At 48.2% G+C, this 121896-nt stretch overlaps 4 protein-coding genes and 1 pseudogene across 10 annotated transcripts; 3 read left to right on the top strand and 2 right to left on the bottom strand.

The window, feature by feature from the left end:
* Positions 1-598: 598 nt before the first annotated feature.
* Positions 599-17746, bottom strand: LOC118626425 (small vasohibin binding protein). Of its 3 annotated transcripts, none has more exons than XM_036256127.1 (3): positions 17644-17746; positions 6853-7006; positions 599-977 (listed from the first exon to the last, which is right to left on the bottom strand). In XM_036256127.1, the coding sequence occupies exons 2-3, from the start codon at positions 6964-6966 to the stop codon at positions 891-893; spliced, it is 201 nt and encodes a 66-aa protein (XP_036112020.1). In that variant the 5' UTR covers positions 6967-7006; positions 17644-17746; the 3' UTR covers positions 599-890. The 3 variants fall into 3 exon arrangements, with proteins under 3 accessions (XP_036112020.1, XP_036112018.1, XP_036112019.1); XM_036256125.1 differs by lacking the exon at positions 17644-17746 and adding an exon at positions 7730-7788; XM_036256126.1 differs by lacking the exon at positions 17644-17746 and adding an exon at positions 7648-7739.
* LOC118626424 (erythroblast membrane associated protein (Scianna blood group)) lies at positions 15384-31445 on the top strand. Of its 3 annotated transcripts, none has more exons than XM_036256123.1 (11): positions 15384-15600; positions 20469-20558; positions 20785-21123; positions 24102-24218; positions 24737-24769; positions 25790-25822; positions 27767-27787; positions 28680-28700; positions 28803-28829; positions 28915-28941; positions 30409-31445. In XM_036256123.1, the coding sequence occupies exons 1-11, from the start codon at positions 15513-15515 to the stop codon at positions 31104-31106; spliced, it is 1494 nt and encodes a 497-aa protein (XP_036112016.1). In that variant the 5' UTR covers positions 15384-15512; the 3' UTR covers positions 31107-31445. The 3 variants fall into 3 exon arrangements, with proteins under 3 accessions (XP_036112016.1, XP_036112017.1, XP_036112015.1); XM_036256124.1 differs by lacking the exons at positions 28680-28700; positions 30409-31445 and adding exons at positions 21366-21647; positions 29639-30391 and having other exon boundaries at positions 15393-15600; positions 24737-24765; XM_036256122.1 differs by lacking the exon at positions 15384-15600 and adding an exon at positions 21366-21647 and having other exon boundaries at positions 20457-20558; positions 30409-31439.
* A 3403-nt stretch (positions 31446-34848) lies between these two features.
* Positions 34849-41354, top strand: ZNF691 (zinc finger protein 691). Of its 2 annotated transcripts, XM_036256780.1 has the most exons (3): positions 34865-34886; positions 38179-38639; positions 39958-41354. In XM_036256780.1, the coding sequence occupies exon 3, from the start codon at positions 39967-39969 to the stop codon at positions 40816-40818; it is 852 nt and encodes a 283-aa protein (XP_036112673.1). In that variant the 5' UTR covers positions 34865-34886; positions 38179-38639; positions 39958-39966; the 3' UTR covers positions 40819-41354. The 2 variants fall into 2 exon arrangements, with proteins under 2 accessions (XP_036112672.1, XP_036112673.1); XM_036256779.1 differs by lacking the exon at positions 38179-38639 and having other exon boundaries at positions 34849-34886.
* Positions 41355-49903: 8549 nt separating this feature from the next.
* LOC118627163 lies at positions 49904-50427 on the top strand (annotated as a pseudogene).
* Positions 50428-60342: 9915 nt separating this feature from the next.
* SLC2A1 (solute carrier family 2 member 1) lies at positions 60343-89020 on the bottom strand. Of its 2 annotated transcripts, none has more exons than XM_036255266.1 (10): positions 88953-89020; positions 77635-77730; positions 65375-65535; positions 64977-65217; positions 64256-64418; positions 63983-64170; positions 63640-63744; positions 63119-63220; positions 61783-61986; positions 60343-61425 (listed from the first exon to the last, which is right to left on the bottom strand). In XM_036255266.1, exons 1-10 carry the CDS (start codon positions 88968-88970, stop codon positions 61225-61227), a joined length of 1479 nt encoding a protein of 492 aa, XP_036111159.1. In that variant the 5' UTR covers positions 88971-89020; the 3' UTR covers positions 60343-61224. The 2 variants fall into 2 exon arrangements, with proteins under 2 accessions (XP_036111159.1, XP_036111161.1); XM_036255268.1 differs by lacking the exon at positions 88953-89020 and adding an exon at positions 67296-67469.
* Between the last annotated feature and the right edge of the window lie 32876 nt (positions 89021-121896).

Here is a 121896-nt window from a genome sequence, read left to right as displayed (position 1 = left end):
CTTAACTTCCTTCAGTTTTTGCTTTTGGATTTCCGCTGCCTGCCAGTGCCTGGTACTCATCATCCTTTGGAGATGAACTGATTTGGTTGTGCATTCTAGTGAACTATACACAAAGTTACTATAATGAAGAATCCTACAAACACCCATGAGCTCAGACATTCCAATCTGAATGTCCCCATCATAAACCTGTTTCTAGGCCTGATCAAGTCACCTGCCCTCCCCTCCCCTGCCCGCTGGTGCAGGCCTGCTGCTAGCTGTCCACATTGACAGGGTGACAGGACCCTGGCTCCCAGCTCTGACCCCGAGGAGCAGCTCACCTGGGGGCAAAGAGGCGCTGATTTGGAAGGTGTGGTAAGAGGGAGGATCGGCCCCAGGAGGAGTGGGAACTGGAAGCCGTCATGTCCTTTCTCCCCTCTCCCTCCCACTCCCCTCCCGAAGGAGCAGGTTCCCTCTGCTCACCTCACCTTTTCTATAACATTCTTTTTGATCCACTTCTTACGACTAGGCACCCCCAAACTAAAGTATGAAAAATGAACATTTTGTTAGTATTTTATTTGTATTTTTGGATACAAACACTGATTTTTCTCAAACACTGATTTTTCTCAAACAATAAAAAAAGTTTTTGTTTTTTTTTAAAAAAAGAATATTGTCTTAGAAGAATAAAACAAGTCTCTTCAGCAAGCAGTGGACCCATTCAGATCGGAGGAACCAGTGAAGCAGAAGTTACATGTAGGAAGTTGAGATTCATCCAGTTTTAGGAATAACACAAATGCCTTCTTGTCTAGTTCCGTGAGGCTCCAAATGGCCACCTCAGCTTACAGCTGGTAACGAGCTGCTCAAAGCCTCCGGATCCCATCTCCTTAGAACGAGGGGCTCAGTCTCCGGTTGGTTCACTCTCCAGGAGGCTGCATCTGTTTACAGAACTCATCGAACTGCTGCTGCTCCAGTTCAGTCATGACTCTGTTGAGGGCATAGATCTAATGGAGGAAAGGATGTGTCAGCTACGGAGGCAGCTGCACAGTGTATCTTCAGACACAATGGGCAGTATCAATGGAAAGTGCCAGAACTGCACAAGGGAACAGGAGAAGCAGATATTAATTCCATTTGGGGAATCAGGAAAGAAGCAATGAAGCAGGTGACTTAATCTGGCCTTTAAACAGTCAGTAGAGTTCGAACAGGTAGAGACTGGGGAAGGGGCTTGATAGGTGATAGAGAAAGGAAGGGATATTATGATTAAATAATGAAAAAGTACAGGATTTGTTCTGAAAACTTCAAGTATGCTAATATGAAGGATATTAGAGAGGGGAGTTTGGAGAGCTGGAGAAAGCAAGAAGAGTATGTCAGGGACTTCAATGCCATGCCAAGGAATCTGGACTTTATCTGGCCGACTCTGGACAGCCACAAAAAATAGGTGTGCAGGGGAGCAACTTGATTATATCTGGGCTTTGGAAAGGTAACTGGAGACCATGTGAGGGATGGAGTGGGGTTGGGGAGAGGAGACTGTAGGCCACCTAGGAGGTGAGAACAGGACCCAGGGCAGGCAGTGGGGAAGAATGAAAACTGTAAGAGACAGCTAAGGTGAAAGGCAAGGCCCTACCTTATTCCTCACTTTTCTTTTCTTCTTTTTTTTTTTTAATCCTCACCCGAGAACATTTTTCCATTTTTTGTTCAGGTAGAGTGGGAGGAAGAGAGAGGAACAGAGAGAGAGAGAAACATCGATGTGAAAGGGACACATCGAGTGGCTGCCACCCGCACGACCGACCAGGGCCGGGGACAAACTGCAACCGAGGTACGCGCCCTTAGCGGGAACCGAACCCGGGTCTCTCAGGACCGCAGGCCGACGCTCTAACCGCTGAACCAAACCGGCCAGGGCTCCTCACTTTTCTTTATCCATGCAGTCTTAGTCTGTCCACTAAAGAACAGAAACATCATACAACTTCCCAATTTGTAGAAGGAAAAAAATGAAGGGGTATATTTGTGTATAGGGAAAATAATTTGATTAATTAAAAAGAAGACAAGAAAGGGGCAAAATAAGAAACTGAGAAGTGAGACACATAGAAAATACAAAATAAGAGCAGAATTGATGGAAAAACAGCCAAATGTACAATAGAGAGGATCACCAAAACTGCAAGATGGTTCTTTGAAAATGCTGAAGCAAACCTCCACTATGACTGATCAAGATAAAAAGGGAGGCCCTGGCTGGTTTGGCTCAGTGGTTAGAGCATCGGCCCACGGATCAAAGAGTCGTGGGTTCGATTCTGGTCAAGGGCGTGTACCTCGGTTGCAGTTCGTCTCGGACCCTGGTCGGGGTCATGTGGGAAGCAACCAGTCGATGTGTCTCTCTCACGTCGATGTTTTTCTCTCTCTCTCCCTCCCGCTCTATCTGAAGATAAATAGAAAAATATCCTCAAGTGAGGATTAAAAAAAGAGAAGGCACAAACAAATACTATTAGAATACAAAAACACATAATTACTGATGTAATAGAGATTACAGCAAAACATTATGAACTTTGAGTCAATGTTTGAAAAGGTAAATGAAATAAATTCCTAGAAAGTAAAATGATAAAAACTGATTAGAATAAATAGTAAGCTTGAATGATTCTATGATCTTTTTTTTCATAAAATTTTTCTTATTGTGGTAAGATCCTATAATCTTTAAGGACAACAAAATTCCACAGTGATGAAAATATTTACAAACAACAACACAATGATTCTAAAAAAATAATAATAATGATGGTTAAAATGGTTAAGTTTTATGTTATAAATGAAAACAAATAAATAAATTTGAGTGGTTTAAAAAAGATGGTGAAAGAAGAAAGTCAGACCATAGTAACAAAAGTCAAGTTCAGAAACATGCAAAACTAGATAATACATTCTTACACTACAACATGTTATTTAGGAGTACACAGAAATTATAAGTTGATACAGGATAGCAAGGGAGTGATTAGCATGAAATTAAGGAATGAGGGTACCACTAATGGGAAGGGTCAGGAACATGACCAGAGTGGGGCCCAAGGAGCTTCTAAGTGATTGGTCATGTTCTACTTCTGTAGTTGGGCGGTAGGTACAAAGGTGTTTGTTTCCCTCATCTTGATTAAGCTGCACACACGCATTATTTAAACCTCTGCTTCATTTCACTCACGCTTTAATGAGCATTTGTGATCTGAGCATTACTGTGCTAGGGACTGAGAAGGATATTAAATGGCTTCTTGGAGACCCAGATCAAGGAGACAGGCTGGTAGAAGAAGGGAAAATAAAATGAGCAGAGAAAGAAGAGACTCAAAATGGGTAAGGAGGTCTGAGCCAAGGAATGAAAGACTTTCAAGATGGAAAGTGTCACCAACGGTGTCAAATGCTGCTTCAGCTTCCAAGTGTGCCTTCTGTTCCCATTCACCCTCACATCTCTCATCCACATCCAACTTTCTGGAATGGGGCATCCCAGCAGAAGTGAATAGAAACTGTCTCTTCCTGCCCCCCCACCCCAAGGGGTCTTGTCCTATTTTAGATTATATTCCAGGCAACACAAATTAAGAAAACAGCAAGGCAAGCTATAGGGCAAAGCGCTCTTTGCAGAAGCCGAAGGTCAGAAGATCTGTTTAGATGGCTGACCTGCCCTCCAACCCTCATTAACTAAGGGTTCTGGTCACATCGCTTCACTTTAAAATAAGGAAAATGCCTTTCACCTCACAAAGTCATGCATTTGATATCTCCCTACCTTATTGCAGGAAGGACTTACCAAGGTTAAAATGGGGGTGACAATAAGACCTGTGTAACTAACAATAAGCCCTGGCGTGAGGACTACACATGGTCATGCATATGCAGGTTGGCCCCATGCCTGGCACATCTGAAGGGCTCAACAAGTGCCAGCTGCTGCTAGAGGGCAGCTCCAACATCATATTTCAGCAAGTCAACATAACCACGATCAGCTGTTTGACGCAGAGGCCGCACAGTAACAATGAGCCGACTGCTCGGAAGCACAATTCCTGGTAATAAGTGGGGCCACTCACTGGGTGCTTTCTCTGTGCCAGGCAGTGTGCTAAGTGCTTTCCATGTAACAGTTCTATAAGTCTTGTGAGGCAGACATTATCATCTTCATTTTACCAAGGAGGGCTGAGGAGCAGAGGTTCAAGGAGGACTACAAGTCCAAGGTCACATGGGAAGAACTGGGATTTATGTTTTTGTTTTTTTTTTGTGGTACGTGCCCCGAGCAGGAACCGAACCTGGGACTCTGGCCCACAGGCTGACGCTCAACTGCTGAGCCAAACTGGCCAGGGCAGAACTGGGATTTATGGAAGAGCTGGGATTTGAAGTCAGACAAATAACTCTAACCCATGCAACCTCACCAGAAGGGTGTCAATAAGGACATGAACAATGTCCTCAACAACATCTATCCCTACAGTATGCACAAAGGACAGTTTCTGAGGGCTGCTCCTTACTGCAGGCCTGAAACTGTTCACCAAAGTGCAATGCAGGAAAATTATGAGGGGGCCTGGATCCAGGCCAGGATGGGGAGGTGAAGGAAAGGGGGAACAGTCTGTGAGAGTCCAGGTCCACAGCTCTCACATGGTCTGCCTTGATTCAGAGGTAGATTTCAGTTGACAGATCAACTTCAAACACACATTAAATTTACTTCTCCTGCCCTGGCCAGTTTGGCTCAGCGGTTAGAGCATCGGCCTTCGGAACAGAGAGGCCCAGGTTCAGTTCCCGCTAAGAGCACGTACCTTGGTTGCAGTTTGTCCCCAGTTGGGGTCATGTGGGTGGCACGTACTTTGGTTGCAGTTTGTCCCCAGTTGGGGTCATGTGGGTGGCAACCACTTGATGTGTCTCTCTCATGTTGATGTTTCTCTTTCTCTCTCTTCCTCCCTTTCTCCCTCCCGCTCTATCGGAAGATAAATGCAAAAATTTCCTCGGGTGAGGATAAAAACAAAAAACATTTACTTCTCCTGTTCACTGTCAGCCTCCTGCACTGAATACAAACCCCACAGGTGGGGCCCCTCCCCTGCCTTGTCCCTATATGTATCTCAAGTTCCTACCACAGTGCCTGGCACATGGGAGCAGCTCAATATTTATTTAATGAATGGGTCAGATTAATAAACATTTAAAGTGTGTCCCTGTCAAATGTTGGGAAAGAAGTGAGCAGTGAGAACTCTTACACTGCTGATGCAGGTGCAAACTTGCACAATCTATTTGAAAGCATTTGGCAATGCACAGTAACACCGAAATGTACCCAGTAGTTCTATTTCTAGTTAAATACGCCCTACAGAAATTCTAGCACAGGTGCCAAAAGAGACATTTAAAAGTTTTTCACTACAGTAATGTTTGTAATAGTAAACACAAAACAAAAACAAAACAATAATTTAAATGTCCATCACTGTAGGAATGGGTAAATATACTAAAGTATGTTCATTAAGTAGACTACTATAAGCAGTGATGAGGAATTAACCAGATTCTTATATTAACATAAAATCGTTCTAAAAAACATAATGTAAGCAAAATGCAAAATTAAACATGGAATTTTATTAATGCAAATTTTAAACACCAAAGAACTATATATTGTTCAAGGATATCTATCAATACATTTTAAAGTAAAATATATTAAAAATAATAGTTGCTCAAGGGTAAGAAAAAAGACTATACGAAAAAAATGTACAAAGGGGCCCAGCCAGTATGGCTTAGTGGTTGAGCACCGACCCATGCACCAAGAGGTCGCCGGTTCAATTCCCGGTCAGGGCACATGCCCGGGTTGTGGGCCCAGTCCCCAGTTGGGGGGCATGCAGGAGGTGGCCAATTGATGTTCTCTCGCATTGATGTTTCTATCTCTCTCTCCCTCTCCCTTCCTCTTTCTCTCAAAATCAATAAGAAAAAAAAAAGAAATGGACAAAGGGGACTTTAATGTAGTTATTTATTTAATCCTCACCCGAGGATATTTTTCCATTAATTTTCAGATAGAGTGGGAGAAAGGGAGGGAAGGAGGGAGAGAGACAGAGAGAGAGAGAGAAACATTGATGTGAGAGAGACACATTGATTTGTTCCCTCCTGCAGGACCCCAAACAGGGCCAGGGATCAAACCAAAATCAAGTACGTTCCCTTGACTGGAATCAAACTCGCTACTCTTTGGTCCAAGGGCTGACACTCTAACTGCTGAGCCAAACTGGCCAGGACAAATTTATGTAGTTTTTATTTATCTTATTTAAAAGAGACAAAATGCTAACCACTCCCCATCTGGGGTACTGAGTACCCAGGTGTTTGTTATATTTTATTTTTCTGCATATTTAATTTCTCAAAAAAAAAAGAGGAATGATGAAACAAATAGAAAGAGGGAAGAGTGCAGCAAGCTTTTCCCTGCTTTTGAACACCAAAATAAAATATGCATGTTGGGATGTGGTTCGACCTAAGCAATGTAAATAGTTTAAGCCTTTTATTCACGAATTGATGTTCAAGTGTTGACTGAACAAAGGACACAATGGTGGGGATAGAGCTTGGGCCTCTCCTTCCTGGTTATGAGCTGCGACTCTCCCAGCCCAATACAGAACATCTGTGCTGGGGTGTCTGACACTTGCTCTCTCTCACTCTGACCCCTCCCTCACATGTCCCTTCTCTTTCTCCTTCTTCCTTCCCTTGGTCCCTACTACAAACACTCTGTGCCAGGAGTCATATGGAGGCCAGACACTAACTTGGCATGTGACTCTGGGCTGTCACCATTCTGTACCTTAACGATCATCTCGCTAAACCTGGGAGGACATCCGTTTTGCCTGGAGGCAGGTAGGGCTCCCCATCCCAGTTCTACTATTTCTCTATTCTAGCCTCATCTCCAGCAGACTACAGGTACACAGGCCCCCTCCTCAAACTCACCTCTGCTCTTTGTCTTTGCTTCAGCTCCTGCTGGGCTGATTTCTGCTTGGCCTTCTCAACTCTGCTGACAGGTTCTTTAACTTTGGACTTTTCTTTACGTGCAGGTGGATCCATGACTTGTCTTCTGAGTACTTACTTCTTAGTCAGCTCTCACCTGAATGGTGCAGAAAGAAGGAAAGGAAAGGGGAGAGGGAAGAAGGGAAAAGGAAAGAGACGGAAAGGAGGAAAAAAAAAAAAGAATTGCTAATCATTGGCCTGACTAATCCCTTAGCTCAGCCCTTTCCTTTGACAGGTGAGGCAGGGTGGCCGGATGGAAAGGGCGCTGCATTTAGAGGAGTAAGACCTGACTCCCACCGCCACGACCTCGCTTGGCGTCCCCAGGCACATCTCCCCATTCTAGCCTTAATTTTCTGTCTGCAAAATGGGACAACAGTCCATTCCCCGGCATCCTTCCAAGGCTGCTGCGTGAGGACCAGATGAGAAGACCCATGTGAAAGCATTTCATACACTGGTGCGTGCAGTACCCAACGTGGGGCTGTTTCAATGATCAGGACACCGAGGCCCAGAGGGACGAGCCAGGGCTTTCCCACCTCTGCCCTCATGGGCAGTACCGTCTCGGCCGGCCCGCAGAGGCCCCCGCCCCCGGGCCCGCCCCCCGCCCCCCGCCCCCCGCCGCCCCCCGCCGCCCGGCCCGCCCAGGGCCCAAGCCCGGCCCCAGGGGCCCCTCCCGTCCCACCGCTGCCCACACCGGGTGCAAAATGGCGGCGGGGGCGGGCGGCGCTCGGGGATCAGCACCTTCACTCCCCGGCCTCGGGACGTTGGGGCCCCGCTGCGTCGCGCACACCGGCCGACGAGGGGCGTCCTCGCCTTTCCCTACCTCCAGGCCGGGAGTCCCGATCGGAAGAGTCTCGGATTGGGCGGGGCCGGGGCGGGCCCGCGCGCCCCGAGGCTCCGCCCCCAGGCAGGCCGCGCGTGCGTACACAGCTCGTCTGTGCCACGCGCCGGCTCTAGAGCTGGGGCTGAGCGGTGTAACACAGGTTTTTCCCTGGAGTATTTTCTGGGACAGCTGCTAGACTTTGAGGGATGTGATCTGAAACCTGGGACTAGAACTGTACCTTTTTGAGCCTCAGTTTCTTCTTCTTTTTTTAAAAATAGTTTTTCTTTATTGATTTTAGAGAGAAAGAGAGAGAGAAAAACATCCATGAGAGAACATGGATTGGCTGCCCCCTGCATGCCCCCCACTGGGGATTTGGCCCACAACCTGGGCGTGTCCCCTGACCGGAAATCTAACCGGGGACCTCTTGGTACATGGGTGATGCTCAGCCAGTGAGCCACAAGGGCCAGGCGAGCCTCTGTTTCTTAATTGGAAAATCGGGGATGGTAATTGCTAGCAACTGAGATCCTGTTTACCACAGTAGTTTGAGAAAGAAAATCGTCCACAGTGCAAAAAACAAAAGCTGGTTGTCATTTTTCATTCATTAGATTAAACAAGCATTGAAGAAAGTGGTAGATAAATGCTTTGACAACAGAAATCTGTTCAGTCCAACAACAAAAACAATAATAACCACCTCTCTTCTGGGCTTTAATGTTCCATGCACTGTTCTTAGAACTTCACATTTCTTTCTTTTTTTTTTTTTATCCTCACGGGAGGACATTTTTCCATTTTTTGTTCAGATAGAGTGGGAGGGAGAGAGAGGAGGAGAGAGAGAGAGAGAAACATCGATGTGAAGGGGACACATCGAGTGGCTGCCACCCGCACGACCCCTACCGGGGCCGGGGACCAACCTCAACCAAGGTATGTGCCCTTAGTGGGAACTGAACCCGGGTCTCTCTGGTCCGCGGGCCTACGCTCTAACCACTGGGCCAAACCGGCCAGGGCAAGCTTCACATTTCTTTTTTTTTTTTTTTTTTTAATCCTCACCCGAGGACATTTTTCCATTTTTTGTACAGACAGAGTGGGAGGGAGAGAGAGGAAGAGAGAGAGAGAAACATCGATGCGAAAGGGACACATCGAGTGGCTGCCACCCGTACGACCAACCAGGGCCGGGGACAAACTGCAATCGAGGTACATGCCCTTAGCGGGAACCGAACCCGGGTCTCTCTGGACCGCAGGCTGACGCTCTAACCGCTGAGCCAAACCGGCCAGGGCGCTTCACATTTCTTAACTCGTTATTTCTCATAATAAGTATGTATAATAATGTACACATATAATAATATTCTATTTTTATTCCCATTTTGCAGATAGAGGAACAAAGGCACTGAAAAGTTATGTGAGCCCTGGACAGTTTTGCTCAGCAGTTAGAGCCCCCCATCCCCCCACCACCAGAGAGATCGGGGATTGGTTCCCACTAAGGGCACTACCTCGGTTGCAGTTTGTCCTTCGCCTGGTTGGGGTCCTATGGGTGGCAACCAGTCGATGTGTCTTTCTCACATAGGTGTTTCTCTCCCCACCCCCCTTCCTCCCTCTCTATCTGAAGATAAATGCAAAAATGTTCTTGGGTGAGGATGATAAAAAAGAAAGAAAAGTTAAGTGACTTGTCCAAGGTCACACACTAGTAAATGCCCCAGCAAGTATTTCAGCCAGGATTCTAGAGTATTTCAGCCAGGATTCTAGATAGGACAATGGCTATCCAAAGGAAAACATGTTTAGGCCCACTACTTTTTTCATTTTGAAACAAATAATGGATGCTAAGCAAACAGGGTGTAGCCCAGATGGACACACACATTTTCTTTTTTTTTTTTTTTATCCTTACCCGAGGATATTTTTCCATTTTTTTTTTTGTACAGATAGAGTGGGAGGGAGAGAGAGGAAGGGAGAGAGAGAGAGAAACATCGATGTGAAGGGACACATCGAGTGGCTGCCACCCGCACGACCAACCAGGGCCGGGGACAAACTGCAACCGAAGTACATGCCCTTAACGGGAACCGAACCCGGGTCTCTCCGGACCGCAGGCCGACGCTCTAACCGCTGAGCCAAACTGGCCAGGGCTGGACACACACACTTTCAAATTATAAATGTCACAACCTTTTGGAAATCAGTTTAGTACTACATATCAATAGCCTTAAAAATGAGCACAACCTCACAAAATGACAAATGCTGCATGATTCTATTTATATGAAATATCTAAAGTAGTCAAACTGTTAGATAATAGAATGGCAATTGCCAGGGACTGGGGAAGGGGGGGAAAGGGGAGTTGTTCAGTGGATAGAGTTTCAGTTTTGCAAGATGAAAAAGTCCTAGAGATCTGTTGCACAACAGTGTGACTATAAAAATGATTAAGATGGTAAATCTTAAGTGCCTTTTTTCTTTTACCAAATTAAAAAAAGAGTATAACCTTAAATAAAATAAAATTAAATAATCAGATAGCACTATTCCCAAGAGTAAACACTGGAAATCACCAAAATATTTATAATAGGGTTTGAGTAAATAAATGATTGAATAGCTATCATGGTATTCTATGCAGCCATTAAAATGACATAGAAAAATATTTATTGACATAATAAAATGTTTTTATTATACTAAATGAAAATGTTACAAAGAGGCATGTATAACATAATCGCAATATTTGTTTTATTGTTTTAAAAAAGATTATTATCTACACATTGAAAGGAGGCTGGATGACAACACAGAAAAATGTAAATCCAGATTATTTTAAGAGTAAAGGTTATTTTCATCTTCTTTGTGCTTTTCTCGGTTTTCCAAAATAAACATTTATACTTTAATGCTGATTGAATTATTATTGTTAATAAAAGTAACTAAGCCAGAGTCTGTTTCAGAAATCTTGGCACAGTAGTGGTATTTTACATTTGTGTCATGTTGTATAGTTTATAAAGTTCATATAAATTTTGGATTACATTGCAGCTAAAGACAGAGCAGGGATCTTTGGAAACCTTTAAAAAGCCAACCAAACAGGCTGGATATAGGGTATGTAGGAGTGGAAAAGCCAAACTGGAAGACTGGAAAAATAGTGGAGCCACTGATAAAAGTGAAGGTTGATGTGTTGGCTTGGGAAAGGATGAGGGAAAGGATAAATTAGAGGTGTGTGTGTGTGTGTGTGTGTGTGTGTGTGTGTGTGTGAAAGAGAGAGAGACTTTAGACTTATGTATGGCAATAGGCAGGAGTTGTCCAGTAGTACAGGCTTCAGAAAGGCAAAAGTATAGAGATATTAGTTTGGGATTCTTCAAAGGAAGGTGAAGGTTGGAACCAGGAGGGAGTGAAAGTCCCTTCCCTGTTTTTCCTCCATGAGTTTATGATCTCTCTCTCTCTTTCTCTTTTGTGACCATCAATATACCCTTGGCCAATCTGCAAAATTCCCTGGTAGGTTGAGTCAGAGTTTACATCAACATAAGTATAGAATATTTTTACAGTGGAGGCATATACCACACTAAGATTACATTTACTTTATTGAACAGTTCTCTCTCTCTCTCTCTCTCTCTCTCTCTCGGAGTCAAAAATTGCCTATTTTTAAAAATCTGCTGAATTATTTATGCATCTGTTGTTGATTCTTCCACAAATTCTCCATTAGGACTATAAACATCTCTTGATCTGGTCATATGAACCCAGTCATCTCTCCATGTCTTTTTTTCCCCTTGGGCACACCTTCCTTAGGCCCATCCTCCTCTCCCTTCAGACTGTATTCTTGGCCTCACTGTGCAGCTATTGTCCTAGGACTTCCCCTGACTACATCCTGGGGATTCCCATCTCTTATTTCATATGCCAAATCCCCTGTCTCCTGAATCTTCCGATTTGCGGTTTATTCTCTCACTTTGGAGAGAATAACTTCAGTAAGTTCCCCAGAAGGGGTTCATGAGAGGTAAAATTTTGAAACCTGGCTTGTCCAAAAATGGCTTTATTTACCTTCACACTTGATTGACAGTTTGGTGGGGTACAGATTTCTAGATTGGAAGCCATTTTCCCTCAGAATTTTAAAGGTCTTGGTCCATTGTTATGTAGCTTCTCATGTGGCTGGACTCTTTTGGAGAGAGAGGAAGAGAGAGAGAGAGAGAAACATCGCCGTGAAAGGGACACATTGAGTTGCTGCCACCCACACGACCAACCAGGGTCGGGGACAAACTGCAACCAAGGTACATGCCCTTAGCAGGAACCGAACCCGGGTCTCTCTGGACCGCAGGCCGATGCTCTAACCACTGAGAAAAACTGACCAGGGCGTGGCTGGACTCTTGAAAAGCTTAATTTATCCTGATTTCTGTTACTTCTTATGTGATTTTTGTCTGTTCATTTGTTTGTGGAAGCTTTTACAATATGTATTTTCCTTCATCCTTGGTGTTCTAAACCTTCATAATGATGTGTTCTGATACGTCTTTTTCATTCACTGTGTTAGGCACTCAGTGGTCTCTTTCAGTTAGGAAATGTGTGCTCTTCAACTTTGGGAAACTCTGTGATTGGTTCCCTTGGTTTTTGTTGTTTTTTAATCTCTCCTCTCTCATTTTCATCTCTTAGTTTTGCTTGTTCTACTTTACAAGAGATTTTCCGGAACTTTATTTTCTAGTTCTTCTATTGACTTTTTTCATTTCTTCCATAGAAATTCAATTTCCAAGAGTTTTTCCTGGTTCCCCGACTTTCCTTTTGGTAGCCTCTTGCATTTGTGTTGTGGATTCAGGGTCTTCTCTGATTTCATATTTCTGAAGACACCAATTTTAATTTTCTTCCAATTCCTATATTGTCATTGTTTATTTTGGTCTCTGAGTTCCGAGTGGGAGGCTTTCCTCAGGTAATGATAACAGCTACCATTTACTGGATGCCACGCACTGTTCTAAGTATTTTACATGTTTTAACTGATTTTATCCTTCACCAACCCAATGAGATAGCTACCATTCTTATCAATTTACCGGTAAGAAAAATGAGACACAGAAAGATCAAGGCTCTTGTCCAGGTCACACAGCTTAGAAGTGAACCTGAATGTAATTATGCCTTTACATTTCCAGTTTATAGGAGATGTGAGGCATAGAGAAAGAAATTAAATGATACCACAAGAAAGCAATCAGCCAAATCTGGAATGTGAAATATCACACATATTACCCAGTTTGTTTTTTTTTAAATCCTTACCGAGGACTTTTTTCCATTTATCTTCAGATAGAGTGGGAGGGGAAGAGAGAGAGAGAGAGAGAGAGAGAAACATCGAGGCGAGGGAGACACATCGATTGGTTGCCTCCCTCATAACCCCAGCCAGGGCCAGGAACTGAACTGAAATCAAGGTACATGCCCTTGACTGGAATCAAACCCGTGACTCTGGTCCATAGGCCGATGCTCTAACTGATGAGCTAACCCAGCCGGGGCAAAATTACTCAGTTTTACCAACAATCAAGAGTATAAAGAAAAATTTTAAAAGAAAGGCAGATGGATCAGTATGCAATAAAGACACTTAAAACATTTAACTGCAAAATGCAATGTGTGCACTTTGTTCGGGTACAGATTTAAACAAACCATATGTAAAAAGATATGTTTGACACCTTTGAAAACATGTGAACAGAGATTGGATACCAACTAATATAAAAAAATTCTTGTTAATTTTGACAGGTGCAGTCATGGCATGATGCGTGTATATGTGTGTGTGTGTACTTTAAAAATTTTTGCTTTTGCAGCATCATTGAAAATGTCACACAATGAAAAGGGCAAATAATGGCTTAGTGTTATTATGAATGAAATGATACTGGGGGACTCCCAAAGTTCATGGACCACACATTGAGAATTGCAGTCCTAGAAAAATTCTTGCACAGGTGAACCAGGAAATGTATATCAGGAATGGATGTATTAGCAGCACTGTTTGTAAAAGCAAAAGCCCAGAAACAACCCACATTTTATCGTCAAGGGAATGGACAATCTGTTGGTATATCCATGCAATGGTCTACCACACAGGGGTGAATGAATGTCCTGGAGCTCTGTGAAATAGTCTGAGAGAATTTCAGTGTCTTTATTCGTACTCCACCCAAAGCAGAGTGTGAGGCAAGTCTTTCCATATTTAGAAGGTGATCCCAGGAATCAGAAATGGTGAGTGAGAAAAGGAAGAGAAACCCTTAAAATGTGCTTTACTGAGAAACTGATGACTGTGGGCTACTGTGCTCATTCCCACTGAGAGCTCTGTGAGAATCGTGAAGAATACAGTTCAGAACCATCTCTCAGAAGGTGTGAGGCTGGAGTATTTTCCTACGGCTGTAGGTTGATCCCCTGAGGCATGAACTTTCCGGAGCTCCTGAGCTGCACACAGCTTTGTAGAGAGCCCGAGTCAGAGGAGCAAAGAGCTGCTGTGGCCTTTGGGGTGGCATGCTGGCAGCTTGTCTGCAAGTCTCAGCTACCCCGACATCGGGTGGGTTGAGGGAACATGGCTTGGGTCACCACAAGTGTCAGCTAGACTCAGAAACTAATGTTGAGTTAAAAAAGGAAATTACGGAGAACTATGTACAATGTGATCCATTTTTATAAGGTTCAAAAGTACATAAAAGTATATAATGCATTGGGTTTCCCCATGTATGTTTTATTATTTAAATATTATATAAGTAATATATGCCCCTTGTAAAAACTATGAAGAGTAAAAATGAGTTTCTCTCCTTCCCTCTTTCGCCTCCTATCAGTTTTATTGCTTTTTCCAGAAAGAGCTATTTTTTAAATTTTGTTTATTTTTATTTATTTTAGAGAGAGAGGAAGGGAGAGAGAGATAGAAACATTGATGTCAGAGAGAAACATGGATCGGCTTCCTCCTGCACACCTCCTACTGGGGATTGAGCCAGCAACCCAGGCACGTGCCCTGACTGGGAATTGAACTGGGACATCTCAGTCCATGGGACGACGCTCAATCCGCTGAGCCACACTGACTGGGCTAAATTTAATTTTTTAATTTAAGTATAGTTGCTATGTAATCTTATATTGGTTATACTGGTTTCAGGTGTACAATATAATGATTCGACATTTTTATACCTTACGATGTGGTCACCCCACTAATTCTAGTAATCATCTGTCACATGTGGGCTTATCACAATATTATTGACTATATTCCCCTTCTCCTCTTTCATCCATCCCTCCACCTCTTCTCCTCTGGTAACGTCCCCTTGGTCTCTGTTTCTCTGAGTCTGTTTTTGTTTTGTTTTTATAATGCATTGTTTAGGATCCCATTATGGATGTTATGAATATACAGCCTTGGATGCTATGAACGCAGTCAGGACAGGCAGGAAAGGTTTAGCACAGCTGGTAGACAGTGAGCAAACACAAGTCAGGGCAGCTGGAGATAAAGGTAGTGCGTTCCAGAAGGTGGTTCATTGGTAGATGTCTTTGAAACCAACCTTCAATTTTTCTCGGATTTGGAAAGTAAACGGGAGTCAGCTTTTCAGAAAGAATGCTTTAGGGCCAAACCCTATGAAAGGGAATCGCTATGCAGTTAGCCGGGGAGGGAAAGGGTGCCGAGGGCCAAGGTCCCTCTCAGCCGGCGGCACTCGGAGTTTCCCTCGTTTTTTAGGGAGGGTTCTCTTTGCCCTGTTCCTTTATCAGGGGCAGACAGGCAGGGCGTGGCTTGTTGGTGTATAGGGACCGCTGAAGGGAGTCTGTGGGACCGACAGAGGAAGCCCCTGGCTGAGTGCTATGCGCAGTAGGATGAAAGACGAACTTTTCCCAGGCCCGCCTCCAGAGCCCTTCCTGATCCCTCTGCCTGATGCCCGATCTCCCTGAACGGACCGAGCGAGGGTCCCACCTTGGAGGCTCCAGCTCTGACGGGCAGAGGGCGCCTGATTCCAAAGGTGGTGAGTACCCCCCTCCCCCCTTTCTTCGTTCTTTTGAGTCTTTTAACTTTCTCAGGATCCTTAGGTACGTTGGAGAAACTATCCCCTTCCTCCTCAATCACAAGAATATTTTATTTATTTATTCTTTCCTGCGTGGTTCATGAATCACTTAATAAAGCCAATTAGATCTTCAAATTTACTCAGTTGAATTTTGTTCTTTAACACTGGGAGGATAATCCTGTTTAATGTCTTTCTGGTGCTATTTCTTTCTTTCTTTCTTTTTTTTTAGCGTTTATTAATTTATTTTTGTTACAGATGTGTCTCCTTTATCACCCCTAGACACCCTCATCCCGCTCTCGCCCCACCCCACCCCCGCATTGTTGTCTATGTCCATTGGTTATGCATACGTGCATATAAGTTCTTTGGTTTATCTCATCCCTCCCCACCCCACGCCACCCTCCTCTGAGGCTGGTCAGTCTGAACCATATTCCTTTCTATGTCTCTGGGTCTATTTTGTTCATCAGCTTATTTTGTTCATTATATTCCATAAATAAATGAGATCATGTGGTATTTATCTTTCTCTGATTGACTTATTTTGCTTAGCATAATACTCTCCAGGTCCCTCCATGTCATCTCAAAGGATAAGAGATCTCTCTTTCTTACAGTTGCATAGTATTCCGTTGTGTGTATGTACCACAGCTTTTTTATTAACTCATCTACTGATGGACACTTGGGCCGTTTCCGGATCTTAGTTATTGTAAATAGCGCTGCTATGAACATGTGGGTACATATATTCTTCTTGATTGGTGTTTCAGGCTTCTTAGGATATATTCCTAGAAGTGGGATCACTGGGTCAAATGGAAGATCAATTTTTAATTTTTTGAGGAAACACCATAGTGTTTTCCATAGTGGCTGCACCAGTCTGCATTCCCACCAGCAGTGTACTAGAGTCCCCTTTTCTCCACACCCTCGCCAGCACTTGTTGTTTGATGATTTGTTGACGGCAGCCATTCTGACAGGTGTGAGGTGATACCTCATAGTTGTTTTAATTTGCATCTCTCTGATCATTAGTGACATTGAGCATTTTTTCATATGTCTTTTGGCCATTTGTATGTCCTTTTTGGAGAGGTAGCTATTTAGGTCCTCTGCCCATTTTTTAATTGGGTTCGTTGTCTTCTTTTTGTTGAGTTGTATGAGTACTCTATATATTTTGGAAATTAACCCCTTATCTGATATATCATTGGCAATGATGTTCTCCCATATAGTGAGTTCCTTTTTCATTTTGATGTTTGTTTCTTTTGTTGTGCAGAAGCTTTTTAGTTTGATGTAGTCCCATGTATTAAATTTTTCCTTTGTTTCTCTTGCCTTACAAGTTGTATCAGTAAAAATTCTATTGTGGGTGATGTCTGAAATTTTGTTGCCTACATTTTCTTCTAGGATTTTTATGGATTCACGAATCACATTTAAGTCTTTTATCCATTTTGAGTTTATTCTTGTGTATGGTGTAAGTTGGTGGTCTAGTTTCATATTTTTGCATGTAGCTGTCCAATTTTTCCAACACCATTTATTGAAGAGGCTGTGCATGTAGCTTGTCCAATTTTTCCAACACCATTTATTGAAGAGGCTGTCTTTACTCCACTGTATGCTCTTGCCACCTTTGTCAAATATTAATTGAGCATAATGTCTTGGGTAAATTTCCAGGTTCTCTGTTCTGTTCCATTGATCTATATGTCTGTTCTTGTGCCAGTACCAGGCTGTTTTGATTGCAATGGCTTTGTAGTATAACCTGATATCTGGTATTATGATCCCTCCTACATTGTTCTTTTTTCCCCCCAAGATTGCTGCGGCTATTCGGGGTCTTTTTTGGTTCCATATAAACTTTTGAAGTATTTTTTCTAGTTCTACCCACAAGAACATTTTAAAAGACAAAATGAGGTCACAGGAAATGAGGCACATGAAAGGGGACAAGTGACAAGGGGGCTGGGTGGGTTTTGTCTAAGGACTCATTTAAGTATTGTTGTCATCATTATTCATTATTATAGCTATCATTCATTTAGCCCTTACCTTAGCTGGGTCCTGTGCTGTGTGCTTTCAGACTGGTCATTTGTAGATTTGCAGGGTCTTCTTAAGTTGCTTGGAGTTACCAAGGGAACTTCTGTTGTAATGTTTTTCCCCCGCCCCTAGAAGTAACCACTGTTTACTATCTGCATTCTTGCCTTTTTTTATAAGTATCTTCTTCCTAAAGTGTATCATATTATCCATAGCTTTTTAAAGGTGAAAATTTCCCAGTGCTCTTAAATATTGTTGTTTCATGCACATGTGTATGAAGTGCATAGTGTTTTGTTGCAAGAATGTGCAACAATTAGTTAATCATTCCCATTTTAATGAACTTTTATGTTTTTGTTTTTGTTTTTTTCCTTTTCATAAATAGCTTTGTGATGAGCATCCTCACCATCAAATCCTTATGTACATCCTTATTTATTTCTGTAGGATTCTTTTCTGGAAGTAAAATTACTGGATTAAAACTTTTACATACTTGTAAATCACTTAATACTCATTGCTAAATTATCATTGTGAAAGTTGTTTAGTAATGGGCAAGAGGGCCAGTTTGCCTGCATGTGTAATACTTGGGTCTTATTTTTTCTAATATTTGATCATTTCAAGGAAGACAAAATCATATCTAACTGTGGTCTTAATTTGCATTTCTCTGATGACTAGAAAATAAAAGTCCTATTTCTGGTGTTACCCTCTCCTGGGTTGGCTTGCCCCTGTGGCTGCTTACCTTTAATCAGTAACTTGGTGATGTGCTTCAGGGAGACTCCCTGGCTAAAGCCACCTCAGATGCCCGTGTTACACAGAGTGACACTTTGATGAACTTCATTTGCCTTTTTAGTCTTAGAATGTGGCACAAATAATTTCACATGTGTTTTCTTTTTTTTTATTAATTTATTTTTGTTACAGATGTTTCTCCTTTTTTCCCCATTGACACCCTTCCCCCCATTCCCCCACCCCGTCCCCAGCTTTGTTTTCCATGTCCATCAGTTATGCGTACATGCAAATGAGTTCTGTGGTTTATCTCTTCCCTCCCCCCAACATGTGTTTTCTATGAATCCTTACTGTAGCCCTATCTGTGAAGTAGGTACTATTATTAACTTCATTTCATGTGTGAATGAGAGGAGACTTGAAAGAGTAAACTAGTCTAAGGTCACACCACTAGGTAATGGCCGAGCTAGGGCTTGGCCCCGGGCTGACTCTAGAGCCCATCCTCTTAATCACAATAAACAATCCGAATTTAGGAAGATGGGGCCTTGGTGGGGGGAGGGGCGATGCCTCTTGTTTGGTTTCAGACAGCCCTTGTTCAGTTTGGGGCTCTGTCACTCTGGGCATGTCTACTCAGGGTGTGTTTCAAAGGCACCTTCTAATTGAGGGTTTTGGAGATTGGCATAACTCCAGGGGATCCTGGGCCCTGCCTACTTTCATCTTCAATGATAATTGATAAGGTAGAGAGCTTTTCTCATCTACCTAACTTCTCCTGTTTAATTTCTGAGTAGCTGGCAGCCTGTAGGAAAATGGGTTAGATTGAAGCAAGAAAAGTATATCCTGACTGCAATCCTAACTTCACTGTGTCCTTGCATTCTGTTGCCATTTGCAATGCTGGGGGATTAAAGGAGTGTGCTATATACATCACGATTAAAAACAAAACAAGCCCGGCCAGTGTGGCTCAGTGGTTGAGCACTGACCCATGCACCAAGAAGTCACGGGTTTGATTCCCGGTCAGGGCACATGCCCAGGTTGTGGGCCCAGTCTCCAGTGAGGGGCATGCAGGAGGCAGCCAATTGATGTTCTCTCTCATCGATGTTTCTATCTCCCTCTTCCTCTCCATCCCTCTCTCTCTCTAAAAATCAATAAAGGAAAAACAAAAACAAAAACAAAACAACAACCCTAAACCAGTGTGGTGTTTGCCACAAGAAAAACAGCATGGGAAATGTGTTCACAGCTTTAGTCCATCTTCAATTTTCCAACCTCTCTTTGATAGCCCACCTCATCTGAGTCCCATCTTCACCCTATTCCAAGACCTTTGGGGACCTGACCTTTTACAAAGACCCTCCTCTTCAGAAAGGATTTGAAGTCTTGGAGACAACTTAACAGAGGATCTCTTTCTGGAGTGTTTTTACGTTTAAACTTCTTCCCCAGTGCTGGCGTGAAAGATGTGTTTCCTGCTATAGGAAGTTCAGGCAGTCAGGCAGGTGTAAAGAGTTTTGCAGTAAGGAATCCTTTGGGTCTCCCTGTAGTTAATGCATTCAGTGCCCCACACCTCTCAGCCATACAGCACATTTATTGAGCACTTGCTCTGCCAGGCATTTGTGGCAAGTGCCTTATATACCTTTGAGCCCTCGTAGTCCCTGTGAAGAAGGTTCCCCCTTTATAAATTAAGACCTGAAGGTCCACAGACATTATACAACTAAACACAAAAAGAGGCCACTACTCTGGTGTTTACCCAGTTAGTTCTGGGTGTAAGTTCTCAACCTTCCACACTTCTCCCTGTGCCTTCCAGGGCACACTCAGTGTCTACCCTCAGTCCTCACTCTTGGCATTTATAGACTTAACCATGATGCCAGCCTTCGTGCTGAGCCTTCCCTCATTCAGTGCTCACAGTAATCCTGCAAGGAGGCACATTTATACGCATTTAAAGATGGAAGAACAGAGTCTCAGGGAAGTTAAGTCACAATGTTACACGGAGGTAAGTAGCAGGGCCGGGATTTGAATTCTAATCTGTGTGATTCAGAGCAGCTGCTATGCAGCCTCCATCTCTGCCCCACCTCCTGGGTCGTACATTTTTCCACTTCAAGCTCACCAACCCTCTCTGGTGTCTCCCTGTGTCCTCCTAGTTCAGATGGAGACAGCAAGTTCCTCTGGCTCCTGGCTCTCCCGCTGCCTCATCGCACTGGTCTCCCTCCAGCTGCCCATACACGTGTCAGGTAGGAGTTCCTGAACCGCCTTCCCTGCCTGGGACATCTGACCAAGGAGTCCCAGGAATAAGAAGGCCAGGCGACAGGCCTTCTTTCTTCTGGGGTTCAGTTCTAACCCCAGTCCTTTCCAGTGCCCTTCCCAGGCTCTCTCCTTCCCCAAGATACATCCTTCTCCATCCTTCGCTCTCTCATCCCTCCCACATTGCATTGTCCTTTTTTTGTCGTCACTGCACAGGGGACTCCGGCAAGTTCCACCTGGCCCCGCTAGGGGGCACAGCCAAGCTGCTCTGCCCTCTCTCGCTCTGGTCGGTGCCGACGCTCACCGAGGTGCGGTGGCTGCGGTCCCCGCCCCGGGGGCTCTCCCAGGTTGTTCACGCGTTGCGGGATGGCCGAGTCCGCGAGGAAGATGTGGCACCGGAGTATAAGGGGAGGACGGCGCTGGAGAGAGACGAGCAAGAGGGAAATGTCACACTGGAGATCCGCAACGTCCGGCTGGAGGACCGAGGGCAGTACCGATGTCAGGTCCGGGTAGCAAACATGACTCGGGAGGGCACCGTGGTCCTGCAGGTTGCAGGTTAGTCATTTTTCAAAAGGGGGTGAATTATGGGATGCCGGTGGTGGTTGGGTGGGCTTGGAAAGGTGACAGGATGCAGCTAGGGACTGCCCCATCTTTCCGAGGACAGTGGGTGGGAGAGAGCCGGCGGTCGAGGCAATAACAGCCCCGCCCCCGCTCCCCCGGAGCGGCCGGCGAGCGAGATCGGGGCTCAGGCGGCACCGGCTCTTGCCTACGCCCTGCCAGGCCGCGTTCCTTTCCAGTTCTAGGCTCCGACCCCTACATCCACGTGAAGGGCTACGACGCTGGATGGATCCAGCTGGTGTGCAGGTCGGTAGGATGGTTCCCCATGCCTTGGGCCGAGTGGAGAGACCCTCAAGGCAGGGTGCTTCCATCCGAGCCCGAGGCCCCTTCCCTGGACAAAGCCGGGCTCTTCAAAGCAGCGGTGTCCAGCAAAGTCAGGGACAGCACCGTGGGCAGCGTGTCCTGCACCCTCCGCAACGTGGCCCTTGGTCAAGAGAAGACCACAGCCATGCTCATAGCAGGTAAAAGCTGGGACGGAAAACTCTCACCCCAGGGGAAACTTTATAAAGAATTTTTGAATTAAGTACGAAGAGTGCCACATGTTTATTGTAGAAAACTTAAAAAATGCAGAATATTTATTTATTTATTTTTATTTTTATTTTTTTTTATCCTCACCCGAGGACATTTTTCCACTCTGTATAGATAGAGCGGGAGGGAGAGAGAGGAAGAGAGAGAGAGGGAAACATCGATGCGAAAGGGACACATCGAGTGGCTGCCACCCGCACGACCAACCAGGGCCGGGGACAAACTGCAACCGAGGTACATGCCCTTAGCGGGAACCGAACCCGGGTCTCTCCGGACCGCAGGCGGACGCTCTAACCGCTGAGCCAAACCGGCCAGGGCAAAAATGCAGAATATTTAAAAGAAACAAATAATAAAAGACCTATGATCTCATAAATTGGAGAGAACCACTACTAGCAGTTTGGGACATTTCTTCCATGGGTGCATCTCTGAGTGCGAATTGAAATGTATGTGTATTCTTTTTTTTTTTTTTTTTAATCTGTGGGAAGTAATTTTATTTCTGTTACAGATGTTTCTCATTTTTTACCCCTTTGACACCCTGTATGTGTATTCTTGATTTTGTTTGTTTTTGTGAATCTTCACCTGAGGACACTTTTCCATTGATTTCCAGACGGGGGGGAGGGAGAGAGGGAGAGGGAGAGGGAGAGGGAGGGAGAGAGAGAGGGAGAGAGAGAGAGAGAGAGAGAGAGCGCACCATTGATTCCCACACACCCCCAGCTGGGGTCAGGGAGTGAACCTGCAACCCAGGTATGTGTCCTTAACTAGGAATCAAACCTGCAGGCCAATGCTCTAACCACTGAACCAAACTGGCCAGGGCCACAAAAGGTTATAAAGGGTGTATAGTGTTTCATTGTGTGGAAATAGCATAATACAATTAATCAAAGCCCTATTTCTTGCATCTGGATGGTTTCAGTTTTTCCTCTAACATTGCAGTGAACACCTTTGCACATAATTTGGGAAGTGATTCTGATTATTTTCTTAGAATGTGTTTCTAGAAGTAGAATTAATGGATCAAAGGGTTATGAACCTTTTTTTATTTATTTACATTTTTTTTTCTTTATTGATTTTAGAGAGAGAGGAAGGGAGAGAGAGAAACATCAATGAGAGAGAACATTGATTGGCTGCCTCCTGCATGCTCCCCACTGGGGAAATGGCCCACAACCTGGGCATGTGCCCTGACCAAACTGGTAACCTCTTGGTGCATGTATTGACACTCAACCACTGAACCACACCGGCCAGGCTGGTTATGAACCTATTAAAGACCCTTGAAACATGGAGCCATGGGGCAGAGAAGGGTGGTTTTATTTTTATTTGTTTTTAAAATATGTTTTCTTAATTGATTTTTTTAGAGAGAGAGAGAGAGCTAGAACATCGATGTGAGAGAGAAACATTGATCGGCTGCCTCCTGTACGCCCCCTACTGGGGATCAAGCCTGAAACCCTGGCATGTGCCCCAACTGGGAATGGAGCTAGGACTTCTCAGTCCATGGGACGACACTCAATCCACTGAGTCACATTGGCCAGGCGAGAAGGGTGGTTTTAGAGCCAAGAAAGATAGTGTAGCCTGGGGTCCCAGGTGAGGAGGGATCATAGACCTCTGCTAAGCCCTTCTGTTCTCTCTCAGTCCCCTCTCCTCTCTTTCTACTGTCACTGCCTCTCACTGGTGCTAAGTACTTTACATCCTCCTCTCTTTAAATCTGCCAACTACCCAGTGGAACTGGGATCATTATTATCCCCATTTTACAGATGACAGACCAGGCTTGAGAGGCTCAGCCTCCTGCCTAAGGTCTCGTGATGGATGAGTGAGGACCCACACCCAGCGTAGGCTCTTCACTCTTGTCACAGTGCCTCCTCTGCTCTTTTTTCTTCTCTATTTCTTCTCTCCTTTCTCCTGCCTAGGCTTTACGCCTGCTGCCACAGCCCCACAGAAATAGTTCTGGCCCTGCTCATGCGGCTCCTGGCAAAGGGGCCCTGATTGCTGTTCCACAGCACAGTGAGGATCTGAAGCAGGCGGCAGGTGGCGCTCAGAAGACTACAGGTGGTTATTGAGGAGGCACCTCCAGTTCTTCAAAGAACCTGGATAACTTTTCCATGGAATTGTAGGGCAGGATGAGGCTGTGATTGGGAAGCTGAGTTTAACCCATTGTGTTCAGGCAGGACCATCAAAACCATCCCTGAGAGATGAACATCTCACTTTAAACTCATCCCTGGTCACCCAGGGTTTGAGTTCCTGAGAGAAGCCAAGAGCCTCACCACTCTTGGCTTGAGGTCTCTCCCTAGAGGTGACAGAGACAGCTGGGATGTGCCCGAGCCATCTTCCATATGAGGTGGGGCCCTTGACCTGGAAGAAGCTGAGAAATCTCCTGAGGGTGGTCATTGGTGGTTCTGTGTCAGCCCCATCTCCAGGGAGGATCTCCCCCTCAGCAGTGGCTCTTGCTGTGATCCTGCCTGTCCTGGTGCTTCTCATCGTGGTGGGCATTTGCCTCATCTTGAGGGAAAGACGATCAAAAGGTAACTAAGTGGTAAGGGAACCCAGGTGGCAGGAATTTGAACTGCGGCTTCCCTAGGAAAAGGCTGGGAGGAAGGAGACATAGATGTGATAGTTACCCATAGGTTGGAGACCCTGCAAATGGGCTGGGAGAGAACTAGTAGAACAATGTTCTGGGGACTCATATTGCAGAGAAGGTCAAGGAAACTGCAGGAAGCTCCTGGGAAGAGTTGTGAATTCTCAGCTTTTGAGGAGTTAGAAGATCATGCCAGTCTTCTAATTAAAAAATCCAATTCTATCCATTGGATAAAACCCTCTTAAACATGATTGCATTTCACCAGATCTCAGAGTTGTATGGCACCTTGAAAAGTACATAATCCAACACTCCTTTCCCTATCTGATGGTCTGAAGACCCTCTAAGCCTTCCAGTGGTCACACACCCACAGTAGCAAGGAGCAAAGTTGTCCTTGGACAACTCTGCCTGTTAGAAAAAGCCCTTCCTTAAGCTAAATTGACGTCTCTCTCTCTCTCCTTCTTCCAGAGAAGCTTCTGTATGAACAGGTGACGGAGGTAGGTAAGTGTCCTGGGATGGGTGGGGATGTTTCTCTGTTTTACTCTTTTTTTTGTGACTCCAGTGCCCACTGATCTAAATTCTGTACCTGAACATCCCAACATCTCTGTCGTTGGTGGCAGCAGTGATGTGGAGTCTACACCTGTAATTTCCAGTCTTTGCTGATTCTGACTTGTAATAGTTCACCTTTCACTGTGTTTGATGGTTTTTGTCTGTGGACTCATTGCTTGATCGTATTCTGTGGGAGTTGTATAGGTCTAACATGGGGGATGCTTTTATTCACTCAACAAATAATTGATCATTGTCCGCTAAGTGCCTTGGACTATTCTAAATGCCAGGGATACAATGGTAAGTAGAAGCAGACAGTCTTTGCCCTCTGGGAGCTTTCAGTCCAGCCAAGGAGGTATACATGAATTAAATAGTCGCACAAATAACTGTAAAAGTACACCTGTACAAATTCCGCGAGTGCAGGTTCTGGGGGCTGTGGAGGTTATGACCAGGAGGAGCTTCAGGGACAGGAGAGGAGTCCTCAGGGGAAGTGATGCTTGATCTGGAGGATGGGCAGGTACAGAGGAAGAGGGAACAGAAAACTATGCAGCAGAAAGAACAGCTTGGGAAAGAAACACAGTGCAGAAGTGACAGGAAGGCGACAGAGGTCAAGGCTGCAGAGTTAGGCAGGGGCCAGGCTGCGTGAGGCCTTGTCGGTCATATGAAGGACTTCAGGCTTTCTCCTCAGGGCCGTGGTGAAGCAGTGGGTGGGACATCATCAGAACTGTGCTTCGAGAAGCTCCCTCAGGCTGCAGTGTTGAGAAGAGACCAGAAGGAACAAGACGGGGTTGGGGGCAGTGTGGGTCACTAGTTCTGTTATCCAGATGAGAGATGATGAGGGCCTGGATCAGGAAGGTGGTGGCAGCGACAGAGGTGGACAGGTTCAACGGCAGGTAAAATCAGTAGGAACCAAGGGCCTTCAAGGTAATGGTTCAGAATCTCATTTACTTGTTCTTTTTACTTTCCTCCCTCTAGAAAATCTTCTCTCAGACCATGCAAAAGAAAAAGGTAAGTATATGTATAGAGTAAGGGGTAGGGCCCGGCCAGTGTGGCTCAGTGGATTGAGGGGTTTGATTCCTAGTCAGTGCACGTGCCTGGGTTGTGGGCTCAATCCCCAGTAGGGGGCGTGCAGATGAGTGTGTTTCTCTCACATCAATATATCTCTCTCCTTCCTTCTCTCTCTAAAAAATCAATAAAAACATCTTTTAAAAAAGAATAAAGGGTAGGGAACAAATAACATATTATTTCTCCTTCTACACAAATGCTGACTGTCTATTATTATACACACATTACGCAGGAGGTACACACACACACATATCCTCCATTAATAGTATTGATGGCAGTGGGTGAGAGGATGCTCATGGTAAAAATTCAGAGGTCTAAAATATCATGAGCTCCCTTTACCAGCCTCTCCACCAATCATCTATAAAGAAGGTCTATATTCTATTTACAAATAGATGAATATGCTCATCTGGGATGTATGAGAATCTCAAGGATCCGTACAGCCTTTGCATTCAGCCAGGTGGTGTGACGCAGGGGGAGCCACCGGCTCCGGAGTCAGCCACACCTGGTTGGATCATGGGCCTGCCTTGGATATGTCCCTTCACTGCTGTGAGCTTTAGTTTCCTCATCTGTAAAATGGGGCTAATGATATCCCCTCACCCGATTGTTTTCAGGATTAAAGGAGACAACTTGAAAAAACTCTCCTATCACAGTGCCTGGAACTCCTTTCCCTTACTGCCCCTTCATCTTTATGAATCGAATGTTTGCTCTGGGCCACTGAGGGTACAGAAAACAGGCAGGGTCCCTGCTCCCTGAAAATCCAGCTGAGAAGTCAAGTCACTGGCTCAGAAATGGTTCCACATGCAGTGATTTGGGCATCTGCTCTCCTCTTCCCTTACATCTGCTCCCAGCGGGGGCAAGTGCGGGGTGCCCACTGCAGGGACACTGGCTGTTCTCTCCAAGAGCAGAAGGCACAGCCTGGCGCAGTGGCGAAGGCCTCCGACTAGGAGTCAGACGCCCTTGGGCTTGAATCCTCTCCTTGGCCACTTACTAACTGGATGACCTGCGCAAATGTCTGTGTCCTCTGAGCCTCAGACCACCACTCTGAAGAATGGGAATAATAATTATATGTACCTCATGTTGTGGAGAGCGCCCACCTTCTTATGAGACCAGGACACAATAAATGGAGGCTGTTAGTAGTGGAAATATAATATATCGATATTATATATAAATAAGATAATCACTATTATTATAATTAATCATTAATATAATTAACATTATATAATTGTAACATTGATTATACTAATACCATTAATATAGACACCAACCACAAGCTCCTTAGGGCCACATCATATTCCTTTGTTGCCCCAGTGCCTGATGCCTAACACACGCCCAGCCCTAGCACAGGGCTGGCAGTGTAGCTTCAGCTCTCTGGCAGGGCCAATGCTAGGGAAAGTGTGGACCAGATGGCCCCTCTGGAAAAGCCACAAGCTCTCCCCCAAAGCATGTGAAGTGTACACATATGTTCCCAAACCGTCTGGAATCTCCAAGTTTGTGAATCTCTCTGCCGAACCCCCGGGGAGTTGCTGTAGAGAATGATAAAGCATGTCCACAAGTCAGTGCTATGCCTTCACTGTAGATATTCTAAACACTAGGTTATAAAAGGGCAGCAAGGCATACACTAATGTACACACGGTTACAAATGGACACACTCATACAGACAGCAGGAATAAAACCAGACAGAAGGAAGGGAAGAGGGAGGAGGAACCACACACCTGGGCAGTCTGCCCTTTGGGAGATGTGACTGCACTAGCGGCCAATCAGAGCATCATTGTTCCATTGTCCCGCGGGGTGTGGGGGTGGGGAAGGGATAGAGTGATGAGCCTTCCTGGGCTCAGGGGTAAAGCAGAGCATCTGTTCACTCATGTCTTTTTCTGTTTTTTTTTTTAGGAAGACTCCATAAAACCCTCAGTAAGTTCTCCTCCTCATCCTCATCCCTGGCACAGACTTCCTTCTGCCGCTGTCTTTGCTTTAGGATGTGTGTCTTAGTTTCAATTCCCAGGGCAGAAGAGGGGCCAGGGTACTTCAAGCCATGGGGTTGGAGATGTCTTTGCTCTCAGCAGTGTCTTTTCTCAAAGATTCCTTGCCTCCCTTTCCTGCACAGCAGTTACCTAGTTTCTAAATGGGAAACGTTTAACCAAGAAGAGATGTAGCTCCCGTAGATGAAGCCATCCAGCAGACCCTTTATCCCCAGGCATGGCATCCCCTTAGGTGGGTCCCAGGTGGATGGATCCTCATGAAACCCAATGCATGGAGCAGCGTTTTTCCACCATCTCATATATGAGAACCCCTTTACTGCAAAAAAAAAAAGAATCTTCAGACACGACATGTCTATTTTACTTTACCTTGACTAAATATGCACAAGAAAATCTAATAGAAATTCAGTGATCATTTTAAATGAATTTATATTTTATTCTTCTCTCACAACATCTACATACATCATGTTGTTATCACCTAGATGCATGAGATGTGTATTCAGTGAGTCCCAGTCAGGTTTGGCTCACTTAGGAATTTGCTGATCCTCTGCAGTGTCTGGGGACACCTGGTGTGGGGCTGGAAGCCACTGCTGTGGCACTGTCAGGGTAGAGGTAGTGAGGACCTGACATGGGATGTGGTTGGGGTAGAGGTAGTGAGGATCTAACGTGGGATGTGGTTGGGGTAGAGGTAGTGAGGATCTAACGTGGGATGTGGTTGGGGTAGAGGTAGTGAGGATCTGACGTGGGATATGGTTGGGATGGGACCCCAGTATTATGGAAACGTGGAAGCCCTCGTTCTGATTGGTCAAACTGTTTTTATTCTTTAGAGAAACTCCGGAGTGAACTGAGTAAGTTTCCCATGTTCTTATAACTTCCATACCAACTTCTCTCCTGTTGATTCTATGTTTTCAGTGATAGTTCATCCTCTTGTTTCTTTTTTATTTTTATAGAGTTTAAAAGAGCTGCAGCCAACTCAGGTGAGATGTGCTGTCCCGTGCTGACTCCCTGGGGTTCTCCTTTTCTCCTTCGCTTTCACAGTCTCCAACCCCCTTTGTCTTTCAGGCTGGAGGAGGGCCCGGCTGCACTTCCGTAAGTCCCACCAGTCAAATCCACCCACGTTTCAGAGCCCAGTGCTCTGTGCCTTTGGAATGTAGATCGCTGTTTTCTTTTCTTAAATCAAACCTGTTTATCTGCTTATCAAATTTTTTAAAAATCTGATTTTTTTTTTTTCTGGAAGGGGGCTCCTAGACTTAGAAAATGTATTGGTTATTATTATATCTTCTTTCTATACAGTGTGGAAACTCGTCCTGTTTATCACTAATTATTTTCTGAGTTTTTCATTTTCATTTTAATTTTTTTTATATTATGTTTTTGATGCATGAGTGTCTTATTTTTATGTAGTCAAATTTTAAAATCTTTCCCCGGGGAGTTTCTCCTGTGCTTTCAGGATTGGGAAGTCCTTATGGCACAGCTGGGTCTATGCCAGCACTCCTGTCTGTCTGCACATCTGCCACGTTCTTCTTACCTGCAGATCGGTTTCCTTGGGGCTTGGTGGTTGAGATTCTCAGAGAAGGGAATGGGTTGGGCAGGTGCCACAGCAATGTAGACTATATAAGGTTTTGTAGTTTTATTCTAGAAGACTTGCACATCTCTTTAATTTATTCCTAAATATTTGCATTTTTTTTTTTGCTGCTATTTCAATGAGATCTGCTCATTTCCCTGTGTGGGTCCTTATCAATTTTCCAGGTTGTCCACCCCCCTTTTGATCACACTGTCTTCCTTCAAGGGCAGGTACAGTAGGACTGATGAGTTGGCCACTCGAGAGCATACCAGGTCACCTTGGTTGACATTCTGGGAACTCACAACCCTTCTCACACTCACAGTCTGGCTTACTCCCACCACTTCACCAGAGCACCCATTTCATGGATTTAACTCTCCAAGAAGACCTTCCACAATTTTAAGGAAGAATCCTTCTCTCTGTTAACATTTAAAAGTAATAATTACAAGCAATAATCTTAGCTAACAATATGAGCACCACGCACTTGTGTGTGAAGGGGGCACCACCACATGCATTAGCTCATCAAATGTGCACAATTGCTGTACAGCGTGCTGCCGTTTTCTCATTTCACAAACCTAGAAACTAAGGTTTGGAGATAAAGAACGTGCCCAAGGTCATACAACTAGCATATGGCAGAGCTGGGACTAAAACTTCCAGGGTTGCTTCTGGGTCCAACACCAGAGCCGATGTTTATTATCATACAACAGTTTCCTTGGGACCATTGAGGACAAAGGCAGTACTTCCTGAAGGATTCAGGCAGCTTCACAGGCAGAGGAAAAACTTTTCCTCCTTTACTGAATGCATAACCAGGCGATCTAGGAGACTGGGAGACACTTTTCTTTGGTTCCAGTACATATAGGGTAGAGGGAATCGTGAGCTAAAATGGGTCAAGGGCCCCGACAGGGGTCTCAGACCCAGAAATTACTTCCCCTCCAAGCCACCAAAGATCCCGTGAGACGTAACTTTCCCACACCTCACCTCTCTGTGCCTCTCTGCAGTGGCGGTGACCCTGGACCCCGACACTGCGCATCCCAAACTCATCCTGTCTGAGGACCGCAGAAGTGTGAAGCTGGGGGACAGAAGGCAGCCTGTGCTCGACAACCCCCAGAGATTTGACTTCGTCGTCAGCGTCCTGGGCTCCGAGTCCTTCATGGCTGGTTGTCACTACTGGGAGGTGTATGTGGGAGACAAGACCAAGTGGATCCTGGGGGTGTGCAGTGATACCGTGAGCAGAAAGGGGAAGGTCACCGCCTCTCCTGCCAATGGACACTGGCTTCTGCGACAGAGTCGTGGGACCGAGTATGAAGCTCTCACGTCCCCGCAGACCTCCTTCCGCCTGAAAGAGTCCCCGCGCTGCGTGGGCGTTTTCCTGGACTACGAAGCAGGAACCATCTCCTTCTACAATGTGACCAACAAATCCCACATCTTTACTTTCACCCACACGTTCTCTGGCCCCCTTCGACCTTTCTTTGAACCTTGCCTTCATGATGGAGGGAAAAACAAGGCACCGCTAATCATCTGCTCAGAACTCCAGAAATCAGAAGAATCGGTTGTCCCCAAGCCAAATGAAAAAGGCCATGCTAACGGAGATGTGGTCCGGAAGGTGGACTCTTCCCATCTCCGGAAGGTGGACTCTTCCCTCCTGCCCCCTGACCTTGGCCCGGCCCTCCGGGGGCTCAAGGTTCCTTCTTTTTAGGGAGGTATGTCATTAGCTGCTCCTCTGAACATCCAGCCCAGTGCTCTGGATTTCAGTCTCCTGGCCCAACACGATTCTGAAACAGCTCATCTCCTTTCCCCAAATCCAGAGCCTTTTGTGGTTCTGTTCATGCCACCTTGGTCCCAGTTCTAAACCCTGTCTCCTTCTGGGGACTTGAAGTTCCCATTGCCCTGGAAGAATTCTTGAAAACCAAATGAACAATCAGATTAGGTTTAGGTGGCAATGTTGAGTGTGTGTCACTGAGATCCAGGGGTTCTCCATTCAAGGGGCTATTTTTTTTTTTTTTTGTATCCTCAACCGAGGACATTTTTTTTCATTTTTTTTGTGCAGAAAGAGTGGGAGGGAGAGAGAGGAAGAGAGAGAGAGAGACACACACATCGACGTGAAAGGTACACATCAAGTGGCTGTTACCTGCACCAGGGCTGGGGACAAACCGCAACCGAGTGCCCTTAGCGGGAACCAAACCCGGGTCTCTCTGAACCACAGGCCGACACTCTAACCGCTGAGCCAACTGGCCAGGGCTCAAGGGGCTGTTTAGAAGGACTTCACCTTATCTCATCCTGCACTCGGACTTTTAGTCATGAAGTTACAGGGCCCAGTCCCTGACTTCTTACTTATTTTATCAAGAATTGCTTCTCTCTCTCTCTCTCATTCAGGCCTCTCACCCCCAAAGCCAGCTTTTTAAAAGTAAACATGTTTTGGGTGACACAGTCTTTCTTTATCCTTCTGAGATATGGGGTTGGGGATGCTGGGGGTAAAACACACCATCCTTTTCTATTTCCTCGATGCTGTTTACAACATAGTTTGGTGATGTCCAGAGCTAATGTACATGTTTTCAAAGTTAATTTACCTATTGGTGATAAGCAGGTACAGGGACTTTAAATGTGGTCGCTGTAATCCTGAAACGCCTCAGATGTGCGATCAGGAAGTTCATAAGCACAACCTCAAACACAGCGGGCCAGCTGTGTGAGGCCCCGGAAAGACAGCTATGGGTGAGTTCATCTGTTGCATTGGCCCTTCCGAATACCCTCCTGAGATTTAGAGAGGCCCAGCTAGAAAAAGTGGCCGTTTTAACCACCAAGGTAGACAGTTTTCCTCCAAAAGGTATTATACTGGAAAACTTCACTATTTGTGTAGCAGACTTCTAGGTCAGAGAGTACTGATTGCAGATAGAAGTTGGTAGACCAGGTGTGAGGATAAAATGAATCTGACTTTTTGGTGTGGATTGCAGAAAAAAGCCTAGCCACTTTCAGGTCATACCACGTATGTGATCTGGCCTCTTTTTGGAGATATTGGCTATCAGTTTGCAGTTGGATACTCGGTTCTACCCAACAAAAACTGGATCTTTCCATCAGAAGTTCTCTTTGTTGCTTTTTAGTGCCTGTATTGGTCAGGGTTCTTCATAGAAATAGAAAAAAAAATTATATATGTATATATATATCTATGGAGAGAGAGAGATTATAAGAAATTGGCTCATGTGTTTATGGAGGATGCCATATCCCAAGATCTGCAGGGTCAGCAGGTTGGAGAGATCCAGGGAGTCAATGATTTAGTTCCTATCTGAGTCTGGAGGCCTAAGACCCAGAAGAGCCTATGATATAATTCCAGTTTGAAGGCTGATAGGCTTGAGACCAAGGAAGAACTGATATTTCAGTTTGAATCTGAAGGTAGGGAAAAAGTGGATGTCCAGTCTGAAGGCTATCACATAAGAAGAATTTTACTAGGGGAGAGTCAGCCTTTTTGTTCTATTCTGGCCTTCAACTGATTGGATGAGGCCCACCCATGTTAGGGAGGGTAATCTGCTTTACTCAAGCTAATGATTTAAATGTTAATTTCACCAAAAATACCCTGACAGAAACATCCAGAATGTATTTGACCAAATATTGGGCACCTTGTGGTCCAGTCAAGTTGACACATGAAATTAACCACCACAGTGCTCAAGCAGAATTTTTCTTTTTTTTTAATCCTCATCCAAAGATATTTTTGCATTTATCTTCAGATAGAGGGGGAGGGAGAGAGGGAGGAAGAGAGAGAGAGAGAAACATCAATGTTAGAGAGAACCATGGGTCGGTTGCCTCCACTACGTGCCCTGACTGGGGATAGAACCCACAACCGGGGTGTGTGACCTGATGGAGAATTGAACCTGTCACCTTTTGGTGTACAAGACAATGCTCTAACTAACTGAGCCCCACTGGCCGGGGACCAAGTAGAATTTTTTGTACATTTGCTTTTGTATAGTTCTTAAATAAAAGTTTGGTATTCATTGTTATTTTCATTGTGAATGAGAAGTTGTAGGAAAAGGCTTTGGGCTAAGAGGAAAACACATTATGGGATTGGTTTCTAAACAGCCTTCAATCCACCCAAGCGTGCTTTAACATAGTTAAAAATAAAACTACAGTTTTATTTCTGAGTCTGCCTTCTCAGCATTTTATTTAAATCAATTTATAAACTAATAGTGTGTGTGTGTAGTTATTTATATTTCATTCATTCATATTCAGTTTCAAACCTATTTTCCTGACTATCCCAATCTTAAAACTAACATTGTAGGAGGAGGGTGATGGGGGTGGTGGTGGATGAGATAAATCAAAGAACTTAAATGCATGTATGCGTAACCTGTAACCTAGGGACATAGACAACAATGGGGGGGGGGTTGGGGCGGGGAGTGGGATGGGGAGGAGGGTGTCTAGAAGGGAAAAAGAAGAAACATCTGTAACAAAAATATATTAATAAATATTGTAAAAACAAACAAAAAAATTAACATTGTTCACACTGGATGCACCCAAGAAAATTTACCAGCAGGAAAGAGACCTGACATTTGTGGAGACAGAAGCTTGATATATCCTTACAACAATTCTGTCAGGGATTTTATAGTGGAGGAAAATGGTGCTCCAAATGGCTAGGTGCTAGAACTGGGATTATAAATCCGTTTTACTTCCCTCTGAAGACAATACTCTTTGCACTGAAATACCATGCAAATATGAGAAGCCTGTAGAATTTTAGCCTATCTATTCAATTAGGCTATTTTTTTTTTTTTAAAAAGTGAAACCTGAAACACAACAAAACAAAACAAAACAAAACACAACCCAAATCCTGGATATACATTAATGGTCTTGTTGTGGCAGGACTGATGAACAATAGCCAGGTTTAACTACATAGGACCAGGAAAAAGTCCGTGTTCAGGGTGTTAGGAGACCTGGAGGTGACTCCCAGGACAGAGAAGGTTTACCTTCTCTGACAAGTGGATTGGGTTACTTGATCTTTAAACTCCCAGTTCCAAAATCCTTTGACTTTAAATTACGAACCTCTATGAACCTCGATTGAGGCTCGGGACTCTAGGCTTCCTGCTGGGAAGAGGCACCAACTCACGGAGGGCATGTAGGTTGGCTCTACATAGTCTGCAGCTTCCCAGACCAGTGGCCCTGCACGCTGGGTTCTTCACGCTGAAGCGCAGAAGGAAACCTGACGACTTTAGGAGGAAAGCCTGTGTGCGCGGCTGGGTTCCAAACTTGGCACATTTCTTCCAGTCCGCGGTCTTTCCGAACAGGACTACAACTCCCAGCGTCCACCCCGAGTCCAAAGCTTATTGGCGGCCTCGCTCGGGTCTCTTGCCTGGTGGCAGCTAGTACAGCCAATGGGAAAAAAGGCCACTCTCAGGAACCAATGCTGGGAAGGCAGGGTGGATCTTTTTTGGGTTCCGGCTCCGGCCCCTCCCCCGACCCTCCAAGGCAGCGCTGTCCCTGACCGAGCGGCGGGAGCGAGGTGGGTTCGGGTTGGGCCCGAGGACACGGGGGGAGGCGGACATGTTTTCGTGGGGACCCTGAGCATGGCTCCTTCCATCTCTCCAGGGTCCGGAGGTGGTGGCTTTGCTCCCTGGCCCCAGTGGGGGCAAATGGGCCCCTGTGATCCCGACCCCTGTCCTCCTCTCCCGCCCCGCGCTGGCCTAACCCCTACTCTCCGGTCCTTCTCCTGTTGGCCTCTGAGTACTCCAGGCCCCCTGCCACTGACCATACGTTTGGGGTCAGCCCACCTCTCCCACCCCTCGGGCCCCAAGCCCGCCGGCAACTCCGAAGCAGCTCCTGTCCTCCAGAACGTACCCTCGGACTGCGCCACGGGCTTCTCCCCTACCCACCCACACAGCCCAGCCGCCGGGCCCGGGCCCCTGGCGCCTCTGGTCGCAGCGGTTGCGCCCTGTCTCCTGACCATCTTCTCGGACCCTCTGACTCCTCTGATCCTCCTCTATCCCTGACCCGTTATCCAGCCACCCTGAACAGTTCCCTCTTTTTATCTGCGCTTTCCAAGCTCCTTTATTCCCTTCCTCCCAGTTCTTGACCTGACCCTAAAGAACTTAAACTTTGGCCCTTCAGACCAACTTCCAGCTTGGACCCCTCTAGTCCAGGCCTTTGAACTTCAGCATCAGACCAGACCCATCTTCTTGGCTCTTACTGTTTCCGCCTGGCTCCTCCACTGCCAGAATCCCTTCCACTTTTGGTCCTCGAACCCCCCCCCCCCAAGACATGTGGGATGGGCCCTGGTCTCACCCAAATCTCTGAAATGTGTTAGGAAAGTGCCTCTGTACTTTGCCTGCAACTGTCTTTTCAGTAGAAGTAGACTCCATCTTGCTTACCTATCCTGCAAGCCCTAGTTGGAATACCACCTTTTCCATGAAACTGTTCATCCCTGATCTCTTCAGGGAGGTATGAAATCCCATGGCACTGTTTTTCCTTCTCTACTCCCTACCTCCCTTCCTTGCCTCCTTCCTTACCTCCTTCCTCCCTCCCCCTCTCCCTCCAACACTAGTGTGGTACCTAAAAGCACTGGCTTTGGAATGATGAACATAGGTACCAGTTTTGCCACTCACTTGCTATGTGCCCTTGGGCATCTTATCATTTCTCTGAGCCTCACTTTCCTCATCTCTAAAATAAGTTGTGAGAATGAAATGAGATGATTCCTATGTAGTGCTTAGGCCTGGGCCTACCACTTGGCATAAGCTTTAAAAAATGTTAACTGTGCCCTGGCCGGTTTGGCTCAGCAGGTAGAGTGTTGGCCTGTGGACAGAAGGGTTGCAGGTTTGATCCCTGGCCCCAGGCAGGGTTGTGCGGGAGACAACCAGTCGATGTGTCTCTCACATCTATGTTTCCCCCTCTTTCCCTCCCATTCTCCCTTCCACTCTGTCTAAAAGTCAGTGGAAAATATCCTTGGGTGAGGATTAACAACAACAAAAATGTTAACTGTCATTATTATTGGCTCCTGTATGATATGCCAGGTGCTGTGTGAGGCACTGAAGAGTGAGTACAAAGGTGACTAAGGCACAGCCCCGTCCCCCTGGAACTCAGCCTTTTACTGTACAAGAGTTTGGAGTTCATGGCCTGTTTCACTGCACTGTACCATAAACTGTTTGAGGGTAGTAACCACAATCCTAAATCCTTTTGCTCTTATTTTGACCCAGCATTCAGACCTGAGTAGAGCCAGAACTTGGTAAAGTACGGGTTCCCAGAGTAGCAGGATTGGATGTAAGTAGATGCTGTGTAGATAATATGTGTCACCACTGGGGTCTAGCCCTAAAGTAGTCAGTGCGTGGCGTGGAGCCTTGGTGGGGTGGGGAGTGAATTAAGATCACATTCACTCATACATTGAAAAACATTTGAGCACTGGGCTTTGTGCTGGGGAGAGATTACAGTACCAAAATGACCCAGTCCCTACCCTTAAGTTGCTTATAAATGACTAGTGGAAACAGACATGTAAATGGATCATTGCAAGTCACTGTAAAAGCAAGTACAAGATTCTGTGGGGGCATAAAGGAGGAAATGGGCAGGAATGAAGAGATTGCTGAGGAGCAGTGGGCGGGAATGGACACAAGCAGGACATGTGTTCTGGAGACAGGACTGGCCTTCATTTATTCAACTCACTCAACAGATATTTATTAAGGATCTACTCTATCTGACTGCCACTACTCCAGGAGTTGAGGTTACATTTGTGAATAAAACAAAGACCCTGGCCCTCATGGGACTTATGTTTTAGTAGGGGGAGACAGATAATAAATAAAAGACATATAAATAAATGCGATGTTAGGTGGTAAGGAGTGTTGTGGGGCAGAGGAACTGGGAGTGTGGGAGGGGGTTGTAATTTTGTTTTTCAATTTTTTTTTCTTTATTGATTTTAGATAGAAAGGGAGAGGGAGAGAGAGATAGAAACATTGATGAGAGAGAACATCTATTGGCTGCCTCCTGCATGCCCCCCACTGGGGATCGGGCCCACAACCTGGGCATGTGCCCTGACCGGGAATCACACCGGTGACCTCTAGGTGCGAGGGTTGACGCTCAGTCACTGAGCCACACCGGCTGGGTGGGGGTTGTAATTTTTAACAGGATGGTCAGGAAACAGTGAATAAGTATCAAGAAATAAACTGTTTCTGATGTTTAGTTGCATATTTGAACGCAGAGCAAGCCTATTTTTCATATTGCTTAACTAGATTCTTCAAGAAATTATATCTGAGATTGGTAAACTGTAGCTTGTCTCCTTTTGTTTTAAATAGTTTTATTGGGACATGGCCACATTTGTTTTTATATTGTCTATGGCTGCTTATTCAATACAATGGCAGAGTTCAGTAGTTACAACAGAGATCCTTTGGCCCCAAATATTTACTAAATATTTATTCTCTGGCCCTTTACAGGAAAAGTTTTTTGATCTACTACTTAAAGATTTGAGGATCTGTCCATATTTCACAATTTAGATTATATATGGTCTTGTACCATTTGTTTCCCCTCACTTGAGTATATGTTTTTGTTGATTTGAGAGAGAGAGAGAGAAACATTGATGTGACAGAGAAACATCAGTTGTTGCCTCCCGTACATGCCTCGACTGAGGATTGAATTCGCAACTGGGGTATGTACCCTGACTGGGAATTGAACCTGCAACCTTTTGGTGTACAGGACAACGCTCCAACCAACTGAGCCACACTGGCCAGGGCAGTCTTGTACCATTTTTCAATGAAAAAAAAAAAGTTTTTCCTAACAAGATAAGGGATCATGTATCATTCATGTATCCTCCACAGGTCTAGGAAATAGTGTCATCAACAATTGTAATAGTAGCTGTCGTGTGCTGAATGACTAGTATGTGCCACACACTACACTGAGCACATTACAGGTGTTTCTAATGCAAAGCCCTGCAGTGTAGGTTGTTATCACAGATTTAGCGACGTGGGAGTTGAGGCTCAGAGTGGTCGAATACTTTGTCGAGTTATAAAGATAATATCTGTCACCTCTGGGGTCCTTCCCTAATGTAGTCAGTGCCCCTTCCATTACTTTATGTTGCTGTTTTTGAAAGTATTTGCTGACTTGAAGGAAGTATCAGTCTTTCATTTTCTATCATCAGTGTCCTGTCATAGTCTGTGCTTCCCTCCCTCATCCCTTTGTTCATGTCACTCTGCACAGTGTCTTCAGCAGCCCTGTCTGCCTTTTGAAATGTTATTTCTTCAAGGCCCAGAGGAGACACCACACTCTCCTCTTATCACAGGTGCTTTTTTCTTCCCCTCATTCCCTGTCCTTGGCTGTAGGGCCTCAAAGGAGTGTGTGCAGCTTAGCAAAAGCATTTACTGGTGTTTGCGTGAGTAGGCCCTGTGGTAGCCACTGTGTGTGTGTGTGTGTGTGTGTAGCTGTGTGTGGGGAGTGTGGTTTGTGTGTTTGTGTCAGTGTGTCTGTGGCATGTGAGTGTGTGTATGAGATTGTGTGTGGTATGAGAGTATAGCTATTTGTGTGCCTGGTGTGTGATTGTGGAGCTGTGTATGGTGCATTTGATATGTATGTGTGAGGTTGTGTTGAGAGAGAATGTGGTGTGAGTGTGTGTATGTATGTGACTGAGTGTGGTAGGTATGTGTGGTGAAGAACATGGCTGTGTCTGGTATGTGAGTGTGGCTGCGCCTGTGGTGTGAGTGTGTGTGCATGTGGCTGCATGTGGTGTTTGAGAGTGGAAGTGTGTACTGACCAGTAGGGCATGGCCCAGGCCCCGCAGTAGGTCTTGGAAATCTCACATGTTAACTCTTACTATTATTATTATTATTATTATTATTTTAATCCTCACCCGAGGATATTTTCCCATTTATCTTCAGATAGAATGGGATGGAGAGAGAGAGAAACATCGATGTGAGAGAGACACATCGATTGGTTGCCTCCCGTGCGACCCCTGACCAGGGCTGGGGACTGAACCACAACGGATCGTGCTGTTGACCGGAATCGACGCCCTAACCCTTGGGCCAAACCAGCAAGTGCTCAGAGGTTAACTCTTTAGCTGCTGAATTATGGTGCGGTCCGAGGAAGGGAACGGAAGGGTGGGCCTTGTAGACAACTAGGAGAGCCTCAAGGATGAGAGGCTCTGCTACGCTCATTGGGAGAGCAGGCACATAGGGGGACACTTTCAAAGAAAGGATTTTCAAAACAAGATTTAAAAAGTTGCCGTTAACGCAGTTAGGCAGAAAAACTGAACTCATTCTAAAGTGGAAGTTCCTTTACTTGCACATAAATTACAGCCTGGACTGTTACCGTTCAGTGGTATTAAGAAAAACGATACTATTCAACTTGCACAAATATCTGTTGGTGGTGCACAAAGCGGTGCCTTCTTTTCGTTCTGGTTTGGTAGCTTTAAATATCTGGAGGTTTGTTTATTCATTTGAAAGTAAGTAAGTAAAGACATTCTATGCAAGCTATCCCCATTAATGAGGTTCCTTCTGATGGCTGGTTCCATGGGAAGGTGTATACCCCTTCAAACAGAACAAGACTCCCCGTGGCCTGGCCTGACCCAAGGAATAAAGGTGTTGGCCGTTTGTGTTCATTCTCAGGGTTCAGAGATGGGCAGTGAGAAGGAGCAGAATCCAGAACAGCACCTGCCTGAGGAAGGGGAGCGGGGTAAGCCTTGGAGAGTGGATGACTCAGAGGGTTTTCGGATCCTGTATGGGGAGAAAGAGCATGGGCAAGAGAGCCTGTTGGAGGGGTCGCAAGGGATCCATCCAAAAAAGCCATGGCAGAAAGTCACTGTCCGCACTGGAGAGCCAGGGCCCATTGCTCATCCAAGGCTTGAGGCCGATGAGAAGCCCTTTATATGTGCCCAGTGTGGCAAAACCTTCAATAATACCTCCAACCTGAGAACACACCAGCGGATCCACACTGGCGAGAAACCTTACAAATGTTCTGAATGTGGCAAGAGCTTCTCGAGAAGTTCCAACCGCATCCGGCACGAGCGGATCCACCTGGAAGAGAAGCACTACCAATGTCCCAAGTGTCAGGAGAGCTTTCGGCGGCGCTCGGATCTCACCACACACCAGCAAGATCACCTAGGCAAGCGGCCATACCGCTGTGACATCTGTGGCAAGAGCTTCAGCCAGAGCGCCGCGCTGGCCGTGCATCACCGGACCCACCTCGAGCCGGCGCCCTACATCTGCTGTGAGTGCGGGAAGAGCTTCAGCAACAGCTCCAGCTTTGGGGTGCACCACCGCACCCACACAGGAGAGAGGCCTTACGAGTGCACCGAATGCGGGCGGACCTTCAGCGATATCTCCAACTTTGGAGCACACCAGAGGACCCACAGAGGGGAGAAGCCCTACCGGTGCACTCTGTGTGGGAAACACTTCTCCCGGAGCTCAAATCTCATCCGCCACCAGAAAACACACATGGGAGAGCAGGCTGGGAAGGATTCCAGCTGAAGGAGAGTGAGGGAGAGAGCGAGAGACCCCAGCCTAGTGTAGGAAGATCTTTAGGATCTGCGGCTTCCCCTTTGACCTCGAGCCCTACACCCCACTTTGAAGAACGGTTTCCTGTTGCTGCTGAAGCCAGGATCTCCAGGAAATCCAATTTTTTGCTTTGGAAAGTCAGAGGATCTGGTTCTTGGCTTCATCTCCTTGGGGTGAAAGAGAAATAGGGTAGGTTTAGAACATGCTCGTTTTATTAGGGCAGCCGCCCCTGGCCTTTAAGGAAGCACCTGTGAGATGGGCATCACTGTCTGAAGACCCTCCAAATTGCGTATGGACTGCTTAGGGCCCACTGCAGTGGCCTGCCAGCTCCCCTGCTGGGAGGAACGTCCTCCCAATGGAGGGGCCTCCTGGCCTGGAGAAGAGTTCTGAGGTCCCGCCTTAGAAATGAAAGGGAAGCCCTCAGGGAGCCATGATCCAGGGACCTTCACACTCCCCCATGCGTGTGACTTGTTATCCCTACCCCAACCTGCATCTGTTCCCTGAGTGATTAGCAGTAAAACCCTTCAATGAAAAGGACCTGTGTACTTATTTGGGGGCATCAAAGAAGTGGGGAGCTGGGGAGATGGTCTCTCTGCAGCCACTCTGGAGGAGAGTTGATTCAAGAAAGACAGGATGGGTGCTTGCTCGGAAAAGCAAGGAAAGCAGGCTGAGTCTCTGGGCCATTGAGGAGGAGGGACAAAGGAAAGGATGAAACATTAATTGAGCATCCACTGTATGCCATAGGTTCCACCAGTCACTTTTACAGCCTTTATTCATTTAGTTGTCACAGCAACCCTCAAGGGAGTAAGATGAGGAAACAGGTGAGGAAGGGCGAAGTCACTTGCTGTGAAGTCACACAGCAGGTATGTAGTAGAACCAGAGTTCACGCTTGGGCCTCCCTAGAATCTGAGATGATACTCTTCACTGCATTTACCTTGCTGGCTCTGAAGGAGCCACTTAGGGGGCTGGCCTGGGACCAAGTGATTGCCTGGAGGTGGGGGCTAGTGTGGCCTCTTGATGGGGCTCTGGACTAGTTGTTCTGTAGGAAGTTAGTGCCAGCCTTTTTAATTTTAGAGTATTGATTGATCACTTATTCTGTGTTCAGGAAAAATGACAGTGGTAGGGAGTAGGGGGTAAGGGGTGGGACAAGATGAACCCATAGTGAGAGTCTTTGCCCTTAGTAGCAATAATTTAGTGCCCAAGGCTGGGACAACTTAGGGGTCATCCTGGCTTCCTGCCCTGGTTCAGGCCTGGTTCCACAGTGCAGATTTCAGTGTTTTCTACATAGAAGTTTAGTGTTCACCCAGATTTCCTCCAGTAAATACAAAAGTCCCCTCCCTACTTCCTGCCAGTCTGGGATCCTGCTCCTCTGGACTGAAGGGCCCTCTTTACTTGTAGCCAGTTGACAGAATATGGCTGTGGCACCAGGCTTGGAACTGACATCACCTATAGCCTGACCTGTCACATGGGGCCCTGCCCCACCCCCCGCCCCTGAAGCGATGTGCCCAGTTGTTGTTTTTTTTATCCTCACCCGAGAACATTTTTGCATTTATCTTCAGATAGAGCGGGAGGGAGAGAGGAAGGAAGAGAGAGAGAGAGAAACATCAATGTGAGAGAGACACATCGACTGGTTGCCACCCACATGACCCCAACTGGGGCCGGGGACAAACTGCAACCGAGGTACGTGCCCTCAGAGGGAACCGAACCCAGGACTCTGGTTCGTGGTCCGACGCTCTAACCGCTGAGCCAAACCGCCCAGGGCGTGCCCAGTTGTTTTACACTCTTCATCCCACTGAATTCTCACAATCCTGTGAAGTTAGACTTATGCAGAAACAGGCTGACAGAAAATGACTTACCCAAGATTATGAGGCAAGGAACTGAACCTACTTCTGCCCAAATCCAAAACCTGTATTTTTTCCAACTATAAAAGAAGACTTCTCAAATGATTCCCTGGCATTTGTATGACACTTTACAGTTCACAAAGCACTTATTTCACACACATTTCCCTGCTTCTTGAAAATCCCCATACAAGTCACCCAAACTTGTGCGTATGAATTATCACATGCCCTAATAATAAAAGTCGCCATCTATCAAACATCTGCTGAGCACCAGTTATTGAACACCTATTACCTTTGATCTCCATAACGATCCTGCAAGGTAGCAGTGTCCACATTTTCAAGATAAGAAAATTCCAAGAGGTGAAATGACCAACGTAATGACTGAGCTGGGATTCAAATCAGGTATGTCTGATTCCAAGGCCACGCTCTTCGTTATACCCATGACCACGCTAGGTCTGCTCGTCTCCTCCCAGTCTGCGGAGGTTGGTGTCATTATCATTCCAACCTAGAATCTTAGTGACCTAGAGTCTTAATGACAACTACTGTGACTTCGGGGAGCCTTTGCTGCAGTAAGACCCAGGACAAAGCTTTACAAGGCACTTGCTTTGATCATGGGACATAACTTGCTGACCAATCTCATTTGCCCTCTTTTTTGATTTTTATCCTCACCAGAGGACATTTTTTCATCAGATAGAGTGGGAGGGGGAGAGAAAGAGAGAAACATTGACGTGAAAGGGACACATCTAGTGGCTGCCTCCCACACCACCCCAACCGGGGTCGGGGACAAACTGCAACCAAGGTACGTGCCCTTAGTGGGAACTGAACCCCAGTCTCTCTGGACCATTGGCCGATGCTCTAACTGCTAAGCCAAACTGGTCAGGGCTCATTTGCCCTCTTCTGACCAAGTTCATGGGCAGGGGTTTCTGTTGTCCAGACTTTTGAGTCTTGACTCGATAAGTTTTTCACTCTCTGACTTCCTTTTTTGTTAACTTCCTTTATTTTCTCCTCTCCTCCCTTTTCCCTCCTTTCCCCCCCTCCTGCCTCCCCCTTGTCCTAGTTACTGGGAATACGGACAATGAAGAAGACATGACCCCTGTATTCTCTGAGTCCAGGAGGTTGGCACACAAACCCAGAGTTCCCATGCAGGATGACAGCTGTCCTTACAGTTGTTCCCAGGGTTCTGTAGGAGCCCAGGGGAGGGCCTGAAATTGACCTATATTGGACAGTGGGGCCCAGAAATTAACAATACGTAGTCCTTCCTTCACGGGACCCAGAGGAAGAAAACCTTCCCTCTGAACGAGGTGTTGGAGAACGCAGGTGGGAATGGCTCTCTGGAGGGGAGGAGGAGGCCGAGACGATGACTGCGTTTGGTCTGGAAGAATGAATAGGTGTTTACCAGGTAAAGAGGAGGAAGAGAAGGCTTAGTGTTTTAGGTAACGGTGGAATGTTTGATATGGTTGAGTGTCCTGTGAGGAGCAGATGGAGCTTATAAAGCAAATGGAGGCCAGACCATGAAGGATACAGAATTTGGACTGTGGACAATAGTGTAAAGCAGGGGAATGTTGTGATCACATTACCCTCTAGGAAGAGCGCTGATGTTAGTGTGGAGGGTAAATTAAAGGGGGCCAAGTTAGTAGGTGCCAGTGGGCGCTCTCCTGGCCCACAGAGCTCTGTATGATGACTCAGGGCCTTGCCAGGTCCATGGATGGAAAGTTCAAACCCTCCACACAATTTCTGCAGATTCCTAGGATTGATGCTTTTATGGTCTCCTCTCGCCAAAGGTTCCTGTGGTCTATACAAGCCTTCTCTGTTTTGTCTCCATTAGCACTATCCCAGAACTAAGCACCTTCATCGACTTTCCTAAGAGATTCTGTTATAACAGGCATGTAGAATCCCTTTGAGAAGTTGGGAATCTTGGGGAGGGGTTTACATCATGGCATGTCACTAGCTTTGTCTCCTCTTTCCTCCCATTGCTGCCCTTACCCCCATTCTCCCAGATAGCTCTCAAAATTCCAGGTTGTTTTACTCTATTATAAAAAACTGTTTGGGCCCTGGCCGGTTTGGCTCAGCGGTTAGAGCGTCGGCCTGCGGTCCAGAGAGACCCGGGTTCGGTTCCCACTAAGGGCATGTACCTCGGTTGCAGTTTGTCCCCGGCCCTGGTTGGTCGTGTGGGTGGCAGCCACTCGATGTGTCCCTTCACATCGATGTTTCTCTCTCTCTTCCTCTTTCTCCCTCCCGCTCTATCTGAACAAAAAATGGAAAAATGTCCTCGGGTGAGGATAAAAAAAAACAAAAAAAAACTGTTTGGTCTTCCTTAGCCCTTGATGCCAATTTGCATACACAAACATATCAAGGATCAGCAGAACAGAGGCCTCACTATTTAACAGCATGCCCAACCCATAAAACATTTACAAAAATAAACAAATGTCCTTGGAGATTTGCAAAGCATGTAAAGAATAAATGTTTAAGACAGTAGTCTGAGCACAAGTGATTGTCTCTTCTCCTTCTGACACCCCCTTAAAACGACAGAAAAGGATATAAACACATAACAGCAAAGAGAATGGCAGGGAAGAAGAGAGGCAGGTGCAAAGATATCAACAGATTCCTAGGAATAGATGACATACAAGGATGGCTTCACAGAGTGAAGGAAGCCATAGCCCAGACGTAGGCAATGGAAGTGAGAGCCAGTCTTCCTGGCAAAATTCTAGAGCGGCTCTGAGTTCATAATTAGCAAGTACTGAGGACATATAAAATGTGGACCTAAAAACTAGAGTTTGTACGTCTGTCTATGCAGAAGCTTGCACCAGTCACCCCCCTCTTATCTCCAGAATGGAGGGTGACTGGCACTTACCTCCAAACACACATACATGTGCATGTGTGCACATGTAGCAAGAACCCAGAGAGGTTCGTTCTATAGAAATCCAATAAATCTCTAAGAGAAATCTAGTGTGTTTAGTGGGGTGTTGTGTACCAGAATAAAGCTTTTGTTATTCTGACATTTACAAACCCTCCCCCATCTCCCCAACAATCACCCACCCACTGACCCTATAGTCAAGTATGCCAGAAAATCATACTCATTTTTCCTATTCAAGCCGGTGACTGTATCAGGGAAATAGTTACAGCAACAGAGAAAAACAATTCAATTACTGAAATTAATCAACTTGGTCTGTTATTTCATAAACAGGCCTCCAGGAGCACCAGAGTTATGAAGACAGCTAGAAGAGAGAGAGAGAGAGAGAGAGAGAGAGAGAGAGAGAGAGAGAGGAAACAGAATAAGCGATTCTAGAAAACAAAGTTGTAATGGCACAGAAGAATTTTTTAAAATTCTAATTATAACCAGGCCAGTGTGACTCAGTGGACTGCGTCTCTTGGACTGAGAGGTCCTGGCTTGACTCCTGGTCAGGGCACATGCCCAGGTTGCAGGCTCAATCCCCAGTAGGGGGTGTGCAGGAGGCGGCTGATAGATGTTTCACATTGATGTTTCTATTTCTCCCTTCTTCTCTCTCTAAAAAACTCAATAAAAACATATTAAAAAATAAAAATGAAAATTCTAATTATATCCTCAGAAAGATCTAAGAGGATACTACTTCCATAAAACAAAAAAGGTTGCTAGAGGAAAGAAACAATTGGAAAATAAGAAATAGCTTTTGGGGATTAAACATAATGATAGCTAAAATAAGCTATTCAAAAGATACTTGGAAGATAAGATCAGGAAGAGCCCCTAAAATGTAGAGCAAAATCACAAATACATGAAAAGAAGACAGAAGATCAATCCAGGGGATTCTTATGGTGAAGGCTGTTGGTTGTCCTCTAAAGCATGTTCACCCATGTTTTTGTGTGTGTGTGTGTGTGTGTGTGTGTGGTTGAAACACTTAACTAACCAACATTTCCCAGTCTCCTTTGCAGTTAGGTATAATCATATGATTTACGTTCTTGCCAATGGAAAATGAGCAGAAATGCCATGTGACATTTCTGGACCTAGACCTCAGGGAAGCAGATATGCCTTCACTTCATTTTCTTTTCCCCTTTCACCAGCTGTAACCTGCAGGAAGCCAGCTTTGATGGTTGCAGACTATACAATGTCCTACTGTAGACTTGCCAGATACAACACAGGAGACCAGTGAAATGTGAACTTCAGATAAACAATGAATCATTTTTAGCGTATATCACAGATATCGCACCCTAGTAGATGGCAGAGCAACAGGATAAAAGCACCAGGTTCTTGAATTTAGCATGTAGCCACACTACCTTCCTCACCTGGACGCTTACCTCACAACTGTCAGTGAGAGTGAAATACACTTCTTTCGGTACTCCAAGCCATTGCTTTTTTGGGTCTCTCTCTTTTTTTTTATATCACCCTAACCTTTCACCCTAATACTTAGAGGTGAGTTTCTGTCATAATAAGACTGTGGTACATCTTACTGTATATGGTGTCTTACTATTGCCATTGGTCATTTTTCCCCATTTTTAAATACCCCAAATTGGGATGTGTTCAATAGTTGATGTTGTTTTAGATAAAATGAAACATCACATTACGAGAAAGAAATGAGGCAGTGACCTCAACAGATGGTAAAACAGGAAGTCCCAGCCTTCACTCTCCAACTTAACAACTTAACAACACCGACTTAACAATATACTGGCCAAAAAAATGCATTTATGAGAACTCCACAAATCCATAAGCCAGCACAGCTCAGCTCAGGTTGTTCTTGTGTTGGTGGCAGGGGTTGGGAGATTGGGAAGAAGAGTGGATGGAACATGTGTCTAATGTTGTGACTTTTCAGAAGGCTGCTTGAGAGATTGGTTTCTGTCTCACCTGATTTGGGATACAGACGTGGAACCAAAATACTCTGGATGCCACTGAGCACTACATACTTTTGGATGCTGCTGAGGGGGATTGCTTGGGATTATACCAGAAAATCTGCAGTATCACAAATAGACACTAGAGGGAGCCAGAGATATGAAAAAGAGAGTGGCAACCTCTCTGGGAAAATAGCTTCACAAGCTGGGAGAGGTCACATTTACCAAAAAATGTTACAAGTTCCCCAGAATCTCCAGCCAGGCTGATTATTAAATATCTTTCCTTCCCTCAAGCCAGTGTATTTTTAAAAATCAGGAAAATGATGCATGAACAAAATGAGAATGTCAACAAAGAGATAGATGCTATAGAAAACCCAACAGAAATCCTGGAGCAGAAGAATACAATAACTGAAATGAAAAAATCATTAGAGGGTTCAACAGCACATTTGATCAAACAGAAGAAGAATCAGTGAACTTGAAGACAGATTATTTGATCTTACTGATTCAGGGGAACAAAAACAAAAAAAGAATGAAGAGAAATAAAGAAAGCATAAGGGACTTTTTTTTTTTTTTTTATCCTCACCCGAGGACATTTTTCCATTTTTTGTTCAGGTAGAGTGGGAGGGAGAGAGAGGAACAGAGAGAGAGAGAGAGATGTGAAAGGAACACATCGAGTGGCTGCCACCCGCACAACCGACCAGGGCCGGGGACAAACTGCAACCGAGGTACATGCCCTTAGCGGGAACCGAACCCGGGTCTCTCAGGACCGCAGGCCGACGCTCTAACCGCTGAGCCAAACCGGCCAGGGCTTTTTTTTTTTTTTCCGCAGAGTTTATTGTGTTTAAATTGTTGCTTAAATGTTACTTAAAAGTTTTTTTTTTTTTTTTTTTTTTTTATCCTCACCTGAGGATATTTTCCATTTTTTTGTACAGATAGAGTGGGAGGGAGAGAGAGAGGAAGGGAGAGAGAGAGAAACATCGACGTGAAGGGACACATCGAGTGGCTGCCACCCGCACAACCAACCAGGGCCGGGGACAAACTGCAACCGAGGTACGTGCCCTTAGCGGGAACCGAACCCGGGTCTCTCCGGACCGCAGGCCGACGCTCTAACCGCTGAGCCAAACCGGCCAGGGCGAGAAAGCATAAGGGACTTTGGACACCACAAAACAGACCAGTACAGGCATACCTCAGAGGTGTGGGTTCATTTCCAGACCATGGCAATAAAGTGAGTATTGCAATAAAGCGAGTCATAATTGTTTCTAATGAAGGAGTGTCTTGCCTTCAGTTTGTTAAAAAAAAAAAAACAACATCTATGAAGTGCAATAAAGCACAGTAAAACAAAATATGCCTGTATGTGCATTATCAGAGTTCCAGGAAAAAAACAAAAAAACAAAAACAAAAACAAAACAAAAGAAAGGGAAAGAGAGCTTATTTGCAGAAATAATGACCAAAACATTACCAAAACTACATGTGAATCTAAAGTTATTTCAAAATAAAAAATTAAAAAGAACATGTCATAGACTTTCTAAAATAAATGATGTTTGGAAAATTGATTATCTCTTAGGGAGAAAATAAATTTGGATTTCTATCTTAAAATCTATTCTTAGGTTGTAATAGAAAGTTGGTTCCTAGAGTATTAAAGACCTTAATATGAATAGAACATGATTAGAAAAGACAACATGGAAGATTATCTTTGTGACTGTAAGATAGGAAAATATTTCTTAATGTGGTCAAAAAAGAACAAGCCAAAGGCATAAAATTAATATGTCTTTAGAGCTAGAGAAGAAGGTCTAATAGTGGTTCTCAACCTTGGCTGCATATTAGAATCACTTGAGGGGCTTTAAAATCCTGATGCCCAGGCTGTACCCGCACCAATTACATCAGAATCTCAGAAAAAGGCCTCAGTAGTTATAAAGATTTTTAAAATTTATTGATTTTAGAGAGAGGGGAAGGGAGAGGGAGAGAGAGAGAGAAACATCGATAAGAGAGAACATCGATTGGCTGCCTCCTGCATCCCCCATTCCCCCCCGGGATCATGCCCACAACCTGAACATGTGCCCTGGCCGGGAATCGAACTGGTGACCTCTTGGTGCATGGGTCGCTGCTCAACCACTGAGCCACACCAGCCGGGCAATGCCTCAGTAGTTTTAAAATACCTTAAAAGAGCTTAAGGATCCACTCGAATTGTGTTATAGAAGTTGCCTTTCTTGCATACTGGGTGGGGTTGCAAACATTGATCAGATGAATTGCAGAAGGGTGGGATTTGAACCCAGAAGAAGGATGTGGACTAGAATTCCCTTGTTGTTATGGTGACCACAACAAGGGCTCATTGTATCCACATGTGGCTCAGGTAGAATCATCCTGGAAGGAGTGGGGGTTAAAGTGGTTCTTGAGAGGAACGTCTCTAGAGGTCCGAAGAGAAAATGAATTTAGCTCTGAGAAATGAACTTGTGGTAGACAAACAAAGAGGAAAAAAAGAAGAGAACTCTTGAAGAACAGAAACAAGAAACTAAAGATGCTTTTGAACTATTTGACACAAAGATGAAGCAATAGATTATCATGAATTAAAGGTGGCAATGAGAGCCTTGGGGTTTGATGTAAAAAAAAAAACTGATGTACTGAAGATTCTTAAAGATCATGACAGAGAAGCCACAGGGAAAATCACCTTTGAAGATTTTAATGAAGTTGTGACAGACTGGATGTTGGAAAGAGATCCACATGAAGAAATATTGCAGGCATTTAAACTATTTGATGATGATGATTCAGGTAAAATAAGCTTGAGGGATTTGCGACATGTTGCCAGAGAATTGGGTGAAAACATGAGTGATGAAGGACTTCGGGCTGTGATAGAAGAATTTGATAAAGATGGTGATGGAGAAATAAATCAAGAGGAGTTCATTGCTATTATGACTGGTGACGTTTAAAGAATTACAAGGAAAAACACTAAGAATGTTGCAGTTATCATCTTATATTTTTGTGCTCAGAGGCATGTTAAAAAACACCCTTAGTTTTCTTTTCCAAAATGGACCAAAAATAAGCATTTTATGTATTCATATTTTACTACTGTTAAGTTTCTTTGTATGAAAAGTATTGTTAACACTCTAATAGTTCATAGCTTTGTAATTATAATATAGCTTTTTATATAAAGTTTAAAAGATTGAATCATGTGGTACACAGTATTTGAAGGTTTTTGATTCAGCATTAGTCACTTTTGGTGCACATGTTTTTCAGACTCTCATTAATAAAATGTTTATTTTAATAATAATAATGACAAAAAGAATCATCCTGGAAGTCTGCAAAGTTCAGGTGCTGCTTTCCAGTGTCAAATCTCTGACTGATAATGAACTTATTGGTTAATAAATGTCAACCCAATAGCCTCAACTTTTTAAAAATGTCAACAGCTTTCCTGTGCAGGTAACTATATATCACAGCCATGAATTGTTGAGCCAGGCACCTCAACATGACTGCCCTAGGCAGTAACTCTATCATGGCTGTGAATTGTTGACCCAGTAATCTGAACTCCCTGGAGATGCTAGAACATCTTTCTCAGTGAGTAAGTGGGTTTGCAAACCTAAAAAGGCTAAGAATGAAATATAGAGATGATAAAGAAACCAAACCTATCATATTAATACTTTTGGGTTTAAAATAAGTGTATGTGTGGTACTTACAGTGTAATTTTGAAATAACATGATGTATTGAAGAATTTGGTGGATTAGTCTAATTTGATAGGTTAGACTGATGAGGTATAAGAAAATTTAAGAAAGTTTGTAAATATTTTTGGCATATTTGAAAAGTAGATCAGCTAGATATATTATATATTTGATATATATATATATATATATATATATATATATATATATAACAAATTTTGTTACATATCTGGAAAAGATTTACTCATTAGGGATGAGAGTTGATAGGTCAGGCATATGAAGGATGTAAAAATAAAAAGAATATATGAAATTTACAAATTCAGTTTAAAATGCTTAATACAATTACATTTTATAAGTTTTAAAATTGGATCAATTGTTTAACACAGTTTAGAATTGTTTAACAGTTTAGATTGTTCTACCTGAATTACTACCTGAACAATAATAAAAGATACCCTTAACCCTAATTATTATTTTTATATAAATATAAGCAATCCAGAAATAGAATAGTATTAATGAAATTGAATTTTTATGACTTAAATAAAACCAAGGTTTTGAGTGTGTAGATGAAAAATATATTAACTTAAAATCCACGATGCTGTAAATAGTCTTTTGTGCTCACAAAAATCTGCCCCCAGATATAAAACAAAATCACATGGACACTATTATCTGCATCTAATGGACGAAGCAACGCTCAGAAAGGTTAGCAACCAGCAATCAACTCTAAGTGTCTGACTCTAAGTCCTGTGCTCTTAGCCGGTGTGCATGTGGCCTCCCTGCTAGACCAACCTCCTGACAAGTCAGTGACCTCAGAACGATCAAATGAAATGCGTTGAAGTGACTTACTCAGTGAAAGCCAATATGTATTGTAAGTTGATTTGATAGCTAAGCAGTCTATTTCAGCTCAAGGAAAGAGACTTTACTGGCTCATGTAATGGAAAAGTCTAGCTGCAGGCAGGGGTGCTAGACTCAAACCCTGCTTCTCTCTGTCCATCTGTCCTTGTTGGTTCCACTCAGATAGACTGTCTTTTCCCTTGTGGTGCAAGATGACTGCAGCTATCTCTCTGGGCTCAAGTACAGCTAAAAAAATGTGGCTGCCTCTTTCTCAACTGTTCCCACAAAATCATTGCATTTCATCGACTCTGATTAACTCCTGGGTATATTCTGGAACTGACCACTGTGACTGGAGAAATGTGATGTTTTAACTGTCCATGCCTGGGGTTACAGGCTGACCCCTAGAGTTTAAGGTAAAGTCAATTCTACCACAAACATGGGCTGAGAGTAGGGAAAAAGCCGTTCTCCTTGGGAAGCTTGATTGGATGACAGGCAGCAAAAACAGATGTCCACTACGGTGGGCAAACTTACCTCTCCTACTTGAAGTTCTTGGAAGTAGCTCACTATATCATTCACGTTTACCATATACTCCTCCTTTGTGCCAAGAATCACAATACACTGTAACTTAATGGTGTAGCCTTTATTCTTCCCATTATTTCATTTTGAGGGCAAAGATATCTGTCTTGCCTTTCTTCAGTGATCGACATAAAAGCTGTTCGGGGACTTGTTTGAATGAATGAAACCCAGATTACAGGAGCCTTGGTTTGTTAACTCAGTAGGGAACTAAAGGAGAATGAAGATGAAAAAGTGTTTTTTTTTTGGTATTGCGCATGGTAGCTTTGTTGTGTAAGGAGGGGAAGTCAAGTTCACCAAACATACTGATAACTTCTTTGTTAGGCTGATTCCTGTTGTGGACAGTGTTCCAGTGGCCTTCAAGGAGCAAGCAGTCTAGAGGAAGAGACAGATGGAAGGTATTGGTAACTGATTTGGTTTTCGCTCAGATCCAGGTTAGAATGGACTACCATAGAGTCCTTGGTAATGAATTGCCTCCTGGAGAGGGTCTGGGTTGTCATGTGTAATATTGATTTGGTTTAAGGTTTTTAGTTTCCATTTACTGAACACCCCCATTAGGTTCCTAGTAGCCAAGGCCTAGGGCATGGGGATAGGCAGGTCAGATGGCTCCCACAATAGGCCCAGGTCCTGGTTCATGGTTACACCCATACTCTGTTACCAGTGTGAAGAACGTAGCCACAAGTAGATATAGATACCTACCAAACCACAGACAGAGGGGACAGGCTGAGACAAAGCAGACATCCATGCTGCCAGACACCCAGTGAAATGGAGCATTGTTCCAGAGACAGCATGTCTACAGATATGGACTGGGTACTGCTCAGTTCCATAGGGAGGTGTGTGGGGAGCCTGGCTTGAGTCTCTGTGAAGTAGAATTGCTCACACTTTTCACCTTGGCAGTGCAGAGGAAAGATGTTTTGAACCAACTGCACCTGTTCTGAGAACCTTACTGTGGTCATTCAGAAGCCAAGATTTCCTTAGGAAGTGTGGGAAAATAGGAGCAGAGCTGCAGAAGGAGCCATTCAAGCTGTATGAGCAAACAGCTCATTCCGTTTTCCTCCTGCCTTCCTGGAGGGAGAGGATGGTGAGAGAAGGCAGCCCACTATGGCACACCTTTCTCAGTGTGTGTGGGTCTGAGCTAAGATGAAGTGCTGCTTCTGAGGGTGAAGAGGAACAGCCTACCCTCCTGGGGGTCCAGGACAGCTGTCCATCCCTCATTACTCAAGGCTTGACAGACATTTCCCTTGACCCAGGTGCCCAGGCTAGGGATGGAAGAGATCTGCATAGGGAGCTGGAACCTGACAGTATATCAGGGGCACAGTTAGAAACCAAAACTGCAAGGGGAGCCAGAGGGATACTAATCTGGACCTTCCAGAAAAGTGGTCTTCACACTGAGTATGCATATTCCTGGGAGATTTACAAAAACTTTCCAATGAGGCATGTGAGCATATTTAGCTTAAAGGGAATCAGTATAAAGATTCTCATGCCCGGCCAGTGAGGCTCAGTGGTTGAGCATCAAACCATGTTCCAAGAGGTCCTGGTTTGATTCCCGGTCAGGGCACATGCCCAGGTTGTGGGCCAAATCCCCGGTGGGGGGCATGCAGGAGGTGGCCAATCGATGTTCTCTCTCATCCATGTTTGTTTCTCTCCCTCTCCCTTCCTCTCTCTCTCTAAAACTCAATAAAGAAAAACAATTAAATAAAAAAAATGATCAGCTTCCACATGTACTCTTTACAAAAGTTAATCTGCCTGAGAGAAGTGATGTCAGCAAGTCAGTGAAATTGGAAGCCCCAGGCTTCCTTCCCCGACAGACACTCACTTAACAACAAACACAGTCCAAAAAACCTTAATATGAGAATTCCAGAAACCAGCTGAGAAGTCACAGTGCTCAGGCAAGCTAAAAGCCCAGAACAGCTGCATTGAAACAGGTAAGAGAAGCCGTTTCATTTCAGCCACAGTAGCCATTCTCCCAGGCTGGCACAGTTCGGTGCTCTCGGGAGTACAACAGACATCATACAATGTCTGCTCTCAGACCACATGGAATTAAACTAGAAATCAATAACAGAGAGATAGCTGAATAATTACAAAATACATGCAGATTAAAGTATTAAATAAACTTGAAATGATATAAAACTTTTAAATAACACATTGGGTCAAAGAAGAAATCTCGAGAAATTTATGTTGTTGTTCATCCTCACCCGAGGATACTTTCCTATTGATTTTTAGATAGAGTGGAAGGGAGGGAGGGAGAAACATCAATGTGAGAGAGACACATTGATTGGTTATCTCCCTCAAGACCCCAACCACTGGGGCTGGAAATCAAACCTGCAACCCAGGTACATGCCCTTGACTAAGAGTTGAACCCAAGACCCTTTGGTCTGTGGGCCAACATTCTAACCACTGAGCCAAACTGGCAGGGACTCAAGAGAAAATTTAAAATATGTATTTTGAAGTAAATGAAAATGAAAACAACTTATCAAAATTTGTGAGATGTAGCAAAAGCAGTGCTTTGAGGAAAATTTATAGTATGGAATGCAAATATTAAAAAAGAGGAAAGATCTCAAATGAATAATTCGTATAGGCCACAAGTATCAATGGTACTTCATGAGAAACTTTGAGAAAAGCCTGTTGGCACAAATGCTTTTGAAAATGCAAAATACCAGGAGATCTTGTACCCTCTGATTAGAAAGAAAGGAGGTGAGAATATTTACCTACCAGTTTTTATAAAGTTTAGATTAAATGTATACTTATTCTTTATAGTATACTTACTTCCAGCTTAGAGAGCAATTGAATTTCTAAGACTCCTTAGTAGGAAAGACAACAAAATTCCTTTAATAGTCAGAAGTTTATTTTCATAATAATCTTCCATGGGTTGTTGTAATCTTACAACTGTATTTTTATTATAAAAACTATATGTGTTGCAATGTGGGAATTGTGTTGGTCCCCTCAAAGTTGTAAAAGATGTTATAGGAGGTTGAATTTGCTCATTAACCCTATTATAACTAACCTGTTGAGCATAACCACTTATTATAATGAATAAAAATAAAATATCAAAACCGTAAAGTTTCTTCTCTGTACCGCAGGCCGACGCTCTAACCGCTGAGCCAAACCGGCCAGGGCGTAAAGTTTCTTCTTATATTAAAAAATAAAAACTGAAATCTTCATGTGATCTCCAAGGCCCTGCATGGTCTAGCATCCTGCCACTCTTCTGACCTCATCCACCTGTCACCTGGTCCAGCTGCCCAGGGCTTCTTGCTCCTGGTGCTCCAATGCACCAAACATGGTCCTTCCCTTGCACCTCTGAATTTGCTGTTCCCTTGGCTTAGAAAAGCCTTTCCCCTAGATATGTGTATAATTTGCTCCTTTACTTTATTCAAGTCTGTGTTCAAATATCACTCCCTTAGGAAGGCCTTCAAATGCTCTTATCTAAACCTGATCCACCCACCCACCCCTGCCCTCGCAAACCATCATCCTCTGTCCTTTAGTTTGTTTGCCCTTTTTCCCTCATAACACAAATCACTACTTGATACTTGATCATACATTTGATTGCTTACTGGGTTTTCCCCACCAGAATGTAAGCTCCATGATGGTAAATCTTCATTTACTGTGGTATCCCCAGCACTGAAAAGATCAGAGCTCCACAGCAGGAAACAGCTGGCGCCGGGAAACCTGCACCAGGTGGTTTAGGAGATGCCAACTATCAGAGCCAGAGATGACCTTGAAAATGGAAGATCCCTTTTTGCCTTCTGTTTGGTAGATTACATTAGACAAGTAATTATATCAGCCAGAGACAAGGCAAGAGAGGAGGAAAAACAAAATATACAAAAATAAGACCTAAATTAAAGAGAAAATAAGAGCCTACATAGGTAGCAATGCAGATAGATTTCTTTTTGGAAATCCACCTATTTCTATTTCTATTTTGGAAATCCAACTAAATTTTAAAAGAGGGCATACATGATTCTTGGCGTAGTTTCACTTTGTTATTTTGGCAAAAAACCAACAACTTTAAAAATTACTTAAAAATTATGACTCCAGGAAAGATAATAGGGGATGAGTTGGGCAACCACACAACTTTCCAGCCCTGGGGCCTTAGGTATCTCTGAAATGACACTGAGACTTGGACTTCTATCTGCTAGTGCCTCCTGCAGAATTAAAGCCTTTGGACATCTCTCTTGGCTCAAGATACCTGGTGTGTGATTTTGCAACAAATACACAATAACTCATGCACTTTTATTTATATTTAGTAGGGCAAAGAGAAGACAAGATGCAATGACTCAAACACAGGTTTGAACAGATCCCTTTTATGGAATACAAGCTGTACTTATTTTATGAAAAATATATTATAAGCACAGCTAATAGCTATTCCATCTGGATTGTATTATTTTCCTCCATAATAAACCAGTTTATTACATAAGCAGGCGCAATAGATAAGATTCCTATTTTCTAGATGAGCAAGTTGGAACTTTACACTCAACCTAAACAAGCTCACCTGGAAAGATGCCAAAGATATACTGTTGAATGGGAAGTCACAGAAATCTTGGGCGTTCTGGAAAGCGGGGCAAGGGAGAATATAAAGTAACTCCAGCTGACACCTGTGTTACAAATACATTATCTTATTCCACCTTTTTTTTTTTTTTTTGTCCTCATCGAAGGACATTTTTCATTTTTTGGACATTTTTTTGTTCCGATAGAGTGGAAGAGGGAGGGAAGGAGAGGGAGAGGGAGAGGGAGAGAGAGAAACATCTATGTGAAAGGGACACATCAAGTGGCTGCCTCCAACCAGGGCCGGGATCAAACTGCAACCGAGGTATACGTGCCCTTAGCGGGAACGGAACCGAGATCTCTCTGGACCGCAAGCCGACGCTCTAACCGCTGAGCCAAACCGGCCAGGGCAGGATTTTTTTGAAATGGTTCCAGCGAAGGATGATCTCCAAAGCAATCTATTTTCTGAGAGGTTGAAGTTAAAACCAGCCCTAAATGTACACACAACAGCCACTGGTAGGCAGCAGTGTCCCAAGAATCCGAATCGCCAGAGCTCCAAGTTGCAGCTTCCCCAGCTAACTCCTGGGGCTGTGATAGAATATGATCATCTGTGGGCAATATGAGTAGGTGGGAGGACAATCTGTGTGGAGGGAACCCCAAAGGCCCATAGGGGAAGGAGGATGTGGAGATCGGTGTGATCAATGCCTGGAGAATGGGTGGGGTAGTGGTGAGAGACGCAACTGAATGTGAGAGCTAGAAATTGATCATAAATAGCCTTGAATTTCCAGGTTAAGGAATCTGGACATTATCCTGAGAGAACTGGGGACCCAGGGTAGATTTTAAGAAGGAGAAAGGCATGAGTACATTTGCATTTCAGAAAGATCAAGATTGCAGTGTGGAGAATTGCGGGGAAGAGACGGAAAGCAGGGGTGGTGGTGGGGGGGGAGGGGGGTGCTTCAGTGATTCCGAAAGAGATGGCACGTGGGTCCGCAGTAGGGCCAGCAATTGCAATGGGTAGAAGGGGTACGCTTTCTAGGAGACTTAAGGAAAAAAAAATCGTAAAATGAGAAAAGGGAACATTAGAAGTGTTGTTATGACAAAAGAGAATTAAGATTCCCTGTTGTTAAACACACATTCTCAATCGTTGGATTTTTCTGCCTAAAACCACACTGGAAAAACTGAAATTGTGGAAATTCTCTGAGTCCAAATTCTATTTCCTTCATTTAACAGTCCGGACCAGTCTGTGGTGGGAACTGGGGACAAAGGGGTGACGTAGCAGATGCCTCCCCAGTCTGATGCAAGGACAGCTAACTCCCGCACAGCGCGGAGAGCACTCTGATGGGGGAAACACGCTATGGGGTCCGACGGTTTCCGAGGAGAGAAGGCTTTGGAGCCCAGAATATCAGATAAAAGATCTCAGGAAACTGTCAGTGAACTTAACTAAGCACTGGCGAAGAGAGGGGTCTGGGAGCAGCTCCACAACCTAGTTACCCCTGTCGGAAACCGCAGACGTCACCCAGCGCGCGACAGGCCTCCCGGAGAGCTACTTTCCCCAGGACGCCGGCTCGAAAACGACAGCCAAGGTCCGCTCCCGCAGCGCACGCAGCCCGAGACGGCGTGCAGCACCCGAGAGGCTCCCGGGCCGCCGCCGGAGCAGCCGGGCTGCGATTGGTGGAGACACCACACAGCCCCGCCCCCTCGCGCGAGGCGAGGAGAGGAGGCTAACGGTGCGGATCGCGACGCCGCGTGGGGCCCGCAGCACGGCTGTACGGTCTGGGGAGGCTGAGTGATCGGCCGGCCCCAGTCTACACCCGCAGTTGACTGCGGTTCCTAGGGGAAAGGCGTCAAGGGACCGGAAGCTGTGCGGCCCGGAGCATTGTGGGCTGCGGCTGGGTCGGGCCGGGCTGCCGGCGCCTGCGCGCGCTTCGCGTCTAGGGATGTGGCCGGCCGTCGGCGCGTTGGAGCAAACCCAGTGCGGGGAGGGACCCTGGGGGTGGGTGTCGGGGCCTTCAGGCCCGGGGCGGGGTTGGGTGCTGCCGGGCTCTGCCCACGCCATCTGCTTTGCATCCTTAAGCTCTGGCCTCTGGCGCGTCCCTCCCACCCACGGCGGTTTTCTTTCCATGCGTGGGTAACAGCCGCCGGAGTGCCGCCTAGAAGTGTGACTTTCCACTGCACCCCTGGCGGCCCGCACCCTGACTCGCCTCTTTGCACTCTCCCTTCGGCCCCCCAGTGAAGCTGAGAGATAACTCCTTTCAACAAAACTTTTAGGCAGCATGTGATAAGGCTTCCCCTAGTCCTTTGTCGGTTCACTGCTCTGCCCTCGGGCTCAGGCAGGCAGTTTTTCTCTGAACCTTCTCTTTTGTGAGATGGCGATGGATAACCCCTCAGGTTCTCCTTACCTAATAGTGCACAGCTCATAGGCACTTCCAATTACTTCGTACTTGTGTTCCCTTCATCACCCCCTCCTAATAACCCCCCTTCTTCATGCCAAGGAAATTTTAGTTTTGTCTGTGTGCAGTTATGAAGGCTTCAACAGGAAATTCCTCCCACATTTTGTCAGCTGAGCCTCTAGGGACAAATATCCTTGGTGTTTTATTTCATCAACTATTTGAGTGCCTGCGGCATGCCAAGTCGTGCATTTAGTTCTGTAGACCCAGATGAACCGAAGAGACTTCTTCCCATTAACTTGAGACTGAAGGGAAAAATTAGGATTTGTGATAAAGGTTGGAAGGGTATAGTGCCATAGGAAGGAACAGAGGATGCACTCTTGAAATTTGGCGGGGGAAAAGTCTCTAGAAAGGATATATAAGCTGGAGCCAGAGGGGGCATTTCCAAATGAAATTGATGGGAGAAGGCAGCTTGACAGCTCACTGGGCCCATGCAGTGAACACGATTCATCTTGTTTTTTTGGGGGGAGGGGATATTAGGTAAAGGGTAGGAGTTATGCAGTCTAATTGCTAAAAGCAGAGATTTTAGCATATTCGCCCTGAGACCAGGCATATAATCTCTCTGAGCCTGTCAAATGCAGATATGGTACCTACCTCACATTTAAGATAATGTACCTGAACATCAAGATTCGCACATTGCTATAATTGTTTTGAATACCAACTAGCATATGTGAAGGAAAATGGGAATGCCTTGAACGCCAAGACACTTAAATTTTCTCTGGGTATAAGGGATCATACAAATTCTTGAACATAGAGGGTGTTGATCACAGGTGCTTGGAAGAGTCAAAGTTGAAAGCAACCGTAGCAGTTGCAACTGCTGGCTTCTCTCCCACTGCCACCCACATCTCCCTACCCGTAGCCCGCAAGTATTTCAAAACCACGTTTCTAAAAACCAGCCATTTATATCTATTTAGGTAAGTTACAGAGGAAGTATGGTGGTGTATTTACAAGTTGGTTTGTCCAGATATACTATAACTTAGTGTCTGTATTTAATATTGACAACCAAAAAAATATATATAAATATTTTCTATCTATACACAGCAGGGCAGGAGCATCCACGTGTTCTTGAGTAGTGAGTCCTCAGCCTCCCACGGCCCTCTTCTCATGGTGATCGTCTGGCCTTCAGTGCAAAGGAGACTAGACCCTGGCAGCCCAGTCTGGCCCTTCCCCTCGCCTCCCTCCACTCCAGTGCTCCCAACTGGTCTCAGGCAAGGAAAGATTAATTTGAGTGGTTGGGTAGGAGGTGGGAATGGGCGAATCCTAATGGAGCCTGACCCCTAGGGTGGGGAGATTCAGGCCCACAGATGTGAGTGGCCATGGCCACTTCTAGGGGTAGAAGCCTCATAGTTCGTAGTTCGATTAGTGTGTCCTTGGTCATAGATCCAGCCCTACAGATTAGCTTGGTGAAGAAGGCAAGTGTGTCTAGACAGGACTTGGTCCCCACCCTCAGGCATTGAGCCATTCAGGGTGAAGCCTGGAGTGTGGGTACAGGAGACTCTGGCTGATACAAAAATAATAAAATCAGTAATAAAAAAATTATAAAATCTGTTGCTTGTCTGAATAGATCTGAGCAACAGTCTTGCTTTTGTTAAAATCCTGGAGACGTTCAAGTCCTGAATATTCTGGACATCATTGCTGGCTGAAGAAAGGAGCCCCAGGCCCAGCTCCACTGAGATCTGTCAAATTGGAAGTCTCATCCAGCTGCCTGTGCTCTGAGATCCTTGGGGCTGCTGGGATCAGGCTGGGCTGGTGGTGTGGGGTGCCTCACACTTGAGAATCAGCCCCCAGGGGGTGGAACAGCTCCTCGGGTGTCTTGTCACTTTGGCTGGCTCCTCCCTGTCGGAAACCGGAAGCAATCTCATCGAAGGTCTTGCCTTTGGTCTCAGGAACTTTGAAGTAGGTGAAGAGGAAGAACAGAACCAGGAGCACGGTGAAGATAATGAAGACGTAGGGACCACACAGTTGCTGAAAGACACAAAGACACACTTGGTTGGGGTCTTGACCCTAAAGGCTGTAGGACCTTTGATAAGTCACTTTACTCTTAGGCCTCTGATCTGAGAAAGGAACACCCACCTACAACCTAGGAGTGCTGGGATGATTAAATGAGAGTCTGTCTGCCTGCACCTGTAGCAGGTTCCAGGGAACAGGTTCCCATTGCAGAGCAGAATGGAGACAATGCAAAGCCAAGGAAAGAACCCCGGGGTTGAAGTCAGGGTTCTTAGCTGTGTGACCTGGGCTTCTGGGCCTCATTCCAAATGGAACAGCTGGGAGAGCACTTGGCAGGTGAGCAGTGGTATGTGTAGGGACAGTGGGGGTCCTTACCTCCACATACTGGAAGCACATGCCCACAATGAAATTTGAGGTCCAGTTGGAGAAGCCAGCAACAGCAATGGCAGCTGGGCGAGGACCCTGGCTGAAGAGTTCAGCTACAATGAACCATGGGATGGGGCCGGGACCAACTTCAAAGAAGGCCACAAAGCCAAAGATGGCCACGATGCTCAGATAGGACATCTGGGGCACCTGCTCCTGTTGAGGACAAGAGAGAGAGGAGGAAAGTTAGACTGGAGCCTCAGATGAAGCAGAAAGTGCAGAGGCAGCCTGGGCTGGGCAGCAGGAGGCCTGGGGCTGATTCTGGATTTGCAGTGTGACTCACGTACCCTGCCTTGGGGCTCAGTTCCCTCCTCTGAACAAAATGATTTCTGCCCTGCATGGTGGTTGTGAGCTCCAGCCTACCCTCTGGGAATGGTCATGTGGTGGGTGTGTAGGAGGTGCTAAGAAGAGGTCCCTGTGGTCTCCTTGCTCTGGGTGCAGACCAGTCTGCCTGAGGCAGGAGGATGTTGAAGAACATTTCTGCGGTGGGTGTGGGGTGCCTTACAAGGCTTCTAACAGCTCGGGGCCAGCGCAGCATGGGCCTCAGACATGGTTCTATATATAATCATTCTCCCTCAAGGAGGCCACAGAAGAGGTTTACCGGCTTTGGCTCAGATCCCAGATCTGCCACTCATCACTTGCTGCGTGCCGGACCTCTCGGCAGTCGTAGGACTTTCTAAGCTTTTGTTCAGCTGTAAAGTTAGCGCACTGGTGCTTTCCTTGTGCAGGGGCTGGGCAAAGAGCATCTGCGTATGTGAAGTGCTGGCAGGGTTATCGGGGAGGTTAGTCAAGGGCTTGGGGCCAGCTGACCCGAGCTCAGCGCCCAGCTTCATCCTTTATCTGCTGCGTTACTAACCTCACTGGGACCAGGTTTCCTCACCTGTAAAATGGGACTGACTGCTAACCGAACTACACCGAGTTGTGCAGCTGGGTCGGATCAGGCATGTTTCCACACCTCTGTGGTGAGGAGGGCAGTCCTTTCTAGGACTGTTCTGAAGATGAATCGAGGTTATGGGTGAAGACTTTGAAAGGGCTCGTACTGGGCAAAGCTGCCCCTGGGGAGCGGGAACTTGGGGTCCGAGGCTGGAGGTGCTGTGGTGAGAAAGCACTGCAGGGAGGAGCCAGTTCAAGGCAGGGGATGGGTGGGGAGAGTGCAGAGCTAGGGAGAGCAGCACCCGGGCCTCTGGGTGCCGATGGCCAGGCTGGGCTGAGAAAGGCACCTCGGGGTCTGAGGCCTGTGTGAGCTTTGTACCCAGCCCTGCCACCTCGCCCCAGTGTGGCAACTCACCAGTAATGCCAGCGCGATGGTCATGAGCACGGCACAGCCCGCCATGCCAGCCAGGCCGATGAGGTGCAGTGTCCGCCGGCCAGCTCGTTCCACCACAAACAGCTACGGCAGAGAGAAGGTCATTGTCACCCCCACCTGGTGCCCCTCTAAACACCCCCACCCAGGGGCTCGCCCCAAGAGTGGGAAAGCCACACAGCACTGCAGAGACCAAGGGGAAGGCGGTATCACCTACTCCCTGGGGCTCAGCTTGGGGGCCCCATGAAGTGAGGGAAGGGAAGCTGGCCCTAGAGAGCTAGGGAGCCGAGCGTCCTGACTGTGACCTCGGGCAAGCCATCGCTCAGCATGAGTGCCATCAGCTGTCCCATACAAGTAATGAACTTGACAAGCTGAGGATGAAATGACAGCACTCAGGGAGCACATGACACATGCCTGGCTCGAAGTAAATGCTGCCATTCAGTCAGGAGGCCCTGTGCTGGACCCTAGCTGCTGACCGGGGTGGGCACGGATGGACAGACACTCACCGACACGACGGTGAAGGCTGTGTTGACGATGCCGGAGCCGATGGTGGCATACACAGGCTGCTGCACCCCCGCTTTCTCGAAGATGCTTGTGGAATAATAGAAAACCTACGGGACAGAGGTCATTGGGGCTCAGCCTGGTGCTGTGGCCCTTCCTGTCTGTCCTGGGTGTGGGACACAGGGTGAGTAAAGAAGGAAGGGGACGCCACACCAGTTTGGTTCTAAAGGAAAGGTTCTCCTTTGGCAGGGGCTTTGTTGTTATTTTAAGTCTGGGCTCTGTTCACAGCACGTTCTTGACCACAGGGTTTGGCTAGGGCCACAGGAAGGGTGGGTGAGGGGCACTCACAGCGTTGATGCCCGACAGCTGCTGGGACAGCTGCAGCACCACGGCGATGAGGATGGGCTGGCGGTACAGAGGCGAGCGGAACAGCTCCAGGATGGTGACCTTCTTCTCCCGCATCATCTGCCGACTCTCCTCCTTCATCTCCTGCAGGTCGCGGGTCACATCTGCTGTCCCTCGCAGCTTCTTCAGCACTGGAGGGGCCGGGGGGAAGGTGGGGGTGGCTCAGAGCGGGAAGGCCAGGGCCGGGGTGGGGAGGAGAGCAGGGCCTGCCCATACCACTCTTGGCCCGGTTCTCCTCGTTGCGGTTGATGAGCAGGAAGCGAGGGCTCTCGGGGCAGAAGGGCAGCAGGACGCACTGCAGCAGGGCGGGGATGAAGATGATGCTCAGCAGCAGGGGCCACAGCTCCTTGTTGCCCATGAGGGAGTCCAGGCCGAACACCTGGGGAGGCAGGTCGGAGGATGCAGCTATGAGCACCCTGACCCTGGCCCTACAACCAGCCCCCTGCACCCAGGGGCCTTGGTCGGCTTTGCATCCGCGGCTGCTCTAGGAAAAGGGCTCCGGTACCGAGGCTCTGCCACTAATGTGAGGCTTTAACTTCTCTGACCTCGACTCCCTCATTTGGAAGATGGGGAAAGCTGGACCTACTTCTCAGCATTAGTGGGAGGACAGACAGCACAGGGTATGGGGACTGCCACTCTGCCACAGGACACTTTCAGGGACGGGAACAGGAAAGCCCTCCAAGAGAGGGTGGTGTGTGAAGACATAAAGGCCTGGAGGCATGACGGAGCTGGCATGGTGAGGAGCCAGGGGGCATGCTTGTGGCTGGATCCCCAGGAGAGAAGGCTGAGTGGGCTGGGATGGACTTGTTCTCCTGCCACGGAGGCCCACGGGGGAACTGAGTGGTGGTGTGTTCTCTGGGACCTGTGCAGGGCTGTCCCGTGAGGCAGGGCTGTGGGATAGGGGCCGTGCTGGGGGAGCAGACCCTGCCCCACTCACCTGAGCGATGAGGATGCCGACAACGATGCCCAGCTGGTGCAGGGTGCCCAGTGCCCCTCGCAGGGCTGTCGGGGACACCTCCCCCACATACATGGGCACGAAGCCCGTGGTCAGGCCGCAGTATACACCAATGATGAATCGGCCCAGGATCAGCATCTCAAAGGACTTGCCCAGTTTCGAGAAGCCCATGAGCACAGAGGACAGGAAGGCGAGCAGATTGATCATCAGCATCGAGTTTCGCCTGGGGGTAGAGTCACAGGTCAGGTGGGTCCTTCGAGTCCCCCCGACTCCCTAGGGACTGGGTCATAGGGAATACCCCAGAATAGGCAGGGACATCTCCCCCCAATCCCAATACCCATCTGGGACACCCTGGGCAGGGCCAGGACCCCTCTGCTCACCGGCCAAAGCGGTTGACAAAAAGACCCACTGAGAAGGAGCCAATCATGCCCCCTACGGAGAAGATGGCCACGGAGAGGGACCAGAGGGTGGTGAGTGTGGTGGGCAAGATGTTCTCCCCATAGCGGTCGATCCACGTCTGGTTGTAGAACTCCTCGATCACCTGCAGGGGCATAAGCATCCTGGTGGGCGAGGCCAGGACCCAGCGGTTCTTTCCCCCTGGCATTTGCTCCTCAAGGAGGGCCATTTTACCGCAGGATGCTGGAGAGGGCCAGCACCTGGCCAGGCCCAATTCACTGCATGTTCTTGAGCCAAATCCCTCCCCTTTTTCAGGCCTGTTTCCCCAGGTGAGAAACAAGGGGCTGGGTTCTGCCTCCAGCTCTTGTACTTCCCCGGGCATGGTCTCCAGCGCCCTGCGTGGTTTTGCACGCTCAAGGGGACTTGCTGGGGATGATGGCAAATGGCCGGTGGTGGAAGTTCAGGCACAGTGGAGAAGCTTACAGCAAGCACTCCTTCCCACGTATCCCCTTTCTCCTCAAGGTACCTAGGGCCCCAGCTCCTGCCACAAGCCCTCTCCCAGCCCCGGTGCTGGGGAGGGTATCTAGCTGGACAGACAGGTTCTGCCATTCCAGAGGCCCTGGGAGGAAGGGGAGGCTCACTGCGTTTAGGGCCTGGTGTGACCAACCTGCACACAAGCCACGCTCATGAGACTCACGGGACTCACGGCCTGTGGCCTCCTCCCCTCTCCCAGGTGCCCAGGTGGGAAATAGAGGAAAGGCCAGGACAAGGAAGTAGTTCTAGGAACTAGAGCCACCTGTCCTACCACAGGCCTGCCGGCCAGCCCTCCCCTTCCCCAGGGGAGGGCCTGGCTGGATCCCAGAAATGTGACAGGTGGGAGGTACCCGTACTGCCTGAGCACACTCCCTCCACTCACAGGCAGCGCAGACACACACCCAGTGCCACGGGGCTGGCCAGGCGTCACCAGCCACATGTGCAGCTGGGCACAGGTCCAGTATCCCCAGAAGCAGCTTCCTGTGCACACATATCTTCTCACACCCATATTCATGCTCATGTCATCTGAACATGCATGGCTTCAGCCAGTCAAACCTGCAAGCCCCTCCTCCCCTCACCACTTGCAGATCAAACTCAACTCCATGCCCATCCCAGCGGCCCCTCTACAATCACGCTGCAAGTTCATGCACACAGTGCAGCATGCGCGTCTTACAACCTCACTGACCCTTGGCTCGCCCGAACTCTCCCAGGCCCCAGGGGTCTAGCAGAGGAGGCTGTGGGTAGGCACAACGGCCAGAGGAGAAACTGAGGCCTACAGTCCCAGGAATGCCCACTGAGCATGCTGGGCTTGGCCCATGGTTACGGTGGATCCTTGGCCACTAACTGTCTTTCTCCTGCCCTGCTGCCATTATCTGTCCCAGGTCTGGAGACACCTGACAGAGGCTGGGCTCTAGGGGTTAGAACAGGTGGACATGGGGAGGGGGTGGAGGGGAGAGGCACCCCTAATGATCTACTATTTGTCACAGGGAGGCCAGGCGGTGCAAGGGTCTGGAACCTGGACACAATCCAGTTCAGAGCCTAGCTTTACCCTAATCTCCAGTGAGATCAAGGGCTAATGATCTCATCTCAAATGCCATTAGAAATATCCACTTCATAGCGCTGCAGGGAATTAATGAAACACCCTTACGGTGCTTACTTGGTGCCTGGCACCATCGATGAGCCAAGGGACCCCAGTAAGTTCCAGTAGTGACCCGAGGGGACTGCAGACACTGACCAAGGCGGACCAAGGCTGCATTCTACTTCAAAATCAAGCTTCCAGCAGGTCCTACCTCCCACCTACCAATGCCTTTGCCCTCTGCACCACTCCCCGCCCCGCGTGGGTGCTCCGCCCAGAGGGCCCACCTGCCTTACCACACTGAAACCTTTCCAGATCCAGCTGAAAGGTCCAGAAGTCTGCCCTCCCCGAGGACAGGGACCTCAGTGGATTCACACCAGGGCCTGTCCCAGAGCTGATGCCAGGGACGCCGCGTGAGTGAAGGAAGGAGTCAGTGAAGAAAGGGTTCTCCTCTGGAAACCCTGCTTTTGCTGAGGGCAGAGAGAAGGCGGATTTCAACAAACAAAACAAAACACAAAGTGCTTGTGTTCTTCAAGGGACAAAACCAACCCCAGAGGAGGGCTGGTTGGGAACAGTAATGCTCCATTTATCAGGCTCTGAGAACAAGCTGTCCTGGATAAGGGTGCTGTCCAGATAAATGATGCTCACCCCTCTGAGGCCCCAAACTTTCCTGATCTGTTGTCTGGTGGAAACCTTTCTTCCTCCTGTCCCTCTCGCTTTGCTGCCTTAGAACCGGGCCTATGGGCAGGGCTCCACGGCACTGAGGTCCCTGGGGCTCTTCACAGGAGCAAGGAGCGGCTTTGCCCCAGAGGCCTTTAGGTCTTACATTCTGCAGCTGAGACTTCCTATGGTTCCGATACTTATTCACAGAACTCCCTACACTGACACTTTAAAGTCTGCCAAGTCAGCTAATGGAACTTGTTTGAATTGTGTGCAAAGAATGAGACCGTAGGGCCCGGCCGGTCTGGCTCAGTGGTTGAGCATTGACCCATGCACCAAGAGGTCGCCAGTTCGATTCCTGGTCAGGGCACATGCCCAGGTTGTGGGATAGATACCCAGTGGGGGGCATGCAGGAGGCAGCCAATCGATGTTCTCTCTCATCGATGTTTCTATCTCTCTCTCTCCCTCTCCCTTCCTCTCTAAAGTCTGTAAGGAAAAATATTAAAAAAAAAAAAAAAAAAGAGTCTGTAAGTAGGTGCTGAGTGAGGGCTTACTACCTAAAATGAGCTGAGGTTTCTGTTTTGGCAATTCAAGCCTTTAAACCTCTTCTTGGGGCTGGCTAGAGATGTTGAGGACCTTGTGTAAGTGAGGTGTTCCTGGAGCCCCCCTAGTTAAGTCTCCTGCTTGTGGTAACAAGTCAGAAGGACCAAGCCGTGTGGAGGGCTGGCTCCTCTATGGCTCACGGGCCCCGCTGCTACTCAGGCCACTGGATGGGGTTAGAAAGGGTGAGCAGCCAGGCCCTCCACCCGGGCCCCAGGCTCATCCTCCTCTCTACCCCCAGCAGCACTTCCTGGCCAAGCTAAGGTTGTGCAGTAGATTCCTGCCACTTGATCTGACACCTGAACTTTCTGGGAAGAAGCTATGCCCAGCTTCCCGTTTCAGCTGTTGGTGTGGGGGCTGCGTGTCCTCTTGCCCCTGGGGATCCATGCTCCGTGTGGCTCCAAAAGCCGGCCCTGGCCCAGGAAAGGCAGGGGGGCCCCTAGAGAATCAGAACTGCACATGGGGAGAGGTTCTGGGATCACTGCTTCCAACCAGTTACTGCCCTCAGCATCCATCCTAGCAGTGGGTGGGTGCCCCTCAGGGAAGAAGCTAGTTACTGCCCCTAAAAGGATCCCACAGACCCAATCTCCACAACAAGGTCACTGGCAACATCCCTGGCCTGGCTCAGGCTTCTGCTCCCACCCCACGTGCTCATCACAAGCCCGGCAGATGCACTTGATCCCGCCATCCCATCAATCACCAGGTCCTGTCAATTCTGCCTCCTAATTCGTCCTACTCTCTACTCATCACCTCCTGCACTGGCTCTCTCCTGGACTGTGCTCCTGACTCCTCCCAGCCACTGGTGCCAGATTCCTCTTCTCACAGTTTACTGCTCCCCAACATGGCAGGGAGCCTGCCCACCCAATGCACGGGCTCGGCTGTCCCTCTCCGCCTCCCCCCTTCACTGCTCACTCCCAACCTCTCCACCCTGCCAAGGGTCTGTGTGAGTAGGTGCATTCTGGGAAGAAAAGGAAGGGTCCTGTCAGCCTGGGGGGGGGGGATGTCAGGAGGTGGGGGCTATTAGAGATCTCTGTCCAGTTGTCCTCACTGAACTGAGCTCAGTGACACTGTAGGGGCAGCACGGAGAAGCCGGTTGGCTCTGTGCAGTTGCGATCCCTTGGTTTCCTGAACGGTTTCCAGTAAAAAGCTGTTTCTCACTCCAGCATTTCTCCTGGGGGTGAGCATCAGGGTGGGGGAGGGAGGTGTGCGTCATGTCTGACTCCTTGGGAATCACCCCCCTGCCCCCACCACCCCGGCAACTGTGGCCGAAGGACCACGTGTCCACCTGTCTGCAGAGGAAGTTCTGAAGTCCTCCCCGCTGGGCATGAGGCGGAGCATGCTGCCCGGCACAGAAGCTGTTTGCATCACTGCTGTTCTCTGAGAACCTGCCACTTTCAGGGAGCTAAGGACAGGGTTTTCCATTTGCAAACTGCAGGAAGACCAAGCCTTGCCCTAAGGAATTTATACTGCAGAAAAGACCCCGAAGGAAAGCTCTATCCTCAGACCCTGCCTGGTGTAGAGCCCCAGAGCACACACTTCGGCTTGGGGGCGGGGGACAGCTTCCTAGGCTTCAGAGGGCGAGATTACTCACCTTCAGGTAGTGAGTTCCCTGAGAGTGGGGAGCATACATCAGTTTAGAGCAGGGATTGGTAAACATTTTTTATGTAAAAGGCTAGACAGAAAAGATTAGGGTCTACAGACCACATATGGTCTCTGTTGCTTCCTTTTCTCCCCATACCCAAGCTCACCCAACCCTTTAAAAATGTAAATTGAAAACATTTTTAGCTCATGGGCCACACACACAAGCCGCGAGCTGGGTTTGGCCTTCTTGCCGACCTCTGATCTAGACTTCTAGACCACTACCCATAGAAGGGGCATGTGCTTGGGACCCTCTGGCTGTCTCCCACCCTTCCTGTAGTTATTCCTCTAGCCCAGGAGGCCTGGGTCTTCTAGATCATCCCGAGAGAGAATCAGAGCTCCGTCTCAACCTTTCTCCTCTCTCGGAGATTTACTGTGGGATGAAGGGGTTAAACAGCCAGCCAAGCTCTGAGCTCCAGTTAGAAGGGTCGGCTTGTCCGGTTTAGATACTCAGCCTGAACTTGACCCCTATTTCCTGTCCCTCCTCCTCCCCCAACAGCTGGATCTGCCCCCTATCCTCAGCCCAGAGCTTATGTCTCCATAACAACTCTCAGCCACATCCCAGGGTCAGCGGGTCGTTCAGAGCCAGATGGATGATACAGGTGGAAGGGCCAGAGAACCCTGCCCCTCGGTCCCCTGGGCCCTCTCCCTGGGGCCTGGGGTCCAGGCTGCAGATAGAGCTAAAAGCTGGGCCCCACTCCACAGCAGAGAATTGGACCACCCAGGCTGCTTCTCAGGAAGAGCCCAGACTTGGCTTCTCTCCCAACCCAGGCCAGGCCTTGGTTCTGGCCTCTTGACTGGCCTCCGGGGTCTCCCCTGCAGATGGCCTTTTTTAATTCTCCACTGTCCTGAGGATGAAGAGTCTCTCCCACATGGCTCCCCATGCTACTTGGGCACCTCACACTCCTGCATTTTCCTTTGTGCTGCTCGTCCGCAGTCTGCCTGGTGAGCTGCTAACCATCTTTCCCCTCCTCGGGAGAGCCTTCCTGATAACCGCCCTCCTTCTCTATCATGGTGGTTCTCAAACGGGCAATGCGGCCCCAGAGGGCATCTGGCAATGTCCGGAGCCATTTTTATTTTTTTTATTTTTTTATTTTTTTTTTGAATCCTCACCTGAGGATATTTTTCCATTTTTTGTACAGATAGAATGGGAGGGAGAGAGAGGAAAGGAGAGAGAGTGAGAAACATCGACGTGAAGGGACACATCGAGTGGCTGCCACCCGCACGACCAACCAGGGCCGGGGACAAACGGCAACCGAAGTACATGCCCTTAGCGGGAACCGAACCTGGGTCTCTCCGGACCGCAGGCCGACGCTCTAACCGCTGAGCCAAACCGGCCAGGGCCGGAGCCATTTTTGGTTGTCACACTGGCAGGGTACTACTGGCATTTAGTAGGCAAAGGCCAGGGATACTGCTGGACATCCTACGATGCATAGGACAGTCCCCACGACACCGGAGAATGATTTGCCCGGCTCTGTAGCCAAATACCTTCTCCATCACCCTTCTCTACTCCCACTGGGCTGTCCACATTTCCATTACTGCCTGGAGGAAGTCACTACAAGGCACTATGTGCTCACTTTAGACAAAATTTCAACACGAGGATGGCCTGACTCATCTGTGTCGCTGGGGCTCAGCTCAGACTGGGGGAAGAAAGAGTTGTCTAATGATGTAGCTGTGACCGAGTGTGATGGTGTAAGAAATTGTGTAAACAGCTGCAATGTCTGCACATGACTGAGCTTGACTCGGCTTGGAAGTCAGAGCAGGAGGGACCGGCTGGGCAGCAGCTGTAGGTGTGTGAAGGGTGTCTTGGTGCTAATCCAACTACAGTATAACTGTCAGTGCTTCTACAGTGGTCAAGGATGCGCACTGGAGCCGATGCCCTGGATTCAAATCCCAGATCTGCCACTCACTAGCTGTGTGTCCTTGGTTTAATTGCCTAACAGCTCTGTGCCCCAGTCTCTTATAAAACAGGGATTATAGTGCCTACATAATGAGGGTTATTAAAAGGAGCAATTGAATTAGGATTTCTAAAGCACTGAGAACAATGCCCAACACACTAAGCTGTAAGGGTCTGTATCGGTGGAGATGGGGGAGGGGAGAGGGGAGCCAGAACTCTGGATGTAGGCCGAGGTGAGAGGCTGCTGGACGCTCAGCCTGCCGGGGCAGAGGGCTTGGGCTGGGAGGCAGGTCCTGCCTCCAGTACTTTTACTCACCAGTCATCCTGGGTGAGGCGGACCTGCTGGCTCTCCAGGTCAGGTTCCTCCCTTGTCAAACAGAGGGCCAGCCCTGACTGCTTCCTGAGGACGCCTCATTCTCAGACATGCCTGACGCTGTCTCTTGACCAGGAACTCATGGTCTCTAAATGGCCTTTAGTCATTTCTGCTGGCAACTCAGCCACATGCAGGGGAGAGGCAGTTTTCTCCACCCAGTACGATGCCCTTGTTCATTTATTTGCTCTGTGTGGCTGGGCACACCTCCTCCTCGTCCCTCCTTCCCCAGGGAGGCCTGGCCCGGAGGAGTCACGGGAGTCCACCATCAGTCACGCAGTGCGGGGCAGCGGAAGGGTGGTCACAGAGGCGTGAGGCTTGGAGTGCACCTCAGGCCCAGCTGCTCTCATTGTCCAGGTGACCTCACCTAGCCTCGGGCTCCTCCTCTGGAACCTCAGCCCCACCTGCTTCATGAAGCTGCCGTGAGGAGACAATTTGTGGGGAGTTGCTTTGTTAAGATATTATGATTAATTAACTACTTCCAGGAGGAAGCCCTCTGGGGACTGTTTTACGGAGGAGACCAAGCTCCTGGTCATGAAGATCCAGGCTGGCTCCGCGGTCTCTCCTGGAGAGCAGGCCACAGGCCAACCGGTCAGCTGCATGCAGTTTCCTAAGAGAAGTTTCTAAACAGACAAGGGCAGTCAGGTGACCATGCAGGCGGTCACACTTCATGCCACCGCATCTCTGCACAAGCTGTCCCCATGGCCTGGGACACCTGCTCTCCTTCCCCATGAGGCCGACTCACCCTTTCAGGTCTAGAGCAGCTGCCAAGTCCTTGGAGACACCCTTCCTGTCTCTCCCACCCACCCAGCACCATTCCTTCCTCCTGCTCCCACAGCACCTCGAAGCCCTCCGTTCACTATGCTCCGGCTTTTCCTGCAGAATCTCCCCACCCCTCCGGGAGGCTGAGTCTTTGGGGGGCAGGACCTGGCTCAGACCATGTATCAGGCTGTGCCCGAGGACCCGGCTCAGGCCATGTGTCAGGCTGTGCCCGAGGACCCGGCTCAGGCCGTGTCAGGCTGTGCCCGAGGGCCCGGCTCAGACCATGTGTCAGGCTGTGCCCGAGGGCCCGGCTCAGACCATGTGTCAGGCTGTGCCCGAGGACCCGGCTCAGACCATGTATCAGGCTGTGCCCGAGGACCCGGCTCAGGCCGTGTCAGGCTGTGCCCGAGGACCCGGCTCAGGCCGTGTCAGGCTGTGCCCGAGGGCCCGGCTCAGACCGTGTGTCAGGCTGTGCCCGAGGACCCGGCTCAGACCATGTGTCAGGCTGTGCCCGAGGGCCCGGCTCAGACCATGTGTCAGGCTGTGCCCGAGGGTCTGGCTTAGGCCGTGTCAGGCTGTGCCCGAGGACCCGGCTCAGACCATGTGCCAGGCTGTGCCCGAGGGCCCGGCTCAGACCATGTGTCAGGCTGTGCCTGAGGGTCTGGCTTAGGCCGTGTCAGGCTGTGCCCGAGGACCCGGCTCAGACCATGTGTCAGGCTGTGCCCGAGGGCCCGGCTCAGACCATGTTTCAGGCTGTGCCCGAGGGCCCGGCTCAGGCCGTGTCAGGCTGTGCCCGAGGACCAGGATGTGCCCGTTGTGTCCACAGCTTGGCCCTCCCCAGTGTTGAGGACACTACCCTGCAAGTCCTTGAATGAACTTGCTGAATGAAGCTGGCAGGAGTGGATGCCTGTGCCCAGCCTGCTCTGAGCTGCGCATTCATCCCGCACTCGTGTGTGGTCGTCTCCCCTCTTGACATGAGAAGTTGACCCCTCTAATCTGCTGCTGGTTGGAAGCACCGCGGCCAGGCTGGAGAAGTTTGTCAAGGAAACTGACCGCGTGCCCGAGAGCGCGCCCCGGGAAACACGCTCGAGTCAGTGTGTCATCATTCCCACCGCTCAGGCCTCTGGCTCTGGTCCTCAGAGGCTGGTTTCTGAAGGGACCTGTGCACAGGTGCCCACAAACGCACTGCTGACAGGCTCAGCTGGGCCCTTGGTGCTTCGTTCCTGGCCTTCCCGACGCCCCGGCCAGCTGCCCCACCTGTCTCCTCTCCCACAGCGGTCCTCTCCTTCCACCTACTTCTCATTAGATGGGAGGCCCTGGACTGTCCACATCTGCTCCCCGGAAGTATCTCAGTCCCTCGGGCCAGATGCAGCCCATCAGTCTCTGCTCCACCATCCTCCTCCTGGGGCCCCTCCCCGCCTCCCACCCCCTACTGAGTCCTTACATGTTTAAAAATGAGGTCTTGCCCTGGCTGGTTGTAGCTCAATTGGTTGGAATATTGTCCATTGTGCCGAAGGGTTGTGGGTTCGATTCCTAGTCAGGGCACATACCCAGGTTTCCAGTTTGATCCCTGGTTAGGGTGTGCATGAGGCAACTGATCGATGTTTCTCTCTTGCATTGGTCTCTCTCTCTCCCCTCTAAAAACAATGAAAAGCATATCCTTAGGTGAGGATTTAAAAAAAAAATACAAGAAGACTTTATATTTAAGAAATAGTCTCAGCCAGGTAGCCCCTCTAGCTACCACCCCTCTTTTCTCCCTCCTCCGCCAAGTCTCCTGGAAGGGCCGTCTCTATCTTTGCCACCTCCCCTCTCTCTTCAACCTGCTGCAGGGAGGTTTCTACCCCCAAGGGTCCCCTGACCAGCCTCTGCCACCACAGGGTCACCATTGGGTCTTTTACAATCAGCCCCGAAATATGGGGCTGATTTCTTCAGGTCAGCCTCTGGGGCCCCTAACAGCATTCCTTCACTCCATTCCTCCACCCACTGCCTCCCGAGCGCCTCGTATGATCCTTCCGACAGACGGGCTATTGCTCTAGGTCACGGCAACAAACACACGCAACACCCTCGGTGCTTCATTCCTCCTGTCTGGTGAGGCTCTGGGTTCCTGGCGTGGAGGTGCCAGCTCTGCTCCTGCCTAGGATCCTCCTCTTCTCCCAATGAGGCTCGACCCTTACTTCTCTGTTCCAGTCTCTCTAGAACACCCTCCTCTCCTGCTGTTTGGATACCTGCAACCAACTCGAAACTTTTCCCCAGCTGACTACCCACCTAAGAAATAGACCCCATGGCCCTGGCCCATTTTACTCAGTGGTTAGAGCGTCAGCTGGCGGACCAGAGTCCTGAGTTCAGTTCCCGCTAAGGGCATGAGCCTTGGTTGCATTTTGTCCCCGGCCCTGGTTGGGGTCGTGTGGGTGGCGACCACTCGATGTGTCTCTCTCACATCGATGTTTCTCTCTCTCCCCCTCCCACTCTATCTGAAGATAAATGCAAAAGAAAACCAAAAAATAAACAGACCCCATGGCCAAGTGCCTCCTATACGACTCCAGTGGTGTCACACCAAACCTCAATCCCTGCACGTCCCACAGGCCCATCAGCGCCTCCCATCCCTGCTCCTCCTCCAAGCCAGAAACCTAGAAGCAATTTTTAGACCCTACTCTCTTGTCCTCACTGATCTGGTGACCGAGTCCTGCCCGCCCTTCCGAGTCAGTGTGTTTTTCTACCCCTGTGGCAAGAGTGGCTTTGTGGCCAGTTCCCTGTCTCCAGACTCACATGTTCGATCATTCCACCATCCCAGATGCCTGATCATTTCCCTAGAATGCAAATCTGATCATATCTGTCCTCTTTAATGGGTCCCATTGTCCTCATTCTGATATCTACACTCCTTAAGCGGCGTTGCCCACATGCCCATTCTGGCTGCCCCACGCCACACCAGTGGCTGGACATTTTACAGCTGACAGCTACCCACGAGGCCCTTGGTGGCCAGGCTCTGGCTTACCTGTGCCGCCCCCTCCTCCCACTCACTCAAGTCACGCACCAGACTTCTTTCTCTCCTCTGAGCATTTTATTCCCCTGTCAGGGCAACTCCTCAGCCCCACCCTGTTGTTTCTGGAAAACACCCCCTATGCCTGATCTCAGAGTCCTAGCTGTGTCAGTAACTCACTCTGTGATCACAGTCAGGACATCACTTAATCCAGTAGTTCTCAACTTTGGCTGCACGTTACAATCAGTTGCCCAAGCAGAAGCCCAGACCCGTCAGATCAGAATCTGGGAGTGTCCAGGGGACCCTAGCACGCCCTCCGTCTCCCTCTACAATGGCACAGACTCTCCATCTGTAAGAATTCCCAAATGGAGCCAGCAGCTCCGAGGCACACACCTTGGCAAGAGCTATTCAGAGCGCTGAGCAAAGCAGGGCTTGGGGCTGTTCCAAGCATGGGCCCAGTCGCCATTTCAGACGAGTTTAGAAAAATCCCTTCACGTCCCCTACAGCTGAGCATGACTCAGCAGGCCAGGCCTTCCTGGTGACCTGCTCCTTAGCATGGGCGTAGCTCTGACAGCCACCCTCCGCCCGTTTGGAGGAGGCCCAGCTCTGACTCCCGACACTGCCCAGTTCTCCCAAACAGGCCCCGGAGCCTCAGGAACCAGCTACACTCACTTTCTAGTCTGGACAACGAATGTGCCCTTGACAGGAGGACTGTCCACTTTCATTACATCCTCCCTGGGAAGGTACAGCGTTTTAAACTCCCGAGGAGGTTGGTCAGCAAAGGGTCGTGTGGACAAGAGTTTGGCTTCTGACTCCACCGTGTTTACTATGTGACCTTGGGCTCAGTGGTCATTTCATCCACCCTCATCTGCTCAGGGCCTCAGTTTTTGGGTCTATAAAATGAAAATCACCACCCAACCTCAGAAACATATGCAAAAGGCCTGGTGTAGGAGGGACTTGGTATAGTTCCCTTTCCTCTTCTCTCCTCCCTAAAGCAAGTGGGCCAGGCTGGAGGTGATCACCAGGGCCCCTCCTGGTCTTGACATCCAAGTGAACAAGTGAGGACAGATCTGGGATGCATCGTGGGGGGAGGGAAGCAAGCACAGACCGTCACCCCCTGCACTACCCTAGGGCAAGAAGCCATTTTTGTTGTGACTGGCACAGGGCCTCCAGGGAGAGGAGGCAGTTTCAACCTAGAACAGGATGACTTATAAGGAGCAGGCTGTGAGGGACGGGTGTAAGCACAGGCTGGGGGCCCACCTGCCCAGGAGGGCACCAAAGCTCCACCCGACTAGCTGGGTGATGCCAGGCAGGTTTCTTCTCTCTGGCTACTCTCCCCACCTGCCGGGTGGGCACGGTGGATGCTGCCTGCCTGCCTGCCTCGTAGGGCTGCGGGTGAGCAGCGAGGGCGACAAGCAGAGCCCTCTCCCGCCCCGGGTGCCACATAAACACAGCCTCGGTACGCCAGGGATTGCTTTATTACAGATGTCTGTGTTGGCCAGGAGATTGCTCGAGATGACCTATTGAAGCCCCATGTTCCTATGGGCCCTGAGCTTCTAGCATCCTGCAGCCTCGAGCTCTTAAGGCCAGTAGCAAGAACCTCTGAGCTGTTCAGGGCCAGAAAATCGGCTACTGAGGCAGATGGTGAGTTGACATAAATGACTGCCACCTACGAGGCAGGGTGAGTGTGTGAGGGTGTGTGGTGCACAGCAGGGAAAGCATGGCACTCACCTTCTGGGGGGCATTGATAACCCCAGTGTTGTAGCCGAACTGTAGGGAGCCAAGCACTGCCCCTCCCACGGCCATCATGAGGCGGCCCGTCAGCTTCTGCAGAGAAAAAAACACACTGTTACCGGCAGCTCTGGGCCAGGTTACTGCAGGGCAGAGCCTGGGCTGGCAGGTTCCCATGTTCAGGTACCTTGCCTGAGCCCTGGCACTACACCAGTCTTTCTCCCAGGAAACTTGGCCACGTTTTGATTTCAGGTGCCCCAACCAGCCCTGCTGACTTCTAGCCCCTCCGGCTGGCCAGACTCATTCCTGGGGAGAGGAGGAATTAGGGTTCACTCTCTCTCTCTGCAGCTATGTCTTGGCTAGAGACGGACAGGCCTTGGCACTCTCTGGGGTCTCGTTCCCCTGGCGGAGCCATGCCTGGGTCCAGGTGGCTCCAGACTCTGCCTGGGAGGCCCAGGAACCAATATCCCTATACCAAGGAGGGAGAGTGGGGGATGCCAAATTACATGGGAGATGCAACATAGATGGGGGAGAGCCTTGGATTTGAACCCAAAAGTGCTGGCTTCTGATTCCAGCCCACCTGCCTACTTGCTCTGTGAATTCCAGCAGGCTGAGTGAGCCTTCCCCACTCCTTCCGGACCCTGTTTGCTGGTCTGCAAAATGGGAACAGTTTCACGCTGATCAGCATTGGATGTGGTCCCACCTGCCCCTCCCCTCCATTCACAGGGTGGAAAACTGAGCCCCAAGAGGCAGAGATGAGGCAGAGATGAGGGAGAAGAGTTCCATCTTGCTCAGGGGTCTGCAGAGAGCCAGCCTGGAGCTTGGGGTTTCCCGATTCCCCACCCAGTGTTCCTCAAGGCAGCTACCCCAGACCTTGAGCCTCTCAGGGTTATTTGGACACAGATGACATGCCAGCCAGGAATGTGCTTTGGAAAAGTACATGACATGAGGCAAGTAGGAGCGTGGGGCCAAGGCGTTTCCAATGGGCAAAGGAGTAGGGGAGAAAAACGATGGTAAGTTTCTGTCCGCCGGAAGCTGAGGGCCTGAGAGCAGCTGGCAGGTGGGCCCTGGGTGACAAGGTGCCTTGCTTGCAACAGCCTGTCTTGTTAAAAGAGGGGCTCTTTTTTCCTTTTAGAATGAAGAGGCCAAGGAATGTGTCATTAGGGCCCTTAACCGGCTGTGAGAGAGCAGAGCCAGGAGAGGGCCACCGACGAACAGGAACCACCTGGTTTGGTTCTGGAGGGGACAGTCTCCGCTCAGCCAGCCTTGCCATGGGCCTCGGTGTCCCAGCGGAACCCAGATGCAGCCCTGACATCAGGGTCCTCACAGAGAGCGCTGGGCTTAGCTGTTCATCAGACATGTTCCTAGAAGGGTCTTCTCATTCTCTAGAAGCCATCAGCCCGATGACTGAGAAAGCCACAGTTTTCACCAAAGAGGCCGAGAAAAGAGAAAGAAGGCTTCGGGGGGCCCGAGTGCACAAGCTCAGAGTCTGATCTTCACAGGCGAGAGCTGGGTCCTTCCTGCCAAAGTCTGGACGTTCATCCCAGATGCTGGGGCTTCCTTCATGGCAGGGTGAGCTCCCTTTCACAGCACAGCGCCAACCACCCTCCCCTGTGCAGCATGCCCCAGCCTCGCCTTCTCTCTACTCCCTAGGGAGCCTTCAGATCCAGAGCTGTCAGTTCTGAGTGGGTGGTGAGTACCTGGCAGACCTCCTGGGGGCTCCCGCCAAGCCCAATCCATAAGGTGACCACTGGGATTAAGTAAGAGGATGTGGAGAGGCACCGAGCAATGACTGAGGGAGGGCTAAGCAGTGGCTGCTGACCCCCCCCCCATGGGAGAGCATTCTGCCTGGTGAGTCACATGTGCTAGCTTGGGGCTGTCCACTGGGCTGTCCAGAGTGTGACAAAAATGTTTTTCTAGTACACAATAGAATAAGTATAAAACTAACAATGCAGCCCTGCCTGGTGTGGTTCAGTTGGCTGGGTGTTGCCATGTGCACTGAAGCTTCTATTCCCCCAGCGCAGGAAGATTCCTGGGTGGGGCACATTCCCAGGGGTAGTGGGCTCGATCCCCAGCAGGGGGCGTGCAGGAGGCAGCTGAGTGATGCTTCTCTCTTGCATGGATGTTTCTCTCCCTCTCCCTTCCTCTCTCTCTAAAAATCAATATAAATATTTTTAGAAAACTCTATAAAATGAACATCGAAAACCTATGATTTAATAAAATGTAGCGTAACTATATGATGCAATTTTAAAAAGAAAGTTCTTGCCCTGGTCGGTTTGGCTCAGCGGTTGGAGCGTCAGCCTGCGGTCCGGAGAGACCCGGGTTCGATTCCTGCTAAGGGCATGTACCTTGGTTGCAGTTTGTCCCCGGCCCTGGTTGGGTTGTGCGGGTGGTGGCCACTCAATGTGTCCCTTTCGCGTTGATGTTTCTCTCTCTCTTCCTCTCTCTCCCTCCCACTGTGTCTGAACACAAAATGGAAGAATGTCCTCGAGTGAGGATAAAAAAAGAAAGTTCTTTAGGTATTGATTTGGGAAACACATCAAGATATATTAAGTAAGAGAAGCAAGCTTCAGAGCAGTGTGTTGGATGCTACCACCTTTTGTGTAAAAAATAGATAAATAAGGCCGGGGGGGGGGTATAACTATCCACTTATTTAAGAGTGCACAAGAGGGGGACCGTGGAGGGTCTGGGTGGCAGAGGCAGAGTGAAAGGGAGACTTTCTTTTATACCCTTTGGCATGTTTTTGAATTTTGAACCTTGTGAATATATGACCTATGCAAATGTTTTTACAAGTCCTGCAGTTTCATATTCTTAGAACAAAGCAATTTAAATGAAAATAAAAGTGAAAAATAATACAGATGATAGACCCTCTGGTAAAAACCATGCCGGTACCGTGTGAATTAATGACGCTGTGAGAAGTGGTACTATTGTTACAGGCCCTGCTCTCAGTCTGGCTAGGAAGCTCCAGGGGTCTCTCTGGGCCTCCCAGGTCACCCTTGGGACCCTGCCCGGCAGCTGTAGCCTCTGGCAGTGGGGGCTGCTAGGAACCAAAGACAACCCTTGCGCTGGACTTTGCCATTTGTCAGGTGAAAGTCAAACCCCATTTTAGAAAACCTGCCTACCCACATCCGGAGTCACATCCACACCCACCCGGGCAGGCTGCTGCCTTAGGACCTATGAAAATGCTCCACGAGCCGTGCTCAGGCCCTGGACGAAACAAGCCCCGGTCCTGACAAGGAAGAGGCTTCTGGTCCGGTGCAGAGGCCAGTGTGGTCTGAGCGTCAACCAGTTGGTGGGCAAGGCACTGTGGGAGTCCTGGGGAGAGAGCCTTGTGATTTTGCCTGGGGACGATCGAAGATGGGCGTCACGAAGAGCCACTGGAGTGGGCCGGGAAGGACATGTGGGGAGCCTGCCCAGTGGGGAAGCAGCGGCAAGGCTGCGTTCCGGGTAGACAGAACAGTTCGTGCAGGGGGGAGAAAAGGGGCCCCATATGGCCAGATTGAACGGGGTGCTCAGTGTGGCTGGACGCTAGTGCAGGGGCAGTTCGTGGCCCCCGCTCCTTGGTAGGCACCAGTTACACAATCACACTCCCACTCCCGCCCCACTGCACCCTCCAAACCCAGCTTGACCACTGCTGGAGTCAGGAGACCCAGGCGGAAGGGCAGGGAGCTTGCCCCTCACCTTGGAGTTGGGATATGTGGTGGCCCTGGCTCGGGGCCTGCGTTTCTTCACATGGGAAATGGGGACAAGAGTCCCTTCCCTGCAGGGTTGCTGTCAGGGTCCCAGTCAGTGCCCGTCACAGGGCTTGCAGGGTTCACTTGACAAGTGTTTTCTGGATCAGGGAAGGATGGGAAGGCACCCTCGATTGGGCCACATTGGCACCATCTGCCCCCACCAGCCCTATGGCTGGAACTGAAACATGGCGATGACACCCATTCATTCAACGTGTATTTATTTTAGTACCAAGCTGAGGGACAAGTTGGTGATGCCTTAGAGAAGGGGTACAAACCCCACAGCTTGTGGTTTTCTTATGAAGCCTTTTTAGGGGTGCAGGAATAACGTGGAGCCCAGAACCTGAGACACCCCCCCCCCCTGGGGTGGGGTTAAATTCTAGAACATCCACACTCTTCTACGTCTTTGCCCTTGCTGGGTCTGCTAGTCTCCAGCTTTTGCTCAAAGTAGTTGGGAATACCCACCTGATGCTCACCCGCCAGACTGGGAACTTGTTCAGCAAGGGACCTAGCATGCCCAGGGCAGGACACAGCACAGAACCTTTGTGAAAGAAGACCCACCACTTCTGAGTTTAGCTTTTGGGCAAAACAGGCTCTGTGTTTCTCTGTTCTGCCAGAACAGTATTCATCCTAACAGACATTATCTTGCCTATTTATCAGTCCTCTGATGAGTACTGAAACCTCAGCTCTGAGAGGTGGAAATAGGCGAATGGGCCCTGGCCAGTTTGGCTCAGTGGTAGAGTGTTGGCCCGCGGACCAATGAGTTGCGATTCAATTCTGGCCAAGGGCACGTGTGGGAGGCAACCAGTCAATGTGTCCCTCTCACGTGGTTTTCTTTTTTGTTGTTGTTCAGATAGAGTGGGAGGGAGAGAGAGGAAGAGAGAGAGAGAGAGAGAGAGAGAGAGAGAGAGAGAGAGAAACATCGACGTGAAAGGGACACATCAGGTGGCTGCCACCTGCACGACCAACCAGGGCCGGGGACAAACTGCAACCAAGGTACATGCCCTTAGCGGGAACCGAACCCGGGTCTCTCTGGACCACAGGCCGACGCTCTAACCGCTGAGCCAGGGCTCACGTGGTTTAGTCTCTCTCTTTCCCTTTCTCCCTCTACATCCCTCCCACTCTATCTGCAGATAAATAGAAAAAAAAAAATTCTTGGGTTAAAACAATATTAATAATAATAATAAAGAAACAGACTAACAGTAACCCCCCACCCCAGCCCACAAGGCTGGAGAGGAAAGACCACCAAACTGAGTTCAAGCCCTGGCTCTTCACAGGCCCCTCAGTTCAGCAGATGCCCAGGCTCAGGGTCCAGCTCCCACCATTTGTCACCTCTATACTAATTCCGTGAGACCCTCACTGAGAGCGCTCCCTCCCCCAGGAAGCCAGGGATGAGGTGTCAACATCTGGGACCTCTCCTCTCACACACCACGATGATGATGGCCCTGGCCATGTAGCATTGTGAGCACCGTAGCCTTTGACTTGCCACGTACCCTTCCTTGGCTCAGCCCTTCAGCAGGACCGTGGTCAATATCAGCAGAGGGAGAGGATGTGGCTGCTGCCCCTGAGAGTTAGGACATTCCCTGCGGGAGAGGGTCCAGATGTTGTTCCCATCCCCTTCCCTCACACAGCTTCCCCAGGTGACTGGAGCATGGGACACAGCTTTGTAACTGCTTGGCCCCCAGTTCTAAGGAGGCAGGGCAGGGGCTTACCAGGTCCCTGACAGCTTCCTTTGGATTTATTTTGTGTATGTTTCTTTTCTAAGATTTCATGCGAACAAACTTCTGGGCATTGAAAAAGAAGCCCAGTGCCCTGGCTGGGTGACTCAACTGGTTGAAGCATCGTCCTGTACACCAAAAGGCTGCAGGTTCGATTCTCTGTCAGGGCACATACCTAGGTTGTAGGTTCGATCCCCAGTTGGGGTGCATACGGGAGGCAACCAATTGATGTTTCACTCTCACACTGATGCTTCTCTCTCTCTGAACATATCCGCAGGTGAGGATTTAAAAAAAAAAAAAAAAAGCCCAAGAAATTGCAGAATTGCTTGAACACCCTCGTGTGATAGATAGAAGACAAAAGTTAGAGGCAGGGGCCCAGGACACTCAGCAAAACAAAAGCCAGTGCTGGGACTAGGAATCTTTGGATTCCTACACTGGCGTTCTACCCTCTCTGACCTTTTCTTTCAAAGAGAAGAGTAATTGCTCTGATGCCTGACCTTCAGGGGACCTCAGGCATTTACTGCCCTAGAAGCCATTTCCTTCAAGACTTCAGTGGTCAGGACTTGCCTGGCTGAGCCTCCCTGCACCCTGTGGTGGCCCTGGAGGCAGAAGGGAGTGATCAATCTTTTGTGTGTGTGTGTTGGTGGGGGGAGCTCATCAATCTTTAAAGCAGAGAGGAGAGGAGGGAGCTGCCAAAGTTAGCAGCACCAACAGCACCTGCAGCACCAGAGCACCAGCAGCACCTGCAGCAGCACCTGCAGCACCTGCAGCGGGCTATGCAACATAACAAGGGCTGCTTACACAACCCCACTTAACACTATGAACACACTCCAGGGAGACTGCTTCCACTTTCACAGATGAGAAAATGGAAGGCCCAGAGAAGAAAAGCGGGTACCGGCAAGTCCCTCGGCTTCTGTGAAATTTCACGTTGGGGGGGTCTCTGATGCCAAACTTTGTGCCCTTCCTGCTTGTGTCCTTCCCCCTCCGTTTCCGGGTACTGGTCCCCGAAGGAAACAAGGTTTCTACCTGGTGCTTTCTATGTAGGTCAAATTCCCTTCCAGCAACTCTGAGCCTTGCCCAGTTTGAGCCAGGACAGCCCAGGCCCAAGCTTCTAGCTAGCTGGGTAGATTTTGCTCTAAGCCAAGGTCAGCAAACTATGCCCATGGACCAAATCCAGCCTGCCAGCTAAGAATGGGTCTTACATTTTTTAGTTAGCTGCAAAAAGGACTACTATTTTGTGATTCATGAAAATTATATTGAATTCAAATTTCAGTGAGCACTAATGTAGTTTGAAACACAGCCACACTCATTGGTTTACACTATATTGTTTATGGCTGTTTCTGTGCTACAATGACAGAGCTGATGACATTTACTTACTCTTTGGCCCTTTATAGAACAAGTTTGCCTATCTCTGCTTTAAGCCCCAGGTCCCCTGAACTGCTATATGCAAACCCAATAAGTAAACTGCACAGGATTTTCAGTGCCTTCCAGGCAGAACCAAGTCATTCTCCCTAAATTAATAACAAGGTGTTTCCCCTAAAATGGGATGTTAAATGCAAACAATTGGCTCCCTGGGCTATGTGTGCGGGCCCTAGGGTAGGGCCTGGACATCTGGAGAAGCTGACATCCCTGAGAAGTACCCTTTCAGTGGTGAAATGGACATCAACTCAACTCTCAAATGGATTTGATAAGACCATGGGAATATGCAAAGGTCCCTGACACTCAGCAAACAAACATAAATCCCAGTTTCCCCGCTTGTGTGACCTTGAAAGAGCCCCTTCCTCTGAGACCTCCAGTTCTCAATAAGAGAGGCTTTCTAAGAAAAATAAAGTATATTACCAAGGAAAGATAACGCTTGAATGCATATTGCCAACGCTATTCTAGTCGATGAGGATTCAGCAATATAAACCACATTCCTGCCTTTCTGGAACTTGATATTTTAGTTGAGGGCGAGGACAGAAAACAAATACCTAAGACACATCAGGTGGTAGTGGTATGAAGAAAAGTGATGGGGGGTGCTATTTTGTAATCATGGGACATGCCTGTAACGGAATACTATGCAGCTGTTGGAAAGAATGCAACACATCTGTATGTACTTGATCTGAAAGGAGCCCCAGGGTAGATTATTCAGAGAGAAAAGCAAGGTACAAAACAATGTATAGAATGTACATTTTAAAAGGAAGAAGATAATGAACTTGTATAATGATACTTGTTTGTACACAGAGAAACACTGCAAGTATTTACTTCGAAGGGGTGGTGAGTAAACAGGCTGGACCACCCAGGGCTGCACTAGGTAGAAAGTGTGATCCAACTACATAAAAAATTACATTTATAGGCCCACATATACACATGCACAAAACGAGGTCTGTGAGGGTAAACACCAAACCATCACAACTGAGAGAAGGCATTCACTTGTTCTGACTGTGTATGCTTCTCCACAGTTGGCTCCCTTACTTCTATAATTTAAAAAAAAAAAATCCACAACCTGACCCAGAGAGGTATGTGCTATTATTTCTACTACAGTTGAGGAAATAAATTCCTGAGGTCGAATGGTAGAGCTGTTTCTGATGGAGCCTTTTCCTCCCCACTTAAATGTCAAGATGGGGGGAGATAGCTCTAGGCGCCATGTGGGCAGATGTCCTGTCCAGCAGAGGCCTCAGTAGCCAAAGGCTCCATAAGCTGGGATCTGGCAGGAGCTCTCTCCTCCCACGTCCAGGGTGCCGAGACCCTGGGAAGGCAAAAGCCAGGAAGGTGATGGGCTTGGAGAGAATGAATACTACCCTCATTCTGCCCAAGATCCAGACCTGGGAGCCCTGCTCAGTTACTGTAAAACCCCAGCATTTATGCGTTAGTTACTGCTTCCCTAGGCTGGTGGCTGGTAACAGTCTCCGGCTCTATTCTACCCCTCCCACAGAGGAAGGTAACAATGGAGGTTTGTTTTGGTGGCCAGGCTGAGGCCTGCAGGCCTGGACACAGACTCTCTGAGCCCGTAAGTCCAACCAGAAGCCTTCTCGGCCTCTACTATCCTGCCGATGCCGGTGACCAAACTGAGTGGCTTTGTCACCTTTTTGACCAGGAGTGACATGGGGGAAGGGCTGAGGTTGCAGGTTCCTAAGCCAACGCTGCGCACACTTCCCCCTTTGTTCCGGGCCTCCCCAGCTCTGCCAGCCTGGGGGAGGGGGAGACTGGATGTCTGTACCCTTGCAGCCAGAGCCGAGCTCTAGGCCCTGATACCCCGTGACCAGGAGGCACCGGGTAAAGCTGAGCTCCCTAAAGTAACAAGCTGATTATGGGGGATTTGAGGCTGACCCAGCTCTGGGGCAAGTAGGGTCGAGTCCCTGTAAAGGATCATCACAGATGTTTACACTGCCTGCACACCCAAACTGGCCATACAAAGGGTGTTTCCACTCAAAATAGCCACCACCCTGATTTAGGGCCCCTGGCTTGTCTCACCACATCCACCACAGGGTAGCGAACCTCCATTTTACAGTAAGAAATCAAGGCTCTGAGGAAAGCCACTTCCCCAAGGTCATAGTTTTGTGAGGACATGTGTTGTTTTCACTCACAGAAGGGTTTCATTTACGCCTAATCCAACTTTGAGACTCCTACTGTGCCCAGAAAGAGTTTGGAAAGTCCTAGGAGTCTGGGAATTTCTGCTCATTTGGGGTGAGTAGAGGTGGCACAGAGGACAGAGGCGGGGAGAAGAAAGCATCTTTTCTTATACTGTAGCGCACCTCAACTATTTTGTGACAGCCTTATCTTAGACACATCTTTCCTTTCTGGCCTCGGTTTCCCCATCTGTCAAATGGAGGGCTGGGCCATGTAGTGGAAGGTCCCCCTTCTTACTCTGACTTTCCTTTATCCTCTTATGTCATCCTAGCAAGGCTAGCAGTGTGTTCTGAGGTAGAAGGCCCAATCTGTGACCTTGGGAAAGGCATTTTTCATTGGACTGTGACTCATCTCCCTTACCAGGGAGGCAGGGCAGCCACATTAGCTGATTCATCTCTCATCCATGGCTGGCTACCTCTGCAAACCAACTTCTACAAACCCTTACTGACCAACTGGTGCCTTAATCATTTCCTGCATGAAGTGATAATAATGGCCCAGATATCACGGGGCTCCCCAAAAGTTCACACTGCCAGAATGCCAGACTTCTGGACAGAGGCCACAACCCAGGTACAGGTCACCTGAGGCCCAGGTAAGAGCAATGCATCACGGGAGCCCAAAGAGGCAAGGAAGATTTATGCAATATCTATGAGTACACCCACATTTTTTTTCTGATTTCCTACTGATACTCTAATGATGAAAATGACATTATTATGCATTATTAAGGCAGCTGAGCCAAGCTGAACCTCAAAACTACAACTGCAGGACTTCAGAAAAGCATTTACTAGCCAAGAGCCTAATAAACTGTAAGAATATTCTATCTCCACATAGAATATTTACTTATACACTCAACACATAAACACCCAGGTCCTGTATCACATGCTGAACAGATAGTTCTTACCCTTGAGGAAGTAAGAGTTATCCCTTACACATGGAGAAAATGAGGCCCAGAGAGGTTAAGTGGCCTGCCAGAGCCCTGAGATAACACAGCAAGTATTTGGACTTTGTGGTCTCAAGCCCTTACCAGTAGTGCTTCTCATTTGATTTTTATTATGTTATATCCCAGCAAAACGGCTAACCTATGACAGTCAGGAAACGTGTTCCCCAGGGTGGGGTGAAGCAAGTAGTCAGGATTCAACAGGTATGGAAGAGCCTTTTCCGGGTGAGGGTATGAGGGTACAGCCTGGTGCTAGTGTTAGGCACCACTCTGCCCAGCCCAGACCCCACTCAGTCCCCCGCACGCCTCCACAGCCCACAGAAAGGGGCAGTGCAGAATTCAGCCCTACCCCAGCATTCCAGGTTAAAAAAAAGGTATCCTCGCATCCTGCCTGCCAAGGAGATGAGAATATCAAGAGGATAAGAAGGGAACGTTTCAAAGAAAAAGTGACTTGAAAATATTTCATACAGGGGAGAAGATGGGAAGAAGGAATGGAACAATGTCCTGCTCACAGGAGGGGCTCAATACATATTCTGGGTAGGACAAAGGTCCACTGCACGACAACCCCGTTTACAGATGAAAGAAGAGCTGTTTGCTCTTAAAGAAGAGTCCTCATCTATTCAAAATACGACGTCTCTCGTTCCTCAGTGCCCCTCCTCTGGCTCCACTCCAGCCCGGGGTCCCTTCCCGTTTCTCAGTCCCCTGGGCTCGCGGCGACGGCCGCAGCCTCGTCCGAGAGGGAAACGTGTCATCTCGGAGCACGCCAAGCTTTGGGGCCTGCGCTACTCGGAAAGAAGGGCCTCGGAGGCCAGCCTCTTCGCGTCTAAGCCTGGAAGGACCCAGGCACCTTGGAACTGGAGACCCGGCCTTAAGAAAGTGCCCTCCGCCTCGGAACCCAGGCCGCGCGAGGTGCGGCGCCCCAGGAAAGGGGAGCGGCGGCCGGCTGCCAGCAGGAGGAGGGTCCCGCCTCCTCCGCACGCTGCTGGGGCCGGGCCGGGCCGGGCCGGGGGCTCGGCCCGCTCAGCCAATGGGTGCCACAGGAGGAGTCCGCGCGCTGGGAGATCGTGAGAGACGTGCGTTACGGGGCCTTGGGTCCCCGCGCAGCGTCCCCGGAAGCCGTACACTCAGAGCAGGCGCCAACGACGCGCGCGGCGCCTTAGAGCCCGCCAGATCCTGCGCCCATGCCGCCCGTGCCACCCCTGAATCCGCCACCCCTGCTCTCTAGGCCGGCGCCCGAAGAGGCTCAGAGACGCGCGCCGCCCGCTCTGGGTGCACAGCGCGGCCGGGCCGTCGGAGAGACCCAGGCCGGGCGAGCGCGCGGCTTACCTTGCTGCTGGGATCCATGGCTGTGCTGCGCTGCGCTGCGCCGGAGGCTCTTGCAACGGGGGCGCGGGCGGGCGGGCGGGCGGCTCAGGTTCCGAGGCACCAACTGCGAGGCAACCTGCGAGTCTGACTCCGCTCGCTCCCCGGACCCACGGTCTTCAAGCTCCGCAAGGCTACCTCTACGGTTTAAAGGACCCCTGCCATTGGCTGGCGCTACTAGTGTGTGTTGGAGGGGGGAGGGGGCGCAGATCTGGGGGCGGGGCTTGGGGCACGTCAGGGGCGTGGCTGCGCGGGGAGGGGGCCTGGGCGGGGGAGAGGACAGTCCTGTCGCTGAGATACTTGGGTGAAGGAGTGAAGGAAGACAGGAATGAATGAACAAATGAGCAGCTAATCTGCGTGTTTCTGCCAAGTCTTTTTTTAAAAAATACTTTATTTCTTTTTTTTTTTTTAATTGACTTGAGAGAGAGAGAGAGAGGACGTGGTGGGGGAGGTGGCGGGGGGGGGGGGAGATAGCGATTTGTTGTTCCGCTTGATGCAATCATTGGTTGCTTCTTGTACGTGCCCTAACCGGGGATGGAACCCCAACCTTAGTGCATCGGGAGGACGCTCTAACCAACTGAACTACGAGGCCAGGGCTCCTGCCAACCCTTCTAGCCTTTCCTTGAGTGACTTGGGTTCTGCCACCTCCCTGCTCGTAGTTTCTCTGTTCCCTAGCACATATTGTCTACTGTGTATGCCTCTTCCCAGCTCTGGGGATGCCCCACTCAGCCCATAGGTCTCACTCACCATTAGGCCTCCTTTCCTTCTCCAGGCTGACCCTGTGCTGGCCACTTCCCCAGGGACAGAGGCATGTGAACCTAATGCTAGCTAGCCTCACGGAGCCCCCAAACTAGAGAAGATACAGGAGGAGAGACGCACAGCAACACCAAGTTGAGGGTACAGGAATAAAAATGCGCACAGGAACAGAATTTGTTTCACAGAGTAGAGAACTTCAGGAAAGAGGGTGGGCATGCTCAACAGGGTTTAGAAGGCTGAATATGAGGTCACCAAGTAGATCAGTGTGAAGGCCATTCTTGGCAGAGGGGAGAACATGTGCAAAGACAGCAGAGAGGCAGAGAGTCATTGCTGAAGGGAAGAAAGAATCTCTAGATTCCACTCAGAGACTGATGGTGGAGCCCTGGATTCAGACTACTGAATCCCAGTTCTGCTATTTACTTGCCAAACATCCCTGAGCAAATCCTGTTTCTTTCTGAGCTTCAAGACCCACATTTATAAAATGGGTATAATAATCCCCTCCTGAGTCGGCCTGAGGAAAAATGGATGTGTGTTAAAGTTTACCCAAATAAATGGTACTAATTCATGGTGTCAGAAATTCAATCAATCCCCTTCTTATTGTAATGGTGGCCCTTGAAGACAAAGCAGAGTGGCCAAACAGCTTTACCCTCACCAACCACACCATACCTGCCCAAACAGACCCCCATTACCTGGTTGAAATTCCATTTCAAGGAGTTTTACCTGTAAAAGTTTTATAACCCCTCGAGGCTATGTTTAGAGGTACAGTCAACTAAAGCTATTGACCCTGGATCAGAGATTAAATTTTCAGGTGGGCTAGTCTATTTGGGGTGGGGGTGGGGGTGGGGGTTGGGGAGAGGTGGCTGAGTCCTGTAAAATAGGATTTAACTCCAAACAGGAAGGGAACACCAGAGAAAACCTAAGGGAGTAGCATCTGAGCCTGAAAGGTTGGGTAGGGGTGAGGGAGCATGAACAAATAAATGCCTGGAAATGGGTCATGAAGGTGCAATTTAAGCCAGAGAGAGCCAGGCTAAGTATCCCCTGTTCTTGGAATGCTGGGGGTTGGGAGAGAGAGAGGAGATGAGGATAGGGGGAATTTGAGTAAAACAAGCTGAAGAGATGGGGTCACAAAAGCCTTCAAATGCCAGTATAGGAAGGAGTTAGAACTTTATTCAGTAGGCAGTGGAGAGCCATGGGGGGGGGGGGGGCATTTGAGCAGAGGAAGGATCTGAGGAAACCTCAGCCCCTCTCAAGCCTACCCTACCCTGAGGCTTTAAAGAGGTGTGAAAAGGGCTGGGAGCCCTAGTGTCCCTCTTGGAGCAACCAAATGGTCCCTGCCCCAAGCTGCGTTCACACTGGCAGCTTTGTTTTCAGAGGCTGCTTTTAGCCCTGGAAGGAACTGGGGACTTCTCTGGGTCTGATTCCAAGCAATTCCAGGCTTTCCTACTTGGAGGATAAGAGCTTTCTGGGACTGGTGGGCTGGTTCCAGGTGGCCAGGCAGATGCTGGCTGGTGCGTGCCACAGAGCACGCATGTGGCTCAGGAGGGCGGCCCTGAGCAGGGTCCTAGAGGCTCCGTCCTGAGACTCTGGAGTCATCAGTGAGTAAGCCAGCCCGGGAAAAGGCTTTTTAATTCAATTAAATTTACTTTTTGCCTTGAAAGGCAAACGTCTTAGCAGTCAGGAGAAAAAGCATGCTGAGTCAACTGCAGCTGATGCAAGGGAGGCTGGCAGGGGCTGGGGCGCAGGAGTCCCAAATCCGAAGGGTGTTTTGCAACTCAGATCCTACTAGGCAGGCTAGGTAAACACGGTGTCAGACTTAGGAAGGCCCAATGGGCCAAGTGGGAAAAATTTTTGTGTTTAATATTTTCATTCTCATTTGCACACCTGTTCAACCCACCTGCTCCCAGAGAATTTTCTGCTTTCCTTCTTTATCCTTTTGTGTCCCCCTCTGGGAGCTCTCTCATCTGGACCACCACTTGCTTGCTGCCACCGAGGCTAGTGAAGGAACATGCTCCTCTATTCTCTCCTGAACACCAGGCTTGTCTATCCAACTGTCTCCAGGATAGCCTTCTGCATGTCCCCCAGGTACCTGGCACTCCCCAGGCTTAAATCTAAACCCATCATCTTCCCCCATCTCTTCTAGTCCCCACCCCAGAAATGGCTCCTCTACCCACCAAGTTCCTGATTTTTTCCCTTTGCTCCGAGCTGTAATATGACTCCACAGGGCATTGCTACGAATCCTGTCATTATTTAAGCTTTTGGTATTTTGTCATCATGGGGTTTTTTTTGGTTGTTGTTTTGTTTTTGGTATTAATTTTGATTCTTAGAAAATATTGCCTAAAATACATTATCTATCCTGCTGACTGAGCTTTTGACACCCCCTTAAATCTTACTTGGGAAGTGCCTCACTGGCCACACCCTGGCCCTGACCTTACTGGCAGTGTTTTGTAATCAGGGTGCTGGTGACACAGGTATGTTCACTGTGTCGAAATTTATCAATCTGTGCACTTCCAATTTTTGTACTTTCCTGTATGCACATTATGCTTCAATCTAAAAATTAAAAAAAAATTTTTTTTAACTTAAAAATCTGTCTGTCTCCAAGGGAATGTGTGTCTGCCGTCTCCTCTAGCTAGCATTTCCAGCACCAAAAAACAGTATCTGGCACACATTGGGACTCAGTACTCATTATTATTATTTTTAATGTTTATATTGACTTTAGAGAGAGGAAGGGAAAGGGAGCAAGAGTGAGAGAAACACCTATGTGAGAGAGAAACATCAATCAGTTGCCTCTTGTACTTACCCAGCCCGAGCACTGAACCGGAGACCTGGGCATGTGCCCTGATCGAGAATCAACCCTGTGGCCCTTTGGTGCACAGGATGGCACTCAACCGAGCCACACTGGCCAAGGCTCAGTACTTATTTGTTGACTGAATGAATACAATATTATTCCAGGTAATTTAATCCCCGCAAAAACTCTGAGTGTTTTTCTCTCCTTTTTCTAAAAAAGAACACTGAGATTCAGGGAAGCAAAGTAATTTGCCCAAGATCACACAGGTAGGTTTGAGTTCTAGCACATCCATTAAAAAAAATAAACAAAAACTTTAGTGTACTGGGGCCTGGCTCTTATCACTTAGATTATAATTATTTGAGCTGTACTTTCTCTAGATAATGACTTCCTCGGAACAGGGACTCAGGCATTTCTGACTTTCCTCTTCTAGCTAGTTACTCAGCACAAGGAAGAGGCTAACAATGTTTAAATGAATGAATGAGGCCAGCAGTGATATGTGGTGGGTAGGGCAAAGGTTTTGGAGACAGATCTGCCAGCTGTGTGTCTTTGGGCCTTTCTAAGTCTCAATTTCTCCACCTATAAAATGAGAATAATATCAGTATTTTCCTCGAAGAATTATTGAGTATATGAAGGAGAAAATGACTGTGGGGCGACTAGCATATAATAGCTACTTGAAAATGGTAACTATTATTATTTCTAGTGTTTCACACTCTCAAAGTCTAGTTACCTCGGGGTGGCAGGGATCTACCTCTTTCAATGTCGTGTGTTGTTTTCTGGGGGTCTCTGGAGTAGGACGGAGGGGAGCTGATGCAGCCCGCAGGAGCTTTGTTCTGCAAGCTCGTAGAGAGGGCAAGTGTGAAACAGTCCGGAAGCCAGGATCGGTGGCCCCGCTCCTCGCTGCCAGTGGCTTCCTCCCAGTGAGCTTCAGTTTTCTCTCTGTAGGGGGCTCAGCATAAGCTTGATTGCATGGGGCTCTGCGGAGGGTCCAATGGCATGTCTCTGGGCCTAGCACACAGTAGGTCCTCCATACAATTCGAGTCTGAGGAACTGACCTGCGCGCTGAGGAGTGGGAGAAGAGCATGGAGACGGGGTCTCAGAGACCCTGAGAAGTCCCAGTACTGACGGGAAAAACAGACCACCTGGCTGGGCTCCGTTTTGTTCTTAGAACCTTATTTCGGGTGAAGGGGGCCTAATATATGGTGACAGAAGATGATTTGACTTTGGGTGGTGGGCACACAGTGCACTATACAGATCTTGTAACAAACCCACACCTGAAACCTATAGGGTCATATTAACCGATGTCACCCCAATACATTTAATTAAAATTAATTAATTAAAAAAAGAAAAGAACCTTATTTCTCCTGAGAAGTGAAGTAATAATACCCTCTATGGGGATGCGACTTTGTAACTTTGCAAAACCTTCCCACACGTCATCCCTTGGGTTACTCTTCACACCTCTGGCTGAGTGCGAGACTGAATTTATTTCCTCAGCCACTGGGCAGTGGAGGAGATGGGGGCACACAGAGGTGAAAGCCACTTGCTTACCAAAGGAGGACTTTGGTAGCAAATTAAAGGTATGAAACCTGGACCTCACCCCTCTTCCCTCTCCCCTTCCCTACACCCTAAGCCCCCTCAAGTGGGCGGTCACAACCCACCTGGCAGTCAGGCACATTCATCATGGAATTGCTGACTGATTCACCCAATTATACCGGAGCTGACTCACTATAGAAGACAGACAGAGAACCATTTATGAGTGGGTGGAGTCCTCCCTTCCTCACCAAGGCTTGAAATTACTGCCCCAAATTCATGGCAGTTTAGCTCTTAAGAAAGGGAAAGCACTGTGGGCTGGCTGGAGGCAGAGATCTCTGCCTCCAGGGGTGGTTCGCTTCCACTCTGGCTCTGTAACAGTTTTGCTGGGTGACTTCAGGCAAGTCTCTGTCCCTTTCTAAGTCTCAGGAGCTTCAGTTTTGTGATGAAGGTGTTGCAACAAGTGACTTCCAAAGTCACCTTCTGACTCTGGGTTTTCATAATGTCATGTGTATTGACAGTTTACTATGTGCCAGGTGCAGGGCTGAGTGGTGTATAATTATCTCCTTTAATTACTTCTCATAACAAATCATAGACCTGCTGTTTTATCCCATTCCACAAAGAAGGAAACTGAGGCACTGTTTCCGAGTAATTTGCCTCAGGTCAAGTAAGTAAGCAAGTGGTAGATGTGAGGACTGAGCCCACTCTGTCCCCAGAACTCTCCTAATCCCATCTATGCGTACTCCCTGTATCCTGCTTGACCTGTCTCCTGAAATAATTGTGGTAAGACATGCAGCACATAAAATTTACCATTTGAATCATTTTTAAGTGAACAGTTCAGTGGCATTAAGCACATTCACACTGTGATGTGCAACCGTCCCTACCATCCATCTCCAGAATTTTTTCATCTTCCCAAATGAAGTTCCGTCCCCATTACAGAGTAGCTCCTCATTTCCTCCTCCCGCCAGCCCTGGGCCACCACCCTTCTACTTTCTGTCCTATAAAGCTGACTACTCTACTTACCTCATATAAACCTTCCTCATTAAAAATGATGATAATAAACGTTAATAGTTATTTGATCCTTCTAGTGGAGCAGTTGGCTCCGACTTGGATTTAAAGTGTCAGTTTCATTCAAAAGTTGTGTCCCTCAGGCCAAATAAACCTTGCCTTGTGGGGCTATTCATTGGATCACAGGACACAGTGCATATAAAGGTGTTGGGAGAGTCTGATGCCACTTCTAAAGCTTGTTATATATACATTCTTCCTGGAGGGCAGGGACCAGGACCCTGGTGGAATTTATAGGTATGAGAGCTGGAAAGAATTAAGAATTGTGCGTTTCAACCCATTTACAGATGAGAAGACTGAGACCTAGAGAGATGGCAATGACTTGCCCAAAGTCACATAACTTGATGCATCCATTCTCATCTGTGCCCTGAGTACGCACGATGCCCTTAATGTGACAGGTGTCCACCAGGTGTTTGCTGCTGAAGTTAGGAGGGAGAGGCCCTGGTGTGGAAGAAGGACCTTGACTGCTTGTGTTGCGGCCAGTGTACCTGGACTTGCAAAGAGGCTGGTAGAGCCTCTGCTTATAGAAGGTACTGGAGTGATATTATTCTGTCTTGGGTTGTTATGCTTTTTACTGGTTCCCAGAGCCTGCCCTCGTGGCTGAGGGGTCCCATCTTTCTTCTTTCCTTAAAGTAATGATGTTAGGATTTTCTGGTTGCACGTGTCCATATATTTAAGCCCCCAAAAAAGGAAAATTTACTAAAGGATACAGAGGTGTCTCCCAAACCAGTGGCAAGGATGCCTTCGGCGGTTGACAAAGGTCCGGACTCCGTGAGGTCTACATCCCTCACCATGGCTTTATTCCTCTCTTTTCACAGACAGATGTGTTCTGCTGGCAGAATATGACCACTGCACAATGCCAGAGTTCACATGGGACTATCTCAACAACCCTCAAGTCTGAATCACCTGCCTCCTGGCCCTGATTCTGGTTTTAGACAAGGAAAGCACATGGGCTCCATTTAGGTGAGATGTGTGTTCTGATTGACTGTGGTCAGACCAATCAGGGTCACAGAACACAGACAAGAACAGGGCACACCTCTGTGTGAGGGTGGGGTATAAGAAGCAGTGTGAGTAACACAGGCAAACATGCACCCATTAAAAATGTTGAATAGAGATTAGACACACATTAATATGAAAAGAAAGTCAAGATTGGTTTGAATGGAAAAAGCAGGTTATAAAAGAGTACGTTTATCACATTTTAAAAAGGAAACATGCATATGTAATATAATTGAATTTCTATATCTATACATATGCTAAATGTTCATTGAAATTATGGGTAGTAGAATTGGGGATAACTTATTTTCTTCTTTTGTAATATCTACATTTTTTCTGATTTTTCTCTAATGAATATCAATTCAGTTATAATAAAATAATAATTCTTACCTCACAGGGCTGCAGTGTATGTTAACTAAGACATTGATTTACTTATTCAGTGAATATTTATTAAGCACCTTTTATTTATTTAAAACAATTTTTTTCTTTATTGGTTTTACAGGGAGAGGAAGGGAAAGGGAGAGAGAGAGAAACATCGATGAGAGAGCACATATATTAGCCACCTCCTGCATGCCCACCACTGGGGACTGGGCCCGCAACCTGGGCATGTGCCCTGACCAGGAATTGAACCAGGGACCTCTTGGTGCATGGGTCGGCGCTCAACCATTGAGCAACACCAGCCAGGCTATTAAGCACCTTTTATGTGATGGTTTGTAAAAGCTGCACAATGAGTGGCCAGTGACAAAGACTTAATAACTGGGGTCACCCCAGACTCTGACTTCCAGTAGTGCACAGGCTGGCTGCTCAGACACAGGTGCTTTGACTCTTCTGTTCCCTGTACATTCTAAAACCTGGGAAGTGAAGACAGCGGGCTGTTTCAGCCCTCTGTTGCTGCAGAGTAACTACTCCAAAACTCAGTGGCTTTAAACAGCAACAATGTATTATTTCTCATGATTTTGTGCAGTTCCGCTCCTCAGGACACCTGGAAGTGTTTTTATCCATGCAGTTGCATGCAGCTGGGGCCATTCTCTACATATGGTGTCGCATCCTCCTCTGTCCCCAGCAGGATAGCTTGGACTTCCGTACAGTATGGCGGCTGCACCCAAGAGGGAACATTCCAAGAGGACAAGCCCTGATGTGGAAAAGCTGATCGAGCCTGCTTATACCAATGCACATCATTCCGGATAGTACTTGCTTTGTTTCTTAATCTATAATGAGCATTTTCTCTGTGAGTAAATATTCTTCCAAGCCTGAATTTTAATGGCTGGCCCATGGTCCATCATTAATTTAACCAATCCCCCATGGGTGAATATTTAGGTGGTTTTCATTTAGGGAGAGTTGCAAACAACTCTGTGAAGATCAACTTTGTACCAAGAAGTTGGTACAATTCCTTGGAGGAGAGAGACGATAGGATGGAAGGATAGGGCGTTTTTAACACGTTGCCAGGTCAATCTTCAGAACTATTGTTCATATTGCATTTCTACCAGCTGTAAAGGGACCTGCCCTTTTCACAATCCTGTGGCCAATACTGGGTGTGTTTACATTTTTAGTCTTTTTCAGTTCAATAAATGACAAATGGTATCTCATCATTGTTTTCAAGAGAGAGGATATTAAAAGTAAGTTGCCCAGAGCCAGATGCTTAAGACAAGTTCTTGTCTTTTTTTGGAAGCAGCCTAACAAATTGGCAGGGACAAGGGCAGTGTGGTGCAGTGTCTCTCAGCTCACTGAGAACAGTCCTGGTGCCTGAGCTGCCTGCAGAGATGAGGTCACTGTGTCCTCGCAATTCACTGGGGCAAGCTCGCTGCTGTCCTGCCTTGTGTCGGAGGGTTCACTAGTGGGCACAGGCACAGGGCCTCACCTTTCTTGACTCTGGCCCTGTGCCCTCTGATCCACTGGTGCTGAGGTCTGGACCTGGCCAGCTATGGCTGGTGAGAATTGTAAGGAGACCCCAAGATCAGTCCTTGGCTTTGAGCAGCCAGAGCCATCCCTTATGGCGTCAAAAACTCATGACTGGGGGACACCTTCTGTGTGGAAGTGGGAGTCCTTGATTCAGAGCCAGCTCTGCTTCTTACTAGCTGTGGAGGAAGCAGTGAAGCCCTTCTGAGCCTCAGTTTCTTCATCTAGAATATGGGGATAGTAGAGCTTTTAGGGTTTCTATGTACTTCTTCTACGTCTGACACTTGTAATCCTTACAGGACCCCTCCGAGACTGGGAGTCTCCTGCCCACTTTACAGATGAGGCAAAGTGAGGTCCAGAGAAAGGAAATAACTTGCCCAAGATCACGCAGCAAATAAGCAGCAGGCTTGGAAATGAGCTCAGGCCAGTCTGGAACCAAAGCCCACACACTCCTGCAGGCTTTGTAAAGGGTTGGATGAGGAAAGGATTTGTTAAAGAGCCCTGCAACTTCTTAGGAGCCGAAGATATCTGCAATGACAGCAGTGATGAAGCCTGCTATCACCGGCTGGGCAGTTATTAGAGTTCTTCTCAGCGCGGGGACAGCAGGCTGGGCACTCGAGGTGCCTGATTTCACAGCTACGGTTCTGCTTTAGTTTGCTCTCCACAGAGGCCCTTCACTTAATGTCCTCATTTATTTATGGAGATAGAAGGTGCTAGGTGCCCTTTCTATGCATCTGTGCCATGTTGCAGTCAATTCGCACAGTGATGCTATATGAGAGGTACCGTTGAGATCCTGTTCTCTGGACAGGGCGCAGCAGGTGCGCTGCCAGGACATCAGAGCCCAGTTCCAGGATGACTTGAGATCCCTCCTAACCAGGGCCGAGGAGTGAGGTGCTCAGGGCTGGACCACCAGCGTTTATCAGGCTTTTTGCCCTGCGATTGATCGTCAGGGCCTCCTCTGAGCCCTGGAAGGCAGCCAGGGCAGAGCCATTCTCTGCTTCACAGACGGGGAAACAGGCCCAGGGAGAGGAGGCGGCTTGTTCCTCGGAAATGCCGATGGGGAAGTGGAGGGAAAAGCCTCCCCGCTGGGGCCTAGGAAGGAATGGGGCGTTCCTTCTAGGGAATCCGAGGTGGGGCAGCACGGGTGGGGAGTGAGATCAGAGGGGAGGCCAGGTCAGGCCAACTAGAGGGCGGGTCTCTGAGGGGTTATGGGAAAAGGAAAGAAGCCTGGAACAGACCAGGGATGGGACTTGGCCTGGGGATTACATAACTGGAAGTGAACCGGCCTATGTGGAGCGTGGAGCTCGGGAACTCGGGGACCAGGGGCTCCTAGGTGCAGATTACGACAGGGCTACGTATGCCAACGCTGGCTTTGGGCAGGTAGTTCCCTGAGCTCCGGTGTCCTCATCTGTAAAAGGCCTGAGGCGCAGTGGGTAAGACCAAGGTACCAGGAGCCCTGCCTGGTAGGTCCTGGCTCTGCCACCTCCAGTGTGACTGGGACAAGTGAATTTGCCTCTCTGGGCCTCAGTGTCCTCACCTGGGATGGGCCTGCCGAGGACAGTCCCCACTGCACCAGCAGTCTGAGGATTTAAAGGCCCAGCAGCATAGGTAGAGGTTTCCTGCAGGCTTTTCACCCAGTCAGCCTTTGCTACCATCATCATCTCCGTCCACCGCAGGGATCCTTGGGGGCTTGAACAGGCCGCTGGTGCAAACCCTCTGGCACAGGCAGCGTGGGACGATGAGCGGGCAGACACAGGTGCTCGGATAAAGGTGGGGGGCAGGGCAGTGGGACCACAGGAAGGAGACAGGAGTTCTGCCTGGGGGTGGAGGAAGGCTGTGGAGGGCTTCCTGCGGGAGGTGGCTTTTTCTGGGCCCCGAAGGATGTGTAGAAGGCCCCCGGGTAGAAAGGAAGAAGGTAGAGAGATGAACTTGAGTGAGAGCCTGAGCATGTCTGGGGACCGTGGAGCGGGTTCCTGAGGCTGCATGTTGGGGTGAGGGTCGACGCGTGAGGCTGCACAGGGGCTCTGGGTCCCGAGGACAAAGGGCTGAGTGCCTTGTGGGGCTTTAAACTGGCTCAGTAGCCTGGTTGGTGTGACTCAGTGGGTTGAGCATTGACTGAAAGGTCCTGGTTCGATTCCCAATCAGGGCAAATGCCTTGGTTGCAGGCTCGATCCCCAGTAGGGGACGTGCAGGAGGCAGCAGTTGATGTTTCTCTCTCACACTGATGTTTCTTTCTCTCTCCCTTCCTCTCTCTGAAAAATCAATAAAAGCATTTAAAATAAATAAATAAACTGGCTCCGTAGGTGGGAATTTCTATGCCTGTCTACATGGCAGTATCATCCCAGGGACTTTAAAAACCACAGATTCTGTTCTGGCCGGTGTGGCTCAGTGGTTGAGTGTCAGACCCAAGTACCAGAAAGTTGCTGGTTCCATTCCCGGTCAGAACACATGCCCAGGTTGTAGGCCCAATCCTCAGTGGGGAGGCATGCAGGAGGTGGTAGTCAGTGTTCTCTCTCATCAACGTTTCTTTCTCTCTCTCCCTCTCACTTTAAAATCAATAAAGAAAAAAAATTTTTTAATAAAAAACAAAAATCACAGATTCTGTGGCCACACAATAATATTCTGAATAGCAGGTCTCAGGTGGGACCCTGGAATCTCTACTGTTTAAAGCTCCCAAAGAAATTCTGATGCCCACCCAGGTATGGGAAACCCTGCCATGGGAGAGGGTGTCTCTAAGCAGGGAGAGGCCCCATTGAAATACCCACCTTGGATCTCCAGGTTCTGAGCAAGAGCTTGAGAAGGTGGATGGGGTGAAGAGCCCTCTGATTCTGAATTCCAGCCTCCCATCCCTCTGCAGGGGGTCCCACACTCAGATGGTCACATTTGCCACTAGGGCTGGCCCTTGGAGATGCTACTGCTCTATAGTTCTCTGTCCCCAGGATGGACACCCTTCCTACCACCCATCCATCTGTCTGTCCGTCCGTCCATCCATCCATCCATCCATCCATCCATCCATCCATCCTTTCATCCATCTAACTATTCATCCATCCATCTTTTCACTGGACAAACAGTTTTGGAGCCCTCCCACTGTGTGCCTGGCATGGGGTTAGGTCCTGGGGCACAGTTTTGAATAAAGCAGGCACTCTATACCCCTTACAAAGCTTTCTGTTAGTCCTGGCTCTCTCAGTCGGCTGAGCATGGAGTGCTTTGTCATCAGGAATATGGCTGAATACAAGAAAGCCAGGGCAGGGAACCCACCCAGGGGATTTAGCAGTGGTAGCAGCAGGGCCTCTGGTCCAACCTCCAGGCCCTGTGGCTCCCAGACCCTCCCTGGGATGGCCCCTGCCAGGAGGCTCCTGGTGCCCAGGATAGGCACCACCTGTGCAGCTACTCCCTGCCCCCCGCCCCCACCAAGAAGGCAGCAGACTTGGGAAAGTAAGGCCTGAGCAACTCTTTCCAAGGGGAGAGGCAGGCAGCATTTTCTCCCGGGTAGCAGAAATAAACACGAGGAAATGACAGAGATTCCAGGGATCTTCAGAGAGCACAGCTCCAGCACAGGATGGAGCCATGCAGAGGCGGGTTGGGACCTGCTGCAGCAACTTCCTGGCCTCCTTCTTGGAGCCGCCTCCTTGTGTCTTCATGCTTCTGTTCTTTTGTTTTATCATGACCCCTTGCCCGCTCCACCACCGCGCATGTCGTCCCCAGTGTGCTGCTGTAGATGTCATGTCGCACTTAGTGCTGTTCATTCATTCCTTCCTTCATTCATTAAACGCGTAGGGACGATGTGCCAGACACTGAGGATGAAACTACAGGCAGAATGTGGCCTCACGTGGAACTCCCCATTGGGCGGGGAAACAAATACAACGAGACAACTCTACTACAGTGTGAATATTGCACCATAGTGTTGTGCGGAGTTGTTGTAAACCCGGGGAGAAAGCTGGGGAACCGACTGTTGCCCAAGGAGCAGGAGCGTGAGGAGCACATGCCAAGCAGTAAGGACAGTGAGTGTAAGGGGGCGTGAAGGGCGGTTTGCAGTGGCTGGAGCACAGGGCATGTCCGAGGGGCAGAGGAGTGGAGGCCGGAGAGGTCAGGGGGCAGTGCTCGAAGGATCCTGAGTACTGGGCCAAGGAGCTCGAACCTTCTTCTGTAGCCAATGCAGAGCTTTTGGAGGATTACGAGCAGGGAAGGGACACAGTCAGATCTGCATCTGAGAATGACGCGTGGAAGCTGGTTTGGAGGGATGGGCGGGGGAAGGAGAGACTTGTCAGAGCATCCAGTATGAGCACCAGACACAGTTCAGGAGGAAAGACAACCCTAATTTAGGGTGGGTCCCTAAGCAGGTATAAGCACCTCTGGGCATAAGAACAAAGGTGGGTATGGGGCAGACTGGGCTACAGAGTTGGGCGTTTCCATGTCAAAGAGAGGCTGAGGCAGGCGGGAACTCCAAGGACTCCAGGAACTCCTGGGCTTTGGGCTTGGGCAGGCTCAAGGAGAGCAGATGCAGCTGGATCTGTGTCCAGAGACAGGAGGTCCACAGCAGGACCCCAGCCCAACAGGGGAATCAGGGCAAGGTCCAGTCCTGGGGAAGAGTTCCCGTGAGCCAAGCGGGGGTCAGATGGAGCCCTGGTCCTGAAGGGAGAAGAAGCTACAAGGCCCTTAAGGAGCAGAGGATACCCGAGTCCAGCACCTTTGTGTCCCAGACCACCTCCCCTCTCTGGCTCCCTGTGAAGATGGGCTATGGGCACCTGAGCTATTTTCTTGCCCTCCCAGATGAGGTTCCCCTCAGGCTTCTCATCTTGACTCCAGTTACCATCCACTCCTGACCTGGGGACCCAAAGTCTGCATCGGGTCTGTCCTGCCCCTACCTCCAAGTTCCTATGAGGATGACCTGGGCTCCACCTTCTCCGGTGCCGCTGGGGGTGAGCTCACCTCGCCAGCCCCCCTCAGAGTACAAGCACAAGATATGATCTAGAGTTCATGGACACCAGAGCTCACTGCCTAGAGCCCGTTTGGCCAATTCACCACTCATACAATAAACCTTTATTTAAGCACCCACAGTGTGCCAGTCCTTGGGCTGAGAGCTGGATTTAAAATGTTGAATCAGATTCAGTCCTTGTCCTAGAGGGTTCACGGTACAATGGAGACAGACAAATACTTTCAACATAACACAATCCATTACGACATGACCCAACACAGTTCAGTATGACTCAACTCGACACAGCACACCTCAGACCTCAGCTCTGTTTTACAGACCCTGATCCGGGGAAAAGGACAGCCCACAGGCAGCAGGGTCGGGAGGGCTTACTCAGTCGGGAGGGGAGTGCTTGGGAGAACGCTGGCAGGAGAGGGTAGAGATAAAGAGGTTCCATGGTCGGAACACCAGCTTCAGCCTGCCGTTGTAACACTGTAATCTTGGAATGATGACTTAGCTTTCTGTGCCTCAGTTTCTACATCTGCAAAATGGAGAAAATAATGTGTATCTCATAGGGTTTAAGAATTAATTGAGTTGCCTGATTGGTGTGGCTCAGTGGACTGAGCGTTGTCCCATGAACTGAGAGCTCCTGGTTCGATTCCTGGTCAGGGCACATGCCTGGGTTTCGGGCTCGATCCCCCGTAGGGAGCGTATAGGAGACAGCTGATTGATCGATGTCTCACTTTTACATCGATGTTTCTCTCTCCCTCTTACTTCTTCTCTCTCTAAAAATCAATAAAACACCTTTAAAACAAGAATTAATTGAAATGGAGACATCTGTAATAGTGTCAACAATAAAAATAAAGTTAAAAGATAATAATTAATTGAGGTAATAGAGTGTCTGGCATTGTGCCTGGCATGTGGTAACGCAATAGCATTATTTCTGGTGGTGGTTTTTGTTGCCTCAGAATTTCAAAACCTTCTTATACTTTTAGACTATTAGAGTCAGAAAACTGTAGAGTCATAGAACCCTAGGGTCTCTAAACCTTACACATAGAACCTAAATGAAACATACAGCCTGAATATCAGTTGTGGGGCCTCCCTGTCCCTGCAGCTGGTGGTGAAATCTCTTCCATGCCTCGGGGCCAGGGCTGGCACATTCAGCTGCTCGGGTTGTGCACTCTGTGCCTCTAGAGAGGGCCGTGCACATGCACTTTGATATGAATGGAGCCCCTAAATGCTGTAGGGCCCCTCGATGCCTGCACCATCACGCAGGGATGCCCTGCTTTATCCCCGAGATGCCTGCTCAGTGCCAGGGATCAGCCCACCCTGCCTCCAGCACAGCATGCTGGCTTTCCTGAGCCACGCTGAATTGAATGTAATGAAACCCAGACCTTTATTTGGATTTCTTATTTAAAAAATATAATAAAATCACTCCTCCAGCCATTCCTGAGAGTAAATTGTTCAGACGTTTTGTAATGTTCCAGAGAAGGGTCCCATCCTGTGGGACAGGCCTGCTGGCATCGAGCTGTACAACGAGACATGTGCTCCACCGCCCCCCTCCCCCTCCCCCAAGTCGGCTCCTCCGGAGCCCAGCTCTCAGGCAGATGTTTTTCAAAGCCCTCATCAAAGCATTTCCCCATAAAGATAGTTCCTTCCCTTCCCCAGAGGAATTCTGGGCCATATGTTTAGGTAGTAATGTTTGAATACATCATCATATTTAGTACCACTTATAAAAGCTGAGACTCACAGAACATTAAAATCAAATAACCTTAGAAACAAGAATCTTGGAATAATCTAGCTTAAGGATCACAAGTTTTAACAATCATGGAGATTTCTCGAAGCCCCCAAAACTTACCATTGGAAGGGGCCATAAAGGGTCATGGAGTCAACACCTTCTCCAGACATCTCTTCCGTCCAGGACGTCGGCAGCCGCTTGTACTGCCAGAACTACGCCCGCTTGAACATGGCTCTCACTCTTACCAGGCAACCTATTTGCTCCATAGAAATGCTGGAGATAAGGAGGGGTTAACTTCCTTTCTTTTATACCCATCATAACGCAGGTGGAGTGGGATTTTAGAGCAATGGCAGTTGAGACCAAAGAGCTGGGACCTGGGTGGTCCAATATATCATGGTGAGCTCAGATATGATTGGACAAGACTGTAGCCAGAGGGTGAAGATAATGGTGGTGGTTACCATGTATTAACTGATGAGCTGTAGTTTCATTTTCATTTAGTTCAGACTATTTAAAAGTTTCTCTTGAGATTTCTTCCTTGACCCACATGTTGTTTAGAAGTGTGTTGCCTAATCTCCCAGTATTTGGGGATTTCTCAGATAGCTTTCTATGAATGATTTCTAGTTTAATTCCACTGTGACCTGAGAGCAGATATTGTATGACTTCTATTGTTTTGGATTTGTGAGAGTTATGTTTTATGGACCAGAATGTGGTCTATCTTGGTGAATATGCCATGTGAGCTTGAGAAGAATATGTGTTCTACTGTTGTTGGATAGGTGGTTGATAGATATAAGTTCCATCCTGTTGATTGGTGGTGCCAGAGGGTTCAGCCATGTCCTGACTGAGGGTTCACCTATGTCCTTACTGAGTTTTTGCCTGCTGGATCTGTCCATTTCTGATAGAGGGTGTTTACGTCTCCAACTGTAAGAGTGGACTCCTCTATTTCTCTTTGCAATGCTATCATATTTTGTGTCACGTATTTTGACACCCTGCTGTTAGCACATACACATTAAGAATTATGTCTTATTGGACTGTTGACCCCTTATTCATTATGTACTACCCTTCTTTAGTCCTGATGACTTTCCTTGGTCTGGAGTTTGCTCTGGCTGAAATGAATACACCTACTCCAATTTTCTTTTGATTAGTGTTAGCTTAGTATATCTTTCTCCATCTGTTACTTTTATTGTTTTTCCATCTGTTACTTTTAATCTATATGTATCTTTATATTTAAAGTGGGTTTCTTATAGACAACATATAGTTGAGTCTTGTTTTTTAATCTACTCCGACAATGTGTCTTTTAATTGGTATATTTAGACTACTGACATTAAAATGATTCTTGACATAGTTAGGTAAGTATCTACCATATTTGTTACTGTTTTTTTGTTTTTTGTTTTAATTTAATGCCCATTTCTTTGTTCCTATTTTTGTCTTCACTCTTTTTCTGCCTTTTGTAGTTTTGGTTGAGCATTTTATGTGATTCCATTTTTTCTCCTTTCTTAGCTTATCAATTATACTCTTTTTAAAACTTTTTTTAGTGATTGCCCTTAAGTTTGCAATATACACTTACAAGTCCACTTTCAACTAACACTATTTTGCTTTACAGTAGTGCAAGAACCTTATACTAATATTTCTAATTCTTCCTTCCTGTCCCTAATATCATTGCTGTCATTCATTTTACTTACACATAAATTGTAATCATCAGAAACATTGTTGCTATCATTTTGAACACATCTATCTGTTAAGATCAATTAGGAAGAAAAACAAAATTTTTATATTTTCCCTTCACTTATTCCTTCTCTGATTCTCTTCCATTATAAATGCAGATCCAAGTTTCTGACCTATGTCATCTTTCTTCTCTGTGAAAAAGTTCTTGGGACATTTCTTGCAAGGCAGGTCTACTGGCAACACATTCTTGCAATTTTTGTTTGTCTGAGAAAGTCTTTGTTTCTCCTTCACTTTGAAAGAAATTTTACAGGATGCAGAATTCTAGCTTGTGGTGTTTTCCTCTCAACACTTGGAATATTTCACTACATTCTCTTCTGGCTTGCATGGTTTCTGAGGAGAGGTCAGGTGTAATTTTTGTCTTTGTTCCCCTATAGATAAAATGCTTGTTTCCTCTGGCTTCAAGATTTGTCCTTATCTTTGTTTTGTCTGTAGTTAATATAAAATGCATAGGTGTAGCTTTCTTGGGGGAGGGGGGAGGTTATTCCCTCCCACCCCTTTGGTATTCTCCGATGCCTGGATCTATGGTTTGCTGTCTGACATTAATTTGGATGAAATTCTCAGTTGTTACTCCTTCACTGTTGCTTCAGTTTCTTTCTCTTTCAGGTATTCACAGTATGTAGGTTCTACCTTTTGTAGTTGTCCTGCAGTTCTAGGCTGTTTTGTCCTCCCACCCAGTATCTCTTCTCTTTGCTTTTCAGCTTTGGAAGTTTCTACTGAGATATTCTCGAGCTCAGAGATTCTTTCCTCAGCTGTGTCCAGTCTACTATTGAGCCCATCGAAGGCATTTTTATTTCTGTAGATTTTTTTGTTTTTAATCTCTAGCAGTTCTTTTTGATCTTAGCAATACCATTTCTGATTACATGGCTCGTTGTTCTTGCATGTTGTCTGCTTTTTTCATTAGAGCCCTTAGCATATTAATCACAGTTGTTTGAAATTCCCAGTCTGATCATTCCAACATCCCTGCCTGATTCACTGCTTGCTCAAATTGTGTTCGCCCTTTGATATGCCCTGCGATTTTTTTGTTGAAAGCTGGGCATGATGTACTAGGTAGAAGGAAGTTCTGAATTGACCTTAGTGATATAGTGGTAAAGGTGTGGGGGATGGGAAGTGTTCTATAGACCTATGATTATGTCTCAGTATTTTAGTGAACTTGTGTCCCTGGAGTGTGAACTCCACAGGTGTTTCTCAACCCCACGTAGGTGGGACAGAGAGGCGGGAGGGAGCTAGAGTGCGTGTTTTCCTTCCAGATAGGTTAGGCTCCGGTAAATAGTTTCTAGCGAGGGCAGGTCTTTCTTGTGAAGAAGAACAGAATGAATCTTCTGGCGTATTTCCACCTCACTGGAAGCAGAGGGGATTTTTCTCATATTCTACTGTGAGGACCTGGTCAAGCTACTGGAGGTAAAATTCACAAACGTGTGGAGGTATCCCTGTGATCGGGTCCCCCTGGAATTTTAAGCTCTCATACTTGTCCACAGGGAGCCTCCAGCAACTCTTCCATCACAGTTCAGGTTTTCTCGTCTCGCACGCGTTCCTGCTGAGGTCTTCACCCTGGCGAGGTGTTATGCTCTGCACTCACCTGTCTGTCTCTTCGAGTTTGGGTCAATGGTTTTCCCTGTGACCTAACTTCTCTGACAGATCTAAGAAGAGTTGTTATTTTTTTCAGTTTATTCAGCTTTTTAAAATGATTTTCCTTGTAGAGTGGTGACTTCCAAGCTCCTTACAGACCAGACTAGAAACTGGGGAGCTTGCTTTTAGCAAACCAAAGTTCGTGTGTCTGACCCTTCAAAAACCAAAATGCAGAATGTCAGAGTTTGGAGTAAGGAAAGGGTTATTGATCAAGAAGGTGCCAGTCAAGAAGATGGAGATCTAATAGTGCCTCAAATCCATCTTGCTTACTGGACTAGGTTAGGGGTATTTAAGAATCTGGAGGAACAGAATGCAACAGTGTTGGTGGGGTAAGTTTTAATGGGAGGACCTTGGAATTTGGCCATTTATGGTAAAGGGCATCAGCACCGGATCTTCCTGGACAGTGAACCCTTGGCTTCTAAAAGGATGCTAGTGTTCAAGTTCTGGTTATGTCCTTGTCCTTTGGTTCAGTGGGGGAGAGGGTGACACCTTGGTGCAGGATGACGCTGGAGATCAGAGTTCTCTCTTCTGCACATGTTTTGACTGCATGACTTGCAGTTTTGGTTTGTTGTCTTTGAGAAGCAACCCAGTATCTCCTTGAACAGGATAGGAATGTTTTGAGCTGGTTCTGCATTTACATTGCTATCATGTATGAACACCCATGTGAAGGAAGCACTTTTTAGATATTATCTCATTTAATCCTCACATCAGCCCTGTGAAGTAACACGATGACTCTGTTCTGTAGAAGCGATTCTTGTGGCTTTAGCAAGAGTAAGTGACTTCCTCGAGGTCACACAGTTAGAAAACAGGATCTGAACTTAGGTCTGTTTAATTACAAAGCTTGTACGTGTCTCGCCCATCATGCCATCTCCCACAACTGAGCACATTCTGGATAGGGCTTTAGGCCCAGAGGTAGACACAAGTCAGAACTACACACAGGAGCCCAGGCCAAAGGGGAGGATGGAACACAGAGGATAAGAAAGTTCCCAGGGCTCATTCCTGGCAGGCAAGACTCCAGGTCTCTGAAGATAAAGGCTAAAATCTGATTCTGCTACTTCTAGCTATGTGACCTTAGGGGAGTCACTTTATCTCCCCCAGCCTCAGATTCTTAGTAAGTAGCTCAGGGCCTGGAAAATGGCAACTGCTCAAAAAAAAAAAAAAAAAAAAGGAAGTTTGTACTATTGTTGCTAGGTACTAGTTAATGTTGCCAGCTGGAAGGCTACAGGTGCTAATCCCTGTTTAGCCTTGGTCAGGGGAGGTGAGTAACTGGAGTAGAGGTTAGAGCTGTCAGAGACTCCATCTGGGATGACTGGAACCTCAGTGAAGAATCATTTTGTTGACAAGTTATAATGAGATACTCCAGCTCTGTCTTCCCATGGGACACACTGGTTACCTTCTCTTCCTGGCTACTGCCCTGGTTGGCTGGCACCCAGTGCTTGAGAGGTTGAGAGCACAATAGGATCAGTCCTTCCCTGGGGCCAGGTGTGCCACCTGGTGTAAGGGAGGAAAAGCCTCCTAGATCCAGCTCAGAGCCAACCCTGACACTTCCTAATCGATTCCCATGCCAACTCAGATGACAGGAACTTCTGCTTCTGGTTAAGATGGAGTAACAGAGACTAGATTTACTTTTCATCTGAAATAATAAAAATTGAAAGAAAAAAAGTGACACTCAAGACATTGCACAATAGGCAATGACAGAGAGTGATCACTGAGAGAAGGGAAGAAACATAGGTGAGTCCTAGAACTGACTGAACTTACTGCCTGGAGAAAGTTCCCAGCTATGGCACAGGAACAGGGAAGTTCAGGTGGAGCCTGGCAGCCTCCCTGAATTAAGGAGACAGAGCTGAAAGTCTGGGGGAGGCTGAAGAGGCCAGAGTTTGCAGGGAAGAGAGCTGTAGAGAAAGAGCTCTAAAGACGTACAGAGGGTCCCCCTCCACTATCCGGTTGAGTATTAATCAACTAGAAATTGTATTAATCACCCCGAGTGTGTAGAAAAAACCATTCAAAAAGATAAGCGGAATGAGTGCTCAGAGCTCACACAAGGCTGGGAAATAGAGCCTATTCCTGATAGCCTGATAGTCAGAATGGAAAGTCTCATAGTTCAAGGGGCATCAATTAGAGTACTATGAAGTGTCTTGGCCGAGTACTGGGGAAGAGTAATCCAATACTAAATGCAGCTCTGGCCCCACCTAACAAGAAGAGTGAACTGTTTCCAAGTAATTTAATTACTTCTCAGAACAAAACTCAGGATTATTTATAGAAATACAAAACAATACAGAACCCAACAAGGTAAAATTTAGTTTCTGCCATTCAATCAACAATTATTAGGTACACAAAGAAGCAGAAGAATACCACCCATAATGAAGAGATAATCCATCAGTTGAACTGGTGGTAGAATTAATAGGTGGTAACATTAAAATGGATGTATTTCCTAAGTAGAAGGAAGGAAATAATAAAGATCAGAGCGGAAATAAATGACATAGAGTCTAAAATAGATCAGAGACATGGAAGCATGGGACAGACTGATGAATCTCAGAGATGAGAGGGGAGGGGAGGTGGGGAAAAGATTAACCAAAGAATTTATGTACATATATGCCCTGGCCGGTTTGGTTCAGCGGTTAGAGCGTCGGCCTGCGGTCCTGAGAGACCCGGGTTCGGTTCCTGCTAAGGGCGCGTACCTCGGTTGCAGTTTGTCCCCGGCCCTGGTCAGTTGTACGGGTGGCAGCCACTCGATGTGTTCCTTTCACATCGATGTTTCTCTCTCTCTCTCTGTTCCTCTCTCTCCCTCCCACTCTACCTGAACAAAAAATGGAAAAATGTCCTCGGGTGAGGATAAAAAAAAAAAAAAAAGAATTTATGTACATATATGCATAACCCATGGACACAGACAATAGTGTGGTGAAGGCTTGGGGGTGGGGTGCGGAGCAGGGTGGAGGGGGTCAATGGGGGAAAAAAGGAGGGACATCTGTAATACTTTCAACAATAAAGATAAATTAAAGAAAAATAAATAAAATGAATGTATTTCATGTGTTTAGTAAGAAGACAGATGGACTATGTAGAGACATGAAATAGCAAAAAAAAAGACAAAAAGTGGTAATTTAATTTAAAATTTTAAAAAGATCCAAATAAAATTTTATAGAAATGGAAACCACAATGTCTGAGATATAAAATACAGTGGATGGAAATAATGGTAGATTAGATATTGCAAAAAAGAAGATTAATGAACTTGAAGACATAATTATAAAAGCTATACAAAATGAAACACACAGAGAAAAAAATACTGAAACAAAATCCAGTAGTTTAGTGAACTGTGGTACCACTTCAAACAGCCAAATAGCTGGTAAATTAAGCAAACCAAAAACAATAGAAGGCAAATATGATTGAAAAGGAAGAAGTGAAACTATACAGACATGATTGCTTGTCTAGAAAATTCAATGGAATCACAAAGAAGATACTAGAACTAATAACTGAGTTTAGCAAGGTCAATATACGAACCTCAATTATATGTCTACACTCTAGCAACAAACAATCTGAAACTGAAATTTTTAAAAATTTCAGTGAAATTTCAGTGGCATCAAAAATATGAAATATTTAAGCGCGGGTTGGTGAGGCTCAGTCGGTGCGGCGTCATCCCGAGCACCACAGTGGTTGCAGGTTCGATTCCGATTCCTGCCCAGGGTGCAGGAGATAGCCGTTGATGCTTCGGTCTCACATCAATGTTTCTCTTTCTCTATCCCTCTCCCTTCCTCTCTCTAAAATCAATAAAAATATTTTTAAATGAACGATTTAGAGATAAATCTGACAAAATATATGTAAGATCTATACACTGAAAATGACAAGATATTGCTAAGGTAAATTAGCACTGTCCATAAAAGTTTGATAAATTTGACTTTATTAAAATTAAAATTTACTTCTCTAAGAAACATTGTGAAGAAAACAAAAAGACAGCCACAGACTGGGAGAAAAGAGATTGCATACTTGACAAGGGACTTGATTGCAGACTATATAAAAAATATCACCAGGCAGGCCCTGGCCAGTGCGGCGCTGCAGCTGGCGCATAGTCCTGCGCACCAAAGGTCTTTGGTCTGAACCAGTCAATGGACACTACCTGGGCGCCGGTTCCTTTCCCCACCATAGTCAGGGCATGTGTGGGAGGCAACCAACCAACTGCTGTGTCTCTCTCACATCGATGTCTCTCTCTCTCTCTCAAATCAATGCATTAAAAAAATAAACCAACAGGGAACATGTGCAATGTGGAGCGTGGAGCTCAGGGACCAGGGGGTCCTAGGTGCAGATTACGACAGGGCTACGTATGACAACGCTGGCTTTGGGCAGGTAGTTCCCTGAGCTCCCGTGTCCTCATCTGTAAAAGGCCCGAGGCGCAGTGGGTAAGACCAAGGTACCAGGAGCCCTGCCTGGTAGGTCCTGGCTCTGCCACCTCCAGTGTGACTGGGGCAAGTGAATTTGCCTCTCTGGGCCTCAGTGTCTTCACTGCACCAGCAGTCTGAGGATTTACGTTTCTTATAAAGTGATACATTTACATTACAACCCAGCAACTGAAGACATGAGAGCATGTGTCCACCCAAAGACTTGTAAGTGGAAGCTCATAATCACTCTATTTGTAATAGCCCACGATTGGAAACAACACACGCGGTCACAGGTGAGTGGGTATATCATACAATGGGGTACTACTCAGCATTGAAAAAGAATGAGCTATTGATACACACATGGGCAGATGTCAAAATGAGCTGAATGCAAGATGTCAGACCAAAAAAAAATGAGTACATGAAGTGTATGGTTTCATTTCTATGAAATTCTAGGAAATGCAAACGAATCTACGGTGCCAGAAAGCAGAGTAATGGTTCCTGGGTGTGGAGGTGGTGGAGAGATAAGAGAGGGTCACCAAGGGGAAGAAGCAACTTTTGGGAGGGACAGATATGTCCCTTATCTCGGAGGTCGTGCTGGTTTCGTGTGTCCATGTGTCAAAACAGCAAACGGGAATTTAAACGTGTGCTGTTTACTGTCTGTCGATTAGACCTGGATTCAGCTGTTTACAAAGCTGGGCCAGCTCTGCGGAGTCGCAGCCGGTCTGGTGTTCACAGCGCTCTCCCCCCACGTGCTCTTGCTAATGGCCGGGGCGCCCCGGACGGTCACCGTGCACAAGGCTCGTCTGCTAAATACCATGTGGGAGTTTTCATGAACCTCACAGTGAGGCGGTGCTGTTATTGTTAACTCTGTTCTGCATGCGAGACACTGAGGTTCATAGACATTGAGTCTCTTCCCCGAGGAAATGTCACCTGACTGAGTCCCAGCCCCAGCCGAATGCAAACTCTGGTCTGATGTATTCGTACGATTATACAGACATTGTGAGACTTGTGGAAAACAAAATTTAAATTGCTTTCAGTCGATCCCCATACATCCTGGATACCCTAACACAGCTAATGATTTTCATTTTCCATGTTTTTTATCCACATGAGAGGATATTTTTATCACCGTAATACAATAATGTCATACAAATGTGTTTTTCTCCCTAAGAGCTTTACATCTTTATGTGTAGTCTTATTGTCTCTACATACAGAACAAGACAAAGTACAGCTTTTCTTTTTTTTTTTATCCTCGCCGGAGAACATTTTTCCATTTTTTGTTCAGATAGAGTGTGTGTGTGTGTGTGGGGGGGGGGGGGGGGGGGTAGAGAGAGAGAGAGAGAGAAAGAGAAACATTGATGTGAAAGGGACACATTGAGTAGCTGCCACCCGCACGACCAACCAGGGCCGGGGACAAACTGCAACCGAGGTACGGCCCTTAGCGGGAACCAAACCTAGGTCTCTCTGGACCGCAGGGCGACGCTCCAACCGCTGAGCCAAATGGGCCAGGGCCAAAGTGCAGCTTTTAGATCGCTGATTTTCTGTTTCAGGCAAAGTCCTGAAAAGTGGGGTGCAGAGCACAGAGTTTTTGTTTTCCTCCTAATCCCGTTTTAAAACAACCCACAACGCCACCTTCTCACGGTGCAGTGTAGCCCGCACCTTCCTGGACTACAGTCTGAGCGGCGGTCCGGGGGGGGGGGGGGGGGGGGAGGGCAGTGGTCACTTTTCACCACCAAGCACATTTCCCCTGTGCCTCCAGGAAGTGGCTGACTCCCCAATACCAAGAGTAGGTTCCGAAAAAAGAAAGGAAGAAAGTAGGAAAGAAAGAAAAAGTTCTGGTATTGTTTTGTTTTGTTTTTGTTTTTAATTTTAGAGAGAGAGATACATTGATTTGTTGTTCCACTTATTTATACATTCATTGGTTACTTCCTGTACGTGCCCTGACCAGGATCGGACCCACAACCTTGGCATATTAGGACGAGGCTCTAATAAACTGAGCTACCCATTTGTTGAAAAGACTACCCTTTCCTATTGCATTAACTTGGCCCCTTTATAAAAAATTAATTGATTACATATGGTGGATCTGTTGGATTACATATGGTGGATCTGTTTCACTGGTTTATGTGTCTGTCCTTACGTCAATACTGCAAAGTCTTGACCTTTATATTAAATCTTGAAATCAGGTACTGTAATCCTCAAACTGTTCTTCTTTTACGAAATTGTCTTCATTACGTGAGGACCTTCACATTTTCATGTAAGTCTTGGAATCAGCTTGTTATGTCTACAGAAACGTTCTGCAGGTGTTTTCGTTGAGGCTTTATTGAATCTATAGATCAATCCCAGAAGTGACATCTTAACAGTACAGAGTCTTCCCATCTATGAACAAGCTGTGTCTTTCTACTTTAACATTTCTCTCCATGCAGCGGGGCGTAGCATACACTCTGTGCCATTTTGGCTGTTTTCCTGTAGATGTTATTTAAAAAAAATTTTCCTCCTATAAATCACAGAACTTACATGCATGTATTTGTAACCAATGGACATAGACAACAAAGCTGGGAATGGGGCGGGGTGAGGGAGGTTGGGAGGAGGTTGTCAATGGGAGAAAAAGGAGAAACATCTGTAAAAAAAATAAATTAATAAAACAATTGTTTTCCTCCTGTTCATATTGACAGCTTTCTTAATACATTCTAAGATTAAAAAAAAAAAATTTCTTTCCATACTATTTCTTTGTTTCCAGTATACAAGTTACTTTGGTTTCTAAATATATTCACACATTCTTTGCTACCCCTCTCTTCCAGAGGTGGAGACTAATTCCCCTCCCCTACAAGGGGCTGGACTTGGTGCCTTGACATGTAACAGGTAGAAGACAGCACAGGTGAAGGTGTGGACCCAGAGACCAGGTCCCACAAAGCACTGGGCCTCTCTAATTGGGTTGCCCTATCTCTCTGCGCTCATTCGCTGTGGAGAAGCCAGCTGCCGTGTCAGCAGGTGTCCGGTGGAGAGTCCCTCGTGCTGAGGCCTGAGGCCTCCTGCTAACAGCCACGTCAAGCCTCCACATGACTGCAGCTTTGGCCAACATCTGGGTTGCACCTCATGAGAGACCCTGAGCCAGAACCACCCAGTTATCTGCTCATAAATTCTCGATGCATGGGACCTGAGCTAGTGAATGTTTGTTGTTTTAAACCACTAGGTTGGGATACTTTGTTACACAGCAGTAGATAACTAATACCCACATCTTGCATCTATTTTGTTAAACGTATCACTAGTATTTGACCTTTTTTTATCCTCAACTGAGGACATTTGTGCATTTATTTTCAAACAGAGTGGTAGGGAGAGAAGGAGGAAAAGAGAGAGAGAAACATCCATGTGAGAGAGACACACCGACTGGCTGCCACCCACAGGACCCCAACAGGGGCTGGGGACAAACTACAACGAAGGTACGTGCCCTTAGCGGGAACCAAACCTGGAACTCTCTGGTCCACAGGCTGACGCTCTAACCGCTGAGCCAAACCATATTTGATTTTTGGATGGAGTTTAAAAGATGTTTTTAAATTTCAGTTTCTAGTTGTTTATTTGCTAGTGTACAGAAATACGATTGAATTCAGAATAATGGTTTTGTATCCGGTGACCTTGCTAAATCAGTTCTAGTAGCACAGACGTCTGTAATTTCGTCTATGGTGCTAGAACTGGTGCGTTGGTCCTCGTACCCGGGGTGGGAGTGTGCGGCTCCTCTGTGTGTAGGTTTAAGGCACCCGGTTCTTACTGACCAAGCCTCCGAGCTGCCCCTTCAACTGCAGGGACCTTTAGGACCGCCGGGACCAGGAGTTCCTGGGCTTCCAGAGCTACAGCTCGAGATTACCACAGCTCACCTGACTACCACCCAAGTTTGCCAGCGTCATCCTGCTGGCTGCTGTACCTCTCTCTGCAGTCCCTGGACAGGCTTGAGCAGGCTCAGATCTCTGGGCTCCCTCATGGGGGGACTTCTTTGCCTCCACTTTTCTGTCACACTTCCCCATGTTTCTCTGCTCGAGCTCCCAAAGGTGACCATCTGCTTCGGACCATTTCATCTTTCCCCTCCATGTCATTGGTTGTCAAGAAGCCCTAAGTGGGTGGCCAGGTCCCCCCTTATTCCAATTGGTTCTGTGCATTGGGACAAGGTTCCATGGTCCAAATGCTCCTTCTTGGGCTGTGGGGGTTGGGGACAGAGCCATCAATCTCCCTTGAAAGGAGCATGAGGAGTGGGCACTGTGACGGACCCTCTCCTGCGATGGACGCCTCCCATGCACACCTCTAACCCCGGGCTCCACCTCCTCCTAAGCCTGACTCACTCTGTGAGCGGAACACTGCTCCTCATCCAGTCCAGGAGCGAGGCCACACCCCGTCTGTAGACTTGAGCGTTGCTGTGCTCGGCTCTGATTCTCTCTCTCCTCCCTTCCCAGCCCTCTCACCTGTCTCTGCTCATTCACAGGCAGAGCTGAAAGGCCCTGAAGTAGTGAGCACTCACTGTGGGCACGTGGCAGGTGAGGGACCTGTGACCTCACAGCTCAAGTTCATGAGGAGGCGGAATGTAAATACAGGTCTCCTGATTTCCCCAAGTTAGGGTTTCCCTACTACGCAGTGCTTGGCCCCGCAGGCGTGCCCACCCCGACCCCCGTGGGTCAGTGGGGCAGAGACAGGGGTGCTGCAGTGCAGGGGGCAGGGCCAGGGGCAGGGCAGCTACGACCCAGACTCGGCTGTGGGTGGCAGGTGCCCCATCCCACCCAGAGTCAGGGTGGAAACTGGAGGTTGTCAAGAGAGAAAACAATTATTCCCCCTCCCCCCGACACTTACTTAGACGCTATATTAGCCTGGGCTGCCATAACAAAATGCCACAGACCAGGCGGCTTAATCAACAGAGTCTCTTTGCTCACCGTTCTGGAGGCTAGAACTCTGAGGCTGACACCGAGGGTCCTATGGCTTTGACTGAGTTTAGCTTGAAACCCTACCCAGCCTTTCCCTGGATAATCAGCACCCCCCAGGGCAGCAGAAGACAGCTGCCTGGACCTGACTGAGGGTCACACACAAGGTCCGGATCCCTGGCAGGCCGAAGGTAACTGGCTGACTTAAGTTATGTTTCAGCAACTGAGCCTGAGGTGGAATGACCCCCTGGCTACTGTTCCGTGAGAACAGGCAGAGGGACTCCAGGACACACCTCTGCACTGTCCTTGAGACCTGAAGAAATGACTTGTCACCCTTACCTCGCCTCCAACCCATCAGCTCCCAACACGACCCAAACCCCTAACCCACGGTGCCTTGTGAATTTTGCCCTAAATTATCCGTACCCTACATGACACTGGGGGGTTTGGGCTTTAGAGCATCAGCCTTTCGTTCTCCTGGATGGCGCCATTCATAATATAATAGCCAACATGTCTCCACTGCAGTTCTCCGTGTTTGGTATTCGGCTCAGCCAGAACTCTTTCTGTTTGACAAGGAGATCCGAGTGCCAGTGTGGTGGGTCCGGGTGAGAGCTGTCCCCGACTTACAGCAGCTGCCCTCTGGCCAGGTCTCCACGGCCTTTCCTCTGTGTGGGGGCAGGCGGAGCACACGCCCCAGCTCTCTGGGGTCTTTTCTTTCTTTTTTTTATCCTCACCTGAAGACATTTTTTCATCTTTTGTTCAGATAGAGTGGGAGGGAGGGAAAGAGAGGAATAGAAAGAGAGAGAAACATTGACATAAAAGGGACATATGGAGTGGCCGCCACCCGCAGGACCAAGCAAGGCAGGGGACAAACTGCAACCGAGGCACGTGCCCTTGGTGGGAACCAAACCCGGGTTTCTCTGGACCGCAGGTCAACGCTCTTAACCACTGAGCAACTGGCCAGTGCTGGGGTCTTTTCTTAAGGGGACACCAACCGTATGGGATCAGGACCCAGCCTTATGACCTCTCTGGTCCGTGGGCCGATGCTCTATCGGCTGAGCCAAACCAGCCAGGGCCAGTCTTTTATTTCTTAATAAACAGCTTTACATCAAACAGCTTCAGGGTGGAGACTTTTTTGGTCCCTTCGCCTCTCTGGTTAAGAAAATGCTTTAACTCATCACAGAACCAGTCAGTGAACATTTACTTCCCCTGCCAGGTGCTTGACCATGTGGTGGGTCCTGGGCATTAGAGGGCACAGAGCGATGAGGGAGGCCCAGCTCCTGCTCCCTGAGAACTGCCAGCGCGGGTGTGAAGGCAGACGCCAGGGAGGAGCAGGTAAGTCTGTGACAGGGGGAGGGAAGATCCCTGCCTCTGGGGGAGGAGCCGTGACCCTGGTATCCGTGGGGCGCCCTCCATGTCTCCATCTGTTGCTGGCAGAAGTGGGCTTTTGGGTGCTGTGGGAACAAGCATTTCCTGAGGCCCCCACATGGGGATGAGGTATCAGGGAAAGCTTTATTGATGAGGCAACATTAAGGGGGTTCCCTTCCAACTTCCCATCTCCCTCTGTTCTGCCATGGAGAGACTCCCATTTGGTCTCTAGCAGAACTAGAATTAACGCCACTGCCCAGAGTCTTCGTTCCATGTGAAAGCACAGCCCAGACCAGCTTCTGGCTAGCTTAGCTTGTGTTCCCTACTGCAGTCCAGAGCATTGGGGTTCTCATGGCCGTGGGCCATGCAACTTCTAGGGCCACATGGCAAGCTAGTGTGGGCCATGGAGCAAGGGACTGCAAGACAACAATGTGAAAGGAGAGATCAAGAGGGGAGAGCTTTTGCCTCGGGGTGATAACCAGGAGCTTAACCAGTTAAGCCTCAGGATTTCCTGTGTTGTGGTGGCTCTGCCCCCCTAGCCAATGATCTTTGTCCCCCCGCTAGACTGACAGGGAGCACCTTCCCTACATCACCCTGACTTCACTCTGCGTGCGCCCATCTTCCCCTTGGTTGGACCCTTTTCCCCAGGGATTTGCAGGAATGGACCAGTAGTTCCCTGGGGAGTGTGAAACTGCAGCTTCCTGGGGAAGCTGCCCAGATGACCGAGCTTACAATGTCCGCCTCCCTTTCGTTATCTTCCTCCTATTAATATTAACTCGCTAGTTATAATGGTAATAACCCCACATCCAGTAAAGACAAAAAGGAATTTTTGTCTCCACTTTATATAAGGAAACTCGGGCAGAGAGAGAAATGACGACCTAAAGCCACACCACCGGAAGTGGCCAGGCCACGTGTACTCCCGGCCCCGGTCTTCTGGCTCAGCGTGCCTCACACTGCGGCACACTCTGGGCTGGGAGATGGGAAGACACCTGAGCCAGACACTGGAGATGCCTTGAAGCCTTCTCTGTCTGGGGGGGAGGTGGACACATCAATACCCCACTTCAGAGACTGTTCACTGAGCACAGCTGGGCCACCTGGTGGACGTCAGGCCTTGACTAGGGGCTGAATCCAAGGGCTTCCTGGCCCCGGGAGCTGCAGCCTGCTGGGGTGATGAGGATGCTCACCAAGGTCAGAGCAGTGACAGTCCCAGGAGGTCCCAACCTGGGCAGGCAGAGGGTTTTCAACCCACATGAACTCATGGCTTTGGACCATTATTCACTCATCCACTCGTGTGTTCTTTCATTCAGTCACCACACAGTACTCAGGACCATCTGTGCACTCAGACCTGTGTCTGCCTGGGGACCCGTCCTTCCCTCTGGGAACACCAATCCTGAGCCCCAGCACGTGCGGCTGCAGCCCAGTGTCTGGACATCCCCAGGGCAGGCACGTGGTCTCAGCCCCTTCTAGCTGACCTAGTGGAGACGGACAGGCTATCGGGCGCCTCAGAGCTTCTCTCTGCTGCTCCCAGCACAGCCTCTCCAGCCATGGGTGTTCTAGGCCAGGTGCAAGGGCAGGAGCTTTGTGTGAGCACAGGGACCCCACTCCCCAGGTCTAATGATCAGCTCCAAAGCAGAAGGGCAGAACTGGAGGGGCCCGATCACAGGAACCAGCTCCGTTCCCCACTGTATTTCCTGATGAGGAAACTGAGGCAGCCGCTACCCCCCCAACTCAGCTCCTAGTTCTCCCATGGACTGCACACCTCTCCTGGGTGGTCCTCTGGCCTGGCATGTGGATGCTTTGATGGGAGGGCAGGAGGTCTCTGGGTAATGGGCTGGCCGGTGGGTGTGATGGGGTAGGGCAGGGCTCCCGGTCCAGAGGCCATTCCCTCCCAAAGTGCTTTTGATCTGCAGTGAGCCTGGCCCAATCCTCCTCCCTATTCTGCCCCAGGATTGCCCTGCATGGAGGACAAAGAGGGGTATGTACGTGTGTGCAGTGGGGTGTGGTGTGGGGAGAGTGAAGAGGCAGGATAATACCAAAGGGTCATTGCAGGGTTTATTCTCCAGCCCTCCTTGACAGTCGGGACACTTGAATGGTTCCTCGGGCACGAACTGAGCAGTGCAAGTGTGAAACTAGGTGGGGAGATGGGTCCGTGGGACTACACGCACACGCACACAGATTACGTGGGTACCGTGTGTTTGTGGAATTGTGAGCATCATGAGGGCAACGGTACATACAATCGTGTGGGCAGGGATGTTGGGGAAGGCTTTGGTAAACCTCCTCATCTCCATCAGCACCACCATCCCCCTTCCTTTGATGTGAACAGAACAATCTTTCGTCAAGAGCCATTTGGAGACCAGTCCGTTCAAGTGGGCTGCTAGATAAGGCATTCCGGAGCGCAGACAGACACTGCACAAGGACTTGCTTGCAGATCGAATTCAGCTTAGAGGCCTGGGGCAGTGCTCGTCCTCACTGTGGGCCTGGGGGTGCGGTCGGGCATGCCTGAGTGTGGGGGAGCCCTGCCCTGGTCTCTTCTGCAGGACACGGGGCTGTGCATTTCACAGCTCCCAACCCCAGCCGTGGTCTCCCCACTGGGGGACCCCTGGCCAGGCCCTTTCTTTGTCTTGCCATAGACTTCGGTCTGCGCAGCAGGGGCTCCACCGCATTCTCGGGCCTTGGGGGCCGTGGGAGGGAAAGCTGGGCGGAGCAGACGGCCCAGGCCCAGGCCCAGGCAGGGTGTGTGCTCTAGCGCCCCCGGCCCTCCCCCTCCCCTCTCCGAGTCTGCGGGCCCCAGGAACCGGCGGGCCGGGCGGCGCCCAGCGGGCGACACTGGCCCTTTGTTACCTGACCGGCGCCGAGCCGACGAGCGCTACGTGCAGCCGGGGCGGGCGGGGCCGGGGGCGCTGCGCACCCCCCTCTCCCTCCTGAGTCCCCCGCCCCCCTCCACCCGCCTGGCCCGGACCTGGGGCGGCTTCCTTGTGAAACCGGCTCCCGCGCTCCTCCCCGCCCCTCTGGGGCACCTGCCGCCCCGCCACCTGCGTGGACTGCGCGCCCACTCACGGAAGGCAGCCTGCACTCCAGGCCTCTGCCCTTTGCCACCCCATCGCCTCACAAACTGGCACCCTAAGGCCCGCTCAGAGCCTGTTTCTGGGAAGCCCCCTCTGACTCTCAGTTTTAGTCACTCTCCTCGGGGCACCCTCTGTGACTGATCACTCTGGTCGAGGCTTGTCACCCCTCAAGATCCAGGGCGGGGCCCAGCACCCT

Source organism: Molossus molossus, unplaced genomic scaffold (genome assembly GCF_014108415.1).
Source record: "Molossus molossus isolate mMolMol1 unplaced genomic scaffold, mMolMol1.p scaffold_m16_p_12, whole genome shotgun sequence".
Lineage (NCBI taxonomy): Eukaryota > Metazoa > Chordata > Mammalia > Chiroptera > Molossidae > Molossus > Molossus molossus.
This window is presented reverse-complemented; position numbering and strand designations above follow the sequence as displayed.

What these genes read in the sequence shown, in the direction of transcription:
- LOC118626425 (XM_036256127.1), bottom strand. Translation starts at nt 6,966, where the DNA reads ATGGATCCACCTGCACGTAAAGAAAAGTCCAAAGTTAAAGAACCTGTC. An exon ending in AGCAAAGACAAAGAGCAGAG is followed by an intron (nt 978 to 6,852) that starts GTGAGTTTGAGG and finishes TTCCTCCATTAG; the next exon opens with ATCTATGCCCTCAACAGAGT.
- LOC118626424 (XM_036256122.1), top strand. Translation starts at nt 20,474, where the DNA reads ATGGAGACAGCAAGTTCCTCTGGCTCCTGGCTCTCCCGCTGCCTCATC. An exon ending in GCTGCCCATACACGTGTCAG is followed by an intron (nt 20,559 to 20,784) that starts GTAGGAGTTCCT and finishes GTCACTGCACAG; the next exon opens with GGGACTCCGGCAAGTTCCAC. An exon ending in CACAGCCATGCTCATAGCAG is followed by an intron (nt 21,648 to 24,101) that starts GTAAAAGCTGGG and finishes GTTCTGTGTCAG; the next exon opens with CCCCATCTCCAGGGAGGATC.
- ZNF691 (XM_036256779.1), top strand. Translation starts at nt 39,967, where the DNA reads ATGGGCAGTGAGAAGGAGCAGAATCCAGAACAGCACCTGCCTGAGGAA.
- SLC2A1 (XM_036255266.1), bottom strand. An exon ending in TTTGTCAACCGCTTTGGCCG is followed by an intron (nt 65,218 to 65,374) that starts GTGAGCAGAGGG and finishes CTCTACCCCCAG; the next exon opens with GCGAAACTCGATGCTGATGA. An exon ending in TCGGCATCCTCATCGCTCAG is followed by an intron (nt 64,419 to 64,976) that starts GTGAGTGGGGCA and finishes CTGCCTCCCCAG; the next exon opens with GTGTTCGGCCTGGACTCCCT.